General features: G+C 40.5%; 1 pseudogene; it reads right to left on the reverse strand.

Moving 5' to 3' along the window:
* Positions 1–19089: 19089 nt before the first annotated feature.
* LOC102392312 lies at positions 19090–63276 on the reverse strand (annotated as a pseudogene).
* Positions 63277–144179: the final 80903 nt, after the last annotated feature.

A 144179-nucleotide genomic window follows, 5' to 3' on the forward strand; every position in this document is an offset into this window, starting at 1 on the left:
ACCATTTTTATAATAAGAAATAAATAACAAAAGTACAACCTGAGATTCTGGTTAGGTGCTCAAATACTTGTGCTCTATTGAGTTTTCTAAAAATACACTGTCATGGCTTTGACTTTACTGTAGAAAAAAAATAAAGTCTTCTGCATTTCTACTATTCATGAAGATGCTGAATGTCACAGAAGAATTATAAAGTCTGGACAGAAATTTAAAATGTGTGTACTCAGTACCTACATGCAATACAAAATGAAAAGTTGAGGTGTTTGGGGGACTTAATTTTTAAATTATTGATTCAAGGGTTATGTATGGGAATTTCTTAATAATTTAGCAAATTCATTCTAGTATTTTGTTGTTGCTGTTCAGTTGCCGAGTTGTGTCCGACTTTTTGTGACCTCATGGACTGCAGCAGGCCAGGCTTCCCTGTCCTTTACTATCTCCTGGAGTTTATTCAAACTCATGTCCATTGAGTCAGTGATGCCATCCAACCTTCTCATCCTCTGTCGCCCCCTTCTCCTCCTGCCCTCAATCTTTCCCAGCATCAGGGTCTTTTCAAATGAGTCAGCTCTTCATGTCAGGTGGCCAAAGTATAGGAGCTTCAGCTTCAGCATCTGTCCTTCCAATGAATATTCAGGGTGGATTTCCTTTAGAATTGGCTGGTTTGATCTCCTTGCTGTCCAAGGGACTCTCAAGAGTCTTCTCCATCACCACAGTTCTCATATATCTGTCATCTAACATTAATCATTTAAAAACATTGAGTGGACAGTTTTGAGATTCTCAACCAGTAGCATGAATATCAAGCACACATGATCTTCAAAGAGACTGTAACTAACAGAGGAACTTCTAAAAATGTACACAGTATGATCTAGACTTTCATAAAATGACACACAGATCGTGATGAAACTTAAGATATATGAAGTCCATAGTCTAGGAAAGGAATATTCATGAGGAAGATTAGGGCACATCAGGGGAACTTTACCAGGCTATCCCAGAGCATCCATCCTTAGGATGTCACAACCCCCCGGCTGCATTTGTTTTTGTTGTTTTATTCACCAAGAATAGTGGAGGGGGTTGCTGTTTCCTCCTCCAGGGAATCTTCCCCACCCAAGGATCGAACCCCAGTCTCCTGCAATGGCAGGAGGGTTCTTTACCACTGAGCCCCTGGGGAGCTGCACGTTTCAGCTGTTCTAATACACATCTTCATAAATGATGCCATTGCAAACATATCTGCACACAGATCCCAGCATGAGTCTCTGATTAGGAAGATGATGCTGATTCCTATTGCAGAAATAATGAGTAAAAGGATCTGAACTCTGAAAGAGCTCAGATGGACAATCCGAAAGCAATATACAGTGTACTAACACCTATATTCCCATAAGTGGTGCATGACAAGTCTCTTTTCACTGTGTTTTTGACAAAATTAGCATTCTAATTTAGATACATTTTGTTCCTTTTGATATGTAAAATATGGAATCTGGTATATTTTTGCATTTTGCTGCTTACTGGTGATGTTGCACACATTTTATATATTTATTGAGATTTTTCTCTTTAGATATTTGCATTTATTCTTACTTTCTGTTCATATTTTATTATTTATTTGTAAGAATCTTTATATGTTAAAGCTCTAAACCCTGCAATTCTTGAAGCAAATAATTTTCTGAGTTTGTTGAGTTTGTGTGTGTGTGTGTGTGTGTGAGTATGAGAAAGAGAGAGAGATAGAGGGGTTTAATATTGTTTTCCTTCTTTTGATTTGTTTCCTAAGAGAATCACACATTGGCCAAGGTTTAACTGGGCTTCCCTGGTGACCCAGACAGTAAAGAATCTGCCTGCAATGTGGGAGACCTGGGTTTGATCCCTAGCTCAGGAAGATCCCCTGGAGGAGGGTATGGCAACCCACTCCACTATTCTTGCCTGGAGAATCCCCATGGAAAGAGGAGCCTGCTGGGCTACAGTCCATGGGGTTGCACAGAGTCGGACACAACTGGGCAACTAAGCACACCCCTACTCAGTGTTTGGCCCAATTTTAAATGTACTTATTCAGAGCGGAGAATTTTATTATGTTTACACAGTGTTTAAGTTTGTTCTTTAGTTGTTGATTATTTAATTAAGGGCCATAAATAGTTACATTAAAAATTGTTTTATAGTGGTTTACCTGTATCTAATAATTTTTTCAAAGATTCAGTGTGAGTATTTCTCATCATGTTACAAAAAGGCAAAGATTGAATCAATCTTTTCCTCTTTTTTTTTGGATGTGTAGAATGATTTACTGACAAAACCAGTTTATAAATTGCATCCACTGAAGATGTATTTAGGAAGGGAACATTATGCATGAAAGTCTGTTTATTTTACCAGACCTTTGCGAATGTGTGAAGATAAAATCTCATGTTACCACTAGTTTGTTCTGTGTCTTCTTCCTAAGGAACCTATGTTCTCTCTGAGAAATTCAGGCAGCACTGTGGTGAAAGTGAAAGTGTCAGGTGCTCAGTCGTGTCTGACTCTTTGTGACCCCATGGACTGTAGCCTGCCAAGCTCCTCTGTCCATGGGATTCTCCAGGCAAGAATTCTGGAGTGGGTAGCCATTCCCTTCTCCAGGGAATCTTCCTGACCCAGAGAACGAACCCAGGTCTCATGAATTGTAGGCATATTCTTTACTGTTTGAGCCACCAGGGCAGAGAAGCTATGCCCTGAGAAATTCAGGCAGCACCATGGACAAGGGCACAAAGTGACCAGGAAGTGATGTGAGGGATCAACACAGCCTGTGGTCAAAAAAATCCAGGGACTTTGAAAATTAGAAGGTGTTCAGAATCACAACTGAGACGTCTTTAACTTCTTGAGTAATTATTATGTCAAAAAGGGCAAAGCAAAAATAAAAGGCACAAACCTTTTTGAGATTTCAGAGAAGTGTTGCTTTGAAGCTAATTTAAGGTCCATGAGGAGAGGCTTAGAAGACCTATATAAACCTTCTGAGGTAAGTCAGGAAGAGAAATACTATCTGATATGCCTTATATGTAGAATCTAAAATATGACACAAATGAACTTACTTATGAATCGCTTTGCTGTACACCTGAAACAAACAAAGGAGAAAGAATCTGGGCTATGGTGGGTCTGCTGCACCATAGAGAGCAGGGAGTCTTCAAAATTTCCCAGGTCACACGAGCAGGAGTTTATGTTTTGGAAAAAGGCAGAGAACTACCGTTCTTCAGGGAGAAATAAATGCACAGATGTCCTTCTGAATATGAAGTGTAGAATGGGGAGAACTTGAAAATGTAGCTGCCATTTGGAAATTATGGAAGAAATTCACTCACCGCACTTTCCCTCTTAAGTCTTAGAGTTAGTCCTCAGCAGGTAAAATAAAAATTAATGTATTTTGTGAAAACCCACAGAAAGTCTACAGTGATTCTTTCATATGATAAGCTTTAGCCACCTGTTTCAAGTTTTCATTTGCTTAATATTTAATCTGTGCTTAAAAATTAATTTATATCACAAAAAGTGACAAAGCTTCTCACTAATTCATGACTCAGTTTAACAAGATAACAGTTGAATAGATGAACTTCTGGCCTTTTTTCATAGTGGTTAGACTTCAGCAGACACATTTTTTCAGTCTAATAATAATGAAAATTAAAATGACCCTCAGTGTTACTTTTTACCAGTATCTACAGTTCTGTGATTTCACTGTATTCATAGAATGAATATTAGAAAAATCTTATGTTAAACTTTACGGATAATTCAATAGATGTATTAACCATAGAAACATTTCAGATTAACAAGAATACAAAAGAAACTGTTGTCTTCCCATGTTTACGATGCCATGTTCCTGATAACTGCCCCTACCTCAGCTCTCAGCTCAGCAGGAGAGGGTGAACCCTACTGCAGTAGGGGATCCTGTGCCCAGAATGTGGGGCAAGACCACAGCCTCTGCGTGGAGAACACATGCCATGTGGAGAGAGCTGGCCCTGTAGGCACCCAGCCACCAGCAATGCTCAACGTCCAGCCCTCTGGCAGCAGGGACGGTGCATGACTCTGGGTGCGGCACCGTTCCCAGGTGAGGGGAGTCACACAAGGGGCAGCAGGACAACTACCGCTGCTCAAGAGGGGGCAGTCATTGGCCTTACCATGGCTGTGCCCCCTGCAGACATGGGTGCCTTCCCTGCTGGGGATATCCTACGCTGTGGCAACAGCTGAGGCCAAAATGGCCTGACTAGCAGAGCCAGTAATTCATACAATTTTACCTCCAACCTAAAGACCTGCTTTAGTGAGCAGCATGTGCATAAGGGACCAAGGACCCAGAAGGTGCCGCTCTCTGCTGGGACAGCCCTCCTCATGGCTGCAGTGGACAGCGGCAGGACCACCTGCTGGCTATTGAGCTTGACAAACTTGTTTCTTCAATTTTTTTTTTTTTTTCAGTTTTTAGAACCTAGGAAATTCTAGGGGAAAACACACAAATGATAAATTTGAAAGGTCATATGGAAGCACATTTGGGGACGAGTGTCACAGAAGGACAGCCCTGCTGCTGCTGCTGCTAAGTCGCTTCAGTCGTGTCTGACTCTGTGCGACCCCATAGACAGCAGCCCATTAGGCTCCTCTGTCCCTGGGATTCTCCAGGCAAGAATACTGGAGTGGGTTGCCATTTCCTTCTCCAATGCATGAAAGTAAATAGTGAAAGTGAAGTCGCTCAGTCATGTCTGACTCTTAGCGACCCCATGGACTGCAGCCTACCAGGCTCCGTCCATGGATTTTCCAGGCAAGAGTACTGGAGTGGGGTGCCATTGCCTTCTCTGGGACGGCCCTGAATGGGATGCTATAATGCAACAAGGGAAGCACCTCCCTTTGCTGGTGCTCAGCAAGATTTGCACACTACTTACAAGGGTGTGATATTCTTCCAATTTACTTAAAATACAATTTAACACATCTCCTGTGTTAAAATAGTGTGCTGAAAATGGGAAGGTAAGCATATTTTTAGACTCACATTAGTTGAGAATTTTTTATATTGGAAAATAAACTCTGTGCACTGAAGGGATTAAGAATTGAGTGATATTTTAGCCCCCAAATATTAACTACTCTTGCATTCCAGAAATCAATATGATTTTGTGATTAAATATTATTTATATATGCATATACACACATATAATATTAAATTAACATAGAATATAAAGTGTATTATACATATATATGCATTACTTTTTCAACTTTTAGCTTTTTCTAATGAGTGATTATTGACTTTTAATATTCCTTTATTTTTTAGTCTTCAGTAGGAACTAGTTTCAAGATTAGGTTAGCCTCATAAAAGAAATGCACTGGAGATGTTCTTTCTGCTTTTCCTGGGAAGATTTTCTATAAGACCCAAATGTCAATTTACTCAATATTTGGTAGAACGTTTCATGTAAATCTCACCACTTCTACCAGTATGCACTGGTGGAAGGGACAACTCGAAGTTTTATACTAATTAAGACAAAGAAATAAAATTTCAGTAAACCCACACATGAATAATTCACTGGATAAAGTTATTTCTCTGCCCTCATTCTTGCTAATGGGGCATGCAATTTAATGCTCCTTGTGCTATGATGGTCTATCCACTGAGGATCATGTCTTAACCTTGCTGGGTAAGTTACTTTAAAGATTCTTCATCAAAATGTACTCATTAGCCAGGAATTGCTTAGATATAATTCCTGTCACTTTTTTTTTTTTTACAACTTTATTTGAGTATAATTGACATGCATTTATCTACATATTTTAAAACACAGAATTTTGATGAGTTTTGACAAATGTATATAACCAACAAACTATTACTGAAATCAAGATAATGCACAAATACACCACTCTTCAAAATTTCCTGTCTCCCCAACCCTGTATCCCCAGGTAACAATTTCTATTATTTCTTCCAATTTGCTTACTCATAATTTTGTTAAATATTTTCTTTTCTTTGTGTCAGGACAGACTCAACTGTTCATAACACAGATTTTATTTTGAGAATCAGTGACCCTGGGGAGGGCTTGTTCTGCAAGGTGCTGGGTCTTCCTGTTTCCCACATTTCTGTTTCACTCTTTTACAGTGCAATCTAAAAATGGGTGAACACGCACTGCCTAGCTGACTGTTTGTTCCAAACTGCAGAGCGTGGTGATGCCATGCAGCATCTGTTCTCTCTGACAAGGCTCTCAGAGGTTGACTTACTAGACGTTGACGGTCTGGTTGGCAGATGTTAGCATAAAACTCAAAAAGTATAATAATTGGAGAATTAGCTGATGGCTTTTTCAGTATGTCAGAAAAAGGCAATATGATGTTTCTAATATAAGTTGATTTGTCTTCTGAGAAGTAAAAAAAGAGTAAGATAGCCTGATGTTTTTCTTTGAAGATTTTTCAAATAGAAGTTTCACATATTCCATTCAGTTCAGTTCAGTTCAGTTCAGTCGCTCAGTTGTGTCCGACTCTTTGCGACCCCATGAATTGCAGCACGCCAGGCCTTCCTGTCCATCACCAACTCCCGGAGTTCACTTAAACTCATGTCCATCGAATCGGTGATGCTATCCAGCCATCTCATCCTCTGTCACCCCCTTCTCCTCCTGCCCCCAATCCCTCCCAGCATCAGAGTCTTTTCCAATGAGTCAATTCTTTGCATGAGGTAGCCAAAGTACTGGAGTTTCAGTTTTAGCAACATTCCTTCCAAAGAACACCCAGGACTGATCTCTAGAATGGACTGGTTGGATCTCCTTGTAGTCCAAGGGACTCTCAAGAGTCTTCTCCAACACCACAGTTCAAAAGCATCGTTCTTCGGCGCTCAGCTTTCTTCACAGTTCAACTCTCACATCCATACATGACTGTGAATATAAACTCAGGGTGCAAAGTGGCTTCCTCAGCCCTCTGACTGCTGAGTCATTAAAAAGTCCAACTTTGATTATAATTAGATTGACTTTTTCCATCAAAATATCCTCATGTTCACATTTTATTAATACTTAGATATAATTAGGAAGTGAAGTAGCTCAGTTGTGTCCGACTCTTTGCGACCCCGTGGACTGTAGCCTACCAGGCTGCTCCCTCCATGGGATTCTCCAGGCAAGAATACTGGAGTGGATTGCCATTTCCTTTTCCAGTGGATCTTCCCGACCCAGAGATCGAACCTGGGTCTCCCACATTGCAAACAGACACTTTAACCTCTGAGCCACAAGGGAAGCCCTGATATAATTAGGATCAATTATATCCTAATATATATTCTGGGTTGATCAGTCCTGGATCTTGGTAACTAGCTATTCCACTGTGTTGATTTTTTCAGAGACCTTCGCAGGCCTGGTTTTTTCAAATATTCCGAACATTCTTTTGGAAGTGACTTAGTTGGTTATAAAACACCAAAACCAGCGTTATTTATCCCAAGGCATGTCTCATAGTCCCAAGTCATTCTCTACTATTTGTGCTCATTTTTTAAATGAAAATATGTTGTAGTACTAAGCACTCTGGTGAAGTAGCAGTAGAACCCAGGCTGGTGTGCAGAACATCCTCCTTAGAAAGTTATAGGAATATGGAGTCAGACCTGAAGAAGGACATGGGGGCAGAGAGGATGAAAGAGGGAGAGACTGTGCAGGAACAAAGGGTGGGAGAGAAGCAATGCAGGGGGACTGCATACAGGCAAGGAGGAGACAAGCAGTGAGACCCTCTTACTGGGTTAAACTGAGTAGGAGCAGGACATCTTTTAATGAAGTTCTTTTATGAAAATTAATCCTTTCATTCAGGAAGAATGGAAGAAATAGTCTGGAAACCATTCCTAATCTTGGCTTTTTCTAATTATGCAGTGACATAGAATCCTACAGCATCAAACTGAACATACAAAGAGTTTATATCTACTTTAAATAAAATGAAAAGACTTAGATTAGTATAGCATTTGGAGTCAGAAGTGGGATGCTTACTATTTATGAGTAAGCATTTGTATCCCACTCCTTTACAGATAAGCAAATATCATGATATCACATATGCTACATATTTAAAATAAACTGCAAATGAAAAAAAAAACAAACAAACCAGAAACAGATTCACAGACATAGAGAACAAACTCATGGTTATCAAAGGGGCAAGTGTGGGAAGGATAAATTAGGAGTTTGGGATTAGTAGATACACACTGCTGCTGCTGCTGCTAAGTCGCTTCAGTCGTGTCTGACTCTGTGCGACCCCATAGACGGCAGCCCACGAGGCTCCCCCGTCCCTGGGATTCTCCAGACAAGAACACTGGAGTGGGTTGCCATTTCCTTCTCCAATGCATGAAAGTGAAAAGTGAAAGTGAAGTCGCTCAGTCATGTCTGACTCTTAGCGACCCCATGGATTACAGCCCACCAGGCCCTCCGTCCATGGGATTTTCCAGGCAAGAGTACTGGAGTGGGGTGCCATTGCCTTCTCCAGATACACACTACTATATATAAAATAGATAAGGGACTATATTCAGCACCTTGGAATAAACTACAGTGGAAAAGAATCTGAAAAAGTATATATATATATATATACTTTTATATGTATATATACATGGGCTTCCCAGGTGGTGCTAGTGGTAAAGAACCCTCCTGCCAATGCAGCAGACATAAGAGACTTGGCTTTAATCCCTGGGTCGGGAAGATCCCCTGAAGGAGGGCATGGCAACCCACTCCAGTATTGTGGCCTGGAGAATCCCATGCACAGAGGAGCCTGGTGGGCTAGAGTCCATGGGGTCACAAAGAGTCAGGTAGGACTGAAGCAGCTTAGCAAATGTACATATACATATATATGCATATGGGGCTTCCCAGCTGGCAGTGGTAAAGAACCTACCTGCCAATACAGGAGACGTAAGAGATGCACGTTCAATTTCTGGGTCAGGAAGATCCCCTGGAGGAGGGCATGGCAACCCACTCTATATTCCTGCCTGGAGAATCCCATGGACAGAGGTGCCTGGCAGGCTATGGTCCATGGGGTCACAAAGAATTAGACATGACTGAAATGACTTAGCATGCACGCACACATATATATGCATATCTATATGAATCACTTTGGTGTACCCCAGAAACTAACAAAACACTAACAAAACTAACAAAATTAACTATACTTCAATAAAAATGAATATATATCACTTTTCCAGTGAATATATCCACTGGAAACTATAAGGGTTTCCAGTGAAGATATGTGACTTGAATTCCATTTTGCTGATGATGAATATAATTATTTTAGTGTGTCTTGCTATGAAGTGAAATTTTCTGGTTTGAGAGAGAAAAACTGGCAATCTATATAACATAATCACATATAGAAATGTAAGAAGAAATTATTTTAGTGATTGTTCATGCTTGGTTCCATTCTTGCTTACAGTGCACACACACACACATTTATTGAATTCAAAGTTTGATAATCAGTAGTCCTTTGTTTCCCAATCAGATTTACCAACAAATTTCTTCTTTTCTCTCCCCTTTCCTTTTGCCCATAGCTTCTTACCCTTGACAGAGCTCAACCCCTTCTACATGTTACATATCTCTTTGTAATCTATTTATCAATATTCTGACCCCCTTTTTATTTTTCTTTGTAATGGGCTAGTTCTATTTTTCTCAACATTTCTGTGTCATGTGAAAATATGTTTATCTTGAATGAGTGTATGACTGAAAGATGTTTTTTACATTAATCTGATGTTATTTTACTAGGAAAATAGAACCCACTTACCTTTGTTAAAATGGAAATTATTTATATTAATCTAGCCACAACTGAAGTGACTTAGCAGCAGCAGCCACAATATATTATATTTTTCTTTATTATATATTTTTGTTGCTTTCTTATACCACCTTGATAACTGCTACTGATTAATAGAATGCTATTTTTTCTCATATCATATCTTAAAAGTCCTAATCCTTTAAATTTTTATAAATACATTTAAACTTTTGTCTTTACCAACATGTATAGAATAGAAACATTTCTATGGCTCCCACTGATATAAATATGCCATTATTTTTCTCCAGAATCATGGAACAGGGGTCACTGGAAAGACTGGCCTTTAAAAAGAAGAACAGAGATAAGGAAGGTTTTAATTGTGGGGCTTGGAAGATGATGGGGAAAAACACTACTCTGATGGATAATTTATCAAGGCAAGATTAAACAGCCCTGTCTTCATTCTGCTGCATTCACTCCACTGATGCAGAGGCCAGACAAGTCATTGACCTCTGTAGGGAGGGCTACAATCCTTGCCATAAGTGCATCACCAATGAAAACAGCTGATTCCACATCACTCTTCTACTAGAAATCAGAGCAAAATTCCCTGCAAGCTCACTCCCCTTTATCATGGCCATTTCATGACTTCCTGGACTGGCTGATGTATGAACCTTGCATTGTTTCTTTCTCAGAGCGTTTTGGCCCTCACATGTGCACAGACCACACACATGTACACACATGCACATACTCTACCTTTTCAGTGCTTACTATTGATCTTTCTGACTCACTATTGATCTCTCTGAGCTTCTATAATGCGATATGCTTCAAGCTACTCATAATCTCACAGTCCACTGTGAAGCTTATGCCAACTGTAGGACTGCAACAATATTATGTAATTTTGTGTGACACCAAAGCTTATGTCCCATTATTTGTCCCAAGGCATCAAGCACAGGGCTCTGTATAGAACAGGTCCTTAATTAGTGTTTGGTAATCAACTGATCAGGACTAATATGATCTACTGATCATGACTCCCTTTCTGGGAAGTGTGAGTATAACCACACTTGGGCGAAAGGGCAGAGCACATCCTCTGGATGGTTTTCCTATGCCAGGTATGGGTTTACATTTTTTCTCAGCATCTTACATAATGAAGATGCCTTCTAAAAATACAAGTTTCAGATATTTTTTTTTCCACTTGGGTTGGAGCTGAATTGCTTTGCACATTCTTTGGAGAAAAGATTGAAATCCTGTTAGTTAGCATTATGAGTCAGCTGTCTATATTTATGACATAGATTTTATAGAGTGCATATATTTATTAGGAAATGGTACCTGGGGGAATAAGAGAATGAAGACGAATGTCTCAGATTGCCTCCATGTAATACCTGAGCAACTCACACATTCTACCAAATCAGTACAAAATCATGCAAGCATGCAAGTTAATTGTTTGGAATTTTGAGTGCAGAAAATCTGAAAGAATGAGTTTTTCATTTCTCTTTATTTTGCTCAGTGTAGATACCACTGAAATACTAAGAATGACATCACACCTTTAAACCAAATACATAAAACTGTTTGTGACTCTGACATTTTCCATCTCTCACACTATTTGTGGAGTGGTTCTACATTAGGCATCAGAATTCATTTTAGGGGGAAAATCATATTTTGGAAAAATATTATCTATCCCCAGGAAAGACCCTGGGCATTGCAGTGCCCCAAAATAGCAGGAAAAAGGAATCCTCTTGGCATGACAACCCAGCTTGAATGTACTTAGTGCTCTGCAGAAAGAAGGAAGAAGAGGGCAGGAGAGAAGGGCAGCTGGACCATGAAGGAAGCCAGCAAAACTACATGTGATGGGCTTTGCCTGAGGGCAGGCAAGCAGAGAAAGTGGAGTTGCCAGTATGAACTTGGTTCCTTGTAGGAACTGTGACCACTCTTGGATCCCCATGGCTGCCTGCACTTTCCTCCAAATGCTTTCTTCAGGTCAGCTCTAAGGACCACACAACGCAGGTCTGGAAATGCTGGGGAATCTTGGAGAGCATGAAGTAAGGACTTGGGGTAGGGGGCCTTTGAGTTTCCCCTGGCTGAGAAATGGGGGAGCCAGGCAACCCCTATGGCAGAGGACAACCTAAATTCAAGTTGCATTTACATGGCAACTGAATGCTAACTATATTATTCTATTTAAATATGTGACAGGTTTTCATATCAATGTTTAATTCAGTAAGTGCTTCCTATTGGAAATGCACCATGGTAAGCTTTATGGAGATGTCAATGAGCTTGGAAGAGATACAATGCACCCATGGACAGAAACTAGAAAAGGAAGAATGTGATTGAGTTAAAATACAAGACAGTGCTGTGAAAATATGAAAGAGTGATCACTTTTGGAGAGAAATAGGGGAAATTTTCTTTGCAGTAGTGGAGGCTGAAAGAAGAGAATAGGTTTGGTTTGTAGGGGGAAGGGATATAAATAAGCCAGGGAGTTGTGCAATGACTACACCAAAGAAATGTGACCTACAACAGTCATAACCAGCTGTCAGTGACATACCATCATTTAAGGTCCTGGAAACCGAGTACCCAGGACCTGAGGCCCTGCTTCCTCCTGTGCCCACATCAACTTCTTTCCTGAACCCATTTCACATTCTTCCTCAATTCCTGTGATCCAGGGGCTTCCCTGGTGGTCCAGTGGTTAAGAATCTGCCTTGCAATGCAGTGGACACTGGTTGGATCCCTGCCCAGGAAAATCCCACATGCCGTGGAGCAACTAAGCCTGTGCACCACAACTACTGAGCCCATGTGCCTAGAGCCCATGCTCTACAACAGGAAAAGCCACCACAGTGAGAAGCCCGTACAGCACAACTAGAGAGGAGCACCCCCTCACCAGAACTAGAGAAGAGCCCACAAGCAGCAATGAACACCCAGCTCACCCAAAAAGGAAATACATAAAAATAAAATAAATTAAAATATATTCATATAATCCTGCAATTTTGGCCTACAGAACTGTGAATCAAAGGTTAGCACAATCTTGGATCTCAGTCCTCCCCAGGGCTCTCCCAGGTGGGCTGAAACCGGGTCTGCTCAAGGCCACAGCTTCTCTGAGGGCTGGACCCTCCTTCCACCCCTCCCAGTGCCAGGTGAGGGTCCACCCTTCTGTCTCCGGTGTCCATCTGTTTCCACCTCCATTTCCCCATAGCCTCTGAATGTCCTGAATAGGTCTGAGCCCCTCATTCATGCAGCATCTCTCCTGTGGTTCCCTCCATCCTCCCTGCCTCCACATTTCAGCCCCTGGATCCTTGACACATCCACCTGGAACAAGCCCCAGCTGGGCCTGGCTTCCTTTCCCCTTCTAGGAAGGCCCTCTGCACTGTCCTGTCTGTGAGTTGGACCCTTCCTTATACATCTATCTCCCTCTCTCTCACCTGTCAGCACTCTGCATGTACACACTGGCTCCTGATCGGCCTCTTCTCACAGCAGTGCTCCCTGAGGGGGGAGTTCAGTTCAGTGGCTCAGTCATATCCAACTCTTTGTGACCCCATGGACTGCAGCACGACAGGCTTCCCTGTCTGTCACCAACTCCCGGAGCTTACTCAAACTCATGTCCATTGAGTCGGTGATGCTATTCAACCATCTCATCCTCTGTCATTCCGTTTTCCTCCTGCCTTCAATCTTTCCTTTCCAAAACAAACAAACAAACAAACAAACAAAAAAACCCTTAAATCAGGGTCTTTCCAATGGGTCAGTTCTTTGCATCAGGTGGCCAAAGTATTGGAGTTTCAACTTCAGCATCCACCCTTCCAATGAATATTCAGGACTGATTTCCTTTAGGATGGACTGAATGGATCTACTTGCAGTCCAAGGGACTCTCAAGAGTCTTCTCCAACACCACAGTTCAAAAGCATCAATTCTTTGGCGCTCAGCTTGCTTTAACATCCAACTCTCAAAATCCATACATGACTACTGGAGAAACCATAGCTTTGACAAGACAGACCCGTGTTGGCAAAGTCATGTCTCTGCTTTCTAATACGCTCTCTAGTTTGTGTGGGGAGAGAGGGGCGAGTTCCTTGCTCTGTGTCCTGCTCTGGCTTCAGCACCTGGGACAGCTCCCAGCACCAGACTCTCTTCCTCAGTGTCTGTCTCATGAACCACGGAGTCTTCTGAGCAAGCTCTTTGGAAACAGTGATGGATAGCAGCTCTTTCCCCAGTTTGCTGAGGGTAGAGGGACAGCCTCACTCCTGGTCAGCCGGGGCGTTTCTGAGTCTGAACTGACCTATCTGCCTTCCAGAATCCATCCCCAAGTCCCAAAATGTTTTGCTATTGATAGAATCAACCAGTTAACATTTTCATTGATATTTAAGCAAAAGATGCTCTACACATCCAAATGATTTTTTATCCATGATACAACTACTCTTTCCATGTTTGAAGCTTGTAAATGAAAGTATACATTTATAAATCCTCTCATTATTCTAAACAATACACTGAAGGGTTAGGGCTGTACTGGAAATAAAGACACAAAAGAAAAACAGTATGGTTATCATCTGTACTTGCAAATGAGTTTTCTTTGGGCATAATTGGTAAAGTATCATTTTCTGCCTGTATAATGCTTCCCCAGCTGTTTTCAGGAACTCACCTCTGGTTGCATTACATGTTTTTCTCAATCCTCAGGGCTCCCTTTCCCTGCTGAGGGGGTGCCTTGATGACCTCATGGAGTCTATTCCCTGTGAGCACAGGTGGGACCTGTGGTCACATGGCCTATAGCAAAGAGCATGATACCACACCCCCTGCCAGTGACAGCCAGCAAAACTCAGGGTCTCCATCTCCACAGCTGCAAGAAGCTGACTTCTGCCAACAACCCCAAGGACCAGGGAGAAAAGCTCAAGTAGCAGGTGAGACTGCAGAGTATCTGATGTCTCTGTTGCAGTTCCCTGAGACCCAATCATGGGAACTTTGAGACAATAAATACATGTTACTTTTGGCTGCCAAGAAATTAGAAATTGTTACTCAGTGTTGGAAAATAATATGTTTGTCCTGATGTATTTTGAAAGGTCTGTTACTGCTTCTCCTTACTCGTTTTTGTAAGAAATCTCATGGATGAAGATCTTCATTTATTGTATAAACCTTATTTCTCTTTCTTCAGCACTAGAATAAAGAAAAGGTAAACGGAGGACCAGAGAAAGCAATGGCAACCCACTCTAGTACTCTTGCCTGGAAAATCCCATGGGTGGAGGAACCTGGTAGGCTATAGTCCATGGGGTCACTAAGAGTCAGACACGACTGAGCGACTTCATTTTCACTTTTCACTTTCATGCATTGGAGAAGGAAATGGCAACCCACTCCAGTGTTCTTGCATGGAGAATCCCAGGGACAGGGGAGCCTGGTGGGCTGCCGTCTATGGGGTTGCACAGAGTCGGACACAACTGAAGCAACTTAGTAGCAGCAGCAGCACAAATGGAGGACCAAAGTTTGACATTTGTAAAAATTCATTGGAAGGGACATGTATATTTCTTGTCTGTCATTTATAGGAGCTCTTAAAGTTGCTACCTAGAAGTATAGAAATGGCAACTCACTCCAGTATTCTTGCCTGGAGAATCCCGTGGACAGAGGAGCCTGGTGGGCTGCTGTCCATGGGGTCACACAGAGTTGGACACGACTGAAGCAACTTAGCATGCATGCATGCATTGGAGAAGGAAATGGCAACCCACTTCAATATTCTTGCCTGGAGAATCCCAGGGTCAGAGGAGCCTGGTGGGCTGCTGTCTATGGGGTTGCACAGAGTCAACACGACTGAAGAGATTAAACAGCAGCAGCAGCAGAAATATAGAGATTATTTTTCCATACCAAGAAAATATTTGTGATATTAGTCAAAATAACTAAAAAGTTGGAGCAATTCTGATTGACATCTGAGAATAAAATCTTGCGTTCCTCTTGGCATTCCAAAAGACATTTTCAAATCTTGTGACTGAAAAAATTAGTGTGCACAGAGTCAGAAAAATATGCATAAAATTTACCCCCCAAATAGTAATCCTGATTTATTTTTATTTCCTATTTTCTGACTCAGAGCCACAGCTAAAACCTTTGAACACCATGGGAAGGCTGCACTTTTGTTCTAAATGGATACCGGTGCCATAGGTAGCTGTGCTTTATGCTTCATAGCTGTGGTCACTCAGGGTTCTCCTCTCTGCTCCCATGGATGCGTCATCTCCTATGGTCAGTAAGTAGTGCAGGTCTACAGAGGCAGAAAGGGAAGCAGAACTTCCCACATTATGCTCCATGCACATCTGTAAACCTCTAAGGACCAAGAAGATAGGGCCCCATCGATTCCCTCTGGAGGCTGGGGTCTGGGTCACCCGCCAGGAAGCTGCTCCTAGCTACACCTCGCAGGGAATTTGTCCTGGTAGAATCCCTCTGAGCCCACAGAGCCCCCTCAAATGCATTCTCCTTCTCCAATGCATGCATGCTAAGTCGCTTCAGTCGTATCCAACTCTGTGCGACCCTATGGACAGCAGCCCACCACTGACCCCTGTGTCAGTGAGCTCAGGCTCCTTTAGCAAAACACCCCAGGAGCGGGAGCTCAGACTGGGAGTCGCTGTTCCCAGTCCTGGAGGTGGGGCATCTGTAGCGGAAGTGTCTGCAGGGCAGGTTCCTCCTGAGGCCAGTCTCCTGGGTGTGCAGATCCTGTCTTCTCCCCATGTCCCCACGTGGTCATCCCTCTGTGCAGGTCTGTGTCCTCTGCTCCTTTTATAAGGATACCAGTTCTATGGGATCAGGGCCCACTCCAGGGACCCCATTTTACCTTCCTCACCTCTCTAAAAACCCATCTCCGAACACAGTCACATTCTGTCCTCAGCCCCCAACACTGACAGCTTCTGCTTCTAAAGGAATGACATTGTTCTGCCATGTAAGCTTTAACTTCCAGGTCTTTGGGACTTCAGACCCATCCTACTCCTCCTTAAATCAGCCCAAAGCCCACACAGGCCCATGGAACTGCCCATGATGGAACTGAAGAAGCGGGGCAATCATGTTTTTTTCACCATTTCCCCTCTGTTTCTCTAGGCACCAACTCCAGACCATATGGATTTATAATAAAACACACTTCCAGCTTTGGGAAGCGGGTGGGGTCCAAGTTGTTTCACTATGATTCTCACTATACATTTGGTTGGCTGGCACACAGATGCAAAGATAGTTATCTTTTAGTGCAATTAGATACATAAAGATCAGGCTTTTCTTTAAAAAACCATAATATTTCTTATGTTAGTACAACTGGTGATAAACACTGATAAAAATAATCTAAGATTTTTTTTTTTGCAACAAACTTGAACAGAAAGGAATAACCAAATGTACTACTCAATCTAACTCCTATTTCAGACAATGAAATAGCTTGCCTTTTTAATATAAAACCAAAGCCAAGGTGGTTAAGGAGAATCAACTTATGGAGGAAGATATTACTTACAGAGAGAATCTATATCTTAGAAAAATGTATCTGTTAGCAGTGACATATGGATTTCTCTTTAAAAGCATAAGCTTTTTCAGATCCCATTAGGCATGCATTTTTCTAAATAGTTACCCTCAAACTTCATAAACAAGCCAAACAACATATGGAATGATTACAATTTGCATAAAATATGATGTGGGAAATGCCCCATAAATTCTTCCTAAGTTTGTTGCACACTTTCTTTTTGGAAGCAACAAATCCAAAGGAAGAAAAAAGGCTTCACTTCATGATTAAAATCTTCTTCCACTGACATTTCTCCTGATAACTAAGACCCACTGTTGCTCCCATGAAGCATTCTGTACCACTCTGTCAGAGCTGAGTGAACCTTTCCGGTCACAAACAATATTTTGTTTCTATGATGTTCTTCTTAAGCGTCCTATCCCCAACTTGCATCTGCTGTGACCAGTAAAGTTAGGGTGCCAGACAAATGCAGGAAGCTTCCAGAGCAGACTCCAGGATGAGCCCCTGCAGGCGAGCCAGGATTCCACCATGGGCCCTGTGACAATAGTACACCGCCTCACTCTGGACACCTCACCTCAGGACAGTGAAAGGAAGCTGTCTGCGACTGCATGTGACCTCTGCTCAGTCAGTTCAGTTCAGTTCAGTTGCTCAGTCATGTCTGACTCTATGATCCCATGGACTGCAGCATGCCAGGCCTCCCTGTCCATCACCAACTCCCGGAGTTTACTCAAACTCATGTCTGTTGAGTCAGTGATGCCATGTCTCATCCTCTGTTGTCCCCTTCTCCTCCCGCCTTCAATCTTTCCCAGCATCAGGGTCTTTTCAAACGAGTCAGTTCTTTGCATCAGGTGGCCAGAGTACTGGAGTTTCAGCTTCAACATCAGTCTTTCCAATGAATATTTAGGACTGATTTCCTTTAGGATGGACTGGTTGGATCTCCTTGCTGTCCAAGGGACTCTCAAGAGTCTTCTCCAGCACCACAGTTCAAAAGCATCAATTTTTTGATGCTTAGCTTTCTTTATAGTCCAACTCTCACATCCATACATGACTACTGGAAAAACCATAGCTTTGACTAGATGGACCTTTGTTGGCAAAGTAATGTCTCTGCTTTTTAATAAGCTATCTAGGTTGGTCATAACTTTTCTTCCAAGGAGCAAGTGTCTTTTAATTTCATGGCTGCAGTCACCATCTGCAGTGATTTAGGGCACAGCTCCTCCTTCTTTAACTTGATTTTGTCCACTCACACGAAAATCTACAAATGCCAGTGTTTTTGCATCTCTTTGTATCTTGCGCATCCCTGGGGAGACTGGAGGGCGTGGGGGTCAGGTGGGATAGGAGTGGTGACAGTTTATGCGTGTCTGATGTCCATCAGGCTGTGTCCATTCACTCCATCTGTCCCTCCTCCACCAAACGCTCCTTGAGGGCCACCAGGTGTTGGGCTCCTTGCCCTGTGACTGCACATGGGTGAGTGACACCAGAACCAGGCCTCCCTGAGCAGAGGGAGGGCATTGGTCTCCACTTCTGTTTCTGCTAAGACTCTCCAGGGTTCTGATTTCAGAGAGGTGCTGTGTAAAGCTAATGAACTAGAAAGCACTTTGAAACATTCATAGCACTTACAAATATAAGGCGTTCTTATTTCATCTAATTTATCGAGTTGATTTGACTTTAGGGCCTGGGAGAACCTGTGAGAGTGACCCCTCTTCCAGGCAGAAGTGAAGGACCCCCGAGAGACATGGTCCCTCACCTCCTTCATTGTTTTTTTTTTTTTTAGTTACAGAAATATTTATTTAAAGTAACACTTTATAAAAAAAACAACAACACAGAAATGATTTAGATTAAAAGCTCCAAGGTGTATTGTTTCATACCTGTTATTGCTATCTATACCTTCACTCCATTATTAAGCCACTTCAGGTAACTTTCAGTTCATAAATTTACAGTGAGGTTACAGAGCCCAGACAGGATGGGACAGAATGTGTTCCAAGTTAGGAAGGGACCACGTGACTCTTCAGTGATGTCTCCCATGGAGCATGTATGCTTCACTGTTTCTTCCTGCACATCTTTTGGCTTCTCTGGTTGTGGCTGGTTTAGAGTCTCCTGATGCTAATGATGTGCTGCTTTTTGATCCTAGGAGGCTGATCCAAGCTTTCAGGCCTCCTCTCCTGTAGGCCCTAATTATGAACTGTGAGGTTCAGGAGAGCTGGACAATCTGAAGGCTGGGAACAAATGCTTGCTTAAGGGAGGAATTGCCATTCCAACATCAACTATCTTTAATCCTACTGCAGAAACTGTTTTCATTCTGGGGATGGTGAGTCCTAGAAGATCATGGCCAAGAATCAGATGTCCTAGGTAGCTTCCTCTGAGAGTCTATCTCCAAGAGAGAGCCATGTGGCCACCTGCTTTTATCATATTTCTAATAGCTGCTCCATTTCCTCAAGGGCTGTTGTGAAATCATTTACTTGACTGCTACATAAGGTCTGTTGTTCAAGGAACTGGGCTCTCTCTTCTTCTTTCATCTTCAACTTTACCTTTAAGGCCTGTAACTCCTCCATCTGCTTTTTGGCTGTTTCGTTAAAAAGCTTCAGTTCATCTTGCAAAGTTTGTAACAGCAGCATGGAGTCCACGTGATCTGCGGTGGAGTCTTGCTGTGACGCCAGGGTCTCACTGCCTGGGTTGAGGCCTTTGCTTTCTAAAAATGCCAAGGCTTGGGGCTGGTGCACTGGGATGACCCAGAGGGATGGAATGGGGAGGGAGGAGGGAGGAGGGTTCAGGATGGGGAACACATGTATACCTGTGGCAGATTCATTTTGATATTTGGCAAAACTAATACAGTTATGTAAAGTTTAAAAATAAAATAAAATTAAAAAAAAAAAATAAAATTGCCGAACAGTTGTCCTGAAACTTCTCCAGCAGCTCTACTTTTTGAGTCAGGTCCTTCAGCTCTCCCTGAGTTTCAATCAATTTCTGGTGCAACTGCTTGTTGACAGCCTCTAAGAGCTTGTTCTTATCCTTGAGCTCTTCTTCCGATTTCTGTTAACTCAATGGTTTGTAGCTCTTCCTGAGGTTCCTCCTGGAGGTGTCTGTAGCCTTCACCTGCCCATTCTCTCGTCTCGGTTTGATGATTTTTGTAACATCATTCTCTGAAGCTCCTGAATGAGGTCTGGAAACATCAACTTCTTTGGACTTAACAGGTAACTGGCTCTTAAAAGTGGCTCGAGTTTGTGCATCTGCGGGCAGACCACTGCTCAGCACACAGGAGGGCTGCAGGGTGTACACTGTCTTAACCATGCTGGTCATCGTAATGAGGCGGCATGGCTGGGGCCCAGGTGCCTGCTGCTCCTGCCCGCATGCCTTGTCGCTCTGGTTCAAAAGATGCTCGGCAATAACTGCCGTACCACCGACCGCGTCTGCCGCCTGGGTTTTCCTCCTTCATTGTTAAAATGTGGGTGTGTTCAGCTCCGATTGTTTGAGGCTGAGATGGCCCAGGAGCCCCACTGCCTTCTGGGTCGTCTGGCAGCTGAATCTACACTTTAGTGTCCACCTGTTTGGGGGAACTGCCTTTGCTGGGGAGGGCTGAAAGTGGGAAGGCATATTTGCTGCAATAGTGTGATGGTGTGACCCTGTTTCCATGGATGCCCACTTGTGCAGACCAGGACACATCAACCAAGGATGGCCTCTTCGTGTCAGGGGTCAGATTTTTTACAGATTAATATTTTCTTTCTTATTGTTATTTGTTTCTTATTTTCTTTTTATTTTATTTACTTTTTACAACAAGCATATGTTATTTAGATAGAAAAAAAACCCCATAAAAATGAAGCCATGTTCTCTGCGAAATATGAATGAGTATAACAAGATTCAACTATAATTTTCTGGAGCAAGAACTACATTTTCTTTGTCATTGTGCTCCATAAAATGTCTAGCTGAGGATTTTCACATATGTCTCTAGCAAATATTTCTGAACAACCAATTCTGAGGTCTAAAGACATTAGATATTCTCTATAAGAAATTTCATTCCCATGAAATATTAGTAAAATAGCTGAATACCAATTAAAGGTATTAATATCAGTTTCATTGAAAATGCAAGTCAAGTTTAATAAAGAAGATTCAGCACTAAAATTTTTCTTGGGATAGGATATGATGAGCCATCACTAGTTGCAAAATTCCAATTTTTTATTAAAATATATCCTTTTATATTTTACAATTTTAAAAATCTTACCACTGTTTCCATATCAAATTAAAAAAAAATAACTTTTCCAAATGTGTTGAAGGGGCCCTTGTGGCTTCAGTGTGGCATGAGGAGAGCTCGGTGGCGGAGGCTGCTGGCTTTTTCTGGAGGATGCAGTCACTTGCGCTCCTCCACGTGTTTATTTAAATCCAGTCATGGCAGGAATTGCCTAGCAACACAGCGCGGAGACAGTATTCAGGAAGAGTGGCAGAATCTGTGACAACAGTGAAGAGAAAACCCTGCATAAATGAGTGTCATAACTGCTGACTTTTTTTAAAGGGAAAAAATATGAGATTAACTTTCAAGTTATGTTTGTTGTAAAAGCTCAGAGGCCCAAACCAGCGGGCAGCGCACGTGTCACATTCCAGGCCTGAGTGATGGACTGTCACCATCACATTTAGTGTCCCGGGTCTCTGTGGATGACGACTCACAGCGTCCCTCCTCAAACTAGCAATGACTTCAGGGAGTGTGTCCTAACCTTCTTGGGGGCTCGGGTTGGGGTGTGTGTGTGCATGCACGGAGGCGTTTGTGCACATGTACACACAATATGAACATTTACATACATATGTCCACACTACACACACACACACCTACTAGGCACACACGCAAAGATATGGAATGTATTTGCTGTAAGAATTGGCTCAGCGCTCATGGACATGCGAGTCCCAGGGTCTGCAGTCTGCAGGCTGGAGCACAGGAGAGCCTACACTGTGATTTCAGTCTGAGAGTCTGAGTCAAAGGCTGGAAGAAGCCCAACAACCAGCGCAACGACGGGCAGGAGAGAGCGCCTGCTCACTCAGTCCTTCTGCTCTGTGCAGGCCTTCCTTTAGTACCTGTGGGAGGCCCACCCACACGGAGCAGGGCCGTCTGCAGTGCCCAGTTTACTGACCAACTGTTCACCTCGTCCACAAGCACCTCACAGACACACCTAGAACAAAGCTTGACCAAATGTCTGGGCACCCCGCAGCCCAGTCAAATTCACAAAGAAAATGAACCATCATTTCATATCTCCATTTATAGATACTGGTACAGGGATAGACACAGACATGGATTCGTGTGGACAGAGAGAAAGAGAGAGAGAGAGGCCTGTGCAAAGACCCTAGCATTCCAGAGGCGACTCTGCTACTGACCAGCTCTGAAGCAGGTGGAGATTCATTAACCTTTCAGGGTTATATATCCTCAACTTCATACAAAATACCTTTTTAGACTCATTCATAGGAACTCAGATAGAAAAAACAATTTTAACCACTATATATCCACAATACAGCAGCTGAAAAATGTCTAAAATACGAGGCAATCTTGAGGAAACACACAAAAGACAGTCACTTTTCTCTAGTTCTGAATGATTTAAAACCTGGTTTTTATGTTTTTCCCTGAACACTAGGATAATCAATGTTTCTGTGAGTAGAATGGTGCTCTTGGTTTCAGTACAAAGAAATTCAAGAGCAGGCCAAGTGATTTGTCTACCTTGTCATTTCAGAAAGAGTTTATGTGAGACCATTCATTAGAACACATTTTCATCTCAGCATTCCATTTTTTGCTAATATATTCAATCCAATGTAGCTATGTACATGCATTCAGATTTACAGGTCGAAATTTTCTTACCATATACAACAGGAAGAAATCTTGGAAATAGTATCAACTATATATTATATGTATACACATTATGTAATACATATAAATAGCATGGCATAGAAGTATCAAGAATTACTTGAGTTAATAAAGCAAATGTAATGAAGCTAACATTTTAGAAACAGCTTTTCTTCTTTATTTCAAGTGTAAGTAAATTCAGATTAAAGGAGAAAGAAAATACTACTTTGGATTTTAAGACATTAAATCTGCCTAAAATGGGTATGGCCTATGTTCATCCACAGGGCTGTGTGTGTGTGAACTTGTAGATATATGTCGGGAATGATTCTTCTAGTGAGGAACCAATTTGTCCTTTACAAATGGATCACCACAGGTTCTGTTAATGTGTTCATTAGGCCTCCATATGGAGCATGCTGTGTTGAGAGACAAATAGAAACAATTTGGAATGAATCTATTATGTAAATTAGAGCATGTGGATGAAAGGAGAACCCAAGATTGTGTGCCTTTAACTCCTATAACTAATAAAATCACACAGCTCCTTTGTGCGATGGGCAGCCCCAATCTAATGATAAAGAAATGCAGGGAAAGGCTCAATCCCCAACAAGGATGAACATTTTAGGGCTTTGTGTGTTGGAACTGCCCAAGAAAGGAGCATATTAAATTGAGCCATGTGAAATTAATGTGTTTACAAGTCAAAATGATCAATTATTGGTGGTTTTGTAGCTATTCAATAAAATCAGTCTTGATAGATTTAAGAGCATAGGAGAAAGAATGCAGATGCTCCCTCAGACTGGAAGTGCGGGTTTAGGCTTTGTAACAGCGTTACTTAAAAACAGATAACTTTTGAGGTCAGGTGGGTAACAGAGATTTTAAGCAATAATCTGAGCATTAATCAAGCCAAGTGTAAAAAAGGGCACAAGAGAGAAGATATGACACGAAATATGGCGCCACCAAATAAGAAGTGGTTGGGAGTCATGCTAGTCCATCACATGACTGATGACCAACCACTCACACAATCTTCACTGTATTTCTAAATTTCCTGTCTACCCTTTCTCCATCACTTTATCTTTTATTTGCATTCCAGTTGTCAACTCCGCTAATCTACAGTTCTCAAGTTTGATTTGTACTAACCACACAGTTTCTAACTCCTATTACTCTTAATGGCTTATATCTACTTCTTCTGTGGTCATACCTCAGGCAAGTCCTACCCATCTTTGAGGCACACAGCTCAAATCTCTCTTCCCCTAAAATCTTTTGTCCTTCAAATACCATATTTCTCAGTTTATCAGACACTTCTGAACAATATTTTCTCTACTCAGTTTCTAACACAAACATTACCCTTCATTGTACAATTCAGTTCAGTTCAGTGGCTCAGTCATGTCCAACTCTTTGCTCCCCCATGGACTGCAGCACACCAGGCCTTCCTGTCCATCACCAACTCCCTGAGTTTGCTCAAACTCATGTCCATTGAGTCGGTGATGCCATCCAACCATCTCATCCTCTGTCGTCCCCTTCTCCTCCCACCTTCAATCTTTCCCAGCATCAGGGTCTTTTCCAATGAGTCAGTTTTTCGCATCAGGTGGCCAAAGTATTGGAGTTTCAGCTTCAACATCAGTCCTTCCAATGAATATTCAGGATTGATTTCCTTTAGGATTGACTGGTTTGATCTCCTTGAAACCCAAGGGACTCTCAAGAGCCTTCTCCAACACTACAGTTCAAAACCATCAAATCTTTGGCACTCAGCTTTCTTTATAGTCCAACTCTCACATCATACATGACTACTGGAAAAACCATAGCCTTGACTAGACAGACCTTTGTTGGCAAGGTAATGTCTCTGCTTTTTAAAATGCTGTCTAGGTTGGTCATAGCTTTTCTTCCAAGGAGCAAGCATCTTTTAATTTCATGGCTGCAGTCACCATCTGCAGTGATTTTGGAGCCCAAGAAAATAAAGTCTGACACTGTTTCCACTGTTTCCCCATCTATTTGCCATGAAGTGATGGGACCAGATGCCATGATCTTAGTTTTCTGAATGTTGAGTTTTAAGCCAGCTTTCCCACTCTCCTCTTTCACTTTCATCAAGAGGCTCTTTAGTTCTTCTTTGATTTCTGCCATAAGGGTGGTGTCATCTGCATATCTGAGGTGATTGGCATTTCTCCCAGCAATCTTGATTCCAACTTGTGCTTCATCTAGTCCAGCATTTCTCATGATGTACTCTGCATATAAGTTAAATAAGCAGGGTGACAATATACAGCCTTGATGTACTCCTTTCCTGATTTGGAACCAGTCTATTGTTCCATGTCCAATTCTAGCTGTTGCTTCCTGAACTGCATACAGATTCCTTAAGAGGCAGGTCAGGTGGTCTGGTATCCCCATGTCTTTAAGAATTTCCCACAGTTTGTGGTGATCCACACAGTCAAAGGCTTTGGCATAGTCAATAAAGCAGAAGTAGATGATTTTCTGGAACTCTCTTGCTTTTTTGATGATCCAATGGATGTTGGCAATTTGATCTCTGGTTCCTCTGCCTTTTCTAAAACCAGCTTGAACATCTGGAAGTTCATGGTTCACGTACTGTTGAAGTCTGGCTTGAAGAATTTTGAGTATGACTTTACTAAGTGTGTGAGATGAGTGCAATTGTGTGGTAGTTTGAACATTCTTTGACATTGCGTTTCTTTGGGATTGGAATGAAAACTGACCTTTTCCAGTCCTGTGGCTACTGTGCTTATTGTACATCAGTTTCTCAAATATTTACTTTTCCAGGTAGTTATGAGTTCTTTGCAGTTGGATCCAGTCTTTGCCATTATTATCCTCCAGAGACACATAGAGCTTAATAATGAAATACTAACAGCTTACTGATGACCAACTCTACACAGCAGACGCCTTCAGAAAACACCTGACAACATAAGGATATGCGTTATCCTCAAGGACAGACCATAGGAGGACATAAAACCAACTTCAATAAATTTAAAATGCTGAAACATAAAATGGTATGTTATCTGATCATAAAGGCTTGAAGTCAGAAATTAATAACAGGAAGAAATTTGGGAAACTCATACATATGTGACTCTTACACAGTTCAGTTCAGTCCAGTCACTCAGTTGTGTCTGACTCTTTGCAACCCCATGAATTGCAGCACACCAGGCCTCCCTGTCCATCACCAACAACACATTCTTAAATAACCAATGGATAAAACAGCAAATCACAAGAGAAGTTTCTGAATACTTTAATGGTTTAAAAAAAACTATGAAATTAATGAAATGAGGGCACAACATGTTAAAAATTATGGGATACAACCAAAGCAGTATGTAAACAGAAATTTATACATAAATGCTTACATTAAAAAAGAAAGATCTTAAACTGATAACCTAACCTTTCACTTTAAGACACAGGGTAATGGAGAGCAAAATAACCCCAAGGTGAAACAAAGAAAGAGCATGATGAAAATTAGGGTGGGAATTAATGAAACAGAATAGAAAAACAATAGGGAACCAGCAAAGTAAAAGGCAGTTATGGGAAAGAAACAATGAAGTGGACAGATTTTTAGCTAGACTGAAGAAGAAAAAAAGTTCACTATTAAAGTTGGAAATAAAACAGGAAATCTTCTTGACCATCTTCCAGGAATAACACATATCATAAGGGACTGCTTATGAACAACTGCAGGCCAACACAGTAGCTAACTCAAACCATGTGACATGTTTTTAGAAAGAAGTAAACTACTGAAACTGACTCAAGAGGAAATAGAAAATCTGAATAGACAAAACAAATTGAATTAGTAATCAAAAACTACCTTAAAAAGAGAAACCCAGACCCAGTTGGCTTCACTGATAAATTCAACCAAATATGTAATAGAGAACACCAATTTTTTCAAACTCTTCCAAAAAAGAGACGAGGAGGAAAACTTCACAACTGCTGCTGTGAGGCGGGTATTACTGTCATCACACAATGTTATCTCCCGTGGGGACAGTCTCCAAAGGTAGAGTCAGGCTAAGGATTCTGAGATGAGGCCGTCCTGGTTATTCAGACGCCCTCACAGGAAGCTTCCTGAAGACTTCTGGGCCACGTGACTCAGGGCCTGTAAATACCCCGGAGATGAGAAGCTCTTTTGTGCCACCAGCGATCTGGACAATGGTTGCTGCCACCCCATGGCTGTGGGGTCACACAGCACTCCTTCCATCCCCCCCACACACCAATCCAACCAGCTGAGACCTCTGAGCGCCTCTGGGCGGGAGCAGACTGCATCTGCCCTTGATTTGAACTTGAGGTGGTCCTTTAAGGACATGAGAGAGGAGCGTCAAGTGGTGGGCTTGAGGTAAAGCAAGGAGATTGGAATGTCTACACAGAGAAGTGTGCAAGGCCACCCCAGTGCTGAGAAATGAAAAGTGAATCATCACAAATAAAAATGGGTTTTGGTTTGAGATCCAAGAGTGTAAAACCCTGAGTGCCTGGAACACGAGGTGGGAAGAGTGCATAGAGGTACAGGGGACAGTTGGCAGCACTGTGGGGACAATGTGAATGGTGGGGGGCAGTCCTGGCTGCTGTCAGGGTCCAGGTGATCTGGAAATATTCAGTCCCTAACGATTCAGACACTCTTGAAAATGTCCAAATGAAATTGGTAATCTCTGGTCTTTTTTTTTTGCATCTCAGTAAGATGGTTTATTTCTGGCCCAGAACCCTGCCCCCGTAGATGTTCTCACCCTGGAGGAGATAAGATAAATGGGACCTCATGCCTCTTCTCCCTGTTGCATCTCTGAGCTTTGCTTGAGTGCAGGTCCCAAAGGGCAACTCTGAAGAGACAGTCTGACAGGTGGACCTGCTGTTCAAAGTTTGGCTCAGTCCCTCTCACTCTTCATAACTTCCAGTCCTAAGAGTGTGCTATTTTTGTCTTGCATACACGCAGAAGTTACCCCTTAAACTACTGCAGATACAATTGTTATACAGCTCCTCTCTGCCTCATTCGCTTTCTCTTTCAGTTTCTCTTTTCCAATCCTATTATCCCCTCAAGCATTGCACATAATTTTTCTCTGCTTGTTAGCGTACTGCCTTGTTAACTCTGATTCTCTATTTCATGCTGGGTATTTGTTCCCAGTGACGAGGTGGAGCTCACCTACCGTCAGCTGAGTGCCTCTTTCAGCAATGAATCTCTCAGTTGATTCTCATCAGCCCCATACTCCGTGTTATTTCATCTTCACTTTTGTCTAATGCTTTGTTTCAATTTCTCTATTCTGGCTGAAATTGTTACTTTCTCACATCATCAGCTAAACATGAGGCATCGAATATTTCTCTCTCTTTCATAAACAACCTTGAGTTTCACCTTCAGCTGAGATTCAGGGAATTATTAATATCTATATACCTGGAGAATCCCAGGGACGGGGGAGCCTTGTGGGCTGCTGTCTATGGGGTCGCATAGAGTCAGACACGACTGAAGCGACTTAGCAGCAGTAGCAGCAGCAGCATATACTTCTAACAAGGGCATTTACGTAACTCTGCAGTGTCTACTCAGGTGCTCTGATGGAGTTGTGAAATTTACATCAGTGAGTCAGACATTTCTGCTCCCAGGCTGTCCACCTGGGAGGTTAGGACAATCATTTGTATATGGAATACAAATACCTTTATTACCTAGTGGGATGTCATAAAAATTGTATGGGGTGGCGCTGCTACTGAGGGACTGCAGATTAAAGTCAGGATCACAGTATGCTATGATCGTATTATGGGGGCATTTGAGCTGGGACTTGAACAGAAACCAAGGGGTCCACAGGCTGGGAGTGCAGGCTAGCAAAGACTCCAATCAGAGAAGTCAGAGAGGGAAACATTTTCATGGAAACATAACCGTGTTGACAAGCATCACATTTATAAATACTTACCATTTAAACATGGAGGGATACAGCTTGCACGCACCATCAGAGGAATTTTGAGAGAGCCTCCTCCTTTGTTTTTTGATAGTGATTGGATTTCATTTTATTCAAGTCACCTTCTGAACTTCTGGAGCCCTTCAGTTGCGGTGTTTTCCATTCCTGACTATTCATCAGTGCCGTATGCAGGTCTTGGCTGCTGGAAGTCTTGACTGCTGATGCCTAGAGGACTTTTCCCTGTGAATATGGAAGAAGAAATATGGATTTGAACTTCTGATGGACAGCAGATGTTCCTTCCTCCTACATGTCGAGGGGAAGTGATTTCTCAGCGCTCCCTTCCTCGTTCAGTGCTACTCTTCCACATCTCCTTTAAATAAAATGTCCTTTTGTTCTTTCCTGAGCTGTCTATTTTACTAGGATATGAAAGTTTCCCTAGCGACTCACAATTGGTTTGATCTTTGTCTTTTCTAGGTCATTCTAGAGGTGCCAGCTGTCTAGAGGCGGTGGTGAGGGAGGGGATAAGGTTACCCTGGGGAAGATATTGTTTCACTTTGGCTGACGACTTGTAAAACCAGACAGACACTCTGTGAACATGGTAGGCTCCAAAATATAGTTAATTCAGAGCAAACAATGTAAACATGCTTTTACATTGACTCATATTCACATACTTCAGGTTAGGTCTTCAGAGTCCCCCAAAAGTCATAAATGCTAATACTTATCTAGTGCTTAATATGTGCTAGAGTTCTGCTGTGCTTTAAGTATCATCTCCATATAATTTTCACAAGAGCTCTGTGATATAACTACAACTAGTATGTCTAATTTTTTATGAAGAAGCTGAAGAACAGAGTAGTTGGGTAGCTTGCCTGTGATCACACAGCTAGTAAGTGGTAAACCCTGGAATAGAAACCAAGATATCCGGTGCTGTATTCACGCCCCCAGCCATGGGGTCACACTGATAGTAATTCATAAGCTAGTCCTGATCAGCCCAGTCATTAACACCTTCAGCTCAGCAGGTGCATGTGTGTATGCACCTAATGGCTGGCTATTGGTTTTTCACGTAATACACTATAAAGGATCTTAAAAAATTTTGTCCTTAAATTCATAACTGATTTTAGGTTATGAAAGAAAATCTCTTTAGAACAAATGCAGATTAAAGCAAAAGAAATGTACATCTCCTGTGAGGGCACTGCTTGTCTCGAAGGCCGAGTTTCTCCTGGTCTTGGTTGTTATGAGGAAACACGAGTGGCTCTAGGGAGGACCTGCTTGTTCTAAACAACAATTTGGGGAGAGATTATCCAAAAATATCTTTCTGTGAAAATGATCCTGAACTATGTCACGTATATTTGACTGTGCTTATACTAATCGGCATATTTGATTGTATAATCCCTGGAGAATTAACATTTTCATGAAGAACTTTAAAATGAATAAATTGTGCCATCTCAAATGGAATTCTGATGGCTTGATTTCTACTGGGACTCTCATAAGAAAACAAGCAGACATTTCTAAGGAAATAAATGTACTATTAATTCAATAGAGAAAAGAAAGTTATGTCTTTGGTTTGCTATAAAACAGTAAAACTATTTTTCTCATATTTGCATAAGCAACACTATAATTAGTACAGTAAGTAGAAACCAAAGACAGGAAGCAAAGTCATGTTACAATTCTGTTTTTACAAGCAAAAGTTTGTATTATTTTTCTAAACAAAGGGGTGTTGAGCTAACCTGAAAATAAGTGTGAATAATATGCAACATTAACTTTGTACCTTTCTCTTAAGAATCTGAAATGAAGAACAGAAATGTGTCCAAAGATAGTATGCATTTATATCAACAATTTTCTGGGAGAAAGTGATGCTTAGAACACTTGTGAGGAATGCTGTAATCCTTTCGCCATGAGCACTCTGTGCCCCACTAGAACGTGTTCTGCTCTGTCAGAGTGGTTAATATGGGCTGCATAGGAGGGCACAGGCTAATCACTGCCTGCAAATGTTTACACGAGAAAAGACGCGCTCAAAGATGTGTAGCTACATTACTCTAGATGAAGCCATTACCGTTCCCTCAAAGTTATCTCATGGTCTTTGAAATATGTGCTGTTTTTCATTTCTGACCCCTGTATTAGGATATCAAGAAGGTCACAGGGAACTAAATTACTTAATGATCCTTCATTAGTTGGTAAGCTGGCTGATTTTCTGCCTATGCTGTTTGTCACTTGTCAGATACAGCATTTTCACTGACTATTTCTTATTCCTAATTACTCATCAGAGGTTCTTGTGACATCTACCCAACTCAACACTTGTTTTATAATGTTCCCTGCCTCTGTTTTATGCCATCCCGTTCAAGATTTTCATGACCTTAAGCCTGGGCTACTTTAATAACATGAAGGCCATCAGTGGACAGTGCTGGAGGAGAAAGGAAACCCTGACGGGCAGCAACCACTTAGGGAGATGGGCAGGGATACTGGAGAGCTGATGTCCCAGCACCCAGAACCACACGACAGGGAGGAGACACACAGGTAGCCGCACTAACAGACAGCCCAACAGCTGGAAGCTGCGTCCTGGCCTGGAGCTTCTGGGAAGCACCTTCATCTCTGCAGAAGATGGGTTCACCTTTGAACCCTGAGGGTCAACAAAACACAGGCTCTGGGAGGAACATACTCATCAGGGCCATAGCCACAGGGTTGGTCCAGGCTCAAGGCCAGTGAATCCTTTTGTGTTTCAGGTCGGCTCAAGGACCACTGCACACAGGTTCCTGCTAACTTCTCCCTGAGGCTCTCTGCCTGGATCATCACAGTCCATTTTTATACTTTGCTGCATTTACAAGAAGTTGTGATTCTATTATTTTCATTTTCTCCCCACGGCCTGCACCCTCCATGAGGGGTGATTAGTTCCGTCATGCCCACTGCTGTATCTTCAGCCTCAAGCACAGCACTCAGTAAACATCTGTCAAATTGTGCCCAGAAAAATAAAACAGGAAAGGTTACTGAACCTTGAACAAATCCCTTGTGACTCTCCTGATGTGCCCCCAAATCCCAAGCGACTGGAGTTGAAAGATGATGTATTCAAAGTTCTAACTCCCCTGGAAACCAAGGTCTTTTAGAGCTTAAAAAATACAGCACTCAAGGAAAATCAGAAGATGAAATCAGTAGGTTATTTGACAGCCTTCTGTCCTAGAGAAAGTAACTATTAATATACCCTATTGGAGAATCAAATCTTCACCTCTGAATGTGAGTTAGAAGGAAGAACCATGAGCCAGCTTATCCAACTCATGCAATACAACTTTTTCTTAAAAAGTTGGGTTCAAAATGTCTGAAAGTGGGGCTTATACATACTATTTGGAAGAAACTGAAGCACGCACACACACACACACACGTTCCACACAGAAATTGCCAAAGTGTTTATCAAGTGCCTATCATAGGACAGGCATCGTAAAAATCCTTGTCCTTTGGGGAGCTCGGATTTGGCATGGGAGGAAACAAACAAGATGAGTAAAACGTAGAGCATATGAAGGTGTGAAAAATGCCATGGAGAATGATAAAATTGAAAAAAAATTTCAATTTGAAATAGTGTTACTGGGGGGAGTCTTCACTGGGAAAGCTAGGTTTTAGGGGAGTCCTTCAAGTGGTGAGGAAGGGAGTGAGGCAAATACCTGGTGAAAGTGGTTTCCCAGTAGTGGGAGCACAAGTGCAAAGTCCTGAGACAGAGGGCGTCTGGTGAGCTGGAGGGAGACGGAGGAATCATGAGGAGGCAAGCGGACATGATGGGAGGTGAGTCTCATCTTCAGGGCTCCATGGGCCACTCGTACAGGCCCTTAACTGCCTGTCTGGAACTGAGGGGTCCAGGTGTGCTGCAGAACTCAGACTCCCACAGACGTGTACGAAGTTCATTTTGTGAAGGAGGCGCTCTAGTTAGAGGACTGGTTTAGCAATAGATCAGGAAGACCCTGCTCCATGTCTTCTGTTATTCCACCATCCTCCGAGGGGTCTATGTCGACATCTGCCAGTTCCTCACACCACAGAACTGCAGTGATGAGATGGCCCATCCTCACCAGTCTCGGGTCACATGTCAGTATACCTGGCTCGGAGTATTGGAGTTTTGAGGGGCCCAGAGCTATGGAAATGGGTCAGGACCCATCCTGCAGCTGTGACTCAGAGTGACACATGGTACAATGAGTGTCTGAGCAGAAGGGACCAGAGCCAAGTGTGACCACATCTGGCAGCCGTGACGAGGCGACGATGAAGCAGTCCTGGGCAGCTTTGTTTCACACCCCAGTTCCGTGGAGTACACTGAATGTCCCATTTCTCTGTGTAACTCTGTGTTCTCTCTCACAGGGAGACTGCATTATGGATAATTTACTCAGTGACCACTCTTTACATTTTTAAAGTTTGCACATTTAATTAGCTATTTTCCCTAAAATCTTTCTTGTGTCGTGTTCCCTCACAGTAGACCTATAAACTCTGTGCGTGAAGTATTTTATGTTTTGACTTTCTAGTTCCTCTGGTATTTCTTGAAAATTCCTTTTATTGTTTATATTGCACACGGCATGTTGATATTACATGCAGACTGTTAAATAAATATCTATTTTGAGTACAGATAAAAGTTGTTGCCACAGCTATCTTGTTGCAATAGCTGATCTAAAAGTGATGTCCAAAGCTATCAGAATGATATCTGTACTTGACAAACTTCTAAACACTGATTTCATTTTAGCACGTTCTTTCTACTGAGAGACAGAATTCTGCTTCCTGTCTTTGGTGTCCTCGGTAGAAATTAAATGGCTAGAGTCATGTTTTGTTTTCATTTTCCTTATTGCAGAGTTGATAATTTCAGCATTTTTTCTAGATTGCCAACATGGGGGACCAGATCCCATTTCTTGCCCAGGAAAAAAAATGCCCCAACAAGTTGCTTCAAGGGCCAAGCAAGGTACCCAGAGTGTGGTAAGAAGGCCCTCTGTCTACCTCGCTCTGCTGTTCTGGGCTGCAGCCTGCCTGCAGGGCTCTCTGACAGGGCCGGTTATGTGTTTACTTATGATGAGAAGTGATACTGATGGAACTGATGCCTCTTTTTATTACTTATTAACAAAAACAAATATACCCATTTCTGTGTGAATTCACTCTTTTAGATGGAAAGGAGGCTGGCCAGAAGGAGAGTAGAGAGGCCCTCCTTTCTCCAGCCCTGGATGGAGACTGTACAGGTGTGCCCCTGCTGTGTGGCCTGGGTGGCTCGTCTGTCTGCCCTCAACAGGACGGTTCTGTACCAGCTGAAGGCCATCGTGAGGATGCTGGGCGACCGCCCACCACAGGTCCTGACCGCATGCTCCACGTCATGGCAGGTGCCACTGACATCCCAGGATGCCCAGGTGCTTCCCTCATATCTCTCCTATGAGGATCTTACGTCCAAGGGAAAAGGCTCAGATCCTGCTGGTGTTCTGAGCCCAAGTATTCAGTGTCTGCTACACTTAAAGTGCTTCAAAGGGATCAATACTCAACAATATAGCTGAGATTACTGTGTCTTCTTAAAATGCCAGTATCTCACTTCAGTCTGGGACCATCATTGAGGAATAACTTTGGAATTGATCCTAGATCTGCTCGGCTCAGTCTGGTCTTGTCCAACAACTTGTTCTGAGAATACCCTTGGAGCCCCTTCACAACCAGCACTCCAAGAGGTCAAGATGATTTTGTTTTAATTTTTTCCCCACTTTTCATTGTGAAAACCACCCCCCGCCAGCCCCCTCCCCACCCTCCGCCAATAATCAGTATTTCAACCATGCTGATAGTATATTAACTAGATCCATGACACAGCAGAATTGACTATCTTGAAAATATAAATATTCAAACAATAACAGAACAGAGGGCACAGAGTCAAGTTTCAAATTCGTTTAGGTATTTCTCAATCATTTACCTAAAATAGTATGATATTCAGATATTTTAAAATAATGTATAAAGATATTTTTAATGCCATATAGGCTTGTTTTTGTAATAAATTTTCACTTTTAAGAATGAGAACCAGGACTTCCAAGGTCATCCAGTGGCCAAGACTTTGTGTTCCCAATGCAGGGGGCCCAGGCTCGATCCCTGATTGGGGAACTAGATCCCACATGCCAAAACTAAAGATCCCAACTGCTGCAACTAAGATCTGACTCAGCCAGATAAATTTAAAAAAGTTAAAAAATTTTTTCAAAAAGAATAAAGACCAATAACTAAACACTGTTCCTTCTGGACGTCCAGCCTTGTTGTGAAGTCTGAGACGCACATCCCTCTCTTCTGCTGGAATGCACACCAGGTTAGGAAGCAGGAGTCTCTCCTTAGAGCTCTGTGTCATTAAACAAACTCACCAGCTTTTCTTAATCTCTACTTTCCCATGTATAAAATAAAAAGTAAATGATATTACCCACAGTGCCTCTTTCAGCTGGAAGATTTTATATATTTTTCCATCTATCTCTTTAAGGCCCTCTGTGCTGTTGTGACTAACATCCCAGCAATTAAAACACAAACTGCTGAGACTTTTTCAACAGTGTTAACCTCTGATATTGTGTTGAGGTGCCTGTGATAGCTTTGAGGGAGGAAAAAATGTAAAGACACAATTTGTACCTTCTAGGGATTGTTTTTGAGAAATAACAAAAATAAATGAAAGTCAAATGACAGCAAGTTGACGGTATAGTACTGAACGTCACGGGAGCAGTGAAGAGAAGTGGGGTTCTGGGTGAAGGCCCAGGTGGGACAGCACTGTGCCCGGACGACCAGGAAGCTTCTGGAGGCGGGGGCACCCCAACTGAGCGTACCCTGTGCACCTGGAAGCCGGATGGCCATCTACAAGTGTTAGTTGTGTGGCACAGAAACAGACCTATGGTGATGGGCTAAGAGCACAGGAGCAACTCTGAGGCTTTGTAATGCAGAGAGTTTAGCAGGAAACCGGTTAAACAGGTGATGGGACAGGATGTGGAGGTAAGTGGGACGTCCTCGCAAGGCAGAGGGAGGCTCCCACATCCGGGCTGGAAGCAGCCCCCAGAGGCCACAGGCCAAAGTCCCTGCAGAGGCTGAGCCCGTCTACCTCTGTCCAAGCCTTCCTCTCCTGAGAGTCTGCTGTTGGGGGGCCGGCAGGGGAGGAGCCTTTGATGGACATGAAGGGAAATGGGGCAGGGTGGGCTCACAGAGGGGCTGGGCTCTATGCAACACCCAAGGGGGACATCGTGCTTCAGTTGCTTCACACAAACTGCAAGCGTTTATCTTGCCCCACAGTCTGTGACATACATTTTAAAATTCAGAAAATGAACTCATAGAGAGATTAAGTAATTCTAACAGGGTTGCAAAACTGCTAACAAGAAGAACATAATTCGAGTTTTCTCTGATTCTGAGGCTTGGCTTTCCTACTGCAGGCATGAGAGATGCCAAAGGAGCAGGCTCTGGTATGATGCAGCAGTCACTGCCAAACTGTGCTCCTGGATTGCAACATCTGGTGCAGCATGGAACATTCTAGAACACAGGGGGCACTGTGGAAAAACTTTGGGCTGAAATATAAACTCCATTGACTGTTCGAGTATCTCCTAAAACCACCATGGATGTTTCGGCTACACTTCTTTCAGGAGCCAGATTGCTGCTGTGTGAGGGAGAGCTTCAGAGGGCATGGGAGGGTGTATTTAAAAGTTCAGATGGAATATTCCAGATGAAAAAAATTATGGGGCAATCAGGTTGTATCATGTGGTTGCTATGCAATGATCTCATAGCAACTTCTATACATTGTTTGGAATTATCACCAAGTTTGCAATGAAAAAGATCAATCTCGGTTACTTTTTATAGAGCAGTCCTGCTTGGTGAGGTACCTGCTGTTTCTAAAGCAAGACTTAGCTGACCTCTGACCCATACTGTCAACCCATGTGGGTCGACTCCTCCCACACCTCTCTTATTCCTGCTCTTCTGAGGATCCTGTCTACAGTGGATGTTGAAAGACATGCTTGTTACAGCACTTTTCTAGTGATTCTGTTGCACAGGCATATCAAGTACAAGAAGCATTTTAAGTGTGTACGATGTGTGTTTGCCCCAGTGTTTCACACAAACTGCAAGAGTTTATCTTGTCCCACATTCTATGACATACATTTTAAAATTCAGAAAACAAAAGCATAGAGAGATTAAGTAGCTCTAATAGGGTTGACAGATCTCATGACATCAGTCCCCAGGCTGGGTTCAGGGACCCAGGTCCTAACTGGAGGGGAGATTAGAGAAGGGCCATTTCACTCAGCTCCCTGAGGGGCTGTGAATGTTTATGACCCACAGTTTGTCTTTAAAGCCCTCATTAGGGAGCACTAGACAAGAGCACTTGGTGGATATGAGCAGAAAAAACTAAGAATAAAAGCAAGGTAACGGGACACTCAGAAATAAGCACACAGCTGCTCCCCAGCCCTGCTTCCCTCCCCAGGAACCTTGCACAAACATACCTTTACTTACACACCCTTCAAGATTTTTGTAGAGGTGTGAGCTTTGCAGTTAGATCCCATCTAGTAGATGCCAGGAATGCTTTTTGTACATTTCTCCACAACTGCTTTTAGTAATTACCATTTCAAAGACTGGGGTTAGATATTAGCCAGATGGAGGTGATTTGTGTATATCATGTATAGTATTACATTTATGGACTTATTTTTAGCTTCTTTAAAATGCTCTCATTAAAAATAAGATCATGACACGAATTGACTCATCACAAGCACAGCACACGCCTCTCACTGGGAGTCTGTTTACTCCTGTCGTCCTCTTCGTACGGGGGGCAAGCTATGACAGGCTTATTAGCTGAAGAGGCAGGGAAGTGTATTTATTAGTTAACAGAATGTTATCTGGTTATTAAGGAGCTCCCAAGTTCAAATGAGGGCCATAGATCTTTCAAAAGTTTTAAAATGTCTAACTGGAACCCACAGTTGAAATGATTTTTTCCCTACTATTTTACAGGAGAAATGAAATGATAGAAAAACAGCTTCATTTCACTTGGGTGTCCAAGATTAGGAAATGTCAAGGGGTGCATCCTATTCAGTTAGTGAAGAACTCCATACTTCAACATGGGCCACTATAAGGTGACTATCTGGGGGCAGCCAAGGTCATGTATGATTGCCAGTCATCGAACACATTTTAAATTCTTTCTACGGGGGTCAGAAAATTTAGAAATACTTTCATCAGGGACACACGCTCTTTTTCCTAGAGCCTGGAGAACTCCAGATTCTAATCTCAGCTGTGCAACCAATGGTCAACATGAACCCAGGAGATGCCCCTTAAATATCTGTGCATGGTATCAGCAACTGCAAAATGAAGAGTGAACAGCAGAGTTTCTTTTTTTTAACTCCTGCAGTCTCTCCTTTGGGGAAACACATCCTGCCTTTGCTTTGGCACAGAGTTTAAGGAGGAGTGACCAGTGCCTGGGCACCCATCCATCACCACCCCTGAGCTAGTGTGAGGGTGGGCACTGGACCTAGGGCTCATCTAGGTTGATTTCTTTTAAGCTGGAGCTGTGAAAGATCTTTTTTTTTTTTTTTTTAAATGCTTATGAGATCTCAAGAATAGGAGCCCAGAATTTTAAGGGCCAACTCCGCATCTCATATGAAGGTTCAGCTCAGAGGAAGAAGCTTGCCACCAAAAGAAGCAGAAATCATAGGCCTAGTCCCAGATTCCAGACCTCCTGAGGGAAAGCCCATCTTGACTTTCCCACATTTCGTCTTGGAAGACCCATTACAGGCCAGACAAAGTCAAGCTGGGTCTCTGGCATTGCAGCTCAAAAGTTTGTAAGGGTGCCAACCAGAATGGGATTTGAAATTTCTTCCGCTTCTATGATTTCATGAGTAAATGACAGTTAAGAAAACATTTCTAGATAAACCACAGTTAATCAGAAAATTATATTAGCCAAAATATTCAGTTTCACAAACATTTTAAGGATCTAGGACAGAATAGTTCCCATCATACACGAGGACCTGTATAAAGAGCTGTTAACTGGCAGAGTGATTCTAAATAAGTCAGATGTATTTATTGGTGGGAAAGCACGTATAAGGATACTTGGTTGTCAGTCACAGTGACTGACTCCTGCAGGTGTGGGGTGGACACAGTGGTCATTTGGAAGAGTGTGGCCTGCATGATATTCACTGAGCATAAAATGATAAATACTAAACCCTCTACATCCATGAGATGTTCAACACTTTATGTACAGGCAGCTTTCATGAAGACTAAATGTCTACCCAAATGGAGCCTCAGGTTCAGCTGAGGGGGAGAAGTCCTGCTGAAGAGAACAACTCTGGTCTTCCACAGTGGGACAGAAATAAAACAAAGTTGGGGAGAGATGGCAGGAAGGATCGGATCACCATCTAGCAGAAAAATCATCTTCTAGAGTAATAACAGAAATGTAAGGCACTGTATAAAGCAAATCTCTATAGAGACCCTGGTAAGTTTGTACTTAATATAAACTTTCAGAAAATTTATAAACCAGGGTTGAGAGTAAGATCCTGGAAACCAAGCGAGTGACAGCCTAACGTAGATCCAATAGGACGACACAGTGTGGAACAGCAGAACACTAGGACATCCCGCAGATGGAAAGGAGAAATACACAAAGAACCCTAAGAATTTCTACCGGTCCCTTAGTGAAGGGGAAATGAAACTAGAGTCCTATTTTACATCATTTATTCTTTGTTCCATGAAATGCACATGAGCTGGCTGGAGAACAAAGAGCATTTCACACTCAAGCATAATACTTCCATCTCATGGCTAAGGCATAACCATTCTCCAATGATTCATGTTATGTATTGATTGGTCTGTGTGTGGAGAGAGTCTTGAAACTAGAATCCAGTTAATTTGACAGAGATTTCTGAGCTGCCTAAAGCCTGAGAGTTCCGGTCAATATTCTGATTCCAACAGGGAACAAAATCAAGAAGACTCTGACGTTAACGCTGCTGCATTTAAAAATAAGACATAAGTCTTATTTTTCATAGAAAATATCATGATCGTCATCACTGCCCCAGAGCTGAGCCCCAGCAGCTGCCTCGAGTCTCTCTGTGAGAACACAAACTCCAGCCCCTGGCTTCCGGCTTCTTGAGCTGGTCCTACTTACTCAGACTCTCCAACTTTGACACTTTGATTTGTAAGGTAAGAAGTGTGCTGCAGTGGTGTCAGAGTTATTGAAAGGAATAAACCACTTAATGAAAAATACAGCTGAGAATGCGGTGCTGGGTGCTCAGTGAGTCCTCAGTAAGCCAGCTTCTAGCCTTGTCTCCGTTGCCACCGTCACCCACACTGCCACTACCACCGAGAAGCACAGCTTCTGTGTTTTCAGTGTGAAATGACAGACACTCAGAGAACCCCCCCAGAGTGGTCATCTGTGTGGCAGGGTGTGAGGGGGTGCATGCTTTGAGAATGCAGATGGGAGACATTCCTAGGAGTGAGGGGCCTGGAAAACTCAATTGAACTTATATATGTGTGTATATAATAAACAGGTAACAAATACATTATAATACAGTATGCATACATATATATATTTCCTTGTTCAGTTGATCTGAAATGCATTCTTCAAATTTAGGGAATAATAGTCTAACATTTTGCTTTTCAGAATACCTGGAGTTAAATGCTTATGACTGGTGATGATAGATGGTAACAGCAACAATAATAGCTAATATTTACTGAAGTCTTTGATATGATTCAGTACATCTCTATGTCTTCATCATCATTATGATCTCTCTCTTTGTACTGTCACGTAACATCTGTCTATCTACCTACCTACATTTAAATATTCAAACTATGCATGTAGCTTCTATGAATGCCCTGGATATTATATATATTTGAGGCACCGTGAGAAAGTGAATTCTCTGGGTGCACAGAGCACTAGTGGTGGGAGTCTTATTTGAATCCAGTCAATCTAACCGTAGAGCCTGGATGTTTCATGTGAATGGAAAATGAAACAAAGCAAAATCTTGAAGTTGGTGAATTCTTTACTGGGATTATAAAGCACGTGTACTGTATACATATCAGTAACCGATAGTTATGAATGGTTGTTGTTGTTGAGTCACTAAGTCATGTCCGACTCTTTGCGACCCCATGGACTGAAACATGCCAGGCTTCCCTGTCCTTCACTATCTCCCAGAGCTTGCTCAAACTCATGTCCATTGAGTTGGTGATGCCATCCAACCATCTCATCTTTTGTCGCCCCTTCTCCTGCCCTCAGTCTTTTCCAGCATCAGGTCTTTTCCAATGTGTTGGCTCTTCGCATCAGGTGGCCAAAGTATTGGAGCTTCAGCTTCAGTGTCAGTCCTTCCAGTGAACATTCAGGGTTATAATCTATACTAAATCATGATTGGTTGAACTACTAAACCAAGTGAAGAAATATATTTGGTTATCAGGCTCCTGGAGGCACCATGACCTTCAACAATGCAGCTGTCAGCGACTGGGCGCAGAAAGTGCAGTCCCAGCATCTCCAGAGGACAGAGTTGAGCTGGGAAGGAACTGGGAATCTGCTGGTAAAGTGGGAAAGAGTAAACTCACTGATGGAACCAGAGATGGAGAGGGGATGGCAGGAGGTGATCGTTCAAAATACAAATCTGAATTTCACGTCAGAAATCTACAATAGGGTTTCTTTCTCTCTCTCTGTGTGTTTTTGTGTGTGTTTGTGTGTGTATATACATATATATATATACATACATACATATATATTTCTGAGATTATTTAAATCTTTCTTTCACAGATATAATTTGAATAAACACATTGACCACATCATATTAAAATAATCTAATTGTCACAGCTTTCACTTCTCCAAACAGCTTTGAAAACACACAAATTTCACAATTTATACAAAACTTCTTGACAAGACTTTAACAGACTTTTTATAAGCGAATGAACTAAATATGCTGGAGCTTTCTAAATTGCACTTCAGAAGCAGTATGAAAATCTATAAACAAAAAAACTGTATCACATTTCATACACTGACTAACAATTTGTGGAGGTCTGAATAGTTCAATCCACAGAAAAATTCACAAAGCTTTGTAGAATTTTTTTTAAAAAGTGTCTTAACCCTATAGTGAATGACCTTTGTGATTCATTTTAGGGGTCATTTCTTTTCCGGTGAATGCTTTGTGGATTATAAGTATAAAAAATGAGCAGAAAATTTTGTATTATTCATTTTGAAGGCTCTCTTTTATTAAGAGAAGAAATGAAATTCAATGAAAATCATTTTGTTGATAATTACAGTGAAATATGAAGTGCTCTGAATATATTCTATTGCAGGCAATATAGAAGAAATGGCTCTATCTGGTTGATGCTGATTTAATGGATTGGGTCCATGAAGCTTGGTCTTGGCTCATTTCTACATGCAGTCATCAGAGTGATAGTTGGTGAGCTTCCTTTCAAAGAGGGATTTGGTTCAAAAGATCAGGAGAATCACGGACAACCTTATTTTAATTCCCAGAGGCTTAACGCTTTTGAGTTGCTATTGGACACAGTCAGTCAGCAGCAGTGGCTGACCTGTGATGAAGTCTAGGCGAGCCACCTTGGTGGCCATGGGAGCAGAGGAATCAGGACTGTGTCAGCCTGAGGCCAGGGCTATAGCCACAGGCCATGGTTTTCAGAGAAGAAGCAAGTAGGATAGAGTCACAGGTAGTTGCATTCAAATAGTCCTCATGTAAATTAGTTCCAAATGTCAGTCCGTCATTTTTTCTAACCTGCCTACCACAATCCTGCTCTTTCTGTTCTTCTTTTTTAAAGAGACTAATGATGATGCTAAACTAGGTATAAGTAAATGAAAGCAGTAGGGGATAAGCAAAGATGTTTTAAAACACTTTGGGATGTAGTTCCCAGACACAAACTGAAGCTAAAATTAGAAACTGCCTCAGAGGGCACCCACGGGCTGCAGCTTCCTGCGTCTGACCCAGCTGCTGACCACTGCTGGAACCTCAGGGTGCGGCTCTCACTACGAGGGGTTGAAGCAGAGACAAGGACTTTAAAGTACATGGTTGGATGCCAGGCGCTGTGCTTCAGAATTCAACTAGTAGCTTTAATTAGGAATAATGGAATTGAGACTCTCTTGATAAGGTAAGTTAAAACCAAGAATATACACTTTTAAAGCCAGCATAACTGTCAGAAGATTTACAGAGATATAGACCATATACAAGCCAGTCTGTGAAACATTTTTAATCTAATTATTTAAAGGTGAGATATAAAATTCAGAATAATAATCTAAAGGGCCCAAAGAACTTTTTTTTTTAAATGCATTTTATTGCTTTTATTAGATTCTCTTTATGATTTTTCAGTTGGGACACACTTTAGCAGTTAAAAAGCCTAACTTTTACACTACTATATGAGAAACTATATACACCAGAAGCCAATCCTAGAAACCTAGGTAACAGTAGTGCCCGGACTTAACATCCAGTGACCCCGAGTATAACCCTAGCTGTTGTTGGTTATGCAGCTGAGATAAGTGGGTTTCAATCTCGTTTCCTAGATCATCAACCAGTCATTTATTAGATGTGAATCCTGCAAGTGACTTGCATTTTCTCATCTGTCGAGTGGGGATAATCATACTACCTATACTGCAGAGCTGTGCTGCAGGTAATATGAGCAGAGACCACACAAGCCAGGCACACCTGTGAGCACTCACACAGCCACTGTTATGAGAAACAATGGCAGTGAGAAATCTCAGTGATGTAAGTGAAACACTAACATACAGAGTATGAGTGTGTGCTTCCACACGGAAGTCAGCTAAGCCTCACTTATGTCTAGACTACTGCTGCTGCTGCTGCTAAGTTGCTTCAGTTGTGTCCAACTCTGTGCGACCCCATGGATGGCAGCCCATCAGGCTCCCCTGTCCCTGGGATTCTCCAGGCAAGAACACTGGAGTGCGTTGCCATTTCCTTCTCGAGTGCATGAAAGTGAAATGTGAAAGTGAAGTCGCTCAGTTGTGTCCGACTCTTCATGACCCCATGGACTGCAGCCTACCAGGCTCCTCCGTCCATGGGATTTTTCAGGCAAGAGTACTGGAGTGGGGTGCCATTGCCTTCTCTGGATGGACTACTAGAAGATGTCAAATCATTCTGTGGAGGTGGGCTGTTGCTGAATTCCACTACATAGGAAATGCTTTCATCAGAGGGAAACATGGAGTTCACGAAATCCTAAAGGCAAGGTTATGGGACTCCAAGGTCAAAGATTTTTAAGGAAATTTATAAATCAAGAAAAACAGTAAGATAGAACCTCCTTGTTAGCTTGCAGGAACAAATTTCCTTATATATTCTCATAAGGGCAGTTTGGGTTTTGTGGCAATGCCTCAAAGAAGTTGAACTTTATTGGATTTGTTTCATCTGGTTGGGAGTCTCTGTCACCTCAACCCTGTCTGATGTACTTCAATGAAGATAAAAATGTTAGAACTATCTGGGATGAAAAAGCTATGTTGGATTTACAACAGGGAAAAGCAACCCTTTCAGCTTACAATGCCTGACACAATTTAAAATACACAAATGTTGGAGCACTTCAGTATGGTTTGGAAAGCCTCAAAAGAAAACCAAGATCATCACTCCTGTCTGTGTACAAATGACATTAAAATTTATGAGACAGATGCTTTCTGTATTAACTTACTATTAGGACATGAAGAAACTCCCAAGAATGTGTATTTACTAATAACCTTGTACATTCAATATCTGGTCAAGATTTTAGAGGTTTAAGAGTTGGGAGGTGACCACCATAAAATGCTCTTTGCTCAGAAGAAATCAGTACTTAAAAACAACATCCTTTTTCTTATTTATACATGAAGCCACTTTTATGCAGTGCAAAATGTCAGTACCAGAGAAAGAGCTCAGAAAAATTAGGGAGACATAGTCAAAATTTCTCAGTATGAATCTAGTCAAATTTTGATAGTTTTATCTACCACAGCCTTAAAATTCTTGCCCATCCTTTAAACTCCCTTGTGAAATTGAGAAAAAAAATGGAAATAAAATAGCATCAACTTTGTACAACAACTCGAACTGTGTGTTATTGTCATTACTGTAAACACGTTTCACTGGATTGCTGCTGAACTCCTCTGGCCTATTTCTATGTAACTAATCATTGAGGCAGGCGTTGGGAGTTGATCAAGGTAGGAAGTGATTAAGATCCGTTCTCTTCTTGCATTTTAACTGTAAAACAGGATTTCATGCATTTCAAATCCTATTAGTTTATTTGCTGTAAGTGACCTTCCCGGTAACCTTGTTCAAGAGTACAGGATGCTGGGCTGTGTTTATCATTAGCAGAGAGCTATGCCAAATGCGACTTTTAAACCTATTTTCTGATTCAAATTTAGTAGATCTAATGAAAAAAAAAAATACCTTAGGCTTTGCAGCTGCATCCATTTGTACATGCAAATTCGGTAATTGCTTATATAAATTGAGTAAACTGTACATGAAAACAAGCTTTTAAATGTTCAATTAATCAGTCTGCACAAATCTCCCAGTATTCTTGCTACCAGCAAACTCTTCCACAGATCCTTCCTAGAAGCTGAAAGATCTACTATTCCACTGTAAATGCCAGGAAGCTTTCTTACTTCCTGTTCCTTGGCTCCAGTTCGTGCATCCAACACTGCTTCCTACACTCGGTGTCAGGCACAGAGATCCTCTGGTGAAGAAGAGGGATGACATCTCCATGGACCTCAATTTGGTATTTAGTGCTGAGTAGACACAGGGGATTTAAACTGAAGTTACTTATCCTCTGGTTTTGTTTCTTCAATCCTCTTTCTTCCACGTGTCCCTCAGCAGAATTATCATTCTACAAAAATCATGTAGAATTGGGATCCAGTTTTCAAGGGTTCAGGTCTGTGCAAAGCAATTTTTTTTGACAGTTCCCTTGTGTGTAAAGTGAGGGGTTCCACCAGCTCTCGCCACATGGCTCTCACTTGGGCTGCTCCGGGAGCCCACACGCCGCCTTGTTCTGTTATCCTCTTCATCACGTGCAGGGTGGCGTCCAGACCACAAGTGCTTAGGCTCGGGTACACCCATCCATCTCTTGGGCAATGGATGCCTTAGTAAAGCTGATAAGGGAGAATCTGTGTTCCTAACACTCTCCAGGTGATGCTGGTGTTCTCTGTACCTGGGGTTGCTCTGAGGGGCCAGGGTTTGGCTTATGCTGTACTCTACATTTGCCCATCTGGGTTTCTACTTACAGTTTGTTTTTTTGGGGTAAAAAACAGTATATTTTGAAAGAGGAAGGCATTTGTATTGAAGGCAAACTCAGGCATGGGCAGTAGCCTATAGCCTAGTGCGCATGCATGAGAAAGGCCTTTCTGCAAACTTCCCAGCATTTCTTAGTTGTGCTGGTCACACAGATGCAGGGAGGCTCGGAGGGTGAGCATTAGCCCAGGCCTTCATTATAGGAAATGACAGGGGTGCTGGGTGCTGCTTATGGTGACGGATGTCTTCTGAGAAGTTTTGCACATCATTACAGCAGAATCCTCTTCATTGCCCCTGTTTGACATAGGAAAATGAAGTCCTAAAGCTGTTAAGTAATTTCCCCAATTTCATACAACTACTAAATGGGAAAGCTGCAATTCTGAGGCAGTCCTGTGCAACTCCAGAGCCTGCGCTATGCAGAATTCTCCCCATTGTCACTCAGCACTGTCTCCTTCCTTATCTTGATACAATTACTGGTTTGGAGGTAGAAGGTACATTTTGCAGAGCAATGAAAGAACACTGATTTTTATCAGCTTAATATTATTTAAAAAAGTCAACATTTGGCGTAATTCACGTTTCTTGAAATGATGACCTATTCAAGGATGGGGATTTTTACATTTCTCAGATTTAATGAAGATATAGTTCAATGGATACAGTATTCTATAAAGGTTCCTATTAATATGTATGTGTAACAGAAAAACGGTGTCTCTTCAGGTGCTCAGAATGTGCATTTGGTTATGTACTTCTCAAAAATCCTTTCTAAAGTAAAAAAATTATCCAGTCATAGCATTTGGGACAAAAATTTCTGAGAATTATTTTTGTTATCTACTTCCTTTGGGAGTTGAAAAAACTATTTTCTTAAAAGTAAAAAATGTAGGAGTGAGGAAATAAAATGGAATTCTCGACATTTTCTTCCTCCTCATCATGTAACCTTTCTGAAGCAGATGAGAGCTTTGTCTCTGGAGTTCTTCTGAAAACACAAAGGGGTGGAATCATGTTTATCACCTGCTCTGATGTAATAGTGTACAATGACCCCAATAATAAACGCTGATTTTTCTGGAAGCATTGTTTAGGAAGAGACCAATTCTTTTCCTCTACCTTTCCCAGACAACAGAGAAAGATACTTCTTTAGTTCCCAGCATCACACATTAATAAGGACATGGACAAAGTAGGGTTTTTATAGCAGTGGCCGGAATGATGAATGTTTTGAGTGTTGAAAGAACATGGACAACTGAGCTTGTTGTGGAAGGAGACATGGAGAATTGGTGGAGGTGCAGCAGGGTTTCAAGCATATGAAGGGCTGACCTCTAGAAGAGGAGGGCAATTCATTCCATCTGACCTCTGCCGTCAACCAAAACTACCACGTGATGGTCAGAGCTGGCAGATCCTGGCTCCCTGTGAAGATGCTGCTCCTCAGAAGTGTCTGAGGGTGAAACGCTGCCATGGGCTGTTGTGAATTTGAGGAATTGCACAGACTTAGAGGGTGCTGTGGGGAGTTTAAACATCGGACACTGGACAAGGGCCTCCACCAAGCCCCTTGCCAATACGCAGGCTGGGGCACTGTGGTTTGAAGCTATTTACCTACAGGTAGGCACTGGTAATGGAGAAGGCAATGGCACCCCACTCCAGTACTCTTGCCTGGAAAATCCCATGGACAGAGGAGCCTGGTAGGCTGCAGTCCATGGGGTCACTAAGAATTGGACACGACTGAGCGACTTCACTTTCACTTTTCACTTTCATGCATTGGAGAAGGAAATGGCAACCCGTTCCAGTGTTCTTGCCTGGAGAATCCTAGGGACGGTGGAGCCTGATGGGCTGCCATCTATGGGGTTGCACAGAGTCGGACATGACTGAAGCGACTTAGCAGCAGCAGCAGCAGGCACTGGTAAGAGTCTAACTGCTTTAGGCATGTAAGAAAGATCTGGGCAAATCCGTGATCAGGCTTCTATGTTAAAAATTTCCTTCTCATGTACCCCTCCTACATGTTTCTTCTGCATTCAAGCTTCCTTCTGTCCCCTTGGCAAGTTCCTCTCTTTTGATGGCAAGCTCTGTTCTGGAGCTCAAGTTATTCCACTGACCTCCACTCCAGACCAACAAACCCACCTCTTCATAAGTCCAGTGGACCAGGCAAAGCAGGCCCCAGGAGTGACTGGAAGAAGACTTGCCAGCATGTCAGGGTACATCCATCTTCTCCAGCAGTGTTAAACGTGTGGGTGTCATAGGAGCTTGGGTCACAGCGACTTGGGTCACAAGCCTGCTGGGGTCTTTCTTCAGGACCACACCACTCTTGCCTCTCGGCAGTGGTCCTGTCTGCACTGAGTGCAGTCCTGGATGTGAGCAAGTGAAAACAGTAACAGAGTCGAGAGGAGTGTCGATGTGTTTAAAAGGAAGGTGAACCACATCTCAAATCCCACCGCCTGCGATGACCCATCCTGCCGTCTAGACCCAGAATTTTGTTACTGTTCCCACGTGCTCATGCTCAGGGCTGCGGTCAGTGCAGACAGAGGACCACTGTTGCGAGGCAAGAGTAGTATGGTCCTGAAGAAAGAAAATAAATCTCATCTCAAATCCAGCTTCTGAGAGAAATAAAGGCAGTTTTGTAACTTTTACAGGTAGTATAAATGTAAGTACATTCGCTAACATTCAAACAGACTAAATAACAGCCATTAATAAGCTGTCTGAATCCCAAATGCTTTTTCAGAATTCAGATTTGATGCTATAGTGATTATTTTCTGAATTGCTTCAGGTCTATCATTGCAAATTTGATTTTTAACTGATTAAATGGTCTCTTAGTTATCAATTTCTTGAATAATTATAGTGCAGAAACAATTTTTCCATTACATATTTGTGATACATGACCTGCTTGGGTGAAATGCAGGAAGATTTGTTAAGAAGGATCAAGTAGAAGAACATTTCATCTTAATGTGTACCTTGATATAATTTTCAAGGTATTCAAAGTTGTCAGTTTTATATTCAAATCAGAAACTACTTTAAAATTGCATTAGATGTATGTGTTTTTATTTATATATTTTATTATGTATTTGAAAACTGTACTAAAATTATGAAGCATTATTTTAAATACTTAAACATGTATATCTAAGGTATAAACATTAAATGTGTAGGCTGTATAACAAGTCTATTATCACGTAAAGAGAGATGTTATATAAAAACAGATAATTTTTAAGAAGAATTAATGTGATTAATGTTCATGGAACTAATCATAAAGATTCAAGATAAATCTGATAGAACTGAAAAGGAAAATAGGCAAATTCAAAATCATTTCCAGAGGGTTGAACACCTTGTTCTCAGTAACTGATAGAATAAATAGACACACAAAACATGAGAGCATGGAAGCCCTGGACAGTACCAACCTGCTGACTTCACCTGGTCAACATTCTGTAGGATATGCCACCCAAAGCGGAGGAACCATGTGATCGTGAGGGGCACACGACACATTTGAGGACAGAGTGTCTGTCCTCTTGGCCATGAAACAGATATCAACACATGTAAAGGCACTGAAATTATACTAAGTATGTTCTCTGAGCACAACAGAATTAAACTAAAAATGGCAGAAACACAGAGGTATCTTGGCAATATCCCAAAACTTGGAAATTAAACAATATTCTTTTATATAATCCAAGAGCCAAAGAAGAAATCTCAGGGAAGTTACAGGATATCTTAACTGAATACAAATGAAGCAGAATTTATGAAACTGGGTGAGATGCACCTAAAGTTGTGCCTGGAGGGGGCTTTAATTCATGAAATGCTTACATTAGAAAATGAAGCATAGTCTCAAATTAGTGGTGTAAGTTTCCAAATTTTGATATTAGAAAAAAGAAAAGCTAATTCCATACCCCCAAAATTATAAAGAACAAAAATCAGTGAAAAGAAAACAGAAACTTAGAGAAAATCAGTTAAACCAAAACTGACCTTTTGAGAAGATTAAGAAGATTATTAAAAGTCTAGCTAGAGTGATCAAGAAAAAAAAATGCACAAATTTCCAATATTATCAGTAAAAGTGTGAGCTCACCATAGACCTTATTAGCACTTAAAAGATAAAAGAATATTAAAAAATTGTAAGGCAATATATTTGATAGATTAAATAGAAATTATGCAGTCTCACCCAAGAAGAGATGACCAGAGTAACCATGATTCCACTAAAGAAATAAAATTCCAACTCCAGATGTCTTCTTTGGTAAAATCTACCAAACAATTTTGGAATAAATAATAGCAATTCAACACAAAGTCTTCCTGAAAATAAAAGAACATTTTTCGACTTGCACAATGAGACTAAAACTACTCTGAAAGCAAAGTTCGGCTCAGTTCAGTTGCTCAGCTGTGTCCGACTCTTTGCAACCCCATGGACTGTAGCACGCCAGGCTTCCCTGTCCATCACCAACTCCTGGAGCTTGCTAAAACTCAGGTCCATCAAGTTGGTGATGCCATCCAACCCTCTCATCCTCTGTCGTCCCCTTCTCCTCCCACTTTCAATCTTGTGCAGCATCAGGGTCTTTTCAAATGAGTCAGTTCTTCAAATCAGGTGGCCATAGTATTGGAGTTTCAGCTTCAGCATCAGTGCTTCCAATGAATATTCAGGATTTATTTCCTTTAGGATGGACTGGTTGGATCTCCTTGCAGTCCAGGGGACTCTCAAGAGTCTTCTCCAACACCACAGTTCAAAAGCATCAATTCTTTGGCGCTCAGCTCTCTTTATGGTCCAATCTCACATCCATACATGACTATTGGAAAAACGATAGCTTTGACTATACAGACCTTTCTGGGCAAAGTAATGTCTCTGCTTTTCAATATGCTGTTTAGGTTTGGAATAGCTTTTCTTCCAAGAAGCAAGCATCTTTTACTTTCATGGCTTCAGTCACCATCTGTAGTGATTTTGGAGCCCAAGAAAATAAAGCCTGTCATTGTTTCCATTGTTTCCCCATCAATTTGCCATGAAGTGATGGGACCAGATGCCATGATCTTAGTTTTTTGAATGTTGTGTTTAAAGTCAGCTTTTTCACTCTCCTCTTTCACTTTCATCAAGGGGTTCTTTACTTCCTCTTCACTTCCTGCCATAACGTTGGTGTCATCTGCATATCTGAGGTTACTGGTATTTCTCCCGGCAATCTTGATTCCAGCTTATGCTTCATCCAGTCCAGCATTTTGCATGATGTACTCTGCATACAAGTTAAATAAGCAAGGTGATGATATACAGCCTTGATGTACTCCTTTCCTGATTTGGAGCCAGTCTATTGTTCCATGTCCGGTTCTAACTGTTGCTTCTTGACCTGCATACAGATTTCTCAGAAGAGAGGTAAGGTGGTCTGGTATTTCCATCTCTTTAAGAATTTTCCACAGTTGTGATGATCCGCACAGTCAAAGGATTTAGCATAGTCAGTGAAGTAGAAGTAGATGTTTTTCTGGAGTTCTCTTGCTTTTTCTATGATGCAGTGGATATTGGCAATTTGATCTCTGGTTCCTCTGCCTTTTCTAAATCCAACTTGAACATCTGGAAGTTCTTGGTTCACGTACTAAAGCCTAGCTTAATTTTTTTTAAATGGTTTTGCTTTTTTACTCTGAAAGCAAAACCATAAAAAATTTACAAGAAAAAATATTACAAAACAGTATTCCTTGTAAACAAACAGAGCAATCACCAAAATTTTAAAAAACCAAATCCCACTTTTCATGTATGCATCTAACAAACAGATAAAAAAGAAATTGAAATCTCTCACTACAATGTGTACATGGATTGCAAAGTGAAGAAGGTGCATGTGGTGGGAATGAGTGAGGTGGGTCAGTGGCAGCGAGCCTGCCCAGAATCACTGCCATGTCCAATTTGATGACTGAAAGAATGAAGGTACGAAACATGGCTCTGTGCTTCTGTAATTCCATAAACATCAGTCATTTTCATATGCACTTGAGTGAAGACCCTAAAATATTTTAGCACTTTTTTTTTTTTCAGTTTTGAATCTTATTCTTTAATCTGAAAGTTTTTTAATCTGCTAAGGATTTTATGCAGGAGTAACAGGATCAGGCATCTTTATATCCATCTTTACATTCCCTTTTTTAAAAAAACATTTAACATTAATGGTAACATTTTGTTTTTTAAGATAAAAGTCCCCTTTTATCCCCCCTCCCCCGCCAAAAGGGATAACAACTTTTTTTTAAAATTATGAAAGTATGGTAACACATTTAGTGCTGTCACATTTTAGCAAAAGAAGCCCAGAATATTATCTCAGCTTAACCAGTGTTTTTATTCTATAGGCCCCCCCACCTCTGAACAGTTAACCGAATAAAAAGACACTGAACCTGGATTCAGGCCTGCAAGAGGCTCCAGGGTTACAGTCTTATGGTAAAAGCAGGAAAACCTACCTTGAAACCTCTTCCTCACAAGAGGCTCCAGGGTTGTAGTCTCACAGTAACAGCAGGAAAACTTACCTCGAGGCCTCTTCCTTTTCCAAATGTAGAAAGAGAATGCTTTCTTTGGCTTTTACTGGCTCTGTTTCCAGGGACAAAGGAACAGATGGACTGAACTCTTTCTGCCCAGTGGGGTTTTAAGCACTTTTGATAATAAAAAGAGGGACTTTTCCCATATATTTCAGTATTGGTGAATGATTTTCACCCTTTTCCTAGTTTTATTCAGAGTCCTTTTGCATAAAATACTTTTCATGAGCCAGTATCTTTTATCAGAGCTTGTTTTCTTTTTCTATGGAATCCCTGAGTTCTTGGAATATTTATTAATACTTCTCACCTTCATCTTCAATGATATAATGTGCCCAGTCCTGATAACCTCCACTCATCCTCACAGTCTAAGGAATCTCACCCACGAGAGAACCCTGTACAGTCTGTTGCACTTAATATGTCCTATGGAAATTTAATATTCTCACAACTGCTTTTACCCTCCCCACAAAACTCAACTATTTTGGAATAACCTCATATCTCCCTAAATAAAACCCAACTTCTCCAATAGGCCAAAGCAGGAGCAGGGGCCCAGGTGGCTGGGAGACCAGTGCTGAGCACACACATGCGACGCCTGGGGCTGCCTCCTGGTCCAGGATACACTTCCTCACACTGGGGCACAGTCAGAGGACTGCGGTGTCTCCCCTTACTTTAGATCAACACACACACATTCCACACTGACAAAGCATCTATCTACTCACACGTCTGCAGGACAATGAAGTTGAACATCCCGAGGCCCCTTACCGGTGTAAGGCCAATGGAGCTTGGGTCTTGGGAGCCGTCTCCTCAAGGCGGACTTCAGTCCTTCCAAAGTGAGGCACATCAGGTGTCTGGCTTCTTCAACCTTCCAGTAAGCTGCCGACTTCCTGTGGGCTTAACCTTACTGCCCAGGAACACATCAAGGAAACCCATCCAGGTGTGACACTGCCTTTAAACCTAGAAGAAGCAGGTTTGATTTTCAGCTCTTCACTTAATTGATGATGCTCAGCCTGCTCCTCTATAACACAGAGTATAACAATAATCACCATACCAGGCTACTGGGAAGATCTGAGAAACCATCTCTCAAGTTCCTAGCACAGTGGCTTATGCATAGAAGATGCTTAATAAACAGCAGCTACTGCTATTTTTGTCAACTTTATGTGGATCTTTTAAAATATTTATGTGATATTTATCATATCTTAAATATAACAGTAAGAAAAAGGCAGTGTGGTTTTTTAAATGGGTGAAATAGACTAGACAATCTATTATTATTTTTGCTTGCAGTGGGGCAGAAGGACCCATGCAGTCTTTATTCAGGTACCAAAGATCTTTGTCACTTCAGTAACCTGACTCTTGTTCACAAGGCATAGAGTCTTAAGTGGAGACTCATCTGTGTCCACACATACCTGTTTGCCTCATCTAGGGTCCTCTTGTCCACTGGGAGAGACTAGAAAGGGACTGGGCAGCAAAAAGCAGATGGGCAACTGCTTGGCCTCACACTCAGACCTGGATTTCAAACCTTTATCAGCTGCCAACTGTCTTCCCCTATAAAGGACATTGTGTTATAGCCTCATGACAGACTGGAGACCAAGAGTCTCTCATGGAAGGTGTGAGTTTAGACAACACTGTGTTGAAAGAACAGAGCTTGACTCCTGTCTCAGCCCACCCAGGATGCTCCAGTAGGACACCACAGGCAGGCAGCTGACATCCAGGAGGGACCCTTCACTGTTCCGGAGGCTGGGTGTCTGGGATCAAGGCACCTGTGGATTCTATGTAACGAACATTCATGACCAAGGAACTTGTTGGGGAAATTAGGGTAACTACAAATTGTTGTTCAGTCGCTCAGTCGTGTCTGACTCTTTGCGACCCCAAGAATCGCAGCACGCCAGGCCTCCCTGTCCATCACCAACTCCTGGAGTTCACCCAAACTCACATCCATCGGGTTGGTGATGCCATCCAGCCATGTCATCCTCTGTCGTCCCCTTCTCCTCCTGCCCCCAATCCCTCCCAGCATCAGAGTCTTTTTCAATGAGTCAACTCTTCGCATGAGGTGGCCAAAGTACTGGAGTTTCAGCTTTAGCATCATTCCTTCCAAAGAACATCCAGGACTGATCTCCTTTAGAATGGACTGGTTGGATCTCCTTGAAGTCCAAGGGACTCTCAAGAGTCTTCTCCAACACCACAGTTCAAAAGCATCAATTCTTTGGCACTCAGCTTTTTTCACAGTCCAACTCTCACATCCATACATGACCACTGGAAAAACCATAGCCTTGACTAGGCGGACCTTTGTTGGTAAAGTAATGTCTCTGCTTTTCAATATGCTATCTAGGTTGGTTATAACTTTTCTTCCAAGGAGTAAGTGTCTTTTAATTTTATGGCTAGGGTAACTACAAATTGTTGTTCAGTCGCTCAGTAGTGTTCAACTCTTTGCGACCCCATGAACTGCAACATGCCAGGGTTCTCTCTCCTTCACTATCTCCCAGAGTTTGCTCAAACTCATGTCCTTTGAGTTGGTGATGCCATCCAACCATCTCTGTCACCCCCTTTTCCTGTCTTCCGTCTTTCCCAGCATTAGTATCTTTCCCAAAAAGTTGGCTCTTCACATCACGTGGGCAAAGTACTGGAGTTTCAGCATCAGTCCTTCCAATGAATATTCAGGGTTGATTTCCTTCAGGATTGACTGATTTGATCTCCTCACAGTCCAAGGGACTCTCAAGAGTCTTCTCCAATACCACAGTTCAAAAGCATCAGTTCTTTGGCACTCAGCCTTCTTTATGGCCCAACTCTCACATCTGTACATGATTACTGGAAAAACCATAGCTTTGACTAGATGGACCTTTGTTGGCAAACTGATGTCTCTACTTTTCAATATGCTACCTAGGTTTGCCATGGCTTTTCTTCCAAGGAGCAGGGGTCTTTTAATTTTAAAAACAGATGATACTTGAATTGGATCATGAACCATCGGCAGGAATTTGACAAGCAGAAAATGCTGATCTCTGAGAGAGGTGCATGTGCCAGAACGAAGAGTGTCAGCCTTTGGGAGGCACAGACCTAACAAGACACAGTGGGGAGCTGGTCAGTTCCCCTCCTCAGGACCCAAGGAGAGGGGCCAAAGGGGAAGGGGCCCATGAGCCGCGTGGGGCAGAGTGACCCTCCAGGAACAGACGAAAAAGCAGATCCAAGCTGAAGGTCGACAAGCCTTTCTGTGTGACCTGGTTCTGAGACACCAGCTTGGCTCTCACAGGAGATCAGCTGCATGTGGGATTTCCTCTGAGAGTCTCCTAATTGCTTTGCGGGTCTAAACATCCCCCATGGTGCTGTCGGGATCGCTGTGGACAGCCAACTCCATTCTGCTAAACAAAACCAGCAATTTGGAAAAATTACAGCCCTGGATGCTCTCTCTTGGCACCACAAGGACACCCTCCCTGCTAATGGCTAAAAAAGAGAAAAAATTGGCTGGCGCAGCAGAGCAGGAAGGCCTCCTTGTCAATGCGGAATGTGGTGCTCTACTGGAAAGAAAGTGAGACAGAGCACCATGAACTTGCACGAGCTAACCAGATGGTGGCATCTTACAAGGCGGTGGCTCTTTCTTTTTGAACAAAATTGGGACCTTCCGTTCTGCAGTGCCAATGAACCGCATGTAAATGCTGATGAGCAGTGTGTCTGGTATGGCCACGCCCTCTGAAGAGCTGGACCTCACCAGACTGGGGGCTCCTCCTCCCAGGGACTCTCAGAAACACAGGCCTGCGAGTACCCGAATTGTCGGATCTGAAGCTGGATGCTGAGCGTTACTCGGATTTTTATCTCCCTGCCGGAAACTGGCCTGAGAGTTCAGTTTCTGAAAATTTCAGTTTCACATCTTGACTCAAAAGTTCTTCCATTTGATCCTTTCTTAACATTCTAAACATATATCATAGCTCATGCTTCTTTTCCCTCACACATACCCACTCCCATGAGTCTTGGTCACATATGTGGATACAGACAAGTGCTCAGGCTTCCCACCCGAGGCAGGAGCGAGCAGAAGGATAATCTGACAGACACTGCGTTTCTTTCATAACAAATGTAATAATGCTAACAGCAGAGTAAGCGGCATTCTCTTGTCCTCTGATTCCCTAAGGGGCATGGCTGTGAGCAGGTCTCAGTATTATCTCAACTTTTCAAACCAGTGCACAGGCGGGCATCTGATGGCTGGGAGTTCACTAAGAGCAAGTCACGACTCACCAGATGGAGTTACGGCCCCTCTGGCAGGTCAAGACTGCCCCATGGCCGCAGGGAAGACCTGGTGTTTCCTCTATGCTATTGTCTTTCACATAGTCTGAGTCAGGAGTCATGTTTCACATCTTTTAACTTTCACATGATTTTCCTCCCAAATTGTTCAAGCAGGACCTGTCTGGTCTCACATTCAGACACAGATGACCCGTCTTATTCTGGACCGTCCCATGTTTCTATTGATCCTCTTTTCAAATGACTGACTCACAAACAAAACAGCATGTTTATTACAGGTTAGGACTTTGCTGTATTTTGTGTACTGTCTTCCTGATTTCATGGACTTTCAGTGCTCCAGATGGGTCTCTGTGACAAGGCTCGGCACTCCTAGGGGGCAACACATTGTACACTCTCCCCACGGGAGAGACCATGCCCCACATGGGCAAAGCCAGACCACTCCTGGGCCCCTCTCAGTGCATCTGCTCCTCTACTGGTTTGTTCCAAAGGGGTGTGGAGCTTCTCTATTGGACCCTGGACTTCACAAAAGCCCTCTAGTCCACAGGCGATTATCTAAATTGAGGGTCAGAAGGTAAAAACTCATAATTTGCAATGATAATGATGTCAGTCCTAACTGTGCATCTTGATCTGAGGCTTTGGAACAATCCCAGCTATGAACTTTGGTAGCGGAATGATGTCAGTACACTGTGGGTGAAATGTCCAAAGAAATGGGAAATCAGCATGAAAGTATGGTAAACCATAGACGTTTTAGGACAAAGGACTTTGGGCTTATGCTCCCTGACGATCTTCATGTAACCACAAATCTCTCTCCCTCCCAGCCTGCTCTTCAGTCATTCCTATTACAATCTTCCGTTGATTCCAATGAGGTGTCTGTTCTATTAGAGACTCCTTTAACCAGCTCATCACTACTCTCCCCTCCTCATGTTCCTCTTATGGAAACACCCACATTTAGTGCTTTTGTTTTTTTTTTTTTTTTTTTTTTTTTTTTTTTTTTTTTTTTTTTTTTTTTGAAAAGTATCTAATAGTTTTATTTTGATTCCAGGTTGAAATGATAATACTTTGGAGACACTGGATTAAATAAAACATTTTCAGTTATTGTTGAGACGTACTGGGTTGAATAAAACCTTGAAATTAAATTTACCTGTTTCTTTTTACTGAGTTTAATGTGACTACCAGAATTACAAAAAAAAAAAAAATCTATGTGTGGCTTATATTATCTTTCTGCTGGTCCATGGTGGTGATACCCATTGGTCCAAGTGTTATATAAGGCTGGCTGGGTTGGATTCATGTTTGTCACTGACTACCTGATGGGCATAGTGGCTCAGCAGTAAAGAATCCGCCTGCAGTGCAGGAGACGTGAGTTCAATCCCTGGGTCGGAAAGATCCCCTGGAGAAGGAAATGGCAACCCACTCCAGTATTTTGCCTGAAGAAATCCCATGGACAGAGGAGCCTGGTGGGCTCCAGTCCATGGGATTGCAAGAGTCAGACACAACTTAGTGATTAAACCACCACCAATTGACGGACAGAACTAGGAGTGAACTCACACCATTGAAATATTAAGCCCTTGCGCCTGCACTTTTGGACTGCTGTTTTCATTTCCTTTGAGATCATTTCTGGAAGTCCAGATGGGTGGAGAGATTCACTCATATTTCATACTCAAATGTCTTCACTACACCTTAAACTGTCATCTATCAAGGACGTCAGTTAAACCCTTGCTCAGTTAGTAGCCTCTGAAGTTGTCCTGGTAACCACGTGGTTTTCCTCTTCTCTGCTTTTATCACGAGGATGGCCATGAGTTTTCATGATACCTGTGTGGGGAGGAGCTGCTCTAATAAACTGTTCTATAGACAATCTGCAGAGGGTTCATGGGACGGTGGCTTCCCCTCCGAGAGTGCTTCAACTCAGCCATGCCTCAGGTCGGTCACATTACGACCTCCTCTTCACAGAAGCACTGCTTGTGCTAACATTTTTCTGTTGCTGCTCTCATGCCCCAAATGAACATATATTGGCTCTTGATTACTATGCATCAGGCCTGAGGACGATGCAGAATATCATCCTACCCATCTTACAGATGAGAAAACTAAAGCTGTGAGGTTTAAGTGATTGCCAAGTGCATCTAACTCTTAAGTCTGAGGGCGCACACAATGGGAGCCAAGTCTGATTCCAGAACACAGAATGGCTCTGTTGCTCTGCATTCCTAATGGAAGTATCTCCTGGCTTCTTGGCAAAAGCTAGATATCTGAACAAAGTGGGGCAAACAAATCAAATGACACTGCATGGATCCTGAACGGCTGGCTCACGGGAAATGAGTGTGTCTGGACACAAGCAACACTCACTGCTGGACCAGACACATGGCCAGCCTCACAAAGAACCTGATCTCCAGTGTCATGTTTACTAATAAAACTGGAAGCTACAGTGTCTTTAGGGGAAAATGTATGCAACTGCAGCTAACAAGTAAGGATTTAACTGATTCATAAAATTGGCACCTGCAGTCTCAGCTCCCTTGGCCAGTCTTACATAAATGTTCTCAAAACAACAAAACTCACAGAGCACCACAACACTCTAGTGAGTTAAACCCTCACTTCTGTGGCCCTCCTGGTCCTCCGCAGATTACTGCCTGGTCCCTGAGGGCACAGACACAAGCAGAGAACCAAACAGGAGGTCATGGTCCCTCCTTGTGTGTCCTGGCTGGGGTCTCTAGAGGCTCTGCAGATTTCATGAGCCAGGAAGTCACCAGAGGAGGACCCTGAGCCAGTCTCTCCTGGCCTCTCCTGCTTAGGGGTGGATTGAAGATCTGAAGTGATGCTCTCTCAAGCTCATGCCAGACTCTACACACATGGAAGTTTTGTCTCTTCCTCAGATTAAATTTCAGCTCAAGAATGTCATGGTAGGAACTGAATATATCCACTATTGGTCCATTCTGTGTGCCAGTTCCACTGTTATCACATTAAAATTCTGACACGATCTGCATTCTCAAAAGGTTCTTTTCTGAAAGTCACCATGTGCACTTAACCTGACCAGGCAACATCTCTGTTCCATGGGTCTGGCCCACTCCCACTCTCGTCCTAGCCCATCCCATCAGAACAGCCTCGTATTATAACCCTCTGCTCCCAGTCTGTTTATAGGGTTGTATGTGCTGAATCCCAATGAATAAATACAAGTACTGTTAAGGTAACTGTTTCTCTTAACAGTGTCTAACATTTATGTTTATCCACATTCCTCCCTATGACTGAATCTTTCTTTCCTCATACTCCTTCTGGGAGTAAACTAGCATGACAGGGAAGTAAACTTTTCAGAAACATTCTTCCTAGGAAAGCTTTTTATATGTGACAGATGAAGCTATTTCAACTGCATGTAAATATGGAAACGTAAAATTGTTTTGGAAAATCAATATATTTGTTTAAAATTGTAAGATATTTGCTAACTAAACAAAAAAAGGTGAAAGAGATGTGAAAGAGATGCAAACAACTGAATATGCACAACTCAGAAATGACAACTGTTAATATATTTCCCTCAAAGTTTTCTTAACAAAATATATGGATGAAATTAGATTCTTCAGTGTAGTCACAGGATACCCTCAAAAATAAAGGGAATTCCCTATACTCCAGGTGGAAGCTATGGATATCCTTTGTCTCTGTCTCATTTCTACCTGTCATCTATCTACCTGCCTATCATCTCTATCTATTTATCATCTACGGAGATAATCTCTTTACCTGTATTATATTATGATATAATCTATATAATCTCTGTATATTAATGGACCTTAGCATCTATTTATTGATTGTATTGACATGACTTGGATAGATAATAAAACTAATTTGGTCACTGAGATCTTCCACATCAAAACACATCAGATGTTTAAAATTTCCACCACCACCCAGCAAAATGTATAATTAAATCATGTGCAGGAGGCATGTAATGAAATAGTTATCAAGGGATGTACTTGGCTTGCTCAACTCGGTGGTTAAACCTCTTATGAAGAAGAGTATTAAAAATGCCTAAAATCCCAGGTCCCTGTATGCCATTGGTAAAAACTGACTAACGGTACCAGTCGCTTCCACACGTGGCTCTTTTCAGACCATGTTCTAAGGCGCCACAGGACTGTTCTCAGCGAGCCCCACCTGAGGGCTGGGCCTTTCACGTCAGATTCTGAGACAGGTGCTCAGAGTGCAGTCCTACCTCTGGGGTCCTCAGGGCACACGTGTCCTTGTTTCAGAAACTTCGCTGAGGAGAGGTATGATGCCCCTTCCATCTCTCCATTCTGTGCCTTCACAGGCTTAGGCAGTTGAGAGCAGTTTGGCAAATGTTTGTTGACTGATGAAGAGGGGATGATGCATAAATGGAGTTAACATGGGGCAAAAGACTTGTGATGCCAGAGTCATTATATTAGACTTCTGAATTGGAAAGGTCTCAGAAACTACACTTCCAGATCAACTACGGGCGAGAAAGTCTCCACAGAATTTTATTCTGAAAGAGAGAGGCCTTTGGGCTCCTTTGCTGCTCATCCCTTTCTTACCTCAAACGCTATGACTTTTGTCCAGGTAGCCTTCCAGCACCCATTGCAGACCTCTGCTTCCGGAAGAGGTTTACTCCTCTCAAGGAGCTGTGTCTCCTTCAACTCCTCCATTTCAAAGAATGCTTCTGACTTTCACTAACCTTTCTGAGGAGCTAGTAAGATCCTGGAGTGTCAGTATGGATCTTGCTTTCCTCTTCAGTTCAAGTTCCATTTCTGTAATATCAAATTAAGAGCAAAGTGAGCATAATATTCTACAGTATCACACTCACACACATCTTTCTGGCATGCCTGATGGTCACTTTTGCGTGTTTTCAAACACTGGCTCTTGTGTTTCAGAATGCTAGGTATTCTTGGGTTTACAATATATTCATTGTTTATATTTCAAATGTTTCTACTATTTCATGTTTTGTATTGCTGAACAAAAATGCATTTTTTTTTTTGCTCCTGGTTTTGACCATACTTTCATACCATTGCTTCCTAAGTGCCCCATACAGCAGTTGCAGGAGAAACACAGAAAGTCATCACACAATAAAACAAACAAACAAAAAATTAGGAAGACTTTCTCATTCGTTCTGTAGGTGATGCAGTTGGCATAGGAATCTTCTGATTTACATTGTGATATAAAAATCTACTAGCTCCTTTTGTGTTATAGTTTAAAAATTACATTAGGAGACCAATCCTAAACATAGCAAGGAAACTATATAAAATGTCATTTTTTCCATGTGACTAGTCATTTTCTTCTGACCTGATACCTTTAATCCTTACATATCGTGTCCCCATCATTTTAAATGTTGAATCCTTCACAGGATTATTTTATGGGTTATCAGATTATCTGATTAGCTTACCCTGTAAACTGGTTAATGCTGTTACCAGATCAGATCATGGCATCATGATTCAGTTACATTCAAACCAGAATCTACTAAATGTGCATTATCCAGATCTAATTTTATTTCTGACTTCCCTGGGTAGCTCAAACGGTAAAGAATCTGCCTTCAATGCGCGAGATCTGGGTTTGATCCCTAGATTTGGGAAGATCCCCTGGAAAAAGGAATGGCAACCCACTCCAGTATTCTTGCCTGGAGAATCCTGTGGGCAGAGAAACCTGATGGGCTATAGTCCATGGAGTCATAAAGAGTCGAACATGACTGAGTGACTAACAATTTCATTTCTGAATTTGGATTTCTTAAAATTAAGACTCAAAGACTAATTCACCTCAGATGTATAATCATAACAATAAATCTCAACAGTTTCTGAAGCTAAATCTGTGGAATTGTGCCTTATCCCAAATAATTAAATTCACATTTAGCTTTATTCACTGTTCACTGCCTAAGGAAGAAACATTTGCTAACACAACTTTAGTGAAAACAACAAGTATTTATGTTACATGGAAATTTCACTTCATCCCAATCACTAAGCACTGCATAGAAGCTTTGCAAATTGAATAAGCAGGAGATTATTGGTAACTGGACATGATTGATTGATCATTTCTTGGTACTAAATGGTAAAGACAATAGGCCTTTAATATGGTTCAGTCTGAGGGAAGGTAACTCAGCAGAAAGGAGCATTAATTGTGTGTCTTGATGCCCATGTCTTCCCTCTCTCTGGACCAGGTGGATGGGTGAGGAGAAAGCCTGCACAAGCTCTGAAAGCTTCTGGGAACAGGTGACACCTGCTTCCATGTGTTGCTCATAGGCCAAAGCCATGTGTCAGGGCACTCTTGAGCTTAACGGGGCGGGGACTTTACATAACCCTCTCACAGGTAAGGGAGGACTATTCCACACACAGTCGCAAGGGCAATGAGGGTTTGGGCCCAAGGTGATTTTCTGGTTGTACAAATTGGGATTGGTTTTGGCTGTAAGTTTCTGGAGTCTCATTTTCTTCCCTTGACCCCCGGGGATGATCGTGCCCATCTCGAAGGACGGCTGGGACTCACTGTGACAGCAGAATGTTCTTGGATGGGGTTTGGAGGCCATCACCCACCAGCCCTGCTCGAGTGGCAGCACTGTGTTAAATAGTGTGAGCTTGAAGATTTTTACGTGGACTCCCCCATTCAATGCCAACATCAACAGGAGTTGTCACGGCCTCCATTTCACACATAAAGAGAGTCAAGCTTGAAGCTGCATAACTTGACCATGGTCATATCAGAATCAGTGGTGAAGCTGGGGCCAGGTCCCAGTCCTCTACCGCAGGAGGAGGCCCAGTCGCACGGCAGCAGGAATGCAGCTGTCACCAGGACTCCGGAGGCGTCCATGCTCATCCTGCCTGAGAGGAAGCTGTCTACTTTCTCCCCCTGGAGTTCAGTGGACCGCAGCTAATGGGACTCATCCTGCCAAACACAATGACCTTTCCCGACAGTCAGACCTTGCTTTGGTCTGTGTTGATGAACGAGAACTCACTTTGAGGAGTCAAAAGGAGCCAAGGGTTGGAAGATGAGGACAATGTTATAATAAGATACAGGAGTTACTGAAGTATGAATAGTGAACACAGGCAGGAGCGAGGGTTTATATGATGAATCACAGACATTTACAGTCCCTTCATAAACCAGGCACTGAAGATGGCTTGTTTCCATCATTTTGTGTGGTTCTCAGAGTGTGTCTGCAACTTGCCCAAGCCTGTCCAGCAATCTAGCTGGCCTTAAACCCAAACTGTCTACTGTAAACCTGACATTCTTTCAGTTTCATCCAGATAACCAGAGTAATGGTAATAAATAATATAGAACTCCCTAAAACACAATCATACACACTTCCTTGAGGGTAAACACAATGTGGGAATGAGCTTCTACTTTGTTTTGTTTTGTACTTTTTCTGCTTTGCATACCCTCAGATCGCCTTCTGCTCAAGCGACCCAGGCTGCTTGTTGAAGAGTGCTTCATGCTCTGGACCGTTTCTGTATCCACGAAGTGGCACAAATTGTTTCTCTTTTTACTAGGACTCTGCTATATGGTAGATAAATTTGTTTAATAGTCCACACCAAAGGATTTGGTCATCTTCTGAACCATCTCTTCTTTCCAAATGTCTGGTTTGGAATTCCTCAACATCGGACACTAGGAATGTGACTTTCTCTCTCTCCATCTGCCTGTCTCTATATATGCTAACATCAATTTAACATTAAATATTTTAATAATATTTGCATATTTATATATGTATGTAAATTACATGCCTATAACTTCAGACAAACTGTTAAACTCCTTTCACCTTCTTTATTCAGTATCTACATCAGGTGAATAGAGATTTTTGCACAGATAAATGTTCCCATTTTAGTTTAATGGTTGCTCCTAATAGTGAGATGAACTTGATCAGATATATAAAGATATCAAGCCTGGACATGGAGAGAAATTGTGTTTCTGCTGTGTGAAATCCCACAGGATGTGGAAGAGTGGCCAAGGGCTATTATGTAATAACCTTCTCTATTTCTGAAAGTTTTCTATTAAAGAACAAATGGTTAGAATTGACTTCACCAAAAGATAATTTATTGTAATCAATACAGTTCTTCATTTGATTAGAAATATTCCAAGTGTAATAAATGCATATAAATCCACACCACATAATGTGCATAAATACCACACCATATACTAACAATGTGGTGATGTTTGCATTCATCTCAAGGTCATACCAGTTAAACAATTTGCATTTTATTTTTCTCTCATACACTAAAAATCTTTCTTTACATTTGGTTAGCTCAAACTTCTTCTAGATCTTTACCAAATATAAAAGTAAGACCCAAAACCTTTAAGAAACATTTCCACAAAGTTCCTTTTCATAATTTTTGAATGTATTAAATTATTAGGAACAATTAATATATGTTATCAAGAAATGTTTGTGGCATCTGACATTTAAGACATATTCTAAATTAGAAAATAAGCATAGACACAGATGTTTACCTTTCATATCAATCAAAAGTCAGTTTTGGTAAATGAACATGAACTCTTTTCAAAGAAATTTATCTGAATGTAAACCAAGGTGCACCTGACCCCCAAACACTGCTTCTGTCACCTTCATTTCTGTCATTCACCAACAGTCCTCCAGAATCCATCCCCATACACATCCTGCTGTTGACTTCTGCTGTCAGCCTGTTCCACCAGGGAACACATCACAACTTGTACCTCCAGGAATTTAACTAAAGGTACAGCTGAATCTTTGGCAGAGTGAGGTTCCTAGTGGTGCGTTCATTTTCAATCAGATGGCATTTTTCTTAACATTTATCCTGCCTCACTCTGCATCATCTCTATTCTCTCCAAATATTCCCACAAGCACTCAATTCTCCCAAGATCTCTCTAGAGGCCTTGTGGTAGGATACAGACAAAGCCCTTTATAGAATCAAATGAGACATGTAAGCTATTCAGATCCCTGGGCTCTGCCACAAACCTGCTGAATCCTCATTTCAGGGAGTGGCCAGAGTTTTTCTGCTGTGGCCGAAGTGCAGTCTCTTCATATGCCATACAGATGGCATCATGGAAGGATGTGTCAGTAGAATGATCCCAGTGATATCACTAATTCCTGCAACCTAATTATACACTGTTTTACATGGCCGAAGGGTCCCTGCAGATGTGGTTCAGGTCAAAGACCTTAAAACATGGACATTACCCTGGATTATTTTCAGTGTGCCCATCTAATCACATGAGCCTCTAAGAGGAGAGAATTTTCTCTGGTTGGAGACAAGAGAGGCTGGCAGAAGTGAAGTCTGAGAAGCAAACCTGACCTTCATGGCTGGATGGAGAAACATGGAAACCTGAGAAGACATTTGTGGGCTTCCAGGAGCAAAGACCAGCCCTGGCTGAGAGCCAGCGAGGAAATCAGGAACCTCAGTCCTACAACCACAAGGAACCGAATCCTGCCAAAACTGGATGAACTTGGAAGCTGATATTCCCCAAAGCCTCTAGCAAGAAATGCTGAGAAATCACTCCCAGAATGCGGCTCATGTCCAGAGGAGGTGTCAGAAATGTCTTCCTAGCAGCTCATGCCAGGAGGAGTTATCAGAAATGTCTTCCAATCAGGAATCAAGTTCTGCATCTGTGTGCCTCACCATGGTAGCTTTTCCTTCTAAATATCACAGAGAGCTTCCCCATCTGTAGTCTGTAGGACAGTCTGATCTGGACACCAGGTCTTGCTGGGTTTGGCCAAAGTTGGATTTGTTGACCCTCAGCAATTCTCCCCCTGGCTTCTCTTTGCACCGTCACTGGCTGATATCATGGGGGCTGCAGATGCCATTTCTAGCAGTGTGGCACAAGGTGCCAGGTATACTGAGGCACACACAGAGCCATCAGCAAGAACTCCTGCTTCTGCCCTTAGACATGGGATTTCAACATCACACCAGCTGGATCCCACTCATGCTGTCTCCACACTGGATGCTGATATGGAAGGTGCTGTCTTTCTTCTGAGGATGGCGGTGGCTGCCTGCACTGGCCTGCCTCCTCCACCTCCTCCTTGCTTGCCTTCTGCTTCACATCGCCATGGATATCTCAGGATTTTCCCAACCAGGCCCAATTAGGTTTTGATGTTTTAAGGGAAAACACAGTATTTTGGACTAGGACATTTGGGGATATTTTGTATTAAAGAGCAGACACATTGACCAGACCATTTGTGCATGTGTATTCCTGGGCGTGGAGCCAGGACTCTGCAGTTATGACAAGTGTCTCCAGGTGATTTGGAGCAGCTGGTATAAATGCTGAGAACCACACTCTAGGTATTTCCCTGTGCCTTCTGAGCCCTTGTCATCATTGTCTCCTCCAGTGTACTGGAAGCTCCATGTTAATCTGAGGGACCTAATTCATACTCAGGTACAAATGGCTGGTGACTTGTTGAAACCTGTTACTCTTTTAACCTCAGAAGTGAATAGACTGGCATTTTTAGCAGTAAAGAAGGTGACAAAGCCTTTGTGGCTCCTGACAACCACTGTGCACAGCCTTCTCCAGGACTCAGCCCATGACCTTTGAACTGTCAGCCATGCCTGCAGCTCTCCAGGCTGGGAGGACACATGGCTGAGAAGCTTGTCACTGAGAGAGGCTAAACAGGATACAGTTACATACACAGTAGCTTGCCTGTGGGGACCAAGTCCCTAAAATTGGACTTCTCTTTTTTTTATTGACAAACAATAAAATGTACAGTTAAAAATCAATTGGAGGTTTGACCTGCATGTAAATGAAACAGACCCATGTCCCTTCCCTTGGGAACCGTTCCCTCGGGTTAGGGTGGAAATTGCTTTGCCATACATTGTGGACAATCTCCCATGAGGAAATCTCATCCAATTCTCCAGAGGGACAATGGGTGTTACTGGTTTGTACTTTGCTGTAGGGCTGATCTCAGTTTGTTGTTCCCCTTCAGCCTTGATACTGTTCCTGTTCATGATTTATAGCTTGGAAGCCAAATGCACTTCTGAGTCTGCACTTGATAAAACCCAGTGGATAATGATGGAGACAAAGTGCTAAAGGCAGCTGTATTTCCCACCTCTGTTGACGTGGTGAGGACCTGGAAAGCTGTCCCTGAAACTGGTGTCTGTCACCTGGCTCACAGTCAGTCAGTCTGCATTCAAGGGTTTGGAAGGGAAGGGGGAAGTGGGGAAAGAATAAACAGACAGACAGCCTCAGGGACAGAGACAGAGAAACTCGAAGAGAGAATGTTCACCTCAAAGTTTCAAATGCTGCAACTACTGGCCCCGGATCCCATCCCATGTTCACTGGCAAACTGTGATGTGTGTTATTGAGTCATTCTGACAAAAGAGAGTCCTACATACATTTAAAAGCATAGGAACTGGGGCGTTTGGTTTTGATCTCCCTCCCAGAAAGACACTAAGCTGTGACATGCTTAGCAGGTACCTGGCTGTGTTGGGTATGGATGGAGACAGTGCTGCCCACTCCAGCAGGGACATGGCCAAAATCAGCCAACACCGTAGACGCTATATTTCAGCCTGGATGGGCAAAGTGCTGTCAGTTCAGTTTAGTTGCTCAGTCGTGGTGATTCTTTGCAACCCCATGGACTATAGGTGTCTGGATAAAGGAGAGGATCTCTGCCCCCTTGGAGTTCAGATCCAGGTAAGAAAACAGAACTACGTGATGGAACACTCAGGAAAGGGCCATGTAATAAGACAAGTATGGAGGTAGTCACAGGGTTAGGATTAGGGCTAGAGTGAGATGAGTGGGGGCTGCCATAGTCAGAGTTCTGGGGGTGTCTGTGATGAACCCCATATATTTCTTGAGAGAAAGGACTGGGTTCACAGGAGCTAATGCACCATCTGTGTGCCTTGGGAGATGGCAGAGCTGGATACCAGGGGCCTGGGAAACAGCAGTTCTCCGCAAGGATGTTTCCAGGTGGTCACCCTGTGAGGTGCACTTGTCAGAGGACAGCTTTAGGAACAGCACTGCACTTCAGTCTCAGACATACCAACAAATGGTGACCACAAAAGAAGACACCCTGAGTGTGGAGGATTTTACTTCAAACTGTTGTAGGTAAGAGAAAAATTTTTTTCTCCAAAATACATTTCCTTAAAAAATATAGGCAGCAGATGAGTAGATTTTAGGGGGGACTTCAATGGTTTTTATTTGTATTTATAGATGAGTAATCTGAAACTGAAGAGGAACTAAAAAGCCTCTTGATGAAAGTGAAATAGGAGAGAGAAAAAGTTGGTTTAAAGCTCAACATTCAGAAAACTAAGATCATGGCATCTGGTCCCATCACTTCATGGGAAATAGATGGGGAAACAGTGGAAACAGTGTCAGATTTTATTTTTTGGGCTTCAAAATCACTGCAAATGATGATTGTAGCCATGAAATTAAAAGATTCTTACTCCTTGGAAGGAAAGTTATGACCAACCTAGATAGCATATTAAAAAGCAGAGATACTACTTTGCCAACAAAGGTCCATCTAGTCAAGGCTATGGTTTTTCCAGTGGTCATGTATGGATGTGAGAGTTGGACTGTGAAGAAAGCTGAGTGCCGAAGAATTGATGCTTTTGAACTGTGGTGTTGGAGAAGACTCTTGAGAGTCCCTTGGACTGCAAGGAGGTCCAACCTGTCCATCCTCAAGACCACCAGTCCTGGGTGTTCATTGGAAGGACTGATGCTGAGGCTGAAATTCCAATACCTTGGCCACCTCATGTGAAGAGTTGATTCATTGGAAAAGACTCTGATTCTGGGAGGGATTGGGGGCAGGAGGAGAAGGGGACGACAGAGGATGAGATGGCTGGATGGCATCACTGACTCGATGGACGTGAGTCTGGGTGAACTCCGGGAGTTGGTGATGGACAGGGAGGCCTGGCGTGCTGCCATTCATGGGGCCTCAAAGAGTCGGACACGACTGAGCGACTGAACTGAACTGAATCTGTCTTTTAGTTGAGCTGTAAAATTAAGCCTGTATTTAGTATTCTTAGGAAAACAATTAAACATTAGCATGTTTGAAAAGGACACAGTTGACTGTGAGTAAAACAAATAAACCAAAACACGTTACTCAGAACAAAGTCACTCCGCAGAAGGTAATGTTCTTCCCCTCTTCTTCAGTGTGGGGGTCCAATGGCCACTGGCTCTAATAGGACAGTGATTTTCCCACCTGGAAGAAGTGGCATTTTAGTGATTGATAAAGTGCATTATTTTAAGTGCATAATAAGCTGTGGCCATTCCAGCTGAGTGGAGCTATCTAAGTAGAAGGTCGTCATCACAGCCATTAGGAAGGAAACAGTTTCTAATGATGATCCCCTTTAACTCTGGCTAAAACTGCACTCCAGCCCATTACAGAGGTGACCTGGCCCCGCTGCAGCCTCAAGAGCCCATTCGGTGTGTCGGGGAGGCTACTGTGTGGGTATGAATGTGATGCGCTCCTTTCTTGAGTGGCTGTTTCCTGTTGCTGCGTCCAAGGGATGTGGGTGGAGGAGGTGGCCTGATGGATGGCGTGATCTGTCAGGTGCTTTAGTGGCCATGTCCAACCAACTGATATCTCCTAAGGGACACATCTGGTGAACTTTTCCCCAGGAAACAATGATGAGCTGGTTTTTTTTTTTTCCTGGCCTCAGTATGGGGGTCCAATATCTCAAGGCCAGATTTATGACTAAATAATGCAAGACGAAGAAGACTGACCACAGGTCAGGTGTGAGGGGTGTCCACGAAGTTTTCACAATCCAGGTGACCCTCCTGGCCTGCCTCCTACGAAGCCCTCTGCATCAGGATGTTTTTACCATGTTAAGAAACAAGCATCATAGCCAGTCCCTGGGGTCCTGGGTGGGAGATGGGAGAAGAGGCTCTATTCTCAGGGAGGGAGAAAATAAGGGTGAGTAAGAGTGAGTCTTCCACTCTTCCCTTTGGTTTGAATAAAACTTCAGAACTTGAACTTCATGGTAAGGATGAGCACACAACTAAATATTCACTGAATCCAACACAAAGATGATCCAAACTGAGATGAGTTTCAGGGGTATGCTGTCAGAGACCCAGACCACCCGCTCAGACGCTGCAGGAGGCAGGAGGCTCTCTATGAGGCAGTGGATGGGGAGGGGCTGTGGGTGTCAGGGGGACATCTCTTTGCAGAGACCCCAGGAGCTCCAGGAAGCCAATGCCAGCTCTACCTAACACACACCTGCAATCAGACTCTCCTGAAGAGTCAGAGTTCCAGTACAGTGAAGGGATCCTTGGATGGGGTGCTTAGCAAAAATGATCAATGAAAATTTACTTGAAGGGGTTTTACACTTTATTTTCTGTCACAGTTAATGTAATCACATGACATTCTCCTGTCTTATGTCACCATATTAGTGCGTTTTTAGTGTTATAAGTGTAAAAAATAAACATAAAGCTTCACTGTATTTTTATGGTTTTAGCTGTTCAGTTTTAAAGTGTTACATAGTTAAAAGCTATACTATGCTGCCACCAGATCAGCCACAAAATTATCTTACTGCAACTGCAAATAGGAGAATGGTATGACAGGGAAGCCCGGCCTGCTGCAGTCCATGGGGGGCAGAGTCGGACACGACTGAGTGAGTGACCGAATGACAACGAAGTGGCAAGTAACTTCCTTGAGGACACGGCCCTCCCCACTGTCAACAAGGATGGATTTTCAGAGCACTTAATGTCAGCAGTGACCAGATGTGTACTCAGCGTCAAACATCATTTTTGCCCATCAAGCCTGAGTTGGAGCGAGAGCTGTTGTGAAAACAGGAAAAAACATAAAGAAGATGAATCCTTGAAATACGGACACAGGGAATACAGCCCACAGTGGATTCAAATCAATAGCTGTCCTAAGGGACTCATTTTCCACTGGGGTTTGCCTGATATATGCCCCTGAGCTTTTTGTGTCCCAAAGACAACTATTATTTTTGAGCTAACATGTACTATTTATTATTATAATTTTCAAAGCCATTAGAAATAAACCATTTTAATATCAATATTTTCACCTGATTCATAATATCTCTAAACAATATATCAAGATGTGTACTTCTCAAGAAATATTAAATATACTAACTCTGTTACCAGGCAACAAATTCTTAACTACTTCATTGAAACAGAGGTTAGCATATCAACTTTCATTATCTTACAAAAGTTGACTCTGGGGAAAAACACATGCCTCCTACAAATTCCTGGTATTTGGTAAAGACAGGAATCTATGTTTTAATTTTCAACTGAGGTATAAATGTTGCTGTGAGTTTTATGGCATTTCAAAGTACTCCACTATTTGGACACACCATTCTTAGATAATGCACCCATGCCCTAGGCCATGGTTATCTTCCACAGATAGCATAGTTGAGATTTCCTCTGGCTTATAGTAGGAGAAACAAGTTGCTTAGATTTCCTGTTCTTCCAGTACACGTGGACCATGTCAACTGTTCAAGATTTCTACCCACCTGTGCTCTGTGAGTAGAAGACGAGAAACAGGAAGGAAGAACAGAGAAAAGCTGAGTGTTAAGAAAGATGCAGAAAGATAGGATGTGGTGACTATTCAAAGGTGTTTCTTTAAGGAAGTAAAAAAACATACCTGCACAGGTGAACGAGAAGTGCCAATTTTCAGTTGCAAAATGAACGAGACATGGGTATGAAATGTACAGTGTGGGGAATAATCAATAACCATATTATAACTAGACTTACGGTGATAACTTTAAAATGTACAGAAATATTGAATCTTTATTTTGTGTAATAGGAGGTAACATAGCATTGTAGATCAATTATGCTTCAAAGACAAACTCAGAAAAAGAGATCAGATTTGTGGTTACCAGAATCAAGGGGTCAGGGAAGAAAAAATTGGATTAAGGCAATCTAAAGGAACAAACTTCCAATTATAAGATAAATACATAATAGAAATGTAATATACAACAACAATAAAATCAATGCTGGTATGTTATTACATTGAGGCTTCCCTGGGGACTCAAACAGTAAAGGATCTGGCTGCAATGTGGGAGACCCGTGTTCAATCCCTGGGTCGGGAAGATCACTTGGAGAAAGGAATGGCAACCCACCACGGTATTCTTACCTGGGAAATCCCATGGACAGAGGAGCCTAGCAAGGCTGCAGAACATGTGCTTGCACAGAGTCAGACACGACTGAGTGACTAACACTTTCAGTTTTCATGTTATTACATTGAGTAAATCCTCAGAATTCTCATCACAAATAAAATGTTTTAAAAATTTCTTTAATTTTGCATATATTTACCTTATAATTGGATGTTCGCTAAATTTATTGTAACAATCACTTCATGCTCCATATGTAAATCAAATCACTATGCTGTACACCTTAAGCATATACAGGGCTGTATGTCAATTATATCTCAATAAATCTGGGAAAAAAAGAAAAACCCCGTAACAACAGAGCAGTGTGCTGACATAAGAGGCAGATGCATCTAGTAACCTGCTTTTCCAGATGGACGCACCCAGTGACATGTCTTTTCATGGTGTGTCCTCTGAATGCTCTCACTCTGTGGCTATTACTATCATTTTGGAAACATGGCAATATATACTGCCAATCGCTCTAGCTGGAGATGTCCCCCAGATGTGTGATTTTAAAGGCTTGTGGCTTTCTGTGACTGGTGTAGGCATGGGTTCTCAGCTGTCAGTGTCTGGCAGGGCACTCACAGTGGCAGGTGTGTCTGACACTCTTCACATGACCGTGAGGGCTACACTGTGGGAGACAGATGTGCTGTTTACACTTTTGCTTTTGTTGCTCTTTTTGTAACCACAATTCAGAAACATCACACTTGCTGGGAGGAAACAGGTCTGTCTTTTGAAGGATCCCTCTACTTGAAAGGTGTACAAGGGAGATTCTGATGTCCAGCTGTGATGCAGTAGCTGGCACAGGGCTAACTGCTTCCACTCTCGACAGCCACAACGCTGGACAAGACACATGAGGCACTGTTGTCAGGCTCTGGTAAAGGCGGTTAAGGCGCCATCCATCCGAGGGCATTTGCTTTAGAAATGGGAAGCTCGTGGGGTGAGTGCCACAACCACACTGGTTCTTCATTTGTGGGCAATTTCCTACCACAGGATAAAACTAAGGCATCCGAGCAGAGTGCTGTGATACCACTGAGCTGAGAGCTCAGAGTTGGGGGTGGAGCAGGGGTGGGGGCTTGAATCTCCAGGGTTTGCCATGGAGAACAGGAGCTCACAGAGCAGGGCTCTTATGCTCAGGGTGAGGGGCAGCAAATCACGTCAGGCAAAAAGAGTGCTCTGAGGTTAAGAACTGAGATTCTAAAGGTCACATTGGGTAGGGTCTGTTGGAGTTTTCCTAGTCAAAGTGGGAGAAAATGCAACTCCTCATAAAAGATCTAAATGTGGATAAGAAACACAAGAAATGCTATGAATAACATACCCATCATGGGCTGCACTACAACCACCCCTGGCCACTGGTAGGCAGCACCTTGTGGGGAGAGGACCAGACAAAGCCTACGTGTAACTGAATAAAATCACAGCACAGGAGAGTTCTCGAAGCTTTGCTAAAGTAGTATAGAGAAAAAATTATAGGAACGAGTGCTCATGTCAGACAAGAAGAAAGCTTTGATGTCAATGAGAAAAGTGCATACCTTAATAAACTAGACCAAGAAGAGCAAAATAAATGTGAGATAAGTATGCTGAAGGAAATTAAAGCACAAATCAACTCAATTAAAATAAGGAAAATAGTCACAGTATAATAAGAGAATACAATATCTTGTTCTTTAAGATGATCAGTGAAGTGAATAAATCTGAATCTATACTGATCAATACACTAAGAAAGGAAGAGCAAACGAATTACTAACATTGGGAATGAGATGGGGGCCATAGGATCCCATGGCCAGTAAAAGAATGACAAGGGGAAAAATAATTCTGTATTAATAGATGAAAATTCCTTGGAAGATACAAATCACCAAAGCTCACTTAAGAAAAGTACGACTAACCCTTTAACTATTAAAAAAATTAAACAGTTTCAGTGGTGAATTCTATTAAGCATACAAGAAAGAATAATTACAATTCTATACCAACCTTTCAGTTTATGTCTGCATTTACCCAGCATTAAACTAGAAAAAGATATTATAAAAAAATCAAACACAAAATCAATATCCTTCATACCTACAGACTCAGTCATTTTTAATAGATTATTCTTAGAACGTGTTTGGGTTTGTAGCAAAATTGAGGGGAGGGTATATGATTTCCCATATACCCTTTGCCCACACACTGATTATTTGGTAGGTACTTTGCATCTAAATCAAAGTGTCAGTATTCGTTTGTATTTGTAGAAACTGACAAGCTGATTCTAAAATTTATATGGAAATTTAAAGCACCCAGAATAATTAAGCTTAAATAAAAATAATAGAATGGGAGAATATTTACAATAAAGCTAGGAAATTAAACCAATAGAATAAATATGGAGTCCAAAAACTCATGCTAATTTGGTCATCTGATTTACAACAAAGGCTCCAAAGCAATTCAATAGCTAATGGTAAGTCCATACAAATTTTTGTCACTTTTTTCATTTTTTTTTGCTAAAAAAGAGGCTACTGATATAGAAAAAAAATTAACTTTGACCCCTACCACATAGAGAACAAGTAATGTGGATTGAAATGTAAACCATGACTATAAACCATCTTGAAGAAAGCACTAGAAATTTTAGTTTGGCACATTTTTTAAATAAACAAGGCAAACAATAAAAGTGTTGGACATGGACAAGGAGAAAAGTTTTGCTTCATCATAGTTAAACATCGCTGTTCATCAACAAACACTAAGAAATGGAATCTCAATCCATGGATATTTGCAATATACATGTCTATCAAAGGTCTTTTAATTGTAATATATTATATAAAGAAATACTACAAATCAGAAACAAAGAAAACCAATGTATAAAAACTGGAAAAGAGACTTGAATAGGTACATCGCAAATATAGATATAAAAATAAGGAACAAACAGAAAGTTTTCAGGATCATTAATCATCAGAAAATTGCAACTTAAAACCATGAGCTACCACTACACATACACTGAAGAGGTAAAGTTAAAAAGACTGAATTTTTTTTCATGTTTTCAGGGGTCTTCTAAAGCATCAGTGTACATATCTGTAATGTTTGGAGAAACATGGGAAACACTTGTCTGTCCTGATATATGACACTGTCATAATATGGTAATGCCATCTGCCCCATACTCTTTCCCTGAAATTTTATGTTTTATTTAGTTCCTGTACTTGAGTGCTTAACAAGTACTCTCCTCTAGCTGTGTTTAGAGATTACAGATAGACATGCAATCCACACCAAGATTCCATTGCAATCTGCACTGTCTCGTGCCCTCCACAAGCAGCTGCCGGAGAGAAGAGCTGCCCGCGCTCAGATTTATGCTCCCTCCTCTTCAAGAGACTACATGGGCACCGCTGCACCCGCCTTAGACTAACTGTACAATTAGCACTGTGATAGAAAGTCCCTGAGTGAACACACGCTCCCTCGTGACATGATTAACTCCAGGGACTCTAGACAACAGGAGCCAGTCACAAAGTGCAAACTAATTAACTTTGGAGGACAGGAATGAGGACAAGGGAGGTCAAGCAGTTGGCATGCTGGCCACAGAGCCCAGAGCAGCAGAAATGAAAGTTCAGCTGAAGCAGTAGGAATAGAAACTGCTTCAAATTTAATTTTGTGATTTTTCTCTCTGGTTCTTTTGTCATTTTTTCTGGACTTTATATATATATGTATATGGAGTGGTAAGAGTACAGGAGTACGGGATATTGCTGGGAGAAATATCAATCACCTCAGATATGCAGGTGACACCACCCTTATGGCAGAAAGTGAAGAGGAACTAAAAAGCCTCTTGATGAAAATGAAAGAGGAGAGTGAAAAAGTTGGCTTAAAGCTCAACATTCAGAAAACGAAGATTATGGTATCTGGTCCCATTACTTCATAGGAAATAGATGGGGAAACAGTGTCAGACTTTATTTTTTTGGGCTCCAAAATCACTGCAGATGGAGACTGGAGCCATGAAATTAAAGACGCTTACTCCTTGGAAGAAAAGTTATGACCAACCTAGATAGCATATTGAAAAGCAGAGACATTACTTTGCCAACAAAGATCTGTCTAGTCAAGGCTATGGTTTTTCCAGTGGTCATGTATGGAGTGAGATTTGGATTGTGAAGAAGACTGAGTGCCGAAGAATTGATGCTTTTGAACTGTGGTGTTGGAGAAGACTCCTGAGAGTCCCTTGGACTACAAGGAGATCCAACCAGTCCATTCTGAAGGAGATCAGCCCTGGGATTTCTTTGGAAGGAATGATGCCGAAGCTGAAACTCCAGTACTTTGGCCACCTCATGCAAAGAGTTGACTCATTGGAAAAGGCTCTGATGCTGAGAGGGATTGGGGGCAGGAGGAGAAGGGGACGACAGAGGATGAGATGGCTGGATGGCATCACCGACTCGATGGACGTGAGTCTGAGTGAACTGCGGGAGTTGGTGATGGACAGGGAGGCCTGGCGTGCTGCCATTCATGGGGTCGCAAAGAGTCGGACACGACTGAGTGACTGAACTGAACTGAACTGAGGAGTACAGGAAAGAAAGAAAATGTTATAATTATGCAAACACAAAAAGTACAGTAAGTGAGAACAACAATATTTTGAAACTTATAGTAGAGCATACTGTTCAGTGGGCAGACAATTGAACACTTTGAGGGAGCCTGCAAAAGGGGAAAGTTCACGTTCTCACTGAATATTTTTTTTTTTCCTTTTTCTTCCAGTTATTGAAAGCACAGAGTATATGGGCCCAAGAGTAAAGAAACTGATTTTCTGGCAGTTTCCATCTACCCCCTGAATATACAAAATATGGGAAGTTTAAAAATATATACAAACAACAAAAATGAAATAAAAGTAGCAGATAAAAATAATGATGCCATACCTATAGTTTATGGAACTAAGAAAAGAAAAAGAGTTTTCTGGAATCACAAAATGAAACATCAACATTCTCCCATTTAATCCTACCACACGCAATCTAAAAAAAAAAGTCTTCTCAACATTCTTGTGACTTTTTACTGATGTAAATTATTGCTAAATGGCAAAATCACAATAGAGTACAGTCCCTCACTGGATGTGTTCTAGAAATTTAAAAATGTATGCTGGCATTTCAGTAGAAATCTGTATAATGGTCCATGTTGTTGTTGTTTAGTTGCTGAATCGTGTCCAACTCTTTTGCATCCCCGTGGACTATAGCCTGCTAGACTCCTCTACCTGTGAAATTTTCCAGCAAGAATACTGGAGTGGGTTGCCATACTCTCCTCCAGGGGATCTTCGAGACCCAGGGATTGAAATTGCGTCTCTTGTGTCTCCTGCATTGGCAGGTGGATTCTTTTACTGAGCTACCTGGGAAGCCCACAGTAGTCCATATTAACAATAAATGTTAATGATTTTTACAGACTATTAGAAAATGCAGTAGGACACATGGAATATAATGTTTCATCCCTGTGTGTGTGTAACTGTAGAGAAAATGAGGAAGATAAATGATTGCCCCTCCCCATTATGTAGTCCAGGACACACTGAGCCAAGGAAATGGGACAGCAGTTTGTGGAAAAGGCTCCCAGTAATCCAGTATCTTTGAACCATGCTGTAAAATATATGTGACAAAGCATACCAGTTAAAGCTCCCTGGACAACTGACATCCAAAGTAAACCTACTCTGAGCACTTAATAATCTTGTGAAATAGCTGGAGGCAACAGTTAGAAACCTCACAGCACACACGTGCAATGTAATCTTGCAGATTCACAACAAACATTATCATGTTATACAATATTGGAAACTAAGGGGTGAAAAAAAACCAACTCTCCTACCTTGTTAAACCCACAGGTTCCTGCTTTTTTTTTAATCCACAGGATCCCATCTCAAATGTCATTTTTAAATGGAAAAATTTTTTAAGGTGCGCTGATTCATGGCATCTATATTTATAGATGTATCTTCTCAAGTGGTGCGATTACTGGCAACAAGTAATTTTCTCTTTCAAATATTTGTGCATATGGGCTAAGCAGCACTAAGTGAATGGGAACCTGTAGAAGTGTCCAGTGAATTCAGAAAGGACACTTTGTTTAGATTCCTCACAGGGACTCTCCTCCACTCTAACTTTCCCATCTTAAAGAGTAGCTTAAATGGTCAGTAGAGCACCCCCACCCGTGACAGAGCAGGTACAAAGGTGGTTACTGGTGTGTGAGGACTTCTGTCCACTCTGGAGGGCAGAGAAGATGAACAGATGGGTGCCATCCTGGGCAGGGCTCTATCTGTGATTTTTAGATTTATCTGTAATCTTCAGAATGTTGTCAGTGCATTAGAGGACTTCCAGTGAGTCCCGGCTTAAGTGTCAAACATTCTTTACTAACCTTGGCCTGGAAATAAAAGCAGAGCTTTGCTGGATTAAGTTGTTAACGATTCACTGATCCGAAGAGATTATTTTGACAGTCAAACCAAATTTCCTGTTTGGGAACTAGTAAATGACACTGAACTACTTTTCTGATGTAGCAGGAAAAAATCCTGAATCCTACTTCCACAAGCTCTAAAGTGTTTTCAAGTGTTAGTATTTTGTTGTGCCTATACTTTGATTTCTCTTTGCTTTGGTTTTCTCTATTCTTAACAGTTCCATTTACATAGCTCAATACGCCCACTGAACCCATAAAAAACAGCTCATTGTATCTCTAATTTCAGTTGATACATTATGCATATATCCTAATATCTTGAGCCTGCCATCCTTTTATATCTACAATAAAATGTGGAGGCAAAGCTTGATTTTGTACTGTGTCAGTCTGTACTTATTTTCCATGCCGGTGCTGAGCACCATCCAAAGCAGCTTGCTCCTGGCATCATCAGTGCAGCCTGCAAGAAGACAGTCCTGGGGGCAGATCACTAGAGGTGCTTTAATCCTTCAGACAAGTTTTCAATACTGTTTACACCAGGGACTTTTCTTGTACAAATCCTCTTTACACAGACAAGAATAACACGGCAAGGAACTATTTGTCTCAGATCTCTGCAAAGAAGGAGAGCAAATGGGAACCCGTAGGGGGTTTTCCATCTTTTAAACATACCAGGAGGAGATTAATCAAAGATCTCTCTGCTGCCTGATGTACAATCAGTTACTTAGCTGTAGTGCCACTGATCAAGTTATGGTGGAATCACAGGATCACAGCACCCACTGTGGTGCATGGCTGGAGCAGAAACCTAGCAGGTATGTGCTCACAAAGAAACAGCTGGACGGTTAGCTCACTATTCCCTAAACAGCCTCAAACACAGTGCCTTAAGATCTTTGTCCTTAGTCCATAGCTGGCCTTCTTTCTGTGGATATTCTCTGTCTTATCGTTATGGATTTGCCCATGATTTAAGCAATGTTTCTGTTGGACACCATTCACACCCACAGTACTTTCATGGATGTGAGCTCAGTGCCCATATGTCACAAGTGAAGATAAGGGGTATGTGTTGAGCTGGACGGTATGAAATGTTGAATGTGATGGCATTTTACTGAATGCACTACTGGCAACACCTTGCGTTACTGGCATCTATAGCGCGCGGGCAATAGGGTGAAAATCCCATGCCCCTTAAAATAAATCTAGAACATCTGTACTATGTTTGACAACCTCTTGGAAGTCAATTCAGTCACCTGAGTTTCCCAAGCATCTCTTCAATTAGAAAACACTTTTTGGGGATAGAAGTATTTTCTGTCCTGGAAGCAAACACATGACTGTGGATGACCTAAGAATCCCTGGCTCCCAAGCCTCACCATGTATTCCTGTCAGTCAAATAATCAAGGACTATTCTCTAAGTTCAGCACTCCTTAGTCTCTCTCACAAAACTCATCTTCCACACACCTCAGTGGATAAGCCAAGGCCATTCTCACCAGATCCTCTACTCCATAGTTTAAGATTCAAATTGAATACACAAGATAGCTTGTTTTCAACAGATTTCCGAGTGGGGCCAATAGACTTTCATCCACAAGCATAACATCCCATAAACCTTTCAACAGCAGCTCGAAGGCAGAGAAATAAGCCTGCAGTACAATCCACACAAAAAAGTGAAGACAGAAAGGTACAGCATTAAAGACTGAAAACACACACACAGAGACAAGAACTAATTGGAAAATGATGAGCAGTTGTTCACTCAAATCTGTGCATCTGCGATTTCCTCTAAATGGCTCTTTTCCTAGGCAACAATTTGCGCATAATGAATTCATTTTTAGCATCACATAACTTTATTTTGGGGGTGTGCACACTCTGAGAAACTACCTAAGGCAGTGAGATGATGAAGAAAAAAATTTTTTACTCTGAAGGTGTCAATTTGAATGTAATTACAGCACATATGCATGAAGCAGCAAACAAATCAAGATAGAACTTAAAACCCTCCCAAGCTTTTGATAGAAAAATTACATAATGAGGAATAATACTCTGATTGGACTATTGTCTTTCTTTTAGAATATGGGAGAAACTGAAGGCAGTGTTTGTATGGCAACTGACTTACATTATGAATAAAATAAAAGGAGTTTTTGAGCAAAGTCTCTCTTCCCTCCGTCAGATGGTGCAGGAAGCATATTGACCAATGAATATGGTTTCAATTAAAAAAAAAAAAGGGAGAGAGACATCAAAACCCAAAACCCACAATACCCATAAAACACTGGGTCTTGCTGCATCTGTCTTATGACATGAATAGCTTGATAGATGACTGGAAATCAAACGATCCCTAAAATGCTCTTTATAAGTCCCCTCTTCATCTACCTGATAAGAATAGGGATGTCCAGGTGTTAAGGGACTGACCTTAATTAAGACACAGATTGTTAAAGGAAAAGTCAGAGATTAGAGCCCTGGGCTACAGTCTCTGCACAGCATCTCGTTGTTATTAACTTGGGTGTTTGTTTACTTTTCTGATATTTATTCTGTAGAGCAGGTAATACACAAATGTATACGAAGAATGTGAAGTTCATTTGTCCCCATCTATCCAATGTTCTTCCTCAGAAGTAACAAGCTTTACTTATTTCACATTTATTTTTGTTTGCAAGCATACATACTCATAGACACACATTCATCTATTCCTACTGTTTTACTTAAAAATACATATACAGCTGCCTCTTTCCCTTAAATGCTCCCTACCGGGTTCTCAATTTTATTGATGTACATAATTTATTTAACAAGTCTTCCATTAATGGGTATTTATGTCTCATCCAATTTGTGTTTGTATAAACCACGCTGCAACAATCTGTGCACGCCTCATTTCCCACAGGTGAAAGAATATGAGCAAATAACTGCTAAGGAGAAAAATTCCGCTAGATCAAAGTAATTTCCATACTTATGTTTGTGTATATGTGAACACACACTGGGTATTGTAAAAATTACCTTTCACTGAATTCTGCTGACTTATCCTTTGTGAACAGTAAATGAGACAGTCTGTTTTCCTATTTTCTGGTGGGAAGTATATCTACCTATCTATTCATCTATCATCTTTACCACTTAACTAGGTGAAAAATTGTCAATTGTTTTTAAATTTTTATTTCTTTTATTAATAAGGAGTTTGAGCATCTTTTCCTACGTTTAAGAAACAATGTTTCCTTTTCTGATAAATGTGTGTTTAACACACATGGTATATATATGTACATATGTACACACAGTTATATACATTATATGCACAATATATGCTATATATCATAGGTATATATAACTACTATATATACTATATATTATAGGTATTATATATATTATAGGTATTATTATAGGTGTTATTATAGGTATATATATTATAGATATACTAGAAGTATTATAATGTTATAGGTATTATTTAAATTACATACTTAAAACGCACAGTACACACACAATGATTGATCCTGGAATCACAGTGGCTATTATATATATTATAGGTATTGTACATAACTATTATATATGCACTATATATACTATAAGCATTATAATGTTATAGGTATTGCATATACTATAAATATTATATAAACTACATACTTAACATGCATAGTACACACACAACCACCTATCCTGGAATCACAGGGTCCCCGAAACCCAAGCAAACCTGAGGGCCCCGGGTGCCCACGGCGCGGCCTGCAGGGCAGCAGAGCCACCCCAGGCCACGGTCACCATTGGTGGACCGGCTCCCTTCCCACCCGAGCTGCCCGGTCACCCGCACACACACCTGGTAGAGACCGGGAAGCTGCTGGGGCCCCAGAGGGTCGCCTCTGCCTCCGCAGAGCTCACCCCTCGGCCCTCCGATGGGCACAGTCCTGTGGGAACTCAGGGCATGGTCTGGGGCCAGACACCGTCACCTGACTAAAGCCCTTGTCTAACACCCCACGTTGTAAAGGGGGCTCAGCCGTAAACTGGGGTCCTGATGTAAACCCAGGGCTCAGAGGTAAGCCCCATGTCATAAACCTGGTGTCCCGACGAAAGCCGAGCCCCAGAGGCTGCGCTCTGCGGCACCAGAGGTGAACGCCCAGCGCCTGCCATGCCTCAGGCCTGACGCCCGCCCTCAGGCGACTGCGCCTGACAGAACGCCCTGACCAGACGCCGGCCCGCAGGTGCCTCGGTGACAGGAGGCCGCACGAGGTGAGCGTGCTCATCTTCCGCAGTGGGGTGACAGTGAGGACCTCCTCTGCTGGCGGAGGGCGCTGGCCGAGATGGCCGCCCCAGCTCTGGGCACTGCAGCCTGCGAGTCGTTGCCGTGCCGGGGCTGCTCCTGGGCCGGGTCACTGGCTGCCTCCCTGTGACCATTCCTAGTGTTTCTGGGTTTTGGCTCTGAAGACTGTGGCTGTGATGTAGCTTTCCTCCTGTTTTCTGAGCTTTGAAACATACCTAGGAGGACATGCCTTAATCTGAGTTTATGTTAGATTTTCTGATGGTTCTTTAGTGACTTTGTTTATTTACCATAAACTTTGAAGATAATGGTGACCTCTTTCAAAAGGTCCCATGCAGGCACTGCTGCACTCAGTGCCACGCCCCTGTAGCAGGCCACTGCCGACCCACGCCTCTGCTGGAGACTCCTGGACACTCCTGGGCAACTGTGGGTCAGTCTCTTGTGATGCCACTGCTCCTTTCTTTTGGGTCCTGGTGTGCACAAGGTTTTGCTTGCGCCCTCTAAGAGTCTGTTTCCCCAGTCCTGTGTAAGTTCTGGCGGCTCTGTGGTGGGGTTAATGGTGACCTCCTCCAAGAGAGCTTATGCCATACCCAGGTCTGTTGCACCCAGAGCCCCTGAAGCAGGCCACTGCTGACCCGTACCTCCGCAGGAGACACTCTAAGGTAGGTCTGGCTCAGTCTCTATGCAGTCTCTGGGTCCTGGTGCCCACAATGTTTTGTTTGAACCCTTCGAACGTCTCTGGCCGGTATGGGGTTTGATTCTATATGCAATTTCAGCCTCCTACCATCTTGCCGGGGCTTCTCGTTTGCCCTTGTGCATGGGGTATCTCCTCACAGCTGCTCCAGTGGGAGCTGGAGTTGGTGATGGACAGGGAGGCCTGGCGTGCTGCAGTCCATGGGGTGGCGAAGAGTTGGACATGACTGAGTGACTGAACTGAGCTGAACCATAAACTTTGTTTCTCAACTCAGAAGCTTTTTGACCTAAGATGTGAATTACCCTAATTCATTCCTTATTTCCTCCCAAGATTCTTGCAAAATTTCAATATATTTAGGTGATTGATCTGTTTTAAGATAATTTTTGTATATGGTGGAGGTGGGGGGCCCACTGTCATTCTTTTAAAGTGGATGTCTAGTTATCTGAGCACCATTTATTAAAGAGATTATTTGTCTGAGTTGATGGGTATTGCCTTGCTTGCCAAAAATAAATTGGCAGTGGGTCTATGGGTTTATTTTTAAATTCTAAAATCTATTTCTTTGGCAATGTCTATTCTTATGGCAATACCATACCAATTTTTTATTACTGTAGCTAGTCTTTGATTGATTTCCAGAGTCCTGAAAGTGTTGACTATGAGAATTATTGCCATTTTTTTTGTTGGTTTTATGGAGATGCAAATTTTCAGAGCTTGTTATAAGCCCGTCTTGGATGAACATAGTGTTATTTTTTGCCTGTATATGCAAAATTGTTAGATATCCATTGTGTATTTCAAATTTATCATTATAAAGGTATTCACTGCTCTCTTTCATTTTGTTTTTCTGTCTTGAAATAAAAGCTTGATATTCAAGTTGTAACTCTAACCTTTTTTTGTGTGTTTGTTTTGGTTGCAACTGATATCTTTAACATTGTTTTATTTTAATTTTGAACTTGGAAATTAAATGCAATTGGAGGCATTCCGTTCTATTTGTAAAAAAGTTTATTTTGCTGTGTAATATACATAGAAGTGCAAATATCCTAGAAGTGTGCCTTTCAAAGATCTTTCACAGTCTTAACACACTGGTGTAAATAGCATCCAGCTCAAGGAAAAGAACATTATCCAAGCCTCAAAATTCTGCCCACATTTCCCTTCAGTTGTTTGCATACCTTAAAGGTAAACTTTATCTTGACTTCTAATAGTATAGGTTAGTTTTGCCTGTTTTTTCCTTTTATGTACTGGATCAGTTCAGTTCAGTTCAGTTGCTCAGTTGTATCTCTTTGCCACCCCATGGACTGCAGCACACCAGGCCTCCCTGTCCATCACCAACTCCTGGAGTTTACTCAAACTCATGTCCATCGAGTCAATGATGCCATTCAGCCATCTCACCCTCTGTTGTCTGCTCTTGCCACCTTCAATCTTTCCCAGTATCAGGGTCTTTTCAAATGAGTCAGTTCTTCACATCAGGTGGCCAAAGTATTGGGGATTCAGCTTCAGCATCAGTCCTTCCAATGAACACCCAGGACTGATCTCCTTTAGGATGGACTGGTTGGATCTCCTTGCAGTCCAAGAGACTCACAAGAGTCTTCTCCAACACCACAGTTCAAAAACATCAATTCTTCCACACTCAGCTTTCTTTGTAGTCCAACTCTCACATCCATATATGACTACTGGAAAAACCATAGCTTTGACTCTACGGACCTTTGTTGGCAAAGTAATGTCTCTGCTTTTTAATATGCTGTCTGGGTTGGTCATAGCTTTTCTTCCAAGGAGCAAGGTCTTTCAATTTCATGGCTGCAGTCACCATCTGCAGTGATTTTGGAGCCCCCAAACACAAAATCTCTCACCGTTTCCACTGTTTCCTCATCTATTTGCCATGAAGTGATGGGACCAGATGCATGATATTAGTTTTCTGAATGTTGAGTTTAAGGCCAGCTTTTTCACTCTCCTCTTTCACTTTCATCAAGAGGCTCTTTAGTTCTTCACTTTCTGCCATAAGGGTGGAAGGGTGGTGTCATCTGCATATCTGAGGTGATTGATATTTCTCCCAGCAATCTTGATTCCAGCTTGTGCTTCATCCAGTCCAGCATTTTGCATGATGTACTCTGCATATAAGATAAATAAGGAGGGTGACAATATACAGCCTTGACATACTCCTTTCCTGATTTGGAACCCGTCTGTTGTTCCATGTCCAGTTCTAACTGTTGCTTCTTAACCTGCCTACAGATTTCTCAGGAGGCAGGTCAGATTGTCTGCTATTCCCATCTCTTTCAGAATTTTCCACAGTTTGTGGTGATCCACACAGTCAAAGGCTTTGGCATAGTCAATAAAGCAGAATTAGATGTTTTCCTGGATGTACTGGATATAAATTATATAATTTATAATAATAATAATAATTTATAATATATATATAAATTATATAATTATAATTATATAATCACTCCTTAACAAATCACTTATTTTGTTAAACTTTATGTTTGAGTGTTTATTTCACTACTATATATTGTTTTAGGACATTCATTCCTGTTATGAATATTATTTTGTTAAGTAAATATACCATGATTATCCAGTCTTCTGCTGAAGAGCCCTTGAGTAGTTACATTTTATGGATGTGAGGAATAGTGCTGCTAGGAACATGCTGGCCTATCTCATGGTACATATATATTTGGGTACATGTTTATTAAGTGTAATCTAAAAGTGAGATTGCTGTACACAGGGATGGGTATGTTCAGTTTTAGTAGGCACGGACAAAGCATTTTCCAGTAATGTTCCCAGTTCATTCACATGCTCTGTAGTACTTCACATTTTAATCTTTTTGTAAATTTTGGCCACTCTAGTGAGTGTTATGTTTTATTGTATTTTTTATTTTCATTCCTCTGACTGTTAATCAAATTGAGTGCATTTCATACACTTATTTGTCATTTGCATACATTTTTTCAATTGCCTTTACAAGTCTTTTTTCCAGTATACCACTAAATTTCCTGTTTCCTATAGTGATTTGTAAGAATTCTTTATATATTGTGGATATAAGAGTCTTTTGTTGGTTATATATATATTACAAATGTCTTCTCATACTTTGGATTTTTATTCTGCTTTAATAAACAGAAGAGTTTCCCTGATAGCTCAGCTGGTAAAGAATCCTCCTGCAACACAGGAGACCCCACTTTGATTCCTAGGTCAGGAAGATCCCCTAGAGAAGGGAAAGGCTACCCACTCCAGTATTATGGCCTAGAGAATTCCATGGACTATATTAGTCTATGGGGTTGCAAAGAATCAAACATGACTGAGTGACTTGCACTTAATAAACAGAAGTTCTTAACTTTGAAATAGTCAGCTTATCATTTTTGTTTGTTAGTATTATTTTTCTGTCTTAGGAGCTATTTGCCAAAACCACAATCACTAATGTACTGTTCTCCACTTTTGTTAAAGCATGATTTTTTTCCCCACCCAAATCTGCAATTCCTTGATTTTTGTTTATAAGGTAAGATAAGAATTGAATTTTGTTTATAGTTTGAGAAAAAGATTTAACTCTTTTTTTGTCTCTAGGGATATCTCATTGTGGTGGAAAATTCTGATATGCCCTCTGAGATTCCAGCCTTTTGTGCCTAGAATAGTCTCCTCCCCTAGAATAGGTGATTGATTAGGCTATGTTACAGAACAAAGGTAAAGTGATTTTTCAGATGTCTTAAAGCTAACTTTTTAATTAGAAGGGAGACTATTTTAACTGGCTCTGATCTAATCAGATGAGCTCTTCAGAGGGCCTTTGCCCTTTCTGAAGGAAGAGCTCCAAAGTATGAGAGAAATTTTCCTGTTGACTTTGAAGGAGTGTACTTCTGTTTTGGAGAGGGGCCCACATGTGAGAGGATAGCAGTCTCTATCAAATGAGGGCTTGAGCCCAACGACCAAAAGGAAGTGAATTCCAACAACAACCATGACCCAGAGCCTTAAATGAGTCTCCAGCCCTGACTACAGCTCCTGTGCATCCTCCTATGTGAGGCCCTGAACAAAGGCCCCAGCTCACCTGTATCAGTACCCACAGAAAAGATGAGTCATAAATTTGGATTGTTTTAAGCCAGTACATGTGTGGTAATTTTTCTTGTTTTATGGTGCCATAGAAGACTAATGCACTAGTTGACACAAAACTACTTATTGAAAAATGCAGTATTTCCCCCATTGCATTGTAGGGCCACATTGGCCATTAACCACATATAGCTGTGTCTGTTTCAGGATTAGCTACTGAGTTTCATTGGCAATTTAGTTAATGCTTGTGTTGATGCCACATTATCTTTTTATAATAAACCTTGGTATCTTGTCATGTTAAGTCTTTCAGATTTGTTTATCTGCTTTCAAATATCCTTGGAAGTTCTTGGTCCTTTGTGTTTCGGAATGGATTCTAGAATAAGAGGAGATTTCTGAAAAATAAATGCAGGAATTTTAATTAGGCTTTCATTAAATCTATAAAAACAATTCTGTACTTTACTCAAGTTCCTTTTTTATGTAGTAAAAATTGATTCACACCATGAGTAAGAGTGCAGTAAATATATTTATTCCCTTTGTATGCTTCTCTTAATTTACTACCTATTTTTAGTATATGAAACTTTTTTTACTCTTTAACTTTATGCTTGTATTTATCATCTTTATTATTCACACCATGCATCTCTTTTCTGTAAAAGATGAAATTGTATGTTTATACTATCTTCCATTTTCTTATGTCTTTCTTCACAACTTTTGTTTCATAGCTGCATTATTATGACCTTTGACACACACATTCTGTTCTTTACCCGTAAATAACATATTTGTTTTAGTTTACACTAAAGTAAAGTAAATTCCATGACATTGCAAACTTTTAATAGTAATTTTTTAAATCATTTTTTGATTAGTTGAATTTTGTCCTTTTTTTAAAGGAAGGATTTATAGGTTATTGGATTTAATTTTTTTTCATTTTATGACTTTTTATTTAAAGTGACAGTTTGGCTGTTTATAAAATTTTTGGTTTACACTTTCACTCCATACTTTGTATTAGAGCTCTCTGTCTCTTGGAATTGTATTTTGCCATGGAGAAATTTGAGATCAGACCGATTTTTACTTCTTTTGGTCACCACCTTCAGGTTACTTTTCTCTGTTGTCTTTGCTGAGCTTTGCAGCTATACTCAGATATTGTGGACAGTGATGGCAGTTGTGTTTAAATTTTATTAAATGAAGATTTTGCATTTCTGATTTTCTTTGTTACTTTGCACTAATACTTGAGTCAAGAAATTGAAATTACTACTGCACTCCATCACTTGTAAGCCAAAATGTGTCTCGGCTACACTGTTTCCCTGGTTTGATCTCATGGGTTATAAATGTCTCTTTATAGATATTTATCACATTTCTTCTAGTAGGTTTATAATGTTACATTTGAATCAGCACAATAGATAGTATCTCATCGTGGTTAAGTCAGAGAATGCTATTTTCACTACTTACAAAGCATCTTGTTTGGATGTGACAATTTCCCTTGGTTCATATTAAACAAACAGCGGCAGCTAACAAGTACTAAGTAGACACTATCACTGCAGATGGTGATGCAGCCATGAAATTAAAAGACACTTACTCCTTGAAAGGAAAGTTATGACCAACCTAGATAGCATATTCAAAAGCAGAGACATTACTTTGCCAACAAAAGTCCGTCTAGTCAAGGCTATGGTTTTTCCAGTGGTCATGTATGGATGTGAGAGTTGGACTGTGAAGAAAGCTGAGTGCCGAAGAATCGATGCTTTTGAACTGTGGTGTTGGAGAAGACTCTTGAGAGTCCCTTGGACTGCAAGGAGATCCAACCAGTCCATTCTGAAGGAGATCAGCCCTGGGATTTCTTTGGAAGGAATGATGCTAAAGCTGAAACTCCAGTACTTTGGCCACGTCATGCGAAGAGTTGACTCATTGGAAAAGACTCTGATGCTGGGAGGGATTGGGAGCAGGAGGAAAAGGGGATGACAGAGGATGATATGGCTAGATGGCATCACCGACTCGATGGACGTGGGTTTGGGTGAACTCCGGGAGTTGGTGATGGACAGGGAGGCCTGGCGTGCTGCAATTCATGGGGTCACAAAGAGTAGGACATGACTGAGAAACTGAACTGAACTGAACTGATGTATGGAACAGTGTACTAACCACTTCACATGGATCATCATATCTAATTCACACAATAGCACTATGCTTCTGTAACTCTTAAGGTCTAGTGAAGTAAAGTAACTTGAGAGAAGTTACTCAGCTAGCAAGTAATGGATCAGTGATGGAACCCTATGTTTCCTGACTTAGAGTTTTCACAGCCTTGACACAGGTGCAGCTTAGCTGACACACAATTTCTTCTTCATGTCAAAATTCAGTATTGTTTTCTGAGACACTCCAAATCACATGGAGTGCTCGTGTATCATTGAAGGCTTGTATGATCTTTTTAGAGGGGTCCGATACTTGCTGTACAGTTTCACGGCTGAGAAATATTTCCCTTTATTTCTCATCTGTTCCAACTCCCTCTTTAGTAGAAATGGAGGTAACAGTGAAAACTGGAAGAGTCTGAAAAATTGGAATCTGAAGATTCAGAGGTCTTATTTAAAGTGGTATGGAGCTTCAGATAATAGCTCTATGATTGGGGGAAGTTGTTCAACACATCTGAAAATTATTTTCTTCATAAATGGGGGGAATCCTATGTTTTTTTATTTTTTTTTTGCTCCAGTCTATCTAGGTGTCTTGTCACTTTCAACCCCCTCTACACACATCACTAAAAGTGACATTATCAAGGCTAATCTTTCTTGGAGAACTGTGTAATTTACCTCAAATGTTTCTTTCAAGTGGTTAAGAAAACAGACTTTATACTATGATAGACTTGGATTCTATTTTCTTTTCTGGCATTGTAGCTCAGGGTGATTAATACATTTTTCATAGAGTTATTGTGATGATTATATAAAATAATCTCTGTGAAAGAGGATTACTATTATTATTTCTATTACTTCTTGGTTATATAAAGGGATGATACAATTACATGATAAAGCGGTGTCAGGTCATGTGATAATTCTTACAAATGGTGAATTTCCTTTTACATGTGGAATTACCAAATCATAATAGTAGTCTCCATTCCTTGGGCATGTGATAAAAACTTTAGGATGCAGAGGAAGGGGTTGTTATAGTTTAGTTGCTAAGTTGTGTCTGACTCTTTTGTGACCTCATGGACTGTAACCCACCAGGTTTCTCTGACCCTGGGATTTCCCAGGCAAGATTACTAGAGTGGGTTGCCATTTTCTCCTCCAGGGGATCGTCCCAACTCAAGGATCAAACCCATGTCTCCTGCACTGCAGGCAGATTCTTTACCACTGAGCCACCAGGGAGCCTGCAGAGGAAGGAGACTAATATGGAAATCCAATATTTGAATGTTGTTATCAATGACAACCAAAAAATTCTTAGCTTCATCATTTGTCTAATTGACTTAATTTTGACTGAAATATACCCCAACTACTATTGACCAATAAAGTCAATAGTAGAAGGAATGATGAAAATTCATTCCAGGTAAAAAACAAAAAACACACACAAAAACAACAACAAAAAGTTATTTAATCAAGGTTGACTAATGATACCAGAAACTATTCTAGTAAAAGTTCCTATGTACAAAGTGTTAAAGGTTTCAAAATGAATGTTTTCTCCCTACACCTCACCTGAGAATTGAGTCTCATGAGAATCGTTTTTTCAGATGTAATCAATAGTTTGTTGAACATTGTGCCCTAAACTCCTTTGAGAACTCTACACATGGACATCACCAGATGGTCAACACTGAAATCAGATTGATTATAGTCTTTGCAGCCAAAGATGGAGAAGCTGTATACAGTCAGCAAAAATAAGACTGGGAGCTGACTGTGGCTCAGATCATGAACTCCTTATTGCCAAATTCAGACTTAAATTGAAGAAAGGAGGGAAAATCACTAGACCATTCAGGTATGACCTAAATCAAATCCCTTACAACTATACAGTGGAAGTGAGAAATAGATTCAAGGGATTAGATCTGATAGACAAAGTGCCTAAAGAACTATGGATGGAGGTTCGTGACATTGTACAGGAGACAGGGATCAAGACCATCCCCAAGAAAAAGAAATGCAAAAAAGCAAAATGGTTGTCTGAGGAGGCCTTACAAACAGCTATGAAAAGAAGAGAAGCAAAAGGCAAAGGAGAAAAAGAAAGATATACCCATTTGAATGCAGAGTTCCAAAGAATAGCAAGGAGAGATAAAAAAGCCTTCCTCGGTGATCAGTGCAAAGAAATAGAGGAAAATGAATGGGAAAGACTACAGATCTCTTCAATAAAATTAGAGATACCAAAGGAATATTTCATGCAAAGATTGGCCCAATAAAGGACAGAAATGGTATAGACCTAACAGAAGTAGAAGATATTAAGAAGAGGTGGCAAGAACACACAGAAGAACTATACAAAAAAGATCTTCATGACCCAGATAATCACGATGGTGTGATCACTGACCTAGAGCCAGACATCCTGGAATGTGAAGTCAAGTGGGCCTTAGGGAGCATCACTATGAACAAAGCTAATGACGGTGATGGAATTCCAGTTCAACTATTTCAAATCCTGAAAGATGATGCTGTGAAAGTGCTGCACTCAATATGCCAGCAAATTTGGAAAGCTCAGCAGTGGCCACAGAACTGGAAAAGGTCAGTTTTCATTCCAATCCCGAAGAAAGGCAATGCCAAAGAATGCTCAAACTACCGCACAATTGCACTCATCTCACACGCTAGTAAAGTAATGCTCAAAATTCTCCAAGCCAGGCTTCAGCAATATGTGAACCATGAACTTCCAGATGTTCAAGCTGGTTTTAGAAAAGGCAGAGGAACCAGAGATCAAATTGCCAACATCCATTGGATCATTGAAAAAGCAAGAGAGTTCTAGAAAAACATCTACTTCTGCTTTATTGACTATGCCAAAGCCTTTGACTGTGTGGATCACCACAAACTGTGGAAAATTCTGAAAGAGATGGGAGTACCAGACCACCTGACCTGCCTCTTGAGAAATCTGTAGGCAAGTCAAGAAGCAACAGTTAGAACTGGACATGGAACAACAGACTGGTTCCAAATTAGGAAAGGAGTACATCAAGGCTGTATATCGTCACCCTGCTTATTTAACTTATATGCAGAGTACATCATGAGAAACGCTGGACTGGAAGAAGCACAAGCTGGAATCAAGATTGCTGGGAGAAATATCAATCACCTCAGATATGCAGATGACACCACCCTTATGGCAGAAAGTGAAGAGGAACTAAAGAGTCTGTTGATGAAAGTGAAAGAGGAGAGTGAAAAAGCTGGCTTAAAATTCAGCATTCAAAAATGAAGATCATGGCATCTGGTCCCATCACTTCATGGCAAATAGATGGTCTAACAGTGAAATCAGTGAGAGACTTTGTTTTTTGGGGCTCCAAAATCACTGCAGATGGTGACTGCAGCCATGAAACTAAAAGATGCTTGCTCCTCGGAAGAAAAGCTATGACCAACCTAGACAGCATTTTAAAAAGCAGAGACATTACTTTGCCAACAAAGGTCTGTAGAGTCAAAGCAATGGTTTTTCCAGTAGTTATGTATGGATGTGAGAGTTGAACTACAAAGAAAGCTGAGTGTGGAAGAATTGATGCTTTTGAACTGTGGTGTTGGAGAAGACTCTTGTGAGTCTCTTGGACTGCAAGGAGATCCAACCAGTCCATCCTAAAGGAGATCAGTCCTGGGTGTTCATTGGAAGGACTGATGCTGAAGCTGAATCCCCAATACTTTGGCCACCTGATGTGAAGAACTGACTCGTTTGAAAAGAACCTGATCCTGGGAAAGATTGAAGGCCGGAGGAGAAGAGGACGACCTAAGGTGAGATGGCTGGGTGGCATCACCCACTCAATGGACATGAGTTTGAGTAAACTCCAGGAGTTGGTGATGGACAGAGAGGCCTGTGTGCTGCAGTCCATGGGGTGGCAAAGAGTCAGATACAACTGAGTGACTGAACTGAACTGAACTGAAACTCCTTTGAAATTACATTCATCTCATGGAGCAGTGCAGTTGTCTGCATAAAAATATTTATATGTATAGTGGAATTGGTGCATGATTTCCTTTATTTTCAAATACAGTTATTTGAAGTGCGTTCTTCCAAAATGGCAGTGTTTAAAATAATGTATGCTCCCACTGGTGACAACATGTTCTATCTCCATGAGTAGTCATTTGTAGGATTGTATATACAACCCCGCAGACTCACGATGCTGGTTTTGAATTGAGAACTGGAAATGGAAAGAAGTTTTTTGGTATGATTCTACCTGAGGGACACTCCAAGAGTCCAATACCATCCAATCATTCTTGGCAGAATAAACAAGAGACTGAGACTAGCCCTACACAACTTTTGGCGGTTTCCAGTTTCAATGTGCTCAGGAAAATACAGCCATGAAATTTCATTCCTATAGCATGTTGTCTTATCAGCAGAAACAGTTCTCCAGAGCTTCCTGCTCAGAATCTTATTTACACATGATCAAAATGACTCCTTATTATGATCAACCTGAACACATCTTTCATCTCAACTATTCAGTAGATGTTCAAAGGAAAAAGACTTCCAAACAAACAAACAAACCAAAACAGCTAAAAATTAATGGTGAACAAGAAAAGTTATAAAAAGGGCTAGAGGATTAAAGGTAGGAGCAGTTTAATATAATGGAAAATTTTGTGTTCATGAACCCTCTGGATTACTCTGAAATGTTTTACCATGAAAGAGAACATTACTTAAATAATATTAGCCAAAGACTTAAATGTGTAAAGGAGAGATTTAGGCTCCATTTATACATAAGGTGGCAGGATGGTTTGACTGGCTTCATGTTAATTCTCGCCAGTATTCTTCGGCCACAAATGGTACACTTGAGAGTTATGAAACCTTGATAGTGGAACTCCTATGGATTCTATGAAATGCCATTAATCTGTAAAGTGTCCTAAGATCTTCCTGTGAGGCACACCTAGGTGGTGACTATCATAGCAGTCGTTATATGTATATATAAAATCTCCTGTGGTTCTTTGTCTGGAGAATCCTGACTAGTACAGTTGGGAAGAGTTGGAAGATAAATTGACAAAAATATCATATTTTTCAGGAAACCATGAAAGCTCAGTTGATGTGTGTGAGCGTGGTTTTTTAAAGTGAATCATAGATTTGTGTTTTTCTCCCTCTGCATTCTCTCCTAGCCTATTGCCTAAGCTTAGAATATGATTTTGAAACTGTTAAAAAATTTTTTTCTAAGTATTCTGGCAAAAGGAGGCAGGAACAAAAGAATTGAATATGTATGAAAAGAAATGTTAATCATAGTCCATTAAGTCTAGTATAAAACTGGAAACATTTTTACAATCATTTGAAGACCCAGGGAAATGATAAAAGGCAGACTATCAGTTGAGAATTGTTTACTCATGAGAAACTGCTGCTGTGCTAGGGAAAGATGCTCAACTTGACTGTTCTGTCTGGGAGTGCTTGTGCTTCCACCCAGCCTTGGACAGAATTAAAGATAGCTTCTTTGTGGTTGGCAGTGAAAACCAAGCAGCTTTGCCAGCAAGAGGTAACGGACTCTATTTGGGTGAGAAGCAAAACCCCAAAGTATTTATTTGTCTGAGGTGGAGGACTTGACACAAGGTGAGAGAGATTCCCCACAGCTTTACCAGCTGGTGTTGACAGCCTCAGTTCAGGCATGCAGCAAATGCCCACAGCTTTCCTGGATGGATTCTAAGGTCTGGAGTGGGAGCTCACAGCAGATTCTCCAGAAACTGGGAGGTGTTGGCAGTGAGAGAACTTTTGAGTGAGTCCTTCAGTTGACACAGCTCAGGAATCTAGGAGAAAAAAGGAATGGAAAAGCCAAGACATCACATCATCTACGAGGAGCTGTACTCATGGGTCAGATATTTTAGTTTAAAGTCAAGGCATATTCCTAAAGTAAGGAAGCAACAGCCCTCAGAAAAATAAAACAGAATACCACTTTATCTGATACATTATTTATATTGTTGGGTTCTCAACCCAGATTCTTAGATATGCAAAGAAACAGAAATGTGTGATTATAGTTAAGAAAATATCAGCCACTTGAAATTAAAACCAAGTGGACACAGATGTTGGGTTTAGCAGACAAAAACTTCAAAGCAGATGCTATAAAAGTGCCCAAGTAACTGAATGAAAATATGTTCACAGTATTCAAGCAATGTGTGCTGACAGGTAATCAACAATTCAGTTCAGTTCAGTTGCTCAGTCACGTCTGACTCTTTGCGACCCCGTGAATGGCAGCATGCCAGGCCTCCCTGTCCATCACCAACTCCCAGAGTTTACTCAAACTCATGTCCATCGAGTCGGTGATGCCATCCAGCCATCTCATCCTCTGTCGTCCCCTTCTCCTCCTGCCCCCAATCCCTCCCATCATCAGAGTCTTTTCCAATGAGTCAACTCTTCGCATGACGTGGCCAAAGGATTGGAGTTTCAGCTTTAGCATCAGTCCTTCCAGTGAACACCCAGGACCAATCTCCTTCAGAATGCAAGTCTCCTTGCAGTCCAAGGGACTCTCAAGAGTCTTCTCCAACACCACAGTTCAAAAGCATCAATTCTTGGGCGCTCTGCCTTCTTCACAGTCCAACTCTCACATCCATACATGACCACAGGAAAAACCATAGCCTTGACTAGATGGACCTTTGTTGGCAAAGTAATGTCTCTGCTTTTGAATATGCTATCTAGGTTGCTCATAACTTTCCTTCCAAGGAGTAAGCGTCTTTTAATTTCAGGGCTGCAGTCACCATCTGTGGTGATTTTGGAGCCCAGAAAAATAAAGTCTGACACTGTTTCCCCATCTATTTCCCATGAAGTGGTGGGACCGGATGCCATGATCTTCGTTTTCTGAATGTTGAGCTTTAAGCCAACTTTTTCACTCTCCTCTTTCACTTTCATCAAGAGGCTTTTTAGTTCCTCTTCACTTTCTGCCCTAAGGGTGGTGTCATCTGCATATCTGAGGTGACTGATATTTCTCCTGGCAATCTTGAGTCCAGCTTGTGCTTCTTCCAGCCCAGCGTTTCTCATGATGTACTCTGCATAGAAGTTAAATAAGCAGGGTGACAATATACAGCCTTGACGTACTCCTTTTCCTATTTGGAACCAGTCTGTTGTTCCATGTCCAGTTCTAACTGTTGATTCTTGACCTGCATATAGCTTTCTCAGGAGGCAGGTCAGGTGGCCTGGTATTCTCATCTCTTAAAGAATTTTTCACAGTTTATTGTGATCCACACAGTCAAAGGCTTTGGCATAGTCAATAAAGCAGAAATAGATGTTTTTCTAGAACTCTCTTGCTTTCTCGATGATCCAACGGATGTTGGCAATTTGATCTCTGGTTCCTCTGCCTTTTCTAAAACCAGCTTGAACATCAGGAAGTTCACGTATCATGTATTGCTGAAGCCTGGCTTGGAGAATTTTGAGCATTACTTTACTAGCGTGTGAGATGAGTTCAATTGTGCGGTAGTTCGAGCATTCTTTGGCATTGCCTTTCTTTGGGATTGGAATGAAAACTGACCTTTTCCAGTCCTGTGGCCACTGCTGAGTTTTCCAAATTTGCTGGCGTATTGAGTGCAGCACTTTCACAGCAATTAAGAAAAATAAAAGAGAAATGGAGTCTATAAAAAAGAAAATGTTAATTGGGAGCTAAAAATTATAGTGACTTAAATGGAAAATCAATTAATTGATGTCAACAATAGATTTGAATTAACAGAAGAGCCAGTGAATTTGAGGATATGTAAATAGAAGCTGTATAACTCAAGTAATAATGTGAAAGATATTGAAATATTGATGGGGAATATCAAGCATTTAAAAATACATATAAAATAAAAACTAGAGAAGAGGAAAAGGGAGCAGAAAAAATATTTGAAGGAATAATGACCAAACAAATTTTTCTAAATTTGATTTAAAATATTACTTTATATCTTGAAGAAACTCAATGAACCACACTTGGGAACCACACTTAGATTCATCATGGTCAAGTGGCTGAAAGACAAAGTTAAAGACAAAATTTTAAGACCAGCAGGAGACAAAGGGCACTTTGTATTTTGGGTAGATCAAGAAGATCAGCATTGATTTTTCATCATCAAAACGGAGGCCAGCAGGCAGCAGAGGTACTTATTCAAAACCCTGAAAATATTCAGCCAAGATATTTGTATTTTGTGAAACTACCATCAAACATGAAGAGAAAAATAGGACATTTCAACATAAATTAAAACTAAAAGAATCCATTTCTAGCCATCTTGTATTATAGGAAAAAAAATAAAAAGGAATAAATCAGGACTAGTGGAATGGTCACAGTAGACATTAGTGACTGGTGGTATTTAAAACACAGATGGAAATGAGTAAAGATTTGAGCCATAGAAATATCCAGAGTGGAGGGGAGAGGGTGGGCTCAATATTTGAAACTCAGTCTACATTACCAGAGTATGTAATAGTAACAGAGTAAAGAAAAAAACCACATATGATCATCTCAATGCAGAAAAGCGATTTGACAAAGTCCAACATATTTTCATGGCAAAAACACTCAACAAACTAGAAATGGAAGAAAAAATTATATATATATATATATGCATATTTTCTAAGGTTAATCTATTTAATCTATAATCCATAATCATTGAAATTTTCCCATATATATATTTGGCATCATCCTTTATCTTATGGGATTTTAGTTCCCAGTCCAGGGATAGAACCCATGCCTCCTGCAATGGAAGCTCAGACTCTTAACCACTGGACCACTGGGGAAGTCCCTGTTGTTATTATCTTTGTTACATTGTTGAGATTAATAATGATGTACCCTATCATTTCTTATATTGATTGTTTCTGTTTTGTCTTTTGTCTTGATCAGTGTTCCCATGAGTTTATCAGTCTTATTAATTTTTTTCAAAGAGCTATTCTAGATTTCACTGACCTATTTAGAGCATGTTTGTAGGATATTTCATGTTTCTATCCTTATCTTTTATATTCTTTTAATTTTTTTCCTGAAAATTAATTACAGAAACACTTATCTCAAGTTTAAAAAGAACAATAAATTTAATATTAAAAGCTTCATATTAAAATGTTGGGAAAGCAGTTTTATAGTTATAATACTTTCTAGTATTCTTCATATTTATTCTTTACCCTATGGGTAATTTAGAAGTAGTCTCCTTAATTTCTGAATTTATGGTAATGTTGTAGAAGTACTGTGTGATTTACAGAGCTGTCAGGAAAATATATTCTGTAGGATTTTAAACCTTTGAAGTGTATTGAAGATTGTCTGACATTATTGGAAGCAAAAATTGCTAGTAATACCTTTGCAGATGATTTATTCATTAAAGAATATAAGCAGTAAATAAATATGAATAAACATATTTTAAAAATATCTCTGGTATTTAAATGTTTATGGATAGTATAGAAATAGGAAATAAATAAACTATATGCATTAAATAATAGCTGAAAATTATGAGTGGTAAAGTAAAATATTGTTTATAATTTGGCTAAATGTTTTGAGTATGTAGGATAAATGCACAGTATTTTATAAATGGTTGAAATATAATTTTTTTCCATTATTAAAGTATACATATTCAATCAAGGCTGAACTCTTAGGAAATTGTTGTGTAGGCACGGGCCAGATCTTTTAGATAGATTCACTATGTTATGCTTTTAAAAAGTGTGGAGAATAGCTCATAGAGTTAGTAGAACACACTCATTTGTTGTGATTTGATTTTATATGTTAAAGTAAACATTGATCCCTTCTTTTCTGATAAATAGCCTAGAGAAATGTGGTAGGCAGCAGGTTATTCTTGACCCATTCTAAGAATCAAGAGGGCAGGAATGAGAATGTGATAGTGAGAGGCAATCTGGAAGATAGTGATCATGAAATCTTACATTTCAGGATTCTAAGGAAAGAGAAGGAAGGTAGCTGGAAGGAAACCGACAGTAAGAGGTGACGTTTTGTATTTACTCAGCCCTCAATATGTTACAGGTGGCCTGGCTGAAAATAAGTCATGAAACAGTGGAGGGGCTGTTTTCCCTATTTCTATATATTATGAAAAATGCTTGATTCTTTCTTACTCCTAGTTTATTTTATACTTTATAAGCAGTCTGATACAAAAGCCAAATTATTGGAAGAAAAGATTAGTTGAACAATACAAAAGAAGTAAACCAATGCAAAAACAGAATAGTCATTCAGTCTAATTTAGTTTATTGAGTTTAAAATGGTATGCAGGTAGGAAGTGGAATACTAATCATTTAAGACTGTCACGGCAGTATCTAGACACAGTCTTTTTATTAAGGGTACTTGCTTTGTTCTTAGTAATAATCACACACCTTTGCTGGGCCTGGATGACAGGAAATATAGTAACTCTTAAGAGGACTGTGGGAAGATGCTGAATGTGGTAGAAAGTGCAGTGGGCATGAGAATAACTCTCAGATAATGGAGGTAGAAGAGAATGACATGGGTTTTTTGTTTGTTTGGGTTCATTTTTTGACATTTTATATAAGGATTTTACACATAATGAACATGTTTATGCACGAACATGAATATTTGGGGAAAAAAAGGAAAATGAGATTCTATTCAGTTAGCTCAGACATATTCCATACATCGTGTCTTCTTAGGGTTCCTTGGACTCTTCTTATTCCATGAATATATATTCACTATTTTGTCATAACTCCCAAAACAGATGCCATTTTACCATGCATTTGTCAGAAAACTTCACTGAAATACAGGGAAAAAATGATTGCATTGCACAGAACATGGTGATCCTCACTTTAATTCTCTTGAAACATCTCTGATGGTCTCTGAAGTTACTCTTCAGTTGCCAAAGGCCTTACTTCTTTTCCTTTATTTCACATGGCACTTAAATTACTCAGTGTTGTCAAGGGTAAGTTAGCTCTGGCCATTTAGGAAGAAAAATCCAGTAATTAGCAGAATCTATAAACATTCCCATGTTAGAAAGCTTCATAAGACTCTGTATTTTGCTGTGTCATGGTCTTGGGAATCCTCATCCAAAATTCTAAGGATATTACCAGATATTTACTCATGAGAACTTCTAGAGAGTGGGGAGTGAGTTCTGTTTGCAATAAAAAGATTTTTCCATAGCCTTGGGTCATTTATAACTTTTGCTGATTTCACTTTGTTTTTTGACTTACCCAAGCTTGAACTGCAGGATAAAATCAATTTTTTCCATAGAGGAGCAAACAATCACAATCAGGAACAGAATATAAATCAGTTTCTGTTAGAAAGAATGGGTCAGGGTAATATGCCTCTAGTCATTCTTTCCCTGACTTTAGCTTTTTTGTGTTTTTAAGGTCTGAAAATCATCACATTTCAAATTCATCATAGTAAAGCAAAAAACAAACAAACAAAAAAATCAACCAAAACACAACTTATCATCTACAAGATTGGCACAAACAGCATTTAAGTAACTAGATGCATGTCCAAATTAACAATAATTTTAATTTTTTTTATTGACAGATCTTTTGTTGATTAACTTTAGAAAAGATAGCATTGGTTTAGCTAAAGTCAACGGGGTAGAAAAGTGATATGATAATGATAAAATACTCCTATCTATTTATTAATTTCTGACTCAAATATCACCTCCTTTAGAAAGTGTTATTATTTTCATCAAAATTTGTTTCCCTCCATCAAAACCATACTTTCGATAGTATGATATTTAGCATATACTTTGACAGTAGTACTCAATTTGATACTAATACCAATACTTGGGCTACCTGATGCGAGGAGCTGACTCACTGTAAAGACCCTGATGCCAGGAAAGATTGAAGGCAAAAAGAGAAGCGGGCAGCAGAGGATGAGATGGTTAGATAGCATCACTGACTTAGTGGATACAAATTTGAGCAAACTCCAGAAGATAGTGGAGGACAGAAGAACCTGGCATGCTGCAGTCCTTGGGGTTGCAAAGAGTCTGGCATGACTTAGTGACTGAACAACAACAACAACAAATACTCAATGTATACTCTAATTCTGTGTTGCTTGGAATTTTTCTGACTGCTGAACATGTCTTTTTTTTTTCCCCTAAAACTTGAGAGCAGGTAATCAACTCATTTAGTCTCTTTACATCCTAATACAGCCTACTATCGGAGAAGGTAATGGCACCCCACTCCAGTACTCTTGCCTGGAAAATCCCATGGACGGAGGAGCCTGGTAGGCTGCAGTCCATCAGGTTGCTAAGAGTCGGACACGACTGAGCAGCTTCACTTTCACTTTTCACTTGCATGCATTGGAGAAGGAAATGGCAACCCACTCCAGTGTTCTTGCCTGGAGAATCCCAGGGACCGGGGAGCCTGGTGGGCTGCCGTCTATGGGGTCACACAGAGTCAGACACGACTGAAGTGATTTAGCAGCAGCAGCAGCAGAGCCTACTATGTAAGTTGATCATTTTGTGTGTTTGAAATCAATATACATGCCTCATCTCATGTCCCTGGAATTATCCAGCCTTTCCACTCTCTCACACAGTACTTTAGGATGGTATATATGCATTTTTTTGTATGAATTTATCTCAATCAGTATTGTAAAGTTTCTGATGTAGCTCTCTTTCTGTGAACATATCATATTCTCATTAAGATAAGAATTGGAGATACATGAACATATTACATACATCATGGTAAGAGATTTCCTAGATGTGATCAGAAACTGGGAGGAAATTAATAAACTGGATAAAAAGTAGGCTCTAAAACTCTCTCCCTAAAACTTCCTTTCCTTCAGTATTTCATTTCAATATTTGTCCTTTCCCTATTTAGAGATCCCAGACACTATCACACGTCCCAGTATAATTTTGTTTCATGTTTCTGAATTTCTGGAAAAAATAAAGTTGATTTCTGTATATGAAAGGGCACTGTTCAGGAAAATCAGGCTATAAAAAACTCAAAACGCTGACTGATACTGTATGCTTCACGTATATACCTTTATTTTATTTAAATTCTTGACCTGTCAATTTTTATGAAAACCTATAAGAACAGCAGAGCAGTCAAGAGTTAAATTATATGGAAATTCACTTAAGATGATTTCCTAGTTTTAAGCTCTTGCACCTCTTTCCGGATGGGCATGAGAAAGAGGGTGTGGAAATTAGCTTTAGGACAGCATGGGATTGAGAAAGATCAGCTTAGTGGGCAAAGCTCTGAAAAGCAGACGCCTGTCTGCTGGAACGTGCATGCTAAGGGATGTGGCTTTTCCTAATCCTTTATCCTGGGTGTGCAATAATGCAATATCCACCAGGAAATTAAAGCTTTAAAATGACAGTTATGAATTATATTGATAGATAGTAAAGAAGGTGATAAAAATTGCATTTCTGAAAATTATTTTGCAATGTCTCTTGATCAGGTTCTACGAAAGATGATTTGTGAATTGTAATTACAGTTGGGTGAATGCTCTGGTTCTGTGGTTTGGGACTGTTAGGAAACACAAGCAAAGCATTTAGCAAATTAAAGATACTTGCATTGGGAGCTACTGATACCAAGGAGAACTTAAAGGTTCAACATTTTAGGATTCGATGAATATATTCAGATTCTTAGACCACATCATCAAGGAAATACATTGTGGATGTGGTAGTCAAAATTAAATTGCATAAAGTTGCCATGTTTAGAGAGATAACAAAATAATTTAATCAGGCAGTATAAATGCAGTATAAATAAAATGAAAATAAGGTGGTGTGTGAAGGCCAGCATACAACTTACACCTTCCTCAATATTAGGGACCATGAAATTTTAATGATTGGTCTTCACACTGATGACTCATTTGTACAGTGAATACCTTTATCATAATTCATATACTTAGAATCTTTTTAATAAGGTGAGTAAAATGTGACCTTCCCAAATTATAAAAAATATGATGTTGATAGACATCCTGAAAAATCAGCTTTATTAAATGCCACTGATTCCTAATTGACTTTTTACAAACAATAACGTATTAGCTCTTCCTAATCCAGCTGCTTGACACTGTTGTTTAATAAAACTATACATGTAGTTAGTAATTTTTGAAATTGTGCTTGGGTTGTCAAAGTCCATTTTGCCTGTTTCTCCTGCCAATCCCACAGGATATATGGATTGAATTAACCCTCAGCTTGATCATTATATCGTTGCTGCATGGCCAAAATAATACTGGATAGAATGTAGTCTTCCAGCTGATATGTCAGAGACAGCATAGTGATAAGAGAAGCATTCATTTAGCCCTTTAAGGTACTGAAAAAAATCTATATAGCCTGAATAACCAAGTTGATTATTTGTGCTGAGAGAGTAATTTAATAAAAATTTCTCTTGTCTATTATACTTTATATACATGTGAAATATATATGAATGAATATAATTTATGCATGCATACAGAAAAAATATCTTATACATGCAATGGTGGTAAGAGTTCAGAATTCAATACAATTGGTCAGTTAGTGAATATTTTATTGTTTCATCTTTGGTCTCAGAGCACCAATAAAAATAGGATGAATTTATAGTCATAGTTCTGAACTTCGAATTATAAATTGCAGCAAGGTTATGTAATTGACTGGTTATATGTCTTCTGGTGTCTTTAGGGTTTTAAATTCTTTCTCCAACACATCCATGCAAAGAACTCCTTCCTCCTTAGGAGATTTATGCCTGCTGATAAAGAAACTACACCGAGTACATTTGCCTACATTATGCATAGGCTTCTTAAATTTCTGCTGCTTTCTCTCATGCCAAGTACCCGGGCTCTGCTTTTATTTTTGAAATGTCACCATTCATTGGGTTCAGGTAGACATACGTTCCTAAGATTCATCATATTTTCTCAATGAATACATTGGGACAAATAAAAGTGTACCTTCTTTGCGCTGTGCTTATTGTGTAATAAATTTTGTTCTTTCAGTTGTATTAAAGGTAACTGGAGGACAGAGGCTGCATTTCTTACCTCTTTTTATTTCTTGTATTTGCTACAGTGACTTGTGCCCCCATGGGAGTTAATAAAACTTCTCTTCAGAATACCTGTAAGTGGTCCAACAGTGAAAAAAATCTTCATCTCCACATTTTTGAGAGTCTTAATTGACTGTTTGAAAATGTTGGGGTTTTTTTGCATGTTCATCATTTAGATCTGTGCCTATAAGTCAACCACATGACATGGACTTTTAAGAAGAATCCTGTGTTTTTTTGGATGACCTTCTGGGGAGAGGCCAAAGTTTCTCAGTCATCACAAAGCAGACTCTATAAATCGTCTTGATTTCTGTTACTTTGGCAGAATTTAAGAGTGCAAGGAGGGGACCAGTTCTATGACCTCCACAAAGAGTGGGTCTGTGGCCCAGATGGGGTTCTCTTCAAAGAGTAGACAACGTTAGCTTCTATCTCTCTTACCTTTGTGCCAAAGCATTTTTACCTGTTGATTCAAGATTGAATGATTTTAAAGACAAAGGCTTTGTGAGATCTCCTAGGGTTTATTAAGTTCCGAACATTACACATTTTCCCTAATGCTTAAAACAATTCATCTTAAAGTTGCTGGGCATCACACCATATCTCATTTTAATTTTCACACAACCTCTGTATAAATCCGTATTTAGTTTTGATACACTGGATTGTTTGTGCTTGAAGAAAAATGTTCTTGTTAGATAAGGTAGAACACCTGTAAATGGGCTGGAGCAGAGTGGAACCTCAAAATATTTAAAGTGTGTTCTGCACAGCAGAGCATCTGTTTGAAGAGATGTCTGTGTCACTCTGGGTAGAAACCATAGTCTTCCAACTGATCCATCAGACAGCAGAGTGATAAGAGAATTTACTTAGTGTTTTAAAACTCTGAAAAAAACCTATATAGACTGAATAACCAAGTTGATTATTTGTTCTGAGGCAATAATTTAAGAAATTTAATAAAATAAATCTATAGATACTTATGGGTTACTCTCTCTGCAGAGGGAGAATGCTGGAGGTGCCTGACTTCTACGACCCACCTTGGGCTCATGGGTATGCTGTACAGTAGCAACTGCCATTATTTAGGTCATGTTCCTTCAGGAAAAATGAAGTACAAAAGGTTCACCAGAAACATCTTATGTGAGATTCCAAATAACAAACGGATTAGTGGGACATGTGGGAGTCTGTCTTTTGGAGGCATCTTATAATATATTTCCCTCACAGCTCAGTTGGTAAGGAATTCGCCTGCAATGCAGGAGATCCTGGTTTGATTTCTGGGTCCAGAAGATTCGCTGGAGAAGGGAAAGGCTACCCATTCCAGTATTCTTGGGCTTCCCTTGTGGCTCAGCTGGTAAAGAATCCACCTACCATGAGGGAGACCTGGGTTCCACCCCTGGGTTGGGAAGATCCCTTGGATAAGGGAAGAACCCACTCCAGTATTCTGGCCTGGAGAATGCCATGGACTGTATAGTCAATGGGGTCACAAAGAGTCGGACATGACTGAGCAACTTTCACTTTCACTTATAATATTTTCACAAGTAATTCTAGGCACTTATAATATTTTCACAAGTAATTCTAGGGCACTGTCACTAAGATGTATTGTGAGAAACCAAACCTAAATGGCATTAGATTGCATGTAATTTTTTTCCTTATAGTTTTTTCTTATTTAATCTCTTTCTATTTTGTAAGTATAGGTAGATGATAGTAACATATCATATATAGCATAATATACAATATAACACAACATACATAAAAGCAATGTATAATATACTATATATAAATATATGTAATGTATTCTATCAATCATGTATCTATTGAGAGGCCATTCTGTAATTAATTTCATACTATGTAGCAATATTTTCTAACTATGTGGTTGAAAGTAATATCAGAGTCACATGGAGTTGTAAGAAATAATACATAAGGACACCTTGTATCCTTTACCCAGTTGCTCAAATGACAACATCTCCTGTAACTATGGTATATATCACAATGAGGAAAATAAATTTTATATAACCCATACACCTTATTTGGAGAAGGAAATGGCAACCCACTCCAGTATCCTTGCCTGGAAAATCCCGTGGACAGAGGCGCCTGGTGGGATGCCGTCTAGGGGGTCGCACAGATTCGGACAGGACTGAAGTGACTTAGCAGCAGCATCAGCAGTATACACCCTATACGTTTTACCACTGTTGCTCACATGTGTGTTCAGTTTGTGTAATTTGATCATATGTGTGAATCTGCATGAGCACCACAAGACACGGAGATACAAGAATGGTTTCATCACAGGTTCCCTGTACCACTTTTTCACAGACATGGCCACCTGCCTCCCACCTGTTTCCTCCCTAAATCCTGGCAACCACTAATGTGTTCCCCATGCTAAAACTTTGTCACTGCCAGATGTTATATAGATAGATCTATTCAGAATGTAACATTTTGAGATTGGCTTTTTGCATGCGACTTAACTTCCTTGAAAAGAAAAGAAAAAGTTTTCGCTCCGTTGTGTCCGACTCTTTGCAACCCTGAGGGCTGTAGCCTACCAGGCTCCTCCGTCCAAGGGATTCTCCAGGCAAGAATACTGGAATGGGTTGTCATTTCCTTCTCCAGGGGATCTTCCTGACCCAGGGATTGAACCCAGGTCTCCCACATTTCAGGGAGACACTTTACCCTCTGAGCCACCAGGGAAGCTCAACTTCCTTGAGATCCACCCAAATTGTCATTTGTGTCAGGAGCCCTCTTGTTACTGTTGAGTAGTATTCCATCTTATGGCTGCAGAACAGTTGTTCAGTAAAAACTGTAAGCAGTTTGGTTAACCATTCAATTGTAGAAGGACATCTGGTTTGCTTCCGCTTTGAGGCGTTTACAGATAAAGCTGCTGTGAACGTTTGTGTGATGTGCAGATTTTTGTGTGAAAATAAATTTTTATTTTTCTTGTATAAATGTCCTGCAGTGCAATTTCTGAAGTGTACAGTAAGCTCATACTTAGTAAGACATTGTCACATCCTTTTCTGGAGGGGCTGTGTCATTTTACATTCTCACAAGCAATGTAAGGAAGATGCAGTTTATACACAGCCACATTAGCACATCTTGTTATTATTTTTTAGAGAAATTTTAAGATTGTAGAAAAGTTGAACTAGAAGTATCAACTGTGTCATATACTGTCCACCTTTCCCTAAACACTGTTTTCCCTGTTATTAATATATTAGTGTGGCACTATTGTTACAATTAAGTAATCAACATTGCTATATTCTTGTTAAGAAAAGTCCAGACTTCACAGTAGGGTTCACTTTTTATGTTGTATATTTTTTGAATTTTTTCAAATGCAGAATGACATGTATCCACCATTATAATGTCACACAGAATTAGTTTCATCACTCCAAAAGTCTCAGTGCTCCACCTATTCATCTCTGTCCCTACTCCCACCCCTAGCAACCACTGGTCTTTTTACTGTCTCCGTATTTTCTGGATCTCAGTATTGTATTATTTACATTTTCTTAATGACATATGATATAGAGTACCTTTTCATATGCTTATTGATCATCTGTATGTCTTCTTTGGTGAGATGTCTGTTCAGATATTTTTTTCCACTTTATAATGGGTTTGTCTTATTGTTGAATTTTACAAGTGCTTTGAGTATGTATCTAAAAAGCCATCATCATATTCAGGTTCATATAGGTTATTTCCTGTCTTCTAGAAATTTTATGGTTTGTGCTTTATAGTGAGGCTACAATCCATTGTCATTCTTTTTGTGAAAGGTGTGAAGTCAGTGTCTGAATTAATCTTCTTTTCTGTATGTGGATAAGGGAAAGGCTACCCACTCCAGTATTCTGGACTGGAGGATTCCATGGACTGCACAAACCATGGGGTTGCAGAGTCGGACATGACTCAGTGGCTTTCACTTTCATACATTTTTTCCAGTGCCAGTATCCATTTTTCATTGAATTGCCTTTATTGTTCTGTCAAAGATCAAACTAACTAGAGATTTGTGTTAGTCTGTTTCTTGGATTTTTGTTCTGTTCTATTGATCTATTTGTCTTTTCTTTTGCTAGTACCATACTGTCTTGATTATACTGTCTTTATAGGAGAATTTGAAATTGGGTGATATCGGTCTTCTAATGTTGTTCTTGAATGTTGTGTTGGATATTCTGGATCTTTTGCTTCTAAATAGAAATTTTAGAACCAGTTTGTTGATATACATAAAGTAACTTACTGGAATTTTTATTGGGATTGTATTGAATCTATATATTAATTAGAGTAAGATGAACATCTTAACAATATTGAATCTTCCTAACCAGGAACATAAATATCTCTCCATTTGTTGAGACCTTCTTTATTTCATCAGTGCTTTGTAGTTTTCCTCATATAAATCTTATACATATTTTGTTAGATTTGTATCTCACTATTTCATATTTCTGGTGCTGATTTAAATCTTCAAATTACATTTGCACATTGCTGGCATCAGTTCAGTTCAGTTCAGTCGCTTAGTTGTGTCCGACTCTTTGCGACCTCATGAATTGCAGCACGCCAGGCCTCCCTGTCCATCACCAACTCCCAGAGTTCACTCAGACTCATGCCCATCGAGTCGGTCATGCCATCCAGCCATCTCATCCTCTGTCATCCCCTTCTCCTCCTGCCCCCAATCCCTCCCAGCATCAGAGTCTTTTCCAATGAGTCAACTCTTCTCATGAGGTGGCCAAAGTACTGGAGTTTCAGCTTTAGCATCATTCCCTCCAAAGAAATCCCAGGGCTGATCTCCTTCAGAATGGACAAGTTGGATCTCCTTGCAGTCCAAGGGACTCTCAAGAGTCTTCTCCAACACCACAGTTCAAAAGCATCAATTCTTTGGTGCTCAGCTTTCTTCACAGTCCAACTCTCACATCCATACATGACCACTGGGCTTCTGTGTATTAACCTTGTATCCTTCAATTTTCTTCTTTAGCCTGTTGATGTGATAAACTATATTTATTGGTTTTGAGTGTTAAACTAGCCTTGTATATTTGGAATAAATGCAACTTGAAAGTGAAAGTGAAGTAGCTCAGTTGTGTCAGACTCTTTGCGACCCCACGGACTGTAGCCTACCAGGCTCCTCCATCCATGGGATTTTCCAGGCAAGAATTCTAGAGTGGGTTGCCATTTCCTTCTCCAGGAGATCTTCCCTACCCAGGGATTGAACCTGGGTCTCCCTCATTGTAGGCAGATGCTTTACTGTCTGAGCCACCAGGGAAGTCCAAATCCAACTTGGTTATATATAATTTTTTGTATACATTGTGGTATTCTATATGGCAATACTTGAGTGTTTCTGCATATATGTTCACTAGAGATATTTGATTCTAGTTTTCCCTCCTTGTAACTTCTTTGCCTGCTTTTGATATTAGGGTAATGCTGGCCTCATTTAATTAGTTAGGAAGTCTTCTCTCTCCTATCTTCTCAAAGAGATTGAGCAAAATTGGTAAAATTCCTTATTAAGTGTTTCATAGAATTCCTCTGTGAAGCCATCTGGGCCTGGAAATTTATTAATTTTTTATTCAACTTCTCTAATAGATGTAGATTTACTCATATTATCAATTTCTCCTTGAGTGAGTTTTTGTAGATTATATTTTTCAAGGAATCAGTAACTTTCATATAAATTAAAGATTTTTCAGTCATAAATAGGTATTGGATTTTGTCAAATGTTTTGTTCTGGATCAATGATATGGTCATATGATTGATCTCCTTTAACTCATAAGTATGATGGATTACTTTGATGAATTTTTAACATTGAACCAGCCTTACACATCTAAAATAAAACCCACTTGAACATAATAAATAATTCCTTTTATGCATTGCTGATTTCATTTGCTAATATTTCGTTGAGGATTTTTGCATCAAAGTTCATGAGAGATACTAGTCTGTATTTCTTACACCATCTTCCTTATTTTCCTTTATTATTGTCTTTGTCTGGTTTTGGTATTACAGTAATATAGTTTCATAAGGGAAGTAGGCTTCCTGCTCAATTTTCTGAAGAAACTGTAAGTTTGGTTTTTATTTTAAATGTTTGGTAGAATTTTACAGTGAAGTCATCTGGTCATGGAGTGAATTTTTTGTTTTGTATTTGTTTTTCAGGGGTTAAAATTACAAATTCAGTTTCTTTAATAGTTATAGTAGTAGTCTAGTCCAGTTACCTCATTCACTTTTGTTGAGATTTTGTAGCCTGTTTCTCTATGAATTGATCCTTTTTTTTTTAAGTTGTCATATTTATGATCATAAATTTGTCTTGCAGTGTTCCCTTATAATTTTTACTTTGCTGAAGGCGCTGTTGTGGTATTCTCAGTTTCATTCTATAGTTAATTATGTATCTTATTTCATTTTATCTCTGCTAATCTTGATGGAGAGTTATCAACATTAATTTTTTTAATAAACAAAACTTTTTATTTTGAGGATTTTTTCTCAGTTGTCTCCTTACTTTAATTTTAGCTGATTTTTGCTCTTTGTGAATTTTTCTTTTCTGCTTTTATTTTGGGAATTTTGCTAATTTTTCCCTAGTTTACTGAGTTAGATTATTGATTTAAGACCTCTGATATTTTTATTGCAAACACTTGTTGCTATAATTTCCCTCTCAAAACTGTTTTAGATGCCTTATACATGTTTTTACTTTGAGCTTTTGTTTATTTCTAAGTATTTAAAATCTTTTGGGCACTCTTTTTTAACTTTTGGATTATACAGAAGTTCTTTGTTTAATATTAAAGTAATTGCAGAATTTCCTATTTTCTTTCTCTTATTAATTCTAATTTGACTTCATTGATGTCACAAAACATGCCCTGTATAGTTTAATGTTTTAAAATTTTTAGGTTTTGTGAATTAAAATTTAATCTGTCTTATACAGATGGCTAACATACACATGAAAAGATGCTCAACATCATTCATTATCAGAGAAATGCAAATCAAGACCACAATGAGGTACCATCTCACACCAGTCAGAATGGCTGCTATCAAAAAGTCTACAAACAATAAATGCCAGAGAGGGTGTGGAGAAAAGGGAACCTCTTACATTGTTGATGGGAATGCAAACTAGTACAGCCACTATGGAGAACAGTGTAGAGATTCCCTTAAAAATCTAGAAATAGAATTGCCATATGACCCAGCAATCCTACTGTTGGGCTTACACACCGAGGAAACCAGAATTGAAAGAGACACTTGTACGCCAATGTTTACAATAGCTAGAACATGTTTACACTGTTTATAATAGCTAAGCAACCTAGATGTCCATTGGCAGATGAATGGATAAGAAAGTTGTGGTACATATATACAATAGAATATTACTCAGCTATTAAAAAGAACACATTTGAGTCAGTTCTAATGAGGTGGATGAAACTGGAGCCTATTATATACAAAGTCAAGTAAGTCAGAAAGAAAAACACCAATACAGTATATTAACACATATATATAGAATTTAGAAAGATGGTAACGATGACCCTATATGCGAGACAGCAAAAGAGACACAGATATAAAGAACAGACTTTTGGACTCTGTGAGAGAAGGTGAGGATGGGATGATGTGAGAGAATAGCATTGAAACTTGTATATTACCATGTGCAAAATAGATGACCAGTGCAAGTTTGATGCATGAAACAGGGCACTCAAAGCTGGTGCACTGGGACGACCCTGAGGGATGGGATAGGGAAGGAGGTGGGAGGGGGGTTCAGGATGGGGGACACACGTACACCTATGGCTGATTCATGTCAATGTATGGCAAAAACCACCACAATAATGTAAAGTAATTAGCCCCCAATTATAATAAATAAATTAAAAAATTTAATCTGTCTTGGTGTTTGCTACAGGGGTGCTTGAACAAGCTCTGATGGAATGGAGTGTTGAGTAATGTCAGTTAGATCCTAACTATGAATAGATACTAGTTATGGTTGCTTTTCTAGGGCATTGGACTCATAGATTTCCTTGTACTGACATTCTGGAAATAGAACCCCTGATAATGAGATTTTGAAGCAATGTTTCCTTTGTCTTCTAGTTACTACTGGCATTCTGCTAAAATTTTCCTGATATTTTTTCTTGATTTGTAAGTGAGTTGGTTAGATGGTTTGTTTCATTTTGAAATCTGAAGATTCCACCATTTTATATTTTATTATTTCTGTCATTATAGTGGAGTTCCCATTAATTTTCTATAAAAATTTGAAGCCATCCTTACAGTTTCCATGATGTTGTAAAAACTCATATAAACTAGTCAGATTTATAAGAAATTTAAAGAAGATTTTAAGGAAACAAATAGAAGTATAAATGAGTAAGGACCATGTTAGTTATTTTCTATTTAAATACTAGTTGCTGTTAGTCTGTGATGATTAGTGAGCATCAGTGTCAGTGAGTAGAAAACCAGTGGAAAGCCCAACCACTCACTAACTTCCACCAGAGGTTAGGCTGGAGAATTTTCCTGGAAAACCAGTCAGCATTACTTTCTTTGCACAGGGAGTGGGAATTGTTCCGATTTAAAAAGAAACGCTCTTTGGTCCTCGCTAAAAATTGAAATGGTTATTGTTTTTTCCTCTCCTGTTGAAATGGAGTAACAGTTGGCTCTCCAAGAGTCTACTACTCATTTTAAGTACCCAATAAAAGTCCTGTAGATACACTTGAAATGCCAGCCAGAGGAGAGGAAATTAGAAACCTAGAAAATATTTGAACACAGGTTTGAGGTTATTTGAACTAATAACATTTATGACTAATGAGACTGAAGATGGGATTAGACTTTCTTTGTGAGCAAGCACAGCATCTCCTGGCAACCACTGGTTTTATTTCAGAAAAGGGTAACTTTACTTTATCACACATAGTTTCTCTGACTATGGGACTCAGTTGTTGGAATATTGAAGTATTGTGGCTTATTGTAATCAAATCTGCATGCAGGTTTCTCTGTGAAATAATTGTAATCTTCCACTGTACTGAAGGAAATGCTTTGAAATAAAGAAAACTCATGTTAACCATGGGGCAATTTCACTCAGTTCAAAAAGATTCTTTTTATAGATAGCAATCTAACATGTAACATTTTGAAAGAATTTAAGTCTGGGGGATGTTGTGACATCAACCACTATTTCTTATCCTAGTACATAGCATAATATCTGAGTATTAGTACTCATAGGTAAAGACACTTCAGTACTATGAAATATGTATATATGTGTCTGTGGGTGTACTCGGTCACTTCAGTCATGTTTAACTCTTTGTGACCCTGTGGACTGTAGCCTGACAGACTCCTCTGTCCATGGGATTCTCTAGGCAAAAATACTGAAGTCGGTTGCCGGCCCCGGGATTGAACCCACGTGTCCTGAGTCTCCTACGTTGTAGGCGGATTCTTTACCCATTGAGCCGCCTGGGAAGCCCCCCACCCTCCACCACACACACACACACGCACAATACACATACCCATCCTCTTTCTGAACATCTTTCCAATAAATACAACTTTTACAAATAGGGGAAGGAATGGCCATAAAGGTAGATTGCTTGATCTTGTTCTCCTTTCCTTAGACAGCTAGCCATACATTCTACAGTCATAAATATTTATAGATGTAAAACTGAAGATTGGTTGTAAGAAAATGAAGTAAAATGAATTACTTCATAATTTTTTGTTAAAGTGTAACAAACTTTGCTACAAAAAATAAATTAACAGAAAAAGAAAATCAATGTTCAAATTAAAGAGGATAAAAATTGAAACATCTAGTTAGTATTTATAGATGAATTAAGTGTATCATTATCTCTTAATAATTACAAAATTTGCTTCTTTTTAGAAAGTACAGTAGCGTGTAGAAGATTGTTCTCTCATGAATTCAGCTTTTTCACTCATGAATGCCATGTGCCACAGGCACCTTTTCAGGTGTTCCTTCAGTGTACGTTGCCATCAGTTCAGTTCAGTTGCTCAGTCATGTCCAACTTTTTGCAACCCCATGGACTGCAGCACGCCTGGCCTCACTGTCCATCACCAACTCCCAAAGTTTACTCAAACTCATGTCCATTGAGTCGGTGATGCCATCCAACCATCTCATCCTCTGTCGTCCCCTTCTCTTGCCGCCTTCAATCTTTCCAGGTTCACGGGCTTTTCAAATGAGTCAATCCTTCACATCGGGTGGCCAAAGTATTGGAGTTTCAGCTTCAGCCTCAGTCTTTCCAATGAATATTCAGGACTGATTTCCTTTAGAATTGACTGGTTTGGTCCCCTTGCAGTCCAAGGGACTCTCAAGAGTCTTCTCCAACACCACAGTTCAAAAGCGTCAATTCTTCGGAGCTCAGCTTTCTTTATAGCCCAGCCCTCACATCCATACATGACTACTGGAAAAACCATAGCCTTGACTATACAGACCTTTGTTGGCAAAGTAATGTCTCTGCTTTTGAATATGCTGTCTAGGTTGATCATAGCTTTTCTTCCAAGGAGTAAGCATCTTTTAATTTCATGGCTGCAGTCACCATCTGCAGTGATTTTGGAGCCCCCCCAAAATAAAGTCTGACGTTATTTTCACTGTTTCCCGATCTATTTGCCACGAAGTCTTGGAGCCGGATGCATGATCTTAGTTTTCTGAATGTTGAGCTTTAAGCCAACTTTTTCACTCTCCTCTTTCACTTTTATCAAGAGGCTCTTTAGTTCTTCACTTTCTGCCATAAGGGTGGTGTCATCTGCATATCTGAAGTTATTGATATTTCTCCCGGTAATCTTGATTCCAGCTTGTGCATCACCAAGCCCAGCGTTTCTCATGATGTACTCTGCATAGAAGTTAAATAAGCAGAGTGACAATATACAGGCTTGACATACTCTTTTCCCTATTTGGAGCAAGTCTGTTGTTCCATGTCCAGTTCTAACTGTTGCTTCCTGACCTGCATACAGATTTCTCAGGAGGCAGGTCAGGAGGTCTGGTATTCCCATCTCTTTAAGAATTTTCCACAGTTTGTGGTGATCCACATTGCCATCAGATAGTCTTAAACTGCTTTCAAAATGATGATCGTTTTTCTTAAATTTGAAGTTTTCAAGGTTGAACAATATTTCTATACTGTTCCAAATACAATGGGAACTATTTAAATATGGCTTTGTTCTTGGGGATCCTAAGAAAGCAGATCATAGATAATATATTAAGCAAATGCTAACTAGGGTTATTAAGTAATAATGAGATATTAATAAAATGAATATTCTTAAGATCACTAAAGTCAAATTTATGATCCTGCTATGGAATTTTGAATAATGTTAGTCTACATGTATTAAAAAAAAAATTTCTACAATTAAAACATCAATCTGTTTAAAACTATGTAACCCACATAGAATGCCAGGATCCATTTGTGGATTTTTTAAAGTAGAATTGCATTCCCACCACCCCCATATCCCAGAAAGTTTGGTTGATACCATGAATTTTCTGGAGGCCCTGTGGGCCTTTTCTGAATAATTAAAAACTATAAATTTCTAAAAGTGCTAAAATATTATTAATAACTAATTTTTCCTAATTATCCCCATAGGTATGACAGGTGGGTTACTCATTTTATTTGAATCAATTTCCATTTCTAGTTCTCCACCTCCATCTGTAGGTCTGGATCTTGGTTGGATCTACATTTAGACCTACCAGTGGTACAGAACATGGAATTTACAGAACATGGGGATTTGATTTTTATCACTCCTGGGAGCTGGTTAAACAAGTCTGTGTGGCGGTTGCTTCTGTGTCTGGGGTGCACTCTCCTGGGGCCTGAAGGAGACCTGACAGGAGACAGGAGCAACAGACTCCCTTCCTGCGGGTGAGCAGAGAGTGACCGTGGTGCCTTGTGTCCCTGCACCAGCCTTCTCAACATAAAACAGGTCTGAGCGCTGCTTTACCACCTTTTCCCAGACCTGCCCCCAGATATCTCATGTGGCCAAGCGGTCGTACCGTGAGGAATGGATTTCAGCAAATACATTTCCAATTTAGATACCTTGGCTCAGTACTAATCGACCACCAAGGAAAGCTAAGAAATTTTTGTGACCTGGGAACTAAGTAAATAAAATGATTTAAGGAAGATAAAATGGCCAGTTATTTTTCTAAGTTGAAGATAGAGTGGTTATCATTCAACTTAGCAGTGTAGAGGCCATAAGGAAATGGAACAACAGCAAATGCAATGGAATTCAGGGGAGGGGACAGAAGATTACAGAGTGAAGTGGATTTGAAAGAGAAAGGGGGGAGAGAAATGTGAGCTAGAAGGAGAAACACAATGTGCAGAAGTTTTACGACAAAAAAAAGAGTAATAAATGGAGTAATAGTTAGCCAGTGTAAAGGAAACAAAGAAGGGAATAAACTAGAAAAATAAATTTAAAATAAAAAAAACTTGATACTTTAGGAGAACTTCTGGGTGATAGCCTCTAACAGGTGAGAGGGGACGTAAGCCTGACCACACATGGCAGGCTAGGCTGCCTACAGAAACATGGTCGGCTCTTCTGGGTGAGTGGCGAGGCCTCCAGACTTTGGGAGAGTGAGTGGACTGGCCCAGGGTTCTAGCACAAGGGTTGGCGACTTTGGGGACCCACTAGAGTTCATGACTGTAGTCCACAAAATAAGTTGTGCATTCCCCTATTTTTAATTACAGAGAAAAGGAGTGAGACTTTGCAGCAAATCTGCATTGCTTCAAAAACTCTTCTACTAGATTAGAAAGAGCAAAATGCCATGCTTGGTAGACAGAAGCCTAGTCCCCTGGAAGTTATTTACATTAAGCTCAATGTAGCAGTAGTTCAAAGTTAATAATATGCCCACAATAAAACTCATAACCTAAATTTGAAAGCCTTTCCAAAACACTGAGTAAGGTGGAACTATAGTGCAGCTCTAATTATAAACTATGTAGGGAGATTAACGTCCCTCATCAAATAATTTCTTAGAGTGTGTGCAAATCGGAGCCTCGGTCCACCGACTGTCCTGCGCATGGCCTCTTTATTGCTGCTCTGAGGCTCGCGCAGTTGGGGGCTTCCGTGTTCATTAAGCTGCCTGCACGGGGGAGTGCTTGAGCACATAATGAGTGCAGACTGGGATGAGTCAGTTATTGGCACCAGCTACCGCCACTGCCATATGCAGCTCATTTTATTTTATTTTATTTTTTATTTCTCCAGCCCACCCACTAAATTTTATTCCTTTTGCCAAGTTATTCCCCTATGCTTGGTTTAGAAACAAGACACAATATTACCCTTCTGTTTTCACACTTAAGACAGTATAACATTGATTTCTGATTTCTCTTTGATTTCATATTTTTAGAAGCAAATGGTGTGTGTAAAAATGGGGAAGGGCCTGAGAGAATGAGAGGATAGGATTATTCAGATGAGTATATTCAAGTTCCATGGTATTTGAGGACACCAGGGTATGTTCAGAGATCCTGCTTTTGCTGCTGGCTCTCTCCTGCTAGCTTCAGCGTCTTCGCTATAAAGTAGGGGTCACTTTATTGGGGCAGTGGACAGGGAAAGGGCAAAAGGAGCACAGAGCAAGCCTGCTTTGAGGCCGGGGGGCGGGGGGGCCTGTGAGTGAATGTCAGGTGAGTTAAGACATTGGCTCATTTTACTTTGAGTAGTGTTCTCCAGTAAGTCGTGGTACAGAGAACCCAGATACTTTCCCTGGAAAGTTTAATCCACTCAAAAATTTCCCATGGAATCTAGAGAATGTTGGGTTTATAGGGGACTGATTTCAGAATCACATCACCACCGCCTTGTGAAGCCAAATCAATGCTACTGTCAGTGTTTGAACCACAAGTTTACTCATAATTCTGGAGAACTGAAAGCAATACTACAGCCTTCTAACTGATGCCTCCTATATTGATAGATTTCTTACTTGTCAGTGTGTGACAAAAATTCTAATATTTTATTCAAAACTATAAAAATTAGGATAAGCCTGAATGTATGAATTTGAATCTTAATTAGTTTCATACTCCCCCCATTTTTTTTCTTGATAATAATAAGCTTCCTGTCTCCTTTTATTTTAAAGAATATTGAACGTACAATGCATCAAAACAGACGTTGGCTCTTTGACCTCCTTGAGGGAGCGATTGGGAAATATACCTTCAAACAATTTGCCAAAAATATTAGTGGCAGCACCTTCTGACTACTTGATAAAAGCCATCATAGCAGTGACTAACACTTGGGTATAACATATCCTTTTCTTCCAAAGGCCAGAAGCCCTTTGTAGAACTAACGCGTAATAAGAGAGCTGATAGCACACATAAATTAAATAATGCCTCTCCGCAAGAAGAACTGGGAAATCTGAAGTGTATGAAGAGGGCACTTCTGAAAAGAGTAGAATGTTAACTAGCATTTGAAGAAGGGACAAAGGAACCAGAAGTAATTAGTAAAAAGACTAACCCAGCTTTTTGCTTTTGTTTCTCTTGCTTGCTCCCCGCCCCCACCCCCCTCTCCCCGCCACCCTGCTAACCTCACTCTACGCTCCTCCCCTAATTCTGAAATAACTGCCTCTATGCAGAGAGAACAGGGACAATGCAGAGACAAAATGAAGGTTGTAAGTGAAATGGCAGTCCTTACTATCAGGACTGTAGCACTTTGAAGAGGAAGGGCAAGCTGTTTTCTTCCTGTCCTGTCATAGTTTCTTGGCATTGGGGATCCATAACTTTATTGCTTACAAATGGGTAACAATTGCTTCTTTTCGGTCAGCAGTAGACATTTTCTTTGTACTATTAATGACCAAGTAAGGGAAGGTTCACTGTTCAGATCCCCTTAGAGGATGTATCCTTCGACTGCCAGAGATCAGAGACCCACGTCTAATGAAGCATGATTTCCCCAGCAAAAGACACCTCTGCAGGTCACTAATGTCATCATTAATGGAAAATTAGCATTTAAAAGTTATAGTCCTTAAACGTAGGAGATCCAGTCCAACTCAGGTCTTGAGTTCTGTGTTTGCCTTCAGAATTCCCTTGGCTGCAAAGAATACACACAACCAAAACAAAGCCCAGTTAAGTATGTTCCTTATCAGTTTAGCTTTACCTTGTACTTGTGGCAAAATAGGATGGGGGAACATGTTAATTTTATTTAATCAAATGTAATAAGCAACTCACACAGGCATGGTTATAATGATTCCAACATCATCTGCTGAAGCTCACAGCTTAGGTTGCTGTGGGGTTGCATTGATTTTCAGAGTTCTCACTGTACAGGGGACCCTCTGAGTTAAGAAGGGATCACAGAAACAACATGACGTTAGGTGAGCTCTCAGACTTATGTGAGATTAGCAGAGTCCAGGTTAAGAAGAAGTTAATCTCCAAACACCGAGCTAATTATACAACTAAAAGGACATTAGTAATTAATTTCTCTTGTGACTAATGATTATGGCTTTTGCTTAACTAATTCAAGCTGATCTTTAGAGTTCAGTGAATCTATTATTTTTAAATATAAAAGGGTTTCTTATTAAATATTTATTTACTTGCTTTGTATAGCAGTGAATCCCAGTGAAGTGTTAATAGTATTCAGCCCACTCAGTTCAGTTCAGTTCAGTTGCTCAGTCCGACTTTTTGCAACCCCATCGACTATAACATGCCAGGCTGCCCTGTCCATCACCAACTCCTAGAGCTTCCTCAAACTCATGTCTATTGAGTTGGTGATTCCATCCAACCATCTCATCCTGTGTCGTCCCCCTCCTGCCTTCAATCTTTTCCAGCATCAGGGTCTTTTCCAATGAGTCAGTTCCTTGCATCAGGTGACCAAAGTATTGGAGTTTGAGCTTCAGCATCAGTCCTTCTAATGAATATTCAGGACTGATTTCCTTTAGGATGGACTGGTTGGATCTCCTTGCAGTCCAAGGGACTCACAAGAGTCTTCTCCAAAACCACAGTTCAAAAGCATCAATTCTTCCACATTCAGCTTTCTTTATAGTCCAACTCTCACATCCATACATGAATATTGGAAAAACCATACCTTTGACTAGATGGACCTTTGTTGGCAAAGTGATGTCTCTGCTTTTTAATATGCTGTCTAGGTTGGTCATAACTTTTCTTCCAAGGAGCAAGTATCTTTTAATTTCATGGCTGCAGTCACCATCTGCAGTGATTTTGGAGCCCCCAAAATAAAGTCTGTCACTGTTTCCATTGTTTTCTCATCTATTTGCCATGAAGTGATGGGACCAGATACCGTGATCTTAGTTTTCTGAATGTTGAGCTTTAAGCCAACTTTTTCACTCTCCTCTTTCACTTTCATCAAGAGGCTCTTTAGTTCTTCACTTTCTGCCATAAGGGTGGTGTCATCTGAATATCTGAGGTATTGATATTTCTCCTGGCAATCTTGATTCCAGCTTGTGCTTCACCCAGTCTGGCATTTCTCATGATGTACTCTCCATGTAAGTTAAATAAGCAAGGTGACAATATACAGCCTTGATATACTCCTTTTCCTATTTGGAACCAGTCTGTTGTTTCATGTCCAATTCTAACTGTTGCTTCTTGACCTGCATACAGATTTCTCAGGAGGCAGGTAAGGTGATCTGGTGTTCCCATCTCTTGAAGAGTTTTCCACAATTTGTTGTGATCTACACAGTCAAAGGCTTTGGTGTAATCAATAAAGCAAAAGTAGATTTTTTAAAAAAATTCTCTTGCTTTTTCTATGATCCAACAGATATGGGCAATTTGATCTCTGTTTCCTCTGCCTTTTCTAAATCCAACTTGAACATCTGTGAGTTCTAGGTTCACATACTGTTGAAATCTGGCTTGGGGAATTTTGAGCATTACTTTGCTAGCATATGAGATGAGTGCAATTGTGTGGTAGTCTAAACATTCTTTGGCATTGGCCTTCTTTGGAATTGGAATGAAAACTGACTTTTTCTAGTCCTATGGCCACTGCTGAGTTTTCCAAATTTGCTGGCATATTGACTGGAGCATTTTAATGACATCATCTTTTAGGATCCAAATCCTAAAGCTCAACTGGAATTCCATCACCTCCACTAGCTTTGTGCATAGTGGTGCTTCCTAAGGCCCACCTGATGGTATTTTGATATGTGCAGTTAATGTGTCCTTCATAGCACCCAGAATAACAAATGATGCAATCCCTGCCTCAGGGAAGTATGTACGACTGGTATCATTGAACTCTCCCAAATTTAATAAATAAAGAGATTAGTATTATAGGCAGAAACTGTGGCGTTGGCAAAGACTCTTGAGAGTCCCTTTGACTGCAAGTAGATCCAACTAGTCCATCCTAAAGGAGATCAGTCCTGGGTGTTCATTGGAAGGACTGATGTTGAAGCTGAAACTCTAATACTTTGGCCACCTGATGCGAAGAGCCGACTCATTTGAAAAGATCCTGATGCTGGGAAAGTTTGAAGGTGGGAGGAGAAGGGGATGAGAGAGGATGAGATGGTTGGATGGTATCACCAACTCAATGGACATGAGTTTGGGTAAACTCCGGGAGTTGGTGATGGACAGGGAGGCCTGGTGTGCTGTGGTTCATGGGGTCACAGAGTCGGACACGACTGAGTGACTGAACTGAACTGATTATAGGCAGAAAAGTAGAAAGAAACACTCACGAAAATAGACATGCTCCAGTTCCAGTCAGTTTTCTAGAACTTATATCCGTTCTTTCAAGGTCTCATTTTGTGCTTGCTTCAAGATGACACCAAGGATTAGCTGAGGAATATTGGGGATGTAAGCGGGATGTCCTGTCAGCCAGTGAGTTGGTTGTGCCTGCCATCCACAGAGAAAGCCTCAAGTCCACCACTTCAGATTCTATGGTCAGTCTTGAGACTGGACATGGAATTTCCTGCCACTTCATTATTGTCTTAATGCCAAGATCTCTCTCTCTCTCTCTTTTGACCATGTCACATGGCTTGCAGGATGTTCTCTGACCAGGGGCTGAACCCAGGCCACCACAGTGAAAGCACCAAATCCTAGCCACTAGACAACCAAGGAGCACCCATGCCAAGCTTTCTCTTTATCTCTCTCTTCACTATGGCAGTCTAGAAATTACTTTTTAAGTGAGGAGAAAAACAGTCTCTTCCTCTTTTTATACTCACAAAAAGAGAAGCCTAGAGCTGGGTTTCCAAATTCCAAAATGTTAAAAAAGAAATAAATGAGTAAAATGAGTTCACATTTGCATATCACCCTACCCTCATTTGGACAGAGCAAGGTGGTGGACTCACCTCTATTCTCAGTTTAGTACATGGCTGTACACGGCATCACCCAGTCCTACTGTAAACTACAGGGCATGGATAGCATCACAGTCTGGCTAGACTTCTCTTTGCTCAGGACCATTACTGTGTGCGGCACTTGAAGACATGCTGTACTTGAGAGGAGTCCAGCCCTGACCATCCGTCTCAATTCTACTTGTATTTTCTAATCCCTATTCAGGTTAGCATATATAGTTAGGTATGTGGCCAGGGGCTCAGATGATGTCTTGGTCCACATCCAGACCCCCAGTCAGATGCAGAAAAGAGCGAACCCCAAAACTGTAATGCATCAGCAATGTCTGTTATGTATTATGTGTTCATCAGACATTACATATCAAGTTTCTCACTGTTATACATGTGAAGCCCATGTCTTTTGCAATGCTGTTGAAAGATGATACATTTTTTTGTCACCATTATCCAGGACTTTGATTCAACATAATAAAAAAGAGACTTAGTACAGAGCAGTGGTAACTTAATTGTCATGGGAAGATGGGAAGTTAACACGTGAAGTTTCTTCTGTACAAGAAAAAAAATCAAAGCATGTCATGACAAAGTTTGAATAGAGGTTTCAAAGTCATTCATATAGAGTGAAGGGGAAGGTGGTGGTGTACGGATTGCATTATCCACAGCTCAGGGCTCTCTTGTGGGGTTCTAAGAACAAGCTGAACCCCTGTTCTGGCTGCAAGTGGATGAGACTCCATGAGCTCATTTTTGAACAGCCCCGTGGCAATGTTCATTAGCGAGTACCCAGTAGACAATATTGAGGAACATTTTGTTGTCGATATGTTCAGTAGACCATGTCAGGTAGCAATATCAGATAATTGATTACTTTATATTGTGTGGTTACTTCACATAATTAGAGAATGTCAGGTAGTGTTGGTCAGCTCTGGTGGTAGGAACTATGGAGTGCTGTTACTGTTTTCCTTTTCTCTTTATAAGTGGTCATTACATCACATTGGTTTGAGAATCTTCTCCTAGTGTCAAGTTCTGTCTCACACCTCCAACTTGCTGACCCAAATCACAGCTCTCAGTGTCTGCAGCGTCAGCTCTGCTCACATCACGTCTCCAGGGAGGAGATGAGTCGAGAGTGTTTTTATTACATCCCAGTTAACAGATATATAAAGCAGAGTAATCAAAACACTTCCCGAGAGGGATGGAAGGATGTTGGCTTGTGAAATGCTTCTTCAGGATGCAGTGTTCAAGCCACAGATGAAACAGTAGATTAGTTTCACTACTGTCTGTATTCAAGGATTCTGGTAACAAAAGCAAAGAGAGCTTCAGTCTCCTTCTTCCATGATTATTTTTAAGCATAGGGATATATACCAATATATCATTGCCTTCAGGTACACTTTAAGAGAGATTTGTTAATGCAGTTTTACTTCATAACTTTATTGAAACTATACAAAATATCCATTCATTTTTTGGTTTGTGTTTGAGAGCTTCTAGATTTGGTTTGTGTTTGAGAGCTTCTAGGTCATATGCATCTCCATTATATGAATACATTTATTACTAAAATTTCAATTATCCATATTTCTAGCTAAATTGCCTTCATTTTGCCAAATTACTCTGTTGACTGTATACAGTAGCTGTTTGTTGTTTATATCTGCACATGTATGTGTTATGCAGTACTTGTTACTCATTCTTATGAGATCTCTTGGTTCTTTGTCCTCTTACCATTTCTGGATTATTACTTCTTTGCTTTAAGGCGATAACTCACTTTTTTTTTTGGTGAGAAGCAGTTGAGTTCTGAAGATACTGTTTTTCACACTTACAGCAATTCCACGTCTACTTGTAGCTCTATTTGTAAAGTTTAATTAATTCTTTAATCCTGCTGCAGCTTTTGTTTCACTAGCTAATATCTTGAACCATTTTTAAATGGGTATAAATGTATTATGCTTGTTGACATGCTTAAGTGCCTCTTCTAAGCTGTTCCTACAAGCTACTGACAAATTGAAGACATTGTTAAACTACAAAAAGTAAATAATAATACTTTTCCTGAAGAATCCGAATGTGGTTTAATACAGCTATAATATGTTCAAAAATATGGTGTTAAGTGAGTGTACAGACAATGATATTCAAAATTTACAGAGAAAATATTTATTCTATCAAGTGGAAAGATTTTTTTTTTCAAAATTCATTAAAGATTGTTTTTCCTTAGTTACTCTATGTTTTTCTTTTGTATTAGGTCAGAGTTCTACCACTTCCCCACAATACTTGGTGATAATCACAATGGTATCTAAGGTCTAGGCGGGTCCTGTGAGCAGTGAGTCCACACATGGAGAGGCAGAAACCCCAGTCATGTCCATAGGTTAGTGCAGGATCCAACCAGAGTGGCCATGAGTGTCTGTATCCTCTGTGAGAAGATCACTACAGCCAACTTTCTTCTAAATGCTGGATCATTTTCAGCTTCAGTGTTTTTAGTTATGAAGCCTATGCTGTTTTGTTTTCAGTGGTTCCCCACTCCAGTCCAGAAGCACACCCCCCCCCCGCCCCCCGACTCCCATTCTGCTTACAGCCTGTTATCTTGGTCCTGGTCAGTTCTCCATGGACCTGTGTTTATCTCCTCACTGGTGTTGTCCATCGCCATCGTTATCCATTCATGCTTCTCTTCTTATCCTTTTTCTAGGCAATATATTATTCAGCACATTCATTTCTGACTGAAAATTTATAACTTTCCTGTCACTATTTATTCCCTCTTTCTTAGATCATTAATACATTGGCTGCACATTTACTACTGTTTAAAAGTAGTAAAACTGGATAAATTTAACCTCTCCCCCCTTTTTTTTCCTGCTTTTTAAAATTTTCCTATTGACTGGTTGAGAATTCATTCATTTACTTACTCACTCACTTGTCCGTTAGTAAGTGCCTGTTGATCACCTTTTCCACACCAGCCACTGTGCCAAGGAAGTGGACTCAGCATCCACACAATATCTTTTCTTGGTCTGATAGCTCATTTATGATTAATGCTGAATAATATTCATTGTCTGGATGTACCACAGCTTATTTATCCATTTACCTACTGAAGGACATCTTGGTTGCTTCCAGGTTTGGGTAACTATGATTAAAGCTGCTGTAAACATCCATGTGTAGGTGTTTGTGTGGAGATAAGTTTTCAGCTCCTTTGGGTAATTGCCAGGGAGCATGGTGGCTGTATCATATAGTGAGACTATATTTAGTTTTGTAAGAAACTACCACATTGTCTTCTCACCAGCGTTTGGTGTTGTTGTGCCCTGGGTTTTGGCTATACTAATAAGCATGTAGTGGTATTTCATTTTAATTTGCATTTTCCTAATGACATATGATATGGAGCATCTTTTCCTACATTTATTTTATCATATGAATATCTTTTCTGACGAGGGTTCTGTTAAAGATTTGGCCCACATTGGCTTATTTTTAAACTGTGGTTTTGATAATTAAGCTTCATGTAAGAATTTTGATCAATACAGGAGTTAAGAATGAAAGCCTTTGAAGGAGGCACTGGACTCCCAGCCATTCCCTGGACCTCAGAGGTATGGTTACTGTGCGAAGTGGCCTGATGGCCAGTGAACACAGCCCATTCTCCCCACTGGAAAAGCAGCCAGAAGCCATGGAGAATTAGAGACCAAAGGGAGTTGGTTTGTGGCTGTCCCTGTTCCCATGCACTCCCCCTCCCCGAATGGGTAACTCTGAACTAAGTGGCCTAGACTGACTTCTGTTGTTCTTCAGCTGAACCGGGCCCCACTTTCCCCTGGGGGTGACTCCTTGAGGATGTCCCTTATATTGGTTGCTTCTACTTCCTCCTGTCACTTCCCTGGTTTGCCAGGGCTCCCTCCGAAATCAAATACATGCCCTCAAATTTTTGTCTGAGGGTTCATTTCCATGGGAACCTGAATGAAGAGAGCCTTCATACCAAAATAATAAAAGCATAATTCTGTTTACTTATTGTTGTATATCAACACAAGCAGTTAGATTTCTTTTGAGTGCTTAGTTTGCTCTATGATTCGCTCATAAATCAATACCATAGGAACCTTAATCATGTTTGCTGTTCACTCCAAACTCCTTTCATTATGGCTTCATCTTTCCAAGACAGGTTTTATTAGTAGATGCATTACTGACTGGATAGGAATTATGACCTCATATCCCAGGGCATACAATCAGAGAAACATGGGGAATCCACCTGGTCATAGAGGAGCTCCATCAGAATAGCCATCATATTGGGTGTGATTAGACAAGGAAGAGAGGATGGGGGAGACACATGGAAAGAGCAGACTCCATCTCAAGATTCAAAAGGGTAGATAGATTCTCTTTGTCAATAAAAAGGAAAGAATTCTGTTAATAGTAGAAATAGATTTGAAACAAGAGTAACAAACAAGAAATGTGGATAAGGTTGAGTTTGATACATGATTTCTACTCATAAGGAAGGGAATTCAGATGGAATTATGTGAAATTATTTATGCCATGATCTCTGGTCCTATCTATGGCTACATTTTTCTACGGGGTTGAAGGTAGCAGAGGGTTCTAAATGTCAGGAAGAAGTTGGATTTTGGAAAGCTCTGAGGAAATCTCATGGCAGGGGTATAGCTCAGTATGTCAGAGTTGGAACAGAGTTAGCATTGTCCCACCACCAGCAAACACTCTCCATCCAAGCTTGGGCAGACAGATGAATATGAGGCATGGGCTTTATCAAATGAATCATGGTTCCTAGAATGCAATGGCTGCTCAGAAGTCAGTAGAGTGACCAAGAGGAAAAAAAGAAGCAGGGTAGAAACAAATGGAGATCTTTAGTTCCAATGTTAAGATGTACTTGGCCAGTGAAGAATATGTTGGAAATATTTCTCCCCTCCTACCTCACAAAGCAGTCCAGGTTTTCATGGCCATATTCAGTTTTGGAGGCAAAGGAGGTCTGTAAGTGTTTGAAGAATGGGTCACCCTATTTGTAGACTCTGAATACGTGGTGTTGGTTACTCAGCAGCTGATTGATCTAGCAATTTTTCTGAAGGTAGGATCAGCTAAATATACAACTTGACATTGATAGAAAAATAGAGGAAGGAAAAAAGAGTAACAGTTTCCCTCTTCATTTTTTAACCTTTCATATTGTCCCAATATGAGATAATTATAGGAGAGTTGAATTAAGTTATTTATAGACATATTCATGAATTTCTTAACTTGCTCTTTGGACTACAAGTGTGCTGCCCAGTTGAATCGTCCTTTAAAACCATTCAACAACAAGTGTCTCAAGGTTATGCCCTATCCTGTTTTTCCTCTTTTTGTAGCAACTTTGGTCTCTGACATATAGTTAATTAAATGTGCCCACAGTATCTGACTTGGTTGCACAATTCCTTTGAGAATGTCATTTTTGAAGGTGGCAAGAAGAATGGTTAACCTTGATGAGTTGTTTAGCCCCTGCAGTGAGCTATTCAAGAATGAAAAGAATTAGAATGTGTGTGCAGTGTTTAAAAAGCACCTCTCCCCCTACTTTGGATATGGAACGCTTGTGATCTATATGATGCTTCAAAAACTGGATAGCAAAAACACCAAAGGATTACAAAATCTGTCCCATGCCAACCAGGGATCTCTAGACATATTAATTAAATTTATCTTTATGAGGAAGTTCTGCACAATATTTTGTTATTATGACTGCTTGAATAGTTTCCCTTAACTTCATGTCAAATTTTTGAATTTTCAGTTTGCAAATTTTTCAAAATCATTATTTTCAATTGGCAGTTTTTATTATGATTTTTAGAAGTTAGGCAATGCTTACTATTTTATCATTATTTCCATTATTTGAATCAAACTAAGAAACATTTACTAAACATGATAGATTGGAAGGATGTCAGATTGAGTTATGGATAGAAGTTGATAGGGTCTGTGGCACAGCAGTGAGAATGTTAATTTAGTGATGTGGATTGAGAGAAAGTCCTAATGTTAGAATGAGGGATGTGTCAAGGAATTTTTGTGACAGAGGCTAGGTCTGGGTAAGCCAAACCCACTTTTTGTAGGTTTCTCGTATGCTGCTAAGTCGCTTTAGTTGTGTCTGACTCTGTGCAACCCCATAGATGGCAGCCCACCAGGCTCCCCTGTCCCTGGGATTCTCCAGGCAAGAACACTGGGGTAGGTTGCCATTTCCTTCTCCAATGAATGAAAATGAAAAGTGAAAGGGAAGTCGCTCAGTCGTGTTCGACTCTTTGCGACTCCATGGACTGCAGCCTATCAGGCTCCACTGTCCATGGGATTTTCCAGGCAAGAGTACTGGAGTGGGGTGCCATTGCCTTTTCCGTTCTCATATGCTAGCCCTGTTAATGTCTGTGATTTTGCTGATGGAGGTCTTTAAGTCTAGAATCTCATTGTCTTTCTTTGTTCTCAGTGTACAAGCTCTTTATCTTGACTCTCCTCTTGGAGGATGAGCTATCCCACAGACATTGTCTGTAGCCTTATTGCATCATTTGATTTATTACATTTTAGTTACGCTTTTGTAACTTCTACCAGCATTGAGTTTGAGTCCTGGAAGGAGGGCTAACATGGGAAGGAGGGTTAGCATGTCCTTCTAACACTGAACAAGGGGCTGGCTTTGAGAAAGTGCAGAGTAAATGAGGGAATGGCTAGTAATGATTTTTCTTAAACTATAGGGTTAAAAAGATGGTGTGTTATCTGTCAGCTCATAGAAGGGAGTAGGGGAGAAGAGGGTGGTGAGTCTACTGTTACTTAGAGCTGAGACACTTGAAATACGCTGTGTCTTGAGTGAAAGATAAAGCTGGAAAAATTGTTTTGCCAACAGAAGGCACCTGTGAAGAAATATGTAGTCACTTCTGGTTCTGGGTCAAAATTAATAGTAATGCCATGTCCTCTCAGTCTATTTCCTGTTATTGTAGAGCCTATATTTATCTTTGAAAACCAGACCTTCTGTATGAAAATACTGAGAGCCTTTCTTCCTATTACATTAAGCTTTGATAGAGAAAAAGAGAATTTAAGAGATTTTTTGATTCTTCTAGGCTCAGGTATAACAATGAGAAGAATGATCAGTTCAGTATCATAAGTTAACAAATGGAACAGAACAGAACAGAAAGAACAGTCAAAAGCAGGTTAGAAGAACCACGGAAGTTAAGCTTTACCTCCCCACCTAGACTGTGCCCCCTAATTGTACAGGAGTGGAGGTGTGAGGAGACTCTGGGTCAGTGGCACCATCTGTGCACGTCAGAGAGCAGAGGCTCTGTGAAAGCATAGGAGTTACCAAGGGCAGATGATCTCTAAATCATCTGACGACATGGAAATACATTCAAAGACATGACCTAGCAATCCCACTGCTGGGCATACACACCGAGGAAACCAGAATTGAAAGAGACACGTGTACCCCACTGTTCATCACAGCACTGTTTATAATAGCCAGGACATGGAAGCAACCTAGATGTCCATCAGCAGAAGAATGGATAAGAAAGCTGTGGTACATATACACAATGGAATACTACTCAGCCATTAAAAAGAATACATTTGAATCAGTTCTAATGAGGTGGATGAAACTGGAGCCTATTATACAGAGTGAAGTAAGCCAGAAAGAAAAACACCAATACAGTATACTAACGCATATATATGAAATTTAGAAAGATGGTAACAATAACCCTGTAAACGAGACAGCAAAAGAGACATAGATGTATAGAACAGTCTTTTGGACTCTGTGGGAGAGGGCGAGGGTGGGATGATTTGGGAGAATGGCATTGAAACATGTAAAATATCATATGTGAAACAAATCGCCAGTCCAGGTTCGATGCATGATACAGGGTGCTTGGGGCTGGTGCACTGGGATGACCCAGAGGGATGGGATGGGGAGGGAGGTGGGAGGGGGGTTCAGGATGGGGAACACATGTACACCCGTGGTGGATTCATGTCAATGGACAAAACCAATACAATATTGCAAAGAAAAAAAATAAACAAAGAAATAAAACTGAAACAACAACAACAACAACAAAACAAACAAAACAAAGACATGAACAGGAAAACAAGGAAGTATAGAAACGATGAAATTGTTAAGGAAAGTGTATTTTGAAAGAAAAGAAGTTCGTACAGGAAAGGTATGTTTGAAAGAAAAGTTACAAAAACTCTTCTGCTACAGAGGGAATTGAGGAAAAATACACACCAGTTGTCTGAACAACTATAGGTTCTAAAGCATTTGTTGCATTTTTGGATGAAGATGTGTCTTACTGTCTTCAGTCTGCGAGTGACCAGGGAGTCTGCTGGGTTGAGAAAGAGGGACTGGGTGCATGGTCATTCAGTGTCACCTCTGGCTGTACCGGTGTGAGAACATAAACCAGAGCATCCTTCATTCTGATGGTTACCCTGCCTGACCTTGTACTTTTATTTTGAAAACTTTCCTATTATCCCAAGTAGTTTTCTGCCACTAATCTGTCACTTCTCTGGGATTAAACACATCCCAAGGAGATCGTTCAGAAGCTTGTGTTTTAACTCCATAAGCTTAGAAAAAGCTCATTGTGTTCTGATCTCTAAATGATTGTTCTCAGCTTCATCTTTGGGGCATGCAGAATGTGTTTTTTTATGTGGCTAATGCACACAATCCTCCTGAAATGAAATGGTGGCGGGAATCCACTAAAATATGTTTTGGTCTTAATATTGTGCATGAGCTCCACTGGCTTTAAATATTTAGCCAGTCATATAGCTATATTTTGCAATATTAATTTTTATGAGTTCCTAATTAAATATCTTATTAAAGGCAATATCATAAGAGAAGAAGCCCACATCTACAATTTCAGAAGAAATGGATATTCTTTTTTTTTTTTCCTGCTGTGCTGACCAGGGATTGAACCTGTGGGCCCTACAGTGAAAGCATAGAGTCTTAACTTCTAGACCACCAGGGAAGCCCCCAAGAGATGGATATTCTTGGGGGAGATGAAAGGGTACAGTTATAACCATGTGCAGCAAAGTTGAGGATATGATTTCAAAGAGTGCTTTTTTGTGGAATGAATTTTATCAATGCTGTAGGTATGGAAAACCCTGCATTTTACTTCTGTACTGTTCACTATGAGACCTGGGGGCCTCAAAGTCCTTCAAGTTGTTTACTAAAGATAATAAGCATATTCCAAAATAGTATCAAATTTATTGGGCAACAAAATACAAAAAGTTGTGTACTCTAAACAATGCAAATTTTCTTTCACTCATGGGAATGTTTAGCTTACTGCAAAATTTTCATTAAGCCACTATAGATTGAACTTTGTGTTATGGCCTAATCAAAACCTAGGTAAGGTGCAGATGAACTGGAAAGACTATATAAGAGTGTTGTTGAAAATCAAATACTGTGTTCCAGTTTTCAGTGATGTTCTGAAGGAGGAAATAACTTCCTTATTGGACACTGAAGGATGTACAAATTTAGATCAATCTTAGGGTTCCATGTTGAACAGAACAGCAGCTTATCTCAAAGCAAGTGAAGTTGTTGTTTAGTGAATAGTTACTCTACCATGAGGAAAAGAGTACACCATTTCTCTCATAACTTGGAATTTCCAGAAAATTTAGTGTGACATCTCTGGATGGCTCAGTATCAGAGACCACCTAGCCCCTCTCCCCTTTTACAGACAAAGAATTGTGTCTATAATGATTAATATCAATACTAAGACATTCTTAGTATCAATATTAATATCAATATTGTATTGATACATACATATATATACACAATATATTGTATTGTACATATATTGATGTATTGTACATATATTGTACATGTATTGATATATACATATATCAATACAATGTATATATACATATATACATATATCAATACAATATACAATTGATATATACATATATCAATACAATATATACATATTGATATATACTGATATAATATCAGTATTAATATCAATACTAAGACATTCTTATAGAGCATTTACTATTTTATTACATTTTCTGATATTATTTTAATTCTTTCAGTCCTTAAAACAACCCTGTGAAGCAGGTATTGTTATTACTTTCATTGTGTAAATGAGGAAAAGAAAACACCGAAAGGTTAGCCATTTTCCAAGTTTATAAGTCTGTTATAAGCCTGGAGGGCCCCTGGGCCAGATACAAACACAGACAGTGGAGTCCTAGGCTGGAACTCATACCTCTGCAATATGCTGCCTCTGTGCACATCACAACCTGTGCCCAGAGATGTAGAATGACTTGCCCAAGGTCAAATAGCTGTTTTAAAGCTCAATGAAGAAAGGTGATTGCTCTCTCTGCTTCAGACTTGTTTCTGTTGTGTCTAAGCTCAGAGAGATAATTCCCACCCCGAAGTTAGAAAGCCCATTGAGTAACAAGTAATTGAACATTTCTCAACCCAATTTCCAGTGTTTATTTGCATATTTATTGGACTTGTTGTCCATAATTTTCTTCTTATATTATTTCTTTTGACAGTTCTATTTTCTCACGTGACATTGGCTTATCCCCAAGGATATGGGAGCCGTGTGGAAAGGAATTCTATCTTACCTTCTCACTTGCGTCCCCTGAACCTGCCCCTTCTCACTTTGCATCTCTTTTTGTTGGCTTTCGAGATGGAGCTTTGGCAGTTTTCCCTGTGTCCTGTGGGTCAAATTATTATTTTGAAAAGATTTCAAAGTATTTTTTAAGAAAAGACAGCATTTTATAAGTCCCATATCTATTCAAAAATCCACTTCCACTTTAATCACTCCCTATAAAAATTTTAATGACCATACATCAGCCGAGCTACAGGAGAGTTATTAAAACAGTGCCATGAATAATCCCCAAAGTCCTTTCTACTTCCTGAGAGCTAGTGATGGCAACAGATAATAATAATTTAACATATCTGCCAGCATTAGCTGGCTCAGTAAGAAGCCTCCCCATTTGGCATGCAATCACTTCTTCAATCACACTTGGGAGAACACCACACAGAGCTGGCTCAGTGTCACCCCATCTCATTATACTTGGAAAATGGCAGAGGGTCACATTTATGAGGAAGATAACAGGTGAGCAGTTCTCATTGTGTTGTCAATCCTGCTGAATAAATATCCATTGGAGTTGAAGTGGTGGTTAAGTCAAATAAAACCTGATAGATGCCATTCTACTTCTATTGGAGTGTTTTAATTTCTGCAACTAAAAATAGTAGATTTATCAGTGACATGATTATTCTTCCAATTTTTACATAAAAATCTAAGTAATCCAAGCTGTAGATTTGCTTCAGATTGATTTCTTTTCCACACCTTCTGGCATGTAAAAGGATTATATAGCTCACACTTCCTTGGTTAAGAGTTCTGCCTTTAGTTTGAAAACCTATAACTTTTATCCCTTGAGAATTCAGATTATTTTCAACCAATGATGTAAAATGGGATACTGGATTTAATGTAATTGCAGTGGAAAAAAGGGAAAATTGAGATACAGTAACACAGAGAGAAAGCAGCATTAATGATGCACCAGATTTATGGGTTGCATTGGCTGGGACCCTCAAATGATGTATCCTGTTAAAAAGTTTGGACATAACTTCCTTAATGTTTTTCTTGGGAGAAATTTTTGCTTCCCAAGTCCCAGTACAAAGAGTGAACCCTGGGCTGAGGAGTCCTGGAGCCGATTCTTTTCTCCTGCTCTGCTTCTGGTTAGAATTCCTTTGGGCAGAGAGCTTGCAGCAGATTCTCTGGGAGCTCAGCTGGGTCCTCCAGGCCCTGCTTTGCTGGCTGAGACACTGTCTACCTCTGTGTGCTCCAGCTGCCCCTGGAACTGTTCTATCTGCAGAACCCGAGGCAGCTTCTGTCCCCAGGGCAGGCGCTGGGTAGGACCATGTGGAGGCAACTTGTGAGACATAGGTTATATCCAAGTGTTCTGCAAGATTAGACAAAAGCCTTCTTTGGGGACTTTGTCTCAGATTGCTCGTGAGCCTGAGTTCTGCCCTTTTCTGCCCTTCTTTTCCACTCTCTTCCTGGTTTCTCCTGGATCTCTGCTCTAGAGAATCTGGCCATAGCATAGATTAATTCCTTAGTGTTGTATTTCCCTCTTTCAGGCCATGACTAAAGCAATGCTTCCTTTGTTGTTCAGTCTCTAAGTCATGTCCGACTCTTTGCCACTCCATAGACTGCAGCACACCAGGCTTCCTTGTCCTTAACTATCTCCCAGAGTTTGCTCAAACTCATGTCCTTTGAGTCAGTAATGCCATCCAACCATCTTATCCTGTCACCCCCTTCTCTTGCTTCAATCTTTCCCAGCATCAAGGTCTTTTCCAATGAGTTGGCTCTTTAGAATTACCTAATTCCTGAAAGTAATGATGGCTGTCTAAAATGTGGTCCTCTGGAAAGGTCAGACAACAGAGGCTAGTCTCCAAATTGAAGAAGGATTCCCAGAAACTGACACTGTTGGGCTACAAATGATCTTAGAAATCATCTGTCCCAACTCTCCCAGTTTGTGAGCATGGTGGACAGTAACTTACCCAAGACACAGCACAGTCTTGAGACTTCAGCCTCAGTCTTCTGAATCTACACTTTTTCTCTCTCTAGTCCACATTGCTCCATGAACAGGCAGTAGATCACGTTCTCATAGCCAGAGCTCACAATCACAAGGGTAGTTTCAGATGAGAATCTTCTGTTCTGACATTTGTATTTCCTTGCAGGGCTGAGTGGAGAAACACCGAGTGTTTCAGCTTTGCTGGACAGACTTGGGCACTAGGGGACCCAGTTTTGTTTTTTGTGTTCATTTGTGTGGCGGTGGTGCAGGCAGAGTTGGCACAGTAGTTTTCTTCCACCAGACAAGTTTTGAAGACTTTCTCATCCCTACTTGTCCCTTGCTCCTCATGCAATAACCTTAGTAGTTAAGCCTCATTTTAGAAAGACTCGTGTTGATAAAACCATGATTCAATAGCTAAGTGGTAATTTCTTCCAATGCAACTGATGGACTGAAATCTTGACTCAAATGATTTTCCCATTTGGCATTCACTCTGCACATGGTCCCCAGGACAGCACAGATTCAGCTATTGCAGAAACAATATACTTTCCTCGTCACACTTAAACCATGTCTCATTTATTGCCAACTGATTGATGAAATAACCCTAATGATGCTCCATCACTTTTATATTTCTGCCAATTTCCTGAAATGCAGTTGAAATTGGTGTGAGCCTGTCTACTGGAAGTGGTAGCTGTTTATTAGACATAGACAATGCCTATGGAAAGCCACATAAATTGGTCTACTGACGCACAGATTTTACTCTTACAGTTAAAGGCATCTTGATGATACAAGGGCATAAAAGTTGAAAGAGAATAGTGAAATCAGGTTTCTAACTCTCATAGGGACATTTGATTCTGTATAATCTACATCTGACCAAGGTTACCTAATTGTTTAGAGGCAGATTAAGGACATGCCTCCCAGAAGGTGATCTTATAGGCATCATATTTTATCTCAAGGTGTTTATAGTCCTCTGAGGAAGATATTTCAAGAATGCTATCTGGTGATCAACTGAGCTTAGTTTATAGTATACTTTTTTCAATGTATTATAGATAATATGTACTATGAAAGGTTACTTAAGTCAAGAATTCTTTTATTCTTCATTTGTACAAGTTATTCTTGAAACTTGGATAAAAATGTATTTGCTTCCATATATAAAAGCAAAGATTGAAAAAAGACATAACCAGACAAGGGAATATTATTCAGCACTAAAAAGAAATGAGCCATCAAGCTATGAAAAGACATGAAGGAAACTTAAATGCATATTACTAAGTAAAAGAAGCCAGTCTGAAAAGGCTACATCATGTTATGATTTCAACTTTATGACATTCCAGAAAAGGCAAAAATTATGGAGACTATAAAAACATCAGGGGGTAGGAGTAGGGAGGGATAAATAGCTAGAGCACAGGGGAGTTTCAGAGTCCTGAAACTACTCTGTATGATCATATAATGATGGATACATACCACTGTACACTTGTACAAACCCATGGGTGGACTCTGGGAGCTGGTGATGGACAGGGAGGCCTGGCGTGCTGCGGTTCATGGGGTCGCAAAGAGTTGGACACAACTGAGTGACTGAACTGAACTGAACTGATAGAATGTACAGCACCAAGAGTGAGCCCTAAGTAAACCATAGACTCCAATGATAATGGTGAGTCTATGTAGGTTCATCAGTTGTAACAAATGTAACAGAAAAGATCAGTGACACACAGCATATACAGCTTTTGTCTGGGGCTCTTGTGGTTGTAGTCAGACAGTCACTGGGGCAGGAGGACCCTTAGGAATTAATTTAAATCAAATATGCAATCATTTGTGAGATTATTTTCAGTAAGATAAGCTACTGAGTATTATGCTACTCTATTTTAGCTAATCATAAGCCTAGCTCCAGATAAAACAAGGCAAAAATACCCCTCAAAACCTAGCATTGGTGATTTAAACCGTACCATGTTACAAAGCATGGAAAATCAGTATGAATTCTTTATGTTTTGAAATATACAATTACAAGGTTAGCTAAATACAGAACAAATAGTGTGCAGAAATGGTTAGCTGAAAACATAAAGGTGGATCCACATGATAGAAGGTCAACACACTTTTATATAATTATGAACCTTTATCATTGTGCTTTCCTTTTGATTTTGCTTCCTTAGGTTATCCACAAACAATGCTAATTTTGTTTTTTAATGGAAAAGGGTCATGGTGAAGAATATGATTTTTTTTTCTACCTTGCCTATTTGTTGCAAATTCTACGTATCAGCTAAGAATTTTTCCAAATTTCCTGGAAGCGTAATTCAGCCCTTGCAACAGAACCCTAGGTAATACTATGCTCTATAGGATACCATAGCAAGGTAGAAATGATGTTTGGTGTTTTTAATGACTATTAGAAAATGACTACACATAACTTGGAAAAATTAAAATGTTCAAAGAGAAAATTCCAAATAATTGGTATAGCAAAACTCAGATGTGCTGTCAATGTTCATGTACTTCAGTTGTAATACATTGGGTGATTCAGTTTTACAAGTATATTTTAATTGTGATTTGAAATGAGTATTTCTGAAATCACAACTTTTTTTTTTTACACACAGAGAAGTGTTCCCTTTTTATTTTGGACCATAATTCACTCAGCTGTTCCCCCTGATTGGGATTCATAGGCGATTGCTTTAAATAAAATTGGCGAGAGGGCAGTATTTGGGTGGTAACCAGTGTATGGTGTATTTGTGTTCATCATTGTCATTTTGTTGGTTCTGTTGCCTCAACCCTACTTTTGTCTGTGGATGTAGGAAGGGAATCCACAGCGGAACAACCAAAGTGGAAAGGATTGTGTTAATCTTTTGAGTTTCAGAGTTGACTTTTGAAATTCTCTGGAGAGGTAATAGATGGGAAAGAAAAGGACTTTATTGTTAAAATTTCAAAATCATGAGTTTTAATTCTGTGTTAAAGCTTTGTCATAAACAAAGTGCACCAAATGTCTAATAATACTAACCGTCAAATTTTCCACCCAGGAATTGAATGCAGTAATTAGGAGTTGGTTAGAGACATTTCAGAGAGAAAAGTAGTACATCAGGGGAAAAGTGAGGTGGGGTGATCATTCCAAACTATGTTAGCCACATATTAATTTTGGCATTTCTGAATTAATTATGGTTAAGTACACAAGCATAGGAGGAATGGCAGATACAAGGCCTGTTTCATTCAGTATAAAAAAAAAAAATCACGCTTTGCCCCTGTGAGATTGTAGCTTATAGGATTCATACACATTTAAAACTCATTGCACATATCTGTAATTACGGTGTTACAATACAGTCTTAGAAGTAGAACTTAAGGTTCAAAGTGTCTATCAGAGAGGATGGATGTTTAAACATGAACCAGAGCCTGGGCAACAGTGCAATTGAGATGTTTTGGGAGTAAGATATATGGTGTGTTTAAAACACGTATAAGTGCCTCAAAAGTCACCACACTTTTTTTTTTTTTGTGGTTGTTTGTTGTTGCAGCTGTGTTATCCCATTTCTGGAGAGAAAAGAAGTAGAAGCACAGTGATTCTTCAGAAGATTGAGTAGGTGGTGAGAGTCTGGAATAGGGTGGGCGTGGGGACAAAGAAGCGATTTCTGTGGACTCCGGAAAATAAGAAAGATGCCTGGGGAGATAGGCAGGTCTGAGAGGTGATGCTGTTCCTAAGACAGCTGAGTGAAATACACTCAGACACAGAAGTATTTTCACCTATTTTAAGCTTATTTTTGTACACATGGAAGATCCTATTTTTCCCTGTCTGTGTGACTGGATGTGTGTATACATACATGTATACATCATGTTAATTCCGCTTTATACACAGAGTCCTTTTAATAGAGTTTATATTCTTATTGCTTGTTGTTTTTTTGTTCATCAGAGACTAGATTTCTCATATTGATTTTTACATCTGTCCTCAAATAGGCAGTCATTAAATTTATAAATGGCTGAATAATTAATTAGTTAATGCAATGAATATATTATTTATTTGCACTTTTTCCTGGATATGCTTAGGTATACAAAGAAAACACCAATTATTAATATATTAAAATAAAGTACAAGTTTTCAAAATTAGATAGAATCATGAAGTGCTTTTTTGTTGTTTTGTTTGCTTTCTCAAAAAATATTCCCTTTTACAATCTACATTACATTTTGATAGCCAAAAGAAGTTGTATTTCACTTATTATATTGTTAATCTAGTTAATATCAATCATTATGTGTATTAGCATTTTATGTTTTTTGTGGTCCAAGTGACCATGTCATTTGATTACTTGTTGATTAGTAAATTATATTTTAGAAGAAAAAGAATCGAGTGACTTGATAATGATGCAGTTCAGATGCCATTATTTTGGATATTTCTAAATCCAATTTATACTAAGTCCAATCCATATTTATACTAAAACCAAACCAGGTTTAATAGGCTCACTTCCTCAAGCTTCTTCTCACATAAGGGAACTTATGAGTTCAGTAATCAGTTTATTGATTTATTAAGCCATGATTTGGGGAGGTATCAGGTTCAACTCAGAGAAGGCAATGGCACCCCACTCCAGTACTCTTGCCTGGAAACTCCCATGGATGGAGGAGCCTGGAAGGCTGCAGTCCATGGGGTCGCAAAGAGTCGGACACAACTGAGCAACTTCATTTTCACTTTCATGCATTGGAGAAGGAAATGGCAACCCATTCCAGTGCCTGGAGAATCCCAGGGACGGGGGTGCCTGGTGGGCTTCTGTCTATGGGGTCGCACAGAGTCAGATACTACTGAAGTGATTTAGCAGCAGCAGCAGGTTCAACTTCTCAGCAATGCTTCAGTGCTCCCTGGTGCCCTCAGCCTTCTTGTAATATGAACGCAGAGTCAAAGAGAAGTAAGACTCAGTGGAATTTGTCTCTAGAAAGCAATTCAGAATCCTACCACTCACCCAACAGGGAGAAAAATATCTGAACTATGTGGAATGCATTTTGATAGGCCCCTCCTCTTTCCTTCCCTCTCAGTGTGCTTCTAAATATTCATTTTCTCTTTAAACATTTTATCTTTTTGCTGTATGCCCTGTGATGCTTATTGTAGATTGTGGTTTAAAAATATCGGCAACAGTTTTTTCTGGCAGATATATAACAGGTGGAGCTGTTCTTATAATCGGAAAATAAATTGGACTAAGCCTATCAGGTCACATTTGTTTTAGTCTGAGCCCCAGTGGATGAGATTAAGAGAAGCAGATTTGTTTATCACAAGCAGAGGACAATTGCTATCACTGCTCCTTTTAACTGGATTGGTTATTGTGTTCTTATAAGTAAGGAGGACACATTAATCCATAAATACTCCTCTCCCCACAGCCCTATTTTAAGCCTGGAGAGTCTGTGTAATTGTGAATTTTTTTCCATTTCAAATGACAAGGTCATTAACAGAAATGGGTATAATCCTTCAGTGAAGGAAGGCGATTGACATAGTAGATGCAGGAGGCTCTCCTGTGAGCTGATGTCCATCTTCCTAGCAAATTCGTGAACTCCTTCTCAGGTCAGATGTTTGGAGTACTGATCAGCTGACACATCTGTGATGAGTTGCTTGTAATATTGAAGTTTTTAATATTGAAGCAAACCCATGTAATTCTTTGTGTATTTTCATCTAATTTCCATGTATGGAATTAAAACAGTAATGCTGGACTGAAATATTTTGTTGTGAGGAGCCAATGCACCCAGAATTCCCTTTTTCCTGAAGTCATGGTTGAATTTTGTTTGGAGCTGAAGGTTGAGTAGTGCTATTATGAGTGTGTTTACACCTGTTTGTGTAACTGGAGTCTATGAAATCGAGTGTTCATCTGTTTGGGGTCAGGTACACAGAAGAATAAACAGGGTGACAATATACAGCCTTGACATACTCCTTTTCCTATTTGGAACCAGTCTGTTGTTCCATGTCCAGTTCTAACTGCTGCTTCCTAACCTGCATATAGGTTTCTCAGGAGGCAGGTCAGGTGAAAGAGATGGGAATACCAGACCACCTGACCTGCCTCTTGAGAAACCTATATGCAGGTCAGGAAGCAACAGTTAGAACTGGACATGGAACAACAGACTGGTTCCAAATAGGAAAAGGAGTACGTCAAGGCTGTATATTGTCACCCTGCTTATTTAACTTCTATGCAGAGTACATCATGAGAAACGCTGGGCTGGAAGAAGCACAAACTGGAATCAAGATTGCTGGGAGAAATATCAGTCACCTCAGATATGCAGATGACACCACCCTTATGGCAGAAAGTGAAGAGGAACTAAAAAGCCTCTTGATGAAAGTGAAAGAGGAGAGTGAAAAAGTTGGCTTAAAGCTCAACATTCAGAAAACGAAGATCATGGCATCTGGTCCCATCACTTCATGGGAAATAGATGGGGAAACAGTGTCAGACTTTATTTTTTGGGGTTCCAAAATCACTGCAAATGGTGAATGCAGCCATGAAATTAAAAGACACTTACTCCTTGGAAGAAAAGTTATGACCAACCTAGATAGCATATTCAAAAGCAGAGACATTACTTTGCCAACAAAGGTCCGTCTACTCAAGGCTATGGTTTTTTCAGTGGTCATGTATGGATGTGAGAGTTGGACTGTGAAGAAAGCTAAGCACTGAAGAATTGATGCTTTTGAACTGTGGTGTTGGAGAAGACTCTTGAGAGTCCCATGGACTACAAGGAGATCCAACCAGTCCATTCTGAAGGAGATCAGCCCTGGGATTTTTTTGGAAGGAATGATGCTAAAGCTGAAACTCCAGTACTTTGGCCACTTCATGAGAAAAGTTCACTCATTGGAAAAGACTCTGATGCTGGGAGGGATTGGAGGCAGGAGGAGAAGGGGACGACAGAGGATGAGATGGCTGGATGGCATCACCAACTTGATGGACATGGATTTGAGTGAACTCTGGGAGTTGGTGATGGACAGGGAGGCCTGGCGTGCTTCGATTCATGGGGTCTCAAAGAGTCGGACACGACTGAGCGACTGAACTGAACTGACACAGAAGAAAGTGTTTCTCAGATTAGCTGACAGTGTTCTGAGTGGAGTCGGGGCAGGAAACTGCCTTTTAAGGAGAATCCCCTGTGCAGACTGCCTGCCCTGGGAAGTTGGCCTCTCCATGGTGGGAATTCCGTGTTTGTGCTGCCTCAGTTCAAAACTGGGGGAGGGAGACCCTCAGTGCTCTGAAGCATCCTCTCTGCCCAGTAGTTTTACACTCACATCTAAATTAATCTTTGAGGTCATTTGCCTCTCTGTGGAAAACTCAGTGCAATTATTTATGATTCCATATACTTCAAACATGTTTCAAACCCTCGTGGTCCTCATTAAGAGCATAAATTATCATCATCATAATTATTATTTTATTATTAACCAATTACTAGTAAATACTATAAAATTAAATTTATTTTATAAAGAAGGGAGGTTTCATAAATTATACTTTATTAAAGTAAAATGTCTATCTTTTTAGGAGATACCTTACCAAATATCCAATTTATGCATTCTCTTCTTAGAGTAAATACTTATTTTCAATATTTTTTAACCTAAAATTGTAATTAATTTTGGGAATCGCTATCTAGCAAATAGGTACAGAATGAAGTTGGAAATTTGTAGGTTGGGAATACCAAGTCAGTTGATATTTTTGTATCCTATTCGAGAAAAGCATTCTATTTTTATTATTAGTCAATGATTCCTACCAGTACGCTATTCTCAACTGAAGTTAACTGTGTTTGGAGAAAGTGAAAATGACAAGTGAAAGTGTTAGTTGCTCAGTTGTGTCTGACTCTTTGCGACCCCGTGGACTGTAGCCTGCAGACTCCTCCATCCAGGGACATTCTCCAGGCAAGCACACTGCAGAGGGTTGCCATTCCCTTATCCAGGGGATCGTCCTGACCCAGAGATCGAACCTGGGTCTCCCACATTGCAGGGAGATTCTTTACTGTCTGAGCCACTAGAAGCAGGGGTCAAAATCCAATTTGGAATTGTTATCAATCAGCCAGTGGTAAGTACTTTTGCTGAGGCTGATGGTGCTTCCAAGTGTGTTTACTGATAATTTTTAATGTAGTGAAAAAATCAAGGACTCTTACCAATGTTCTCATGATTTTATAAATAATAATATACTCATAGAAATGCTTACTTATAATAAAAAAAATCTATGAAATTTCTTTTGTATTGGCCATCTCATGTTTTCTGTAGAGACCCATGGAAACAACCATGGGAATTCCAATAACTTCAGTTGTATTCAAGTCTCTGCTTTGTCCCTCACCAAAGAAACTGGAGAAACTGACCAAAATGTCTGAGTATTACTTTTTAAAGTAATACCTCATGAAAGTGTTACGGAAGTCAGACAAGACATATCTAAGTGATGATTCAGTCAGTGAAATTGCTGTTGTTCTCAGTAATCTCACAGTAGAGCGTGGGGGCAGGAGAGGCTCCAGAGACCCTGAGGGTCCATTCATGTTGAAGCCATGTTCTCCATAGTTATGTAGAAACACTGCAGTATGGAGCAGCTATTCAGCAAGCTCAGGCTAGAAAATTATAAAATGATCATTTGTATTTTCTTAGTGCCATTGAAAACATAGTCTGTTTCACATATGTTGCTGCGTACTCTTCACAGAACTCTTCCTAAGATTATAGAAGCTGATTTCTCATGTTTTCCTCCTATATTTTACACTAGGAGGATCTGGGGGCTGAGTGTGCTGCAGTGCATATGTGAATTAAATATAATTGGAAGTTAAGCACAACCCTCATGAAACACTGCAGGTCAGAGTAGAAAGCAGTTGGGGTGATCACCTTTTACATAGAACTACCATATGATTCATCTTCCCAGGTGCTGCAGTGGTAAAGAATCTGCCTGCCCATGCAGGAGATACAGGAGATGTGGGTTTCATCCCTGGGTGGGGGAAATCCCCTGGAGGCAGAAATGGAAACCCACTCCAGTATTCTTGCTTGGGAAAGTTCATGGACAGAGGAGGCTGGTGGGCTGCAGCCCATGGGGTCAAGAAGAGTTGGACATGACTATGTGACTGAACATGCACCATATAATCTAGCAATCCCACTACTGGGTATGTGTCCAGAGGAGATAAAAA

This window comes from Bubalus bubalis, chromosome 14 (assembly GCF_019923935.1).
Source record: "Bubalus bubalis isolate 160015118507 breed Murrah chromosome 14, NDDB_SH_1, whole genome shotgun sequence".
Classification (NCBI taxonomy): Eukaryota; Metazoa; Chordata; class Mammalia; order Artiodactyla; family Bovidae; genus Bubalus; species Bubalus bubalis.